This window comes from Dicentrarchus labrax, unplaced genomic scaffold, assembly GCF_905237075.1.
Source record: "Dicentrarchus labrax unplaced genomic scaffold, dlabrax2021, whole genome shotgun sequence".
NCBI classification, from domain to species: Eukaryota; Metazoa; Chordata; class Actinopteri; family Moronidae; genus Dicentrarchus; species Dicentrarchus labrax.
Window position 1 is genome coordinate 8,862,355 of NW_026136713.1, and position 105,939 is coordinate 8,968,293.

General features: G+C 40.3%; 4 protein-coding genes across 5 annotated transcripts; all 4 read right to left on the bottom strand.

Annotated features, from left to right (window-relative positions):
• Positions 1-9,285: 9,285 nt before the first annotated feature.
• On the bottom strand, positions 9,286-39,182 carry klhl4 (kelch-like family member 4). Of its 2 annotated transcripts, XM_051420694.1 has the most exons (12): positions 39,020-39,174; positions 33,799-34,265; positions 25,049-25,216; positions 23,633-23,769; positions 23,025-23,221; positions 20,369-20,581; positions 18,739-18,925; positions 18,435-18,659; positions 16,462-16,624; positions 15,005-15,217; positions 13,115-13,286; positions 9,286-12,773 (listed from the first exon to the last, which is right to left on the bottom strand). In XM_051420694.1, the coding sequence occupies exons 1-12, from the start codon at positions 39,044-39,046 to the stop codon at positions 12,714-12,716; spliced, it is 2,229 nt and encodes a 742-aa protein (XP_051276654.1). In that variant the 5' UTR covers positions 39,047-39,174; the 3' UTR covers positions 9,286-12,713. The 2 variants fall into 2 exon arrangements, with proteins under 2 accessions (XP_051276654.1, XP_051276655.1); XM_051420695.1 differs by lacking the exon at positions 33,799-34,265 and having other exon boundaries at positions 39,020-39,182.
• Positions 39,183-47,325: 8,143 nt separating this feature from the next.
• Positions 47,326-81,308, bottom strand: ahnak (AHNAK nucleoprotein). Its single transcript, XM_051420685.1, has 7 exons — positions 81,056-81,308; positions 73,525-73,588; positions 68,294-68,350; positions 67,996-68,152; positions 67,653-67,879; positions 58,571-67,532; positions 47,326-58,381 (listed from the first exon to the last, which is right to left on the bottom strand). Exons 4-7 carry the CDS (start codon positions 68,150-68,152, stop codon positions 48,261-48,263), a joined length of 19,467 nt encoding a protein of 6,488 aa, XP_051276645.1. The 5' UTR covers positions 68,294-68,350; positions 73,525-73,588; positions 81,056-81,308; the 3' UTR covers positions 47,326-48,260.
• A 12,204-nt stretch (positions 81,309-93,512) lies between these two features.
• eef1g (eukaryotic translation elongation factor 1 gamma) lies at positions 93,513-100,016 on the bottom strand. Its single transcript, XM_051419038.1, has 10 exons — positions 99,906-100,016; positions 98,837-98,995; positions 98,488-98,551; positions 97,517-97,659; positions 97,182-97,325; positions 96,905-97,034; positions 96,133-96,337; positions 95,423-95,595; positions 94,403-94,527; positions 93,513-93,893 (listed from the first exon to the last, which is right to left on the bottom strand). The coding sequence occupies exons 1-10, from the start codon at positions 99,915-99,917 to the stop codon at positions 93,735-93,737; spliced, it is 1,314 nt and encodes a 437-aa protein (XP_051274998.1). The 5' UTR covers positions 99,918-100,016; the 3' UTR covers positions 93,513-93,734.
• A 94-nt stretch (positions 100,017-100,110) lies between these two features.
• Positions 100,111-104,012, bottom strand: polr2g (RNA polymerase II subunit G). The gene is made up of 8 exons (XM_051419043.1): positions 103,844-104,012; positions 103,424-103,533; positions 102,263-102,422; positions 101,820-101,870; positions 101,652-101,717; positions 100,674-100,745; positions 100,490-100,523; positions 100,111-100,286 (listed from the first exon to the last, which is right to left on the bottom strand). The coding sequence occupies exons 1-8, from the start codon at positions 103,853-103,855 to the stop codon at positions 100,273-100,275; spliced, it is 519 nt and encodes a 172-aa protein (XP_051275003.1). The 5' UTR covers positions 103,856-104,012; the 3' UTR covers positions 100,111-100,272.
• Between the last annotated feature and the right edge of the window lie 1,927 nt (positions 104,013-105,939).

A 105,939-nucleotide genomic window follows, 5' to 3' on the forward strand; every position in this document is an offset into this window, starting at 1 on the left:
CTCTTGGTCAGGTTTCAAGTCAAAGAGCAAATCAAACAGGCAAGCGTGGGGCTCTTCCATACAGGGAGAAAGAACGGTGAATAGCCCAGACTTCTCATGTTCCCGTACAGTTGTACGCGGGGTGGACTATGTGGGGTAGGTGATCCTTCCATTCAGCCTTTTTTCCTCTTGCAGAGTACGGAGCATCTGTAGAAGAGTCCTGTTCAGGGCGCTCCACGGGATTCCCTGAGGGTGATAGGGGGTAGTTCGAGAGTGGGCGATCCCTGCCAGCTGCTGGAGTCTCTGGAAAAGGCTGTTCTCGAACTCCCTGCCCTGATCATGATGTAACTTTTCAGGGTACCCGAAGCGTGAATAAAGTCATAGAAGATCTTCTCAGCTGCTGTTCTGCCTGACTTGTTCTTTGGTCGGGGTAGGCTTGTGCAAAGCGAGTGAAGTGATCTACCAGGACTGTAAATGTACCATACCCACCTTTACTTTGTTCAAGATGGAGATAGTCAACAGAAATGAGTTCAAGCAAGTACTGGTTGTTATTGAACCCATAGGGGCTCTCTCTGAAATGTGTGGTCGCTTCTGTTTAACACACTGGCACTGGCGCATGACATAACCTTCAATTTCACGTTGCATGAAAGGGGTCAATAAAACCTTTCTCTTGCCAAGTGGATAACTTTGTCTGCGCCTAACGTCCCATGTCATCATGTAGGTATTTCCAGAACAGTCAACTTCAACTTCTTGGGGAGGACCAACTGTTTCCTGCTGTCCCGTCTGCCTGTACAGTATTCCTTTGTCAAGTGTGAGTCTGTTCCATTCATAGACTAGTCTTCGTGTCTCTCAGTCCCATTTGTCTCTTGTCTTTATCATTAGATTCCATCCTCTTTCTTCAGGTTCACAACTTCAAAGATGGAAGCATCTTCCTTCTGAGCAGCCTTGAACATTTTCTGGGGTGATAACCGGAATGCTGTCATGGGGTGTGTCGTCTGCATCAGTATGTAGCATTAACGCAGCGACCCATGGCACATCACTGTCTCTCTTGGCTCTGTCCCCCTGCCAGATAGCAGAGACTACCTCTTGGAGCATTGCTTCTATGTATTCATTAATGTTGTCATGAAGTTGCAGTGGATAGCGTGACAGTGGGGTGTCAGCTGTCTGTACTTGACTTGCCTGGCCGATATCTGATGGTGAAGTGAAAGTCGGCTAACTCGCCCACCCAGCGACATGTCCAACAGCATTCAACTTGGCCGTGCTCAAAACAAGGGTAAGTGGGTTATTGTCCGTGTATACTGTGAAGGTGGGTGCATAATAGAGGTAATCTCTAAATTTATCGCAGATTGCCCACTTCAATGCAAGGAACTTCCTGAGCTTGCCGGAATGGAGATGGTAGTTTTTTCCGCTGGTGTGAGTGTCCTTGGAGCCATAAGTAATGACACGGAGTTTGTTTGCCTGTTGTTGATAGAGCACTGCCCCCAGACCTTCATTTGATGCATCGGTGTGGAGGACGAAGGGTAAATCAAAGTCTGGGTAGGCCAGGATGGGTGGACTGGCTAGCATGTCCACAAGGCGTGACACCACTGCACTGTGTTCTGATGTCCACTGACAGGTGTTTTGGATGAAAGCTGACCACTCTTTGAGCCTCTTAGTTTAGTCTTTGTCAGATCTAGCTATGGTGGTATTTTTGCGAGACTTCTGGGACTTTCTATTAGCTGAAACAGTGGCCTGGCTATCCTAGAAAGTCTTGTATGAAGGTCCTATAGTAACCTAGAAACCCCAGAAGAGCTCTGACCTCTCCCACATTCTTTGGGCTCTCCACCAAATGCTGAACTGCCTCAAGATCTTTAGGGTCTATTTGGACACCTCATTAGTCACCAGGCCCTAAATACCTGATCTGACTTTTAAATAGCTCACATTTTTTTGGGCGTAGCTTTACACCATGTTCTCGAAGGCGACGGGAGTACCCTCAGGTCGTCAACTGGTCATGGAAGGTCTTGGAAAAGCAGCACATCATCCAAGTATGGAGAGCAGCACTCATCCCTGAGACCATCAAGAACTCCCTCCATGCACCTTTGGAATGTTGCCGGGGCGTTGGTAAGGCCAAATGGGAGGCGGATCCACTCGTATAGTCCCCAAGGCGTGCTAAAGGCAGTCAGGTGTCTGGAACTATCATCAACAAAACCCTGGTGGTAAGCACTGCCTTGGTCGAGTATTGAGAACCACGTAGTAACCTCCTAGATTATTCAGCAGATCCTGTATGCGTGGAAGAGGGTGGCGGCCAGGAACAGTCTTGCGGTTTAACCCACGAAAGTCAATGCACAGGCGTAAACTTGGTCTTTTTTCTGACACAGACCACAGGAGACGAGTAGGGTGAGGTAGACCTCTGATCCAGCCGTGCTCGAGCAGGTTTTGGACACATTCCTTCACCTCTTTGTACAAGGGCTTAGGAACTGAGTTGTGACGTTTGGACTGGTGTTTCATCCTTTAGGTGGATTTTCAGCTGTAAATTGGGAATGCAACCAATGTCAGAATCGTGCTTAGCAAACACATCCGACTCTTCATACAACATGTCTCTGACTATCTTCTGTTCATCCTCTCCAGATGTGACACGTCCACAGGTGGGTGCCATCTCTGTTTTGTCAGTCTGGTGTCTTTCTGTTTATCACTGCTTCTCTCTGCTTTCTGTATTTAGCTGAGCTGAGTGTGTATTTACAGTTGGATGGGACTTTGGCTCTGAACCACTGGAGAAACAGTTAACTGGTTTGACTTCAATACACTTTCCTCCAATGTGCCTAGCACTGTTCTCTTGGTGAGGTAGATGTCATGTTTAGTGGGGTTCTGAATAGGGATTTTAACTATCTTTGTGGACCCACTTTAACGCCTACTAAAGCTGGGAACAGCTCTAACCCCTCGGACAGTTACTGACTAAGTTGGGCTGAAAAGAGCATTGTCCCACTCTTTGGCCATTCCTTAACTCTACATTTAACCTCACGAATCTGCTCTAAGTTAAACAGTTACACCTCTCTTCCCTGTCCTCACACTACACTCAGGGGTGTTCTCATCTGAGGTTGAAATCTGAAGTGGTGGGGAGGCTGGGTGTTTCACGGTACTGTCACTGACACTTAAAGCTTTTAAGTAAAGCAGAAATATTAGTCTCACCTCTCTGTTTGCTTGGCTGGTTTTGGATTATCTCTGCGATTACATTACTGCCTAACAGGAAAGTTAAGACAGTTCTGGCTGACGAGAACTGGCACTTGTATGGTTATATGTCCATGATTCACTACAGACTCGAGTTCAACATCTGCCCAACCATCAAAGGGAACATCTGTGCCATTAGCTGCAGCAATCTCTAACGGTTGGTCACTAAGGAGGGATTGCAGTGGCTGGATTTGATGTTGGGTAGTGCTGTTCTATCCAGGCTCTTCCCACCATAGTAACCTGAGCCCTGAGTCGAGCAACATTTGGAGAGGGACTCGCTGATAGCATGAAACCATACAGCTCATGAGTTGTGCAAGCTGTTTTGTGGCAGTGGTGGACACTGTGGTTTTGTTTTTGCCGGGCTGGCTGTGTTAGGAGTGGTTGGCTTGTGCTGGGGGCTCTGGTGGGCTGTCATGATCACTGGCTGCCCCCTCTCCAGTGACCTCATCCCGTTTCCGACATATTCTTCAGACAGCCGATGGCACGATGCCCAGCTTACCCACAAACAAAGCAGTGAGGGCAGCTTACTTTACTTGTTGTACACAGTCACTGCATCTGCCCTGGTCTCAGATGGTGGCGGCTGAGGATGGGCCAGCCGTTGGTGAGCAGGGGTCCCCCTGTTTCGCACTGTCAGTAGGTTTCACCATCTGGGCCAGGTGTTTGGTCAGTGAGGAGACTTGTGCAGTCAGTTCCCTTAATAGCTGCACGGTTAGCCTGTAACTCTGTGTCAACTTTAGCTTGGTTAGTTGGGTCACTACTGTCAAGCTGAGCTGTGCTTACAGTCACTGGTCGAGTTTCAGCTACTGCGCCAAGTGTTTTAGTCTTCTGCTTCTTCACTAGTAGACTTGGTAATGGATTCAACAGAAAGTCATCACTAACTTGCCAGTCTGTGAGGAGGGGGTTTGAGGTCATGTCGAACGTAGTTATTTTCTCATTTTAACCCTTGGTAAAGCGTGTGAAGAAAGGTGGTACTTGCACCAGCCTTGTCATAGCTAAACTCTGCACTAGCTGTTGTGACTCAAACAAAACACGCTGCTTTAAACCCATGATCTTGTACAAGAACTGCTGTGGGGCTCTCTTGTCTTGTTGTTTCGCATTACGAACTCTCTTTGGAAAAGTTCAGTATCATACTTGTCTCTGATGTGTGCGCGGAGAACCTTTTAGCTCACCCACATTAAGTCACCTTGTTAGTTAACATCTCTTCGGAACGTACCAGGTTTTATTATCTTTATCACTGTGCTAATGACCTCTTGACTCAGTAAAACCTTCTTGCAATCCTTCATCTATTTGTTTACAAAGACTGCTGTATGACATGTCAGAACCAACATCAGAGATTTGTCCACCATGTGGATCCTTAAACTCTCTGCGTGGGAGCAGAGCTGCAACATCACTAAACCTCAGAACTTGGTCTCCCATGCTGGAAGATAGACTCACCCTAACACGTGGGAACAAACCCAGCACCTGTTTCATGTGACTTTGGCCGAGGCTGGAGTGGCATGGTCCCTGAACTGGCATACCAGAGTCTCTTCCCATTGGTGCTGGAAGTGTGTCACATCTCTACTCTGCAGATGGGTTAGCACGCACATCTACATCCAGTGGAGCAGGGCACAGGTCCTGCAGATTTCTGTCTCCAGTCTAGCCACTAATGGTGATTGTTAATGCTTCCAGCACATGCATATATCTCAACCTTGCATGTAAACTCAAATCCACAGTATTATTGGTGACTAACACACATTTATAATGTTAACAAGTGTTTAAACTGTACAGTATTTTGCCACAGGAGAAGTCCCTATTATATTACTATTACCTGTGCAAACCATATATGACAATAGTCAACGACACCCCTCATAACATTGCCTGGTGCTCACTCAATGTGGAGACACTCTGCTATCACTCTTGACCTTGAACTGGGACATGGGACTGGACAGTTAAAAGTTAAACAATGATCTCCAGTAATATCAGAATAACAAATCTAAAATGAACATTGTTAGCTATAGCAAACGTTTACATTTTTTCTCAACCATTGATAAGTAGTGGACGTATTTACCAGCTTTAGTGTGCCTGGGAAATTTCCACTGTGTTGTGTTTTTGTTTTCTGTATTTGCAGTTGACCAGATTTCTCTAATTTCCCACCATATTTCCTTAATATTCTCATCCTGCATCCTTCAGACCTCTGTCATGTCTTTATAACCCTGACCCAAAGCATGCAGAGCAGTGGACATTTGCTGGCTCTTCATCCATTCCAAGGCTCTCCATTATGGCTATGGATGACGGATGTAGATACGGCGGTGTTCTCCCTCAGACTGTAAAGCATGAGGCCTAACCTTCCTTCCAACGGAAGTAATGGTCCACACCGTTAATTGTCGTGGGCTGTTCATCTTCACTAACAATAGCAGTAAGCAATGGGTCTGGGTAAGAAAGGCAGTCATGTCTGACAAAGGAAGTGATTTAGTTCTGGAGGCAATTCGTAAGCGGGCGTTGCAGGGGCAGCAGTAATGTGTGGAGAGAAAAATCATGTGTGGTGAGAGGCGTAGCTGACACAATAGTGGCACAGAAGCAACACTAGATATTTTTTGTCCTCCCATTGTAAAGATTTATCTGAAAAAAAAAAAGGTAATAAAATGTATATTGTGTGTGTCCTTCATGGAGCTAGAGCTTGTGTTATTGAAGTGGACATGATGTTGTCTGAATTATGGATGCTGTAAAGGCTTTGAAAGTAAGCTGAGACCAACTTCATCACAGTTGTATCAGTCAGAAAACAAACAACAGATCTCATTTAAAGAATTGGGCTGTTTGCGTAGGTGATCTTTTTCAGGTTTTCATGCTTCCTCATTATTCCATTTGATGTCAAAACATCATTTGATGCTCAACTTTCAAAAGTCTTCTCTTAGTTCTGTATTTCTTTATTCCACCCAGTCTTCTAAAGAGGAAAAAAATGTGTCATTGATGGGTCACTAGTTTACTGTCTGAATTAGACACATAACATAAGGAATAGACAAGTGTAGTTACCAAATTAAAGCGTGTTTCCTGGGAAAGTTGAGGCCCATTAAAATGATAGATTGCGTGTTGTATGCAAAGGGCTGCTTTACACCCACAAAACAGTCTAATTGCGTTCATTCCTGTAAGATGTCCACAAATGTTGAATCTAGATTCTCAGGCGTATTGGCAGCAAGCTGCTAGACAGCAGATGACTAGCTTCAAACGAGTAGCGAGGGGGAGGGATGTAAAATCTTGACAAACAGTGAGAGCCAGTGTCCACATCATCTCTCGCCCCTGACAGGCTTCCCCATGCATGAATTCAAAGCTGGTAAAACCATGGCTGGATTCATTTTGATCTGACATCCATCATGTAGATCAGTGTTGTGGTTTCACTGTACTGTGTCCACGATAAGATGTTTTGGCAATTGGCCCATGACATCTGTTGAAGCCAGTCAAGAGAAACTGGGACCAATTTGGCATTTCTGTCACAATTTATTGTTGGTTGTTGGCTTTGAGCACTATTCATTCATATTAGGGAAGCCACACAAGTACCACAAGTATCCCTGGATGTGATTGTATTATGTCTAAATTAATAGCCACTGTATATGAAGCTAATCATAGTCATCCATTATCATTTTTTAAGGTTACAATTTGTGGTGCTGTTCTGATTCTGTAATGTGTTCGGATTTTTATTTTTTTCATGTGCTGTTTCTTTACCCCAGAGAGGGTTTGCAAATTGGAGAATTGGGAGGGACTGCAGATTTTGTTCTCTTTCCATTTGTCAGAAGGAACCAGAAAAAGCCTTGCAGCCAGTTGCCGGGGGGGTAAATGGGTTTTGTGTACTAGTTTAAAACCATTAAGAAATAAACTACACAATATGCTGCAATATTAATGATCATAAGAGATGCAGACTAGACGCATGTGTAACGAGACGGAGGCTCTTTGATGGTTACCACTGAAAAAAAAATCAGCCCTGCATGTACTCATCCAATTAAGAGTAACTCTATTCTCTTAATACCAACAGTGATAAACCATGCTGAAGTGATTTAGTTAATATCAGTGTCCAAAACTACTCAGAATACCAATCTGAGTTATAGAATTACAGATAAACTACTCGCAGTATTTCTGTACCAGCTTGTATGGCTGAGGCATGGTGGCATGTGTGTGGAAGGCGTTAGGCAGATGGGAAGTGTCTGATATCTCTCACTCAACATAATGAGACAAGAATGCGCTTCACCAATCTTAGGGCCTGTCTGATGGCAAGAGACACAGTGCCCACTCATATGGGAGGGATCTTTCCCCTCTTCAAAGATAATGAGATGACAATGTATTCAACTATCATTAGACAGAGACAGTGTTTGGGGGGGGAATCATTCTGCAGCACTTGTCTGCAGCCTTTGATCAGACGAGAAAAGCAACTGTCATTCTTTGTATCAGCGCTGGACTCATGAAAGCCCATCTAACTACTTTATCACCGGCAGTGTCACTTGAAGGCTATAGTTTGTGGTGTAGTTCCTGAAGCGGGGGATTTTTCCAGTTCACGTGGATTGTTAGCGTGAACGGGAACACACCTCTCTGGTTAGGTATGTCCTGCTACCTGTGTGATATGTTAAATGTCTGTCTCTCTCAGAAGTCAGTCGCTTGACAAAAAATTGTTGCAGTGTAAAATCAATTTGTCATCACCTGGGAGGGGAAGACACAACATTTTGTCTGACATGGCACTCGAATGCAAGATGTCAAAATAGCCATGTTAACAGGCTTATTTAAGCAGGCTTGACGTGACAATCTTATTCTAAGTTGACAGTTTGTTGTGGCACTTGTAGAGGGATCCATCTTGTCTTTTGTCCCCGTAGTGAAGATGATCCCTCACATGTTTTTTTTTTTCTTTTTCATTCTCAGTCTTTCTTAGAACACTGTGTTTTGACAAATAAACCATCAAAATCCCTTTTTTCAGGCATTCTTCAGCAAGCATTAGGCCAACTGATCTGTACTGAAGTTCTGAGACAGTATTTTGACAGCAAACAATTATGCAGCGTTATCATTTATCTGGCAGAAGAAATGTGTTTGGCAGAATCCAAAATTCTGTGCCTGTAACATGTTATCTTTGTAATGCAGTGATTTGTAATTTGTGAAAACTTTCATTCCTCCTAAATCCCAAAATATGTATGATATAAGAAAGCAACCTGGTAAACATACGGTATGTCTTCACAACCTACAATCAATATAGTAGAATGTTCGCAACCCATGCTGTGCTGTTGCATCTTTCTCACATCACTTTCCATCTCTCTGTTCACTGTCACACAAAAAAAAATGAATAAAATACGAGGGAGAGCTGCTCCATCACTCCTAAAAAAAACATTGAAAAAAGGCTGGGAGCAGAGCTCAAAAATAGAACAATCTGTCTACATTTGTCACACAATTATGAGAGATTGTTCAAACTTTTGTGATGCCAAAATCCCTTTAAACCTGACAAATCATCTCTCAAGTCAGAACTCATCTCCATAGGCTTCATGCTTCCCTTAAAACTCAGCAAGATGCTCATTTCAAAGTAAGAGAAGGAGACGCCTTAACATCCAATTTCCCAACATTTCATCATTGTGTCTCAATAATTATGCAGGGTTATTAGCTCAAGTATTTGTCCTTGGCATTCTTAATGCCAGTTGACATTTATTATGAACAGTAATGGTATTGGAGATCTTTGATTTGCCATTGGCGGTGGTAAGTATGGTTTGGTTTGTTCTCTGCAGTGCAACAGCACCCTCTCTTGATAATTTATGAAATGATTACATCACCATGAATCCAGCATACACTATGCAAGTGCGTAGTACTGGTGAAAACCCAAACTGCTAAGATGAATCAAAATGGATGGATGCATGTTTAAATACGTTGTTTGCATACCTTTATTACAAATGATTAGCAGTTGACATCGTAAATTCTTGTTGGGACCAATGCACTAAAAAGCCCTTATCCCATTCCCACCTCCTGTATTAGTTTGATCTACCCTGAATGCACAAAATCCAAATCTCATTTGTCTCAAAGCTTGAACCCCATTGTATTCATCATCTGTTTCTCTTTGTCTCCATCTTCCTTTGTAATGTTCCTGGCTTTAAAAAGGGAAATCAACAAGGAACACTGGATTTTATTCTAATTCATTCAGCACGGAAACATGAAACTTTGAGTGTTGCAACCACAAAAACATAATACTGTCATTTCATTACATTTTTTAACACTTGAATGTTAAAGGCACTTGCAGATGACAAGGTAGTACAGAATGTAAACCATATCCAAACTCTATCTTTTTTTCTTTTTACAACATAAATCAAAACACTGACAAAGAGGAGGATCTTGGGTGGATAATAATTAGAATAAATATAAAACAAAACTTAAATCATACTCCAAACATCTGTAAACTAAAAAGAAAGAAGAACACTATTACTAAGCTTATTTATTATATTTAGTCCATGCTGCTCTGTAGAAGAAACAACCATTGAATAGATGGGAAAAACAATACAGAATGAAAATGCTATAGACTCTTCCAGCCCATAGATGGCTGATCAGGCTAATTACTAATTGTCACTTACTAATTATTCTCTTATTCATTAGTTTCAGAGTAGCTCTGTACGGTGTGAAATTAGATTTCTTTTTGTTGTGATGGCATAATTTGATTAGTGGGGTGATAATCTCAGTATATCATATATCATTGAATCGGATAGGGAAATATTTTTTATACAACACATTCAATTCTTGGGATTAAATGTGAAGAGGAACTGATGATCCTCTTTTAAAGTAATACATTTTAATTTGAGTGATTTTATGTTAAATACCTAAGGGTTAAATAATAGGATTCCAAGGATAATCATAATAGGATTTCTATATCAGAGTTGTCCCACTTCAGCTAAAACAAAGCAGCTTTGAGTTAAGTCAGTGCTGTACCATCTTACAAAACATTTAGCAGACAAATTACTCTTGTGAAAGTGTATCCATGTATCTTAATGGTTTCTTTATTTGTCTCTGTTCTGTCTCTATTTGGCTCTGTTCAATATTATGATAATATTCACAAGATAAACCCCATTTTCCATGGGCCCTTTAAACCAGAATCAGACATGGAAACCTGACAACTTTGAGGTACTGTATTGCATCATGCTCTTATCACGTGAAGCTGACTTTCTCAGTGTTGAGATCACTGTGTGTTTTAAACTGTGATTGCAAACCTATGGGTGGCAACAAGACTGAGGGGAATATTGGTTTAGTCTAACAGATGTAGAATTTCAGATTAAGCAATACTGAGCCAACCCACAGGAGAAGAATATAACGGACAGGAACTGAAAAGATAAAAAAAAAGAAATTGCACATTTGCACTGGTCATATCCAATGCAGGGACAAATCGAATAAAGCTATTTTCATCATTATGGTCTTGTGTTTCTACCGCCATTACACTATGCTTTCGAATTAACTGGAAAGATATATATTGAGATAAGTATTCTGCACGGTGGGGCTTCAATAATATTATACTCTGAAGAGGTGAACTTAGGTGAAAGCTATTATCCTTTATTGATTTCCATTATAATATCTGACAGGAGGTGCAGATAAACAGAAATAGAAAGTTAGAGAACGAGATTTATCTTTACATCAACTGAGATGGGATTTGTGCCAAAAGGGTTATACCTCAAAATCAAAAAGATGAAAAGGAATGTCTAATATTTTTGTATTCTGAAACAACCTACACGTTTCTAAATTTAAAACTGTACATGTGGACACATAAGCCAGAATTTTGTCTGCCAAAACCCATCCAAATCTTACCAAACAAGCAAGAGGAGAGTTGAAACTATTTGGAAGGTAAACAATGAAAAAAACAAAGGCAAGCAGTCGCAGTTGGTCCTCAGTCTGTTGATGAGAGATTGAAAAGAAAACCAGAGTGTTATCAGAGTGATATAAATCAAGCAAACATGCTTGCTTGATTTAAAAAGCGGGGTCTGCAATGAGAAGAAAATGAGGTCAATGTTGACATCAAAGTAAGTTCCAAGTCTGGTTTAGTCAAAGAATGAGTTTAGTTTACCCAAAGCAGAACAAGAGAAATCAAAATCTGCCCGCTGAGGGGCCACATTCAGCTCTAAACATGGATTTGAACATGCAGAGGACTGAAGTTATTTTATTTAGTTTGCATGCTGTACAAAAGTATGATAAAAGCATAAAAATTAACATTTGGCCCCAAAACATGATATAATTACAGTTACAAATTGTTCTCGTTGTGATAAAGGTTTTACTTTTATGAGCAGAACCAACTACAAAGCTAAAAATTCTAATCAAAGTCACATTAGTGAGCTGCTGTGGAAATCAGGTTTCAGAGTGCTACACGTGAAACAGTGCTTGAAATTCTCTCGTAGACTCAGATAGCTGCTTTGTGTGCACCTGGTCCCACTTAGCCATAGTTTGCTGTTTCTTCTGGGTTTATCCAATGGTTGTGTTGTGAATGATAAGATCATCTACATGACCCAAAAGGCATCATATCCTTAAAAATACAAGAACAGACAGTGATTTTGATAATTGTATAAACCAAGTAAAACAATCGCTCAGCTAGCATGCCCAGAAGTAAAGACAAAAGGATAATAACTGTACCAGAGAGCACTGGTTTAGGCATGATTCATCAACACAAATGTAGATTCATAAAGTTCACAAAAAACTGTACAGCAATGTGAAATATCAATATGATATATTTTCTGTAATTCACAATTTTGTAAACTTTTATTTAATGCGTAACAAGACTTCTAAGACAAGCAAATGACTTTGGTGTTCTGTAGCTACAGGCTCAATAAAAATAAAGAAAGAAAGTAGGAGAAAAGAAAGTCCAAATATATATATATATATATATATATATATATATATATATATATATTCAGCAAAAAGTCTCATTTCATTCCTGTTCTTCTTAAAACCAGCCTGCAAAAACTTCACCACCCTCAGTGTTCACAGTGGTCTTCTTCACTAAAGAGCAAGAATCTGTTCAGACCACCCGCTAAGGGAAGACACTGGTATGGGGTTAAATTTTTGTTTCTTAACAATTTTCATTTGAGTGGCTATAAAGTGAAATATAAACCCAAAAATATACTGTATGCGATGGCACTGATAAGAAAAGTCTCTGTATAGATGTAAACTAACCTGCAGGCTTATTTACTCAAAATGTAACTTTTACATTTAATCTTACGGACATACACAGAACTTTTCATAAAACTAGTATAACAAACCAGTACAACAAAGCCTTGGCTCTTGCTACAGCTAAGCCAAGTCTATGAAAAATCTTGATCGCTTGAGAATGTGGAGAATGCGCAGCAGTCCTCCCCAGTGGGCAGACATGTCCACTAATGATAGAAACAATGGTTTATGGGCAAAGCTCTGTCTGCGTTTCCCTCTGAAAAATCTGGAGAGCCGAGTTAAAGGAGAAAAAAAATGAAAACATGATTCTCGAAGGATGTGTCCTTGATCTCTTGTTTTGTTTGTCCACTTTTCTTTGCTGCTCTCTCATTTGTTTCCCATGCTGTCGTGAGACAAAATGCTCAAGGCAATTTCACCACCACCACGCAGGCGCCTGCCCTGCCAATGTTGAGAGGGACCTCCTACAGGAAGACGGAGAGGTTAACATGCAGCTTTTCATCTCTGGCTGTCTTCAAAAAAATCCCATTTTACTTCATGCAGATAAGAGGGTTACACAGGAAAAATTGGAAAAACTTATTGCAAAAAAAGATATAAAAATATTGATAATATTCATTGACTCCAGTAGATTTATGCTCCTGAAGGGTGTTAACTGGAACCCTGATGTTACATGTAATAAATTCTGGCAAAAGTAAGCAAAGTAATCAAAAGTTCTCATCGTCATATTTATTTGTATATGTAAAACAAAAAGAATATAATATTTAAACTTTGTGTTGCCATGATGAATTTGTTTTGGTTTAATTACCTCAGTCCACTCATTGTTCTGTGCATCGTAGGACTCGACAGTGTTCAGATAAGACTGGCCATCATATCCACCCACAGCATAGAGCCTGTCACCCAGTAGGCAAACACCCACCGCGTCCCGGGGAACACTGAGGGAGGACACAGTGGTCCATGTGTCCGTCTTTGGGTCATACCTGCAATTGCAATATTTGTACAAATGATTGCATTTTTGCATTATGGTTGGTATTGTGAAACATTTGTTTTTCTTTTTGTAAAAAGTTATTTGTGTAATCAGCCTGAATCTCAAGAAGAAAACAATATACCATCCCCACTAACTCAGACATCTTAATGTTTGATTTCTTTAATTACTGATGTCTGAATGCTTACTAATAGCAACGCCTTTCAGCACAGTCATGGAAATTGAAACTTTAATGCAAAATTGTCTCTTGAACAGCAGCTGGTGTTCAGAGAGAGAGCTACACTCATCAGCGAAGGCAGAAGTTGTTGAATGAAAATGTTTTATATGATTTAATTTCAATTATTTATGGGTAAGTGAAATGTCCAAATATTCAGTCATGTCTTGCTGACACCTGGTACTAACGAGGTTTGAAGCTGCTTAATTTTTATTTCATGCTTCTGTTTCATATCAGTTTAAAGCAAAATGAGTCAAATATTGACATCCCAGAGTGTGATCAGCAATTACTAAATTGTTAAATATTTTGTATATAAACAGTAGAGGAAATTAAAAGTTAAAATTGAAAGAAACTGCTAGATTAATATAATAAATAATAATACAAATTGTATTTGTATAGCACTTTTTAAATGTCCTTATAAAAGACATTTACAAATAAATCATCAAGAAGGTATAAACAGTATCAAAGAACCATTCAAATAAAAACTTAAAATCAGGTGGTTGTGTGAATGTGGTGGTTGTCAGGTGGAGAGGCTGTAGTCTGTAAAAATGTGTCTTAAGACGGGATTTAAAAGCAGAAACAGTGTCAGCAGAATACCAACTGGAAGCGCCAAAGCTGAGGTGGCAGTACAGCAAACGCTCGATCACTATTTGACTTTAACCTGGACTCCTGGAGTTAAGAGCTCACCAGTGTACTCTGGCGTCTGGCCACGTAAAGCCTTGTAAGTCCAGAGTAAGTAAATGGATTCTAAAAGAAATTGGTAACTAATGCGAGAAGGCTAAAACTGGGCTTATGTGAGAAGAAGCAACTATAAAAAGCTTAATAAAAATTATTGAGAATGCTTTACAGGGTGTAAAATCATATTGACTAAACTGAGAAAATATGTAGAAACTAGACAGCGCAAAAGGAATACATATATGTTTACATTAATCATTTGGGAAAGTAAATTCAAATGAAACACATGGTGGAGAATATAGCAACTCTGTTTCCATCCTACAAAAATGTATCTGTAGGGTAACCTTATATTACATCTATTCACACAACTTACAATATAATGATACTGGTTGCATGGCAAATTGTAGGTTGCAGCAGCAGTCATAAATTTAAATACACAAGTGATAGGAAGTACATAAAAAACAGGCACCATTTGCAATTTTTCAAAAATGGGAAAATGCATTCTGGCAATGAATTACAACTGAAGGGGCTCTATTGTGAATCACATAAGGTTCAGATTCAGGAGGATATTGGGCCACCAGATGGTGCTAGATACTATAAAATAAAACCGTGTGGAAACTATGATCTTGTATCTGGTAGTATAACACAGACATGTCTCAAAATGCAGGAACAGGGTGGGGATCAAGTGGAGTTGAACTCCCTTTTGTTCTTATTTGAACGTCCCACACCCACCCAGGATTGATTCCCATCAACTGCAATCTAAATCCACTTACGCAACTTCTATGTGTTTTTGTATTTTCTCCCCAGACGAAACATTTACAAACCTCTCGACACAATCGGAGAGTCTAGAACAGTGGTTGGAGGCAGGGGCGTCGTGTCCACCTACAGCATACAGGAAGTTGTTGTATGTTGCCACACCCACTCCCCCTCGCCTCTTGGCCATGGGAGCACACATGCTCCACTTGTTGGTGTGCGGATCGAAGCACTCCATTGACCTCAGACACGAGCTGCCGTCTCGCCCACCTACTGCAAACAATCTGAAAAGAATTTAACAAAATGGGTTCAAAATCTCCGACATCTGATCTCAACACTGGATCTGACGGGAGAAGCTCACATCAGCTGTCAGATGTTTGTAAAAATGATGGCAGAACAGTGATAATGTGATGTTTTATAAGATACAGCAGTGAGCAGTGGATAGAATGTTTCAAAGGTACTTTCCTTGAGAGTGTTCTTTCCTACAAAGATCGCATCAGTGTTTTAACACTCACAGGCCCGACAGCAAGACAGTAGAGGCTAGGGAAACAGTTTCCTTGTTGTCTATTTTTGACCTAGATGCAGAAATAACTCGGTATCGACTTTAACACTGAATACTGGATGTAGCCGAGCAGCAGCCTCTCTCCTCCTTCGGCATACAAACATATTTAAATTAGGCTGAGAGCCGGTCTGTTCTTTGCTTAATTTACTTTCAAATAGTGTTGTAAGGCATTTAATACATACAAATACATAAAGTGTTCTGCTTTTATAGAGTCTAGATTGCACTGTATAAATTACCACACTAATGAGCACCACTGACTACTTCACAGCTGTAGTTTAACCCATACAGACCACAAAGGTCGATTCAACATTCAAGAAGTATAATGTTGTCAAACTATTACTGCGCTAATACTGCACTTCAGCTTTTCCTGGACCAGTGCTCTGAGTTATATAACCATGCCTGTGTTATTGCATGCTCTATTCCAAGTTATGTAGCCTATTACATTACTGCTGACCATTTTCCACTGCAAAACATGCTGCAGTGTTTGAATTTTCTTTGTTTATTCATTTTAGTACATCTGCAAAACCTTCAGTATATTTAATGGAGGACATAAATATTTTTACAGAAAAACAACAGATGACTTATCTTCAGCAAAACTAAAAGCAGACATAATGTCCATACTTCAAGTCTATAAATAAGATTATTTTGCAAGGGCACTTGGTATTGTGTGGTAATTTTTACACTGCAATATTCAGCTTTTCAACACTTTAAAAGCAAACTTATATTTAAGGCAGACAGGGCCCCTTTCAAAATCATGTGTTAACCCTGGCATTCCTTTTTTACTGTAAATTGCTTCTCTGCCTCCTCAGTGTCTGTTGTGGCTTTACGGATGCCAGTGACCTCGACCTCAAGCACCATGACATTTCAAAGTCGCAGAAAAAAAGTAATATACTTCGCCTCAGAGTGTAAGGCTGCAGATTTAAGTATTAAGTTGGGACGGTCTGTAGGGTCATTAAAGCAACTTACTTCCCATTGAGTGCTGTGACTCCCATGGTGCTTCGTGGTGTCGACATACTGGCCACGTAGTTCCACTGTCTGGCCTGCGGGTCCCAGCGTTCCACTGTGTTGAGATAGCTCCAGCCATCGTGGCCTCCCACAGCATACATAGGGCCCTCTAGCACAGCAATACCTACACAAATGGAAACAAGAGACATGTTACCGCAAAAAAGCCTGCTCTTTTGATATCTACTTCTTCTTTTTTGTGTATTATTATTATCTGTGCGTGGAAAAGAAAAGGCAAAGTGCCCCTGTGATCATCATCAGCATGTTATATGATTATAGTATTTCTATTGTGTGTGTATTACTGCATATTTTGTACAGACACACAATAGATGCTCTAACGTCTATAACCTTTAACCACTGGGCTGGTGCTAAACGCTTTCACACAGATATCAAAGCTAAAGCAACACAATATATTCAATGCCTCCTTGAGGATGATGAAACGAAGAGTACTTTCTTTTTCAAATGATGCAGCACAATGCCAGCACAAGGTCATTTTTGTTTGTGAATAATCAATGAAAAGAAATGAAATGGCATTTCCAAATCAAACTTTGCTACGACAGTTCTTCGAGAGAGCCGAGGCAGAGGTACGTTTCTCATTTTAGAGCAGGGCAGAGTGAGTCATACAGCTGACCAAATCTATTCAGAAAACAGGAAGACTATAAAACTGCATTGTTATTCCTCATTCCAAAGTCACAGGGGAAAGCGGTTTTCGCCAGTAACATTGCAGAGGATGTTTTAACACAATGGATTTTTATATTACCAGCCTTATTTCCTTTGGTGAGACTTGAGGGGACATGGGGGCAAGACCACATTCAGAGAACCTCAAATGACATAAACACTGTGGGACAGAGACGATTCTTGTAGTGAAACTCTCTTTTATTACTAACTGGTGGTTTTGAAATGAAAAAGAAATACTTTTTCTTGTCTTTACCCATAATGCACACAGCAGGCAATGGCTGGGCAGGGATGTTGGTAGACGCTAAAGTTCAAATATATTCAGACTCAAAATATGCACGCCACAAGCAAAGCAGCGAGAGATATTTGCTACAGGAAAGATCAAAGATGAAACAGGTAATCTGTACAGTGTGATCTCCTGGGCTCGCTGATACCTCCGACCACACGGGGTGAGTGAACTGAATGCTTTGACAAGATCTCCCTGTTCTGTTACCCAGGCCTGTTTCAACTGTGAATCAAAACGCTTCTGATATGAAATTTATTGGGCAGGGAAGGGTAAGGAAGAGCAGGGCCAGCACAGCCTGTCAAGCTTTGATAGGGGAATGGGTAAATATCAAAGGTCTATCTCAAAAAGAAATGTGTGATTTTTTTACAGCATGCCAGCTGTGCATCCTGTGATTTTTGGTGTTAAATAACACCAGGTAGCCAGACTGAGCTTAAACCTCAAACCTTGAAATTGTTGAAATAATTGCATTTTATTATCAACATCCTCTTAAAACATTTAACCAGGTAATTAAAGTTTAATAAAATACACATAAAGTCATATCAGATGTTTGAGAATAGTAACAAATATTACATACAGAGCTGAGAAACGTTGTTGATTAATCAAATATTTGGTAATCAGTTGATTTTTTGTCAAGCAAAAATACAAAACTTCTTATATGATAGTAAACTTTGGTTTTAGACTGTAGGACTACAAATATATACTATATAAAAAACTATTAATGATTTAATTGAAAACATAATTGGCAGACTAACCAATAATGATAATAATCTTGACATATTAGCTTTTCCTGTCCAAATATCATTGTAAGTTTTTTAAATTTTGATACTTTTAAAAAGTGACCGGCAGCATTGTCCTGATGTGACTCATTGGTCTAACCAAAGCACATTATGTCTGCATTATTAGATTATTTATCAGTGCATTACTTTCTTTTGAATGTAATAAGTGGAGCTACATTTGCCTCACAAGACACACTCACCAAGTCCATGTCTGTGTGTTGACATGGGGGGCATGGTGGACCACACTTTATTGATTGGATTGTAGCACTCCACCATGTTGGATGTCTTGAGTCCATCCCTCCCTCCAACCACATACAGCTTGTTGTCTATCACTGCCACGCCAAACTGCAGCCGGCGTCCATTCATGACTCCAACCTGGACCCAAGTGTTGGTCCGCAGGTCATACTTCTCTATGGTGGTGGAGCCTAAAACCACAAGCACAGCAAGTGTTATAATTTAAATAAGCCTTGCTGTGTATTGATAACTGCTGCGTATGGGCCACACCTTTGGTAGCGTCCATCCCTCCTACAGCATAAAGTGCACCCACAGTGGACTTTCTGGGTTTGGTTCTTGGGCTCTGAAACATTGGACGTCTCTCAGGCAGAAGATGGTACTTCATGGCCTCCATCAGCAGCTTTTGGCATTCCAGATCATCAGAGAACATCTTGTTGTTTTCCAGATCTGCAAGGAGCTACATTTCAAGGATTCACATTAATAGGTTACATGATAGAATGCATTAGAAATATAACTGTGTGTAGAAAAAGAGCCAAATGTTTACAGCATTTATACAAATCACTGAAGGGATGCAATGAAATGCGTGTTTATGTAAAACCAGGTTAATCTCATGTAGAATTACCTTAAGTACTTTATGTATGAAATGTTAGATTAATGTAACACACTGCAGATCGAAGTGCAGCTTAAATAACAGATAAACTCGTGTAACACAAAGACAAAGACAGATTTGCATCTGTTTGGAAAACATCTCACCAATTTTCCTGGTGTTTTGGAAAATACTCAGTCCTAAATATTTTACCTCTATGTAACATTTAGCCCACACTAAAGATGGAGAAAAATAATGATTCATTGCTGTTGTTTATCTCCCCCAGCCAAAATATATGTGGAAAATATGTAATACATAAGTTATCTCAAAATGTATGTATTACATATTTTCCACATATATTTCATTCATAAAAACATTTACTTAATTGTTGTTTGCAAACAAAAATGTTGAGCGTTTGTTTTTTCCAGCATCTTTTCATCCAATATAAAAAGTGAAATATAAAATTTGCATGTGCATACTTAGTTTTAGAGAGTAATATGTCAGGGAAAATAAAGCTGTGTTCATATAAAGAGATATTTTCATACTTCAGATGTGCCAAAAATTGCTAATCTGTGTTTGATGTTATGTAAATTAGGATGGCACAGTTGTAAAACAATTCTTCATCTCAGAAATACGGCATTCATAAAACATGAGTTGCAGTGTTTAAAACAATAATAATTCAAACATAAACAAGCTATTTACGGCCTGACATTGCATATGAAAACTTATGTGTAGCTGTCTTTCTGTCAGTCTAATTTATCACATAGCCACTTTCATAAACAAAGTGATTATTGACAATGCAGTAGTTCATTGCCTTTCAGTGGTCAGACGGAAGACTGAGGGTATACTGGGGGGTTCTCTCGCAGTAAATGTATGGGAAACAAGTCATCGATTAATTGATTTGGAGACTGACTGAATTAATTGGTAACTTCTTTTTTTACTTTACAAGCTAAAGTGCCTAATATTCCCTGGTTCCAGCATCTCCACTGTAAGGATTTACTGAGTTCCTTTGTCTTAAGTGATAGTAAGCTGAATACCTTTGGATTAAACCTTTTACTTTTGCTTTGACAAAATAAACATTTGAATATGTGATGTTAGGCTCTTAGAAATGATTATGGGTATTTTTACCATTTGCTGACTGAAATCCTGTATAAATATCAAGAAAAGATTTTTGGAAAATTTGTTATATATCCAACAAGTCTCAACCTGAATAGAATTAGGCACCTTCTGTTGACAGTGAGGACAACTACAAACTCAAGCAAACACACAGTATATGAACCTTATCATACATTTTCCCTTTAACCGCTATCTCACCTGTGGAGGAAGAAGAGGCAGGCGGATGAAGGCCAGAAGCACCCCAAGGTCCTGTTGTCGATGCTGGACATCGTACCGCACCCACATCATCAAAGCCTGGAAGATGGTTTCCTCATCAGGGACGTTGATGTCATCGCTGGAGAGCAGCTTAACAATCTCAGCCGTTGGGAGCAGCAGGAACTCCTGGTTCTGAATGACCTCCAGGAAGTGTTCCTGGAACACGGAGGAGACACGAAGGAGGCAGATAATCATCAGTCATTAGCCGTGGGGTATGCTTGATGCAGCCTTGTGTGTGTGTGTGTGTGTGTGTGTGTGTGTTTGTGCTTCTATAGCTATGAGGACCAAGTGGCTCAAGGACAGTGAGATGAAGAAAGATTGATGCAAGTAGACAGAGAACTCCAGTTTAGAGGTTTCTATCAACAATTTCTTAAATAACAGTGAAATACTCTTCGTGCCTCAAACATTTTGCACGAACAGATGAAACTGTCTTCTGTTTCACTTAGCTCACTTAATAAAATGATCCACACAACAGCAGGCTACAAATCAATCTGGCATAAAACATCTCCCAAAAAAAGCCTCCTCACAAGCTTTTTTGCTGCTGATCATACATGACATTATTAAGCCTTTACAAGCCTTTTAATGAGAAACAGAAAGGCACTGCAAACCAACATTACCATCACACCAATGCGTGACCAGCTCTAAGTTTTGTGGAAGATTTTCTCTATTGCCTTCCTTAAGATTGATCTTCCATTTACTGGCCTGGGCAATTTTACAGCACTGCATGGCTACCTCTTCAAGGACATTGGAGCTGATGCCATATAAAACCTCATCTACAGTATGTTATACCTAACACTAAAACACATGGAAGACATACAGAGCAGTCCTTGATCATGCCCTGTTTAATTTTTGAATGAGGCAGCTGAGCAGTAATTATTACCAGTAATAACTCTGACAAATCAAGCGCTCACTGTAGAGTAGATGCTAAACAATTACTAAAAAACAAACACGCTATTGATCATCAACTGGCAGCAAATTACAGCATCTTGGTCCGATCTATTATGAGAGCAGGTTTTAAGAGCTTAGCACAGACAGCCTTAATGAAATGAGGGACATCTATTGATCTGTGGTGGTAACACTGAGGGAGAAATTCCATCCAACTCTTTGACGTTGCTTTAGACCAATTATTTGTAATTACCAGTCCCGAACAACAGCTGACAACTAAATTGAAAGCTCAACCGAGTTTGTTTCATAACCATTTAAAAGGATGTGCTTTCAGATGCTGGCAATCTCGTTGGTGAGTAAACTGCTTGGAAAACAAGATCAGCAGGAGAGGATACTAATTGATTTAACTACTGCAAAAGAGTAATTGTGTAATAACAGTGTTTTTCTGAGGAGGAGGAGGAACGCTTATGTTTAATCAGAGTGAGGCTGGAAGAATTACCCTTCAACAGTTTACAGAGACTGGCAAAGCTATATTTTGTATTATTTTAAAATTGGGATTAATTCACAAAATCCAAAGTCAAAGTATTTAGTGAGGTATGTAACTGAAATTTACATTTATTGCTGAAAAGAAATGCAGTCATCCCAAACAACACCCGAGAAGGGCAACTGTTTCATAAAGGAAAAGGATGTCAAAGGCGAATCTCGGTTGCCATGCTCAACCAGGAAAAACAAGCTTATCAAAACATAACTCGCTCCACTCAGAACCCAGAGGATGGACTTCCAGGAAGCCCACAGCTCTCACTGCTCATTACTGAAGTGATTGAACAGGAAGTTGGCCCTCTTGTGCAGTTTGATGATTAGATTAACCTCCTGATCCTGGATGGGGCCTATGTAAACAGGCTGAGCAGATGTCCTGTAGGAGATAAGGCCTGCCTCACGCTGTCACTTCTGCTTGGTCCAGCAAGACGTTATCTGACAAACATGTGCATGAATCTTAATCCGAAGCAAAAACTCCTCGCTGATATAAATATATTATATATATATAAATAGCATTTTCACAAGTCTGCTAGTACACTAATCAGTGTGCAGCAACATGGTATACTGACAGCCACATAACCAAATTAGATAAAGTGAAAGCATGAAAATATTCAATTTCTATTCAAATGCGCACATCATCCAATTCTCTGCTGAAATTATATGATATAAATAACGAAGACAACAACAGCTCATTCCTTTACAGGTTATGACAGGTTATTTAAATTAACTTGTCTCAAAACAGAGGGCAGTCACAAATATTTCGATGTCCCATGTGTTATGTTAGTCCGTCAAGTCATGATGAAGTATTGTTTTTACTGACAGAATTCTCAAAACAATGCTTATTATTCAGGATATAATCAGAGTTTATGTGAGGAAAATAAAAATCAGAAACGCACTGAAAAATGGCTCAGGTTAAGTCCTGTCAGCACCTTAGATTATGTTGGTTCATTTGATTTACTGCAGTGGGGGCTGCCTTTCATGTCAAAGTACACATAGTGGTTATTAAACTACATTTTTAAACACTTTTGATACTGTTACAGCTCTCATTACAATGGCTAACCTTGTGTATTCACGCAAGGTTAGCCAAGAGTCACTTTTGAGAGTGCAGTCCCTTATTACAAAATAATTTATTCCACCTAGCCGTGTAAATGTGATCTAGTTCTATTCGCCCTCTTACCATGGTGTAGTTATGAGCCACATTGAGCAGGTCCATGCAGCCCTGGGCGTCTGCAAAGGAGCGTATGCCCAGGCAATTGGAGGGATGAAGCTGTTTCATCAGGAAGTTACAGCAAACCTGGATGACTTGTGAAAGCTGGAGGAGACAAGCTGCCGCCAATAAACTCTCAATGGTCTCCTCTTTCAGCTCAAGGACGCCTGCAATGTCAGGACAAGCAAAATATATTTTTATGTCACGACTGGAGATGCGCATAATAACAGTGGTGGGGGAAGCATTGGAATCAACATTTCAATCATACTGTTAAAGTAGAAGAAGAATAGTCATACTAAATGCACTTAACTAGTTCATACAGCAAAACAAATAGAATATCATCATTATGTTATTTTACCCTATTTTAGGATGTAAATATTGTGGAAGGGGATGATTTCAACAAACAGCTCTTATCAAAGGGGTTTGGTTCTGTAAAATTAAGCAATATTACATTGAAGTGCTGCCCAGTCAGTCAGCCTAGTGATGAATCACCTTATTGATCCATTTTAATCATGCTGGATTTCAGAAGTCTCATAACTACTTACAAGCGCTAGTGAATGTCTTTTACAAGCACTCACCAGTGTAGGCAAAATGAACCAGGGATCTGAGGGCTTCTGGATCGACTCCCTCCATCTTGATCTCCTCCTGCTTTGCCTCTCTCACGTCGCTGGTGAACATAGCAGCAAAGTAGTCTGACACGGCGCTCAGGACGAGTCTGCCATAAAGATAAATGCAGTGAATTAATGCTCTCGTCGTGTACACTGGTTTACATGCCTGCGGGAGATCTATGCACTGATTATTTTAAGTGGTTAGTGAAACCATCCTGAGGTTGTGTTTCGTGTCCTCAAATGTAACTTAGCTTCACAAGAAAGGGCATATCTTCACAGTATTGTGTTGTTGTTGTAAGAACTTCATTTTTTATGCAATGTTACTATGACAAATTAAGTAACTTACTGTTCCCCTCACATTCTGTGTCATGCCACTTCAGTTGTCAGTGCATGATAAATGGAATTATCCCACATAGTTCAACTTTGCTAATAGCTACACTGGTTAGACTTCTAATTATGTTAACTCATTTATCAAGCTCACATAACTATGGTTGATTCATGAAGGAAAGGAGAGATCATGTGGCAAAACAACAAGATCGAGTGACACAGTACAGTCCACACCCATATTTCCATAACGCTGTGGTTTATAATAATAATAATAATAATATATATGTATATAATATTGTGTGTCATCTACTATGTCAATAAACCATCCCAGCTTTACTTGGCTGTGTCATATGAGCAAATCTAAAGCCACATTGAAACAGGCAGTCAGACAGCTAATCATTTTACCCAACTAGGTCAGTCACTCTCTCTCTCTCTCTCTCTCTCTCTCTCTCTCTCTCTCTCTCTCTCTCTCTCTCCCTTTTTCTCTCTCTCTCTCTCTGTGGAGTATTCGGGTTTCTGTTTCATGAGTCTGTCTGGATGGACTAGCAAAATATGCCAGTGGAGAGACGTGCAAGCGCGTGCACTCAGTGAACGTGATGAATTGCAGCATTCAGGGGATGTCATGTGATCTGTTCAATTCAGTCATTCAACCAAGGGTTGGATGCCCAAATATCGACACCTCCATGTAGTGGATCAGAGTGTTTCTCCACATCTCAAATGTAATGTGGAAATGAGGAAGGGTAGAGGTGTAATTAGATCACATCAGTGTACATTATTTAGATGCAAACCAGTGAACACAGGGTTTGCATATCTTTACTGTCAACTGTCACCTGAAAATCAAAAGAATCTCCCTTTGCATTTTAAAGCTTATTTAATTATTCCTCAGATGGATCGGACTGACAGCATATGTTTCAGCATGCAAACTGAGGTCCAGAGCAAAGCCTGAATGCAAACATCAACAACTTAATGAAGAGAATGTATCTCTGTTTGTATATCTTAACTAAATTCAATGCAGGTGTAATTAATGAAATCAAAGTGGACAGAAGCACAAATGCCAACCTGTGAGCTGGTATCTTATGATCCCCTGCTATCAAGAGGACATCACACAGCTGCTTGTGCTGGAGGTAGGTCTCCATCTTGCGGAAAGTCTGTTCTGCATGATTTGTGGCCTGGAAAAATTCATCAGAGGAGTTGGTGTTCATTCTGGAGAAGGTGCTAAGAGTCAACCTGTGTGAAGACAAGCAAGGAGGGAGACAGTGGTTGTCTGATTAAAAAATGGACCAAAGCAATGGATGCTGTCTGTAGAACTATGGCATTCTTGAATTCTCTGCTTTTTATTTACCAGGAGCAATTTGCCATTTGTCATCTTTAGAAGATTGCATGCAGTCTCTTCCATTTTTCCACATTTATTTTGAACATATGTAAGTAATAATACACCAGTAAACAATAGGCTCACTTGATGGGGACTTCACAGACAAAACAAAAAACTATTTGACACTTCAGGTGAAATAAACAAGGAAATTTCAATTTAGGGAGACAAATAAATTAAACAAATTAATTAATTTTACTCACTGTTCTCCCTGGCCATTAAGTATGAAATAAAATAAACAAATAACTGAAATAGCTGAACACAGTGAGATAAGAAACAGATTATTGAGGACACAAAAAGGTTTATTAGGACACACGGCACTCCTGAATCCTCTATTCCTTGCGGTGCATCTCCATCTTTCTTGCCACTGTAGGCTGAAATTAAAACTGTTATGGTCTAAACTCTGTGCATAAGTGGATAACTAAGCTCTCCAGTCCAATGGGACAAGCAAACACCACAATCTATGCAACAGCTTTCCAGACAAAATTTCGTATGTGTATGTCTTTGTGTCTGTTCCTGTGTGCGTCTGCATATCTGTGTGTGCACGTGTGTTTTCCAAAGACAGGGACTTAACAAGTGAACAAGCCTGTTCCTCTCAGTATTGTGCTGAGGCTGATTTCCCCCCGTCCCCACAGGCTGCTAGATTACATGCTGTTTTACAGGAATCCAAGTAATCCCTCAGACTCGTGGCAAATAATTCAGCCCAGTCACTCAGTGTCCTTCACAGAGCAAGTTCACTCATTGACATTTAGGGTTGTTTGTCACGCCACATAAACAGACTCAAGCCGCCTCTCCGAGGGAGTTTACTGTCATCTCATGGTCCTTCTGCTGTGTAAAGCTCAAGAAAAAATGTCATTGCTATTTAAAGTAACATTTTATGTCCCCACTCATTACCACTCATACTCTGATATGAAAGCTGCATAAACTAGTAAAATTACAGATTTGTCAATACAATTGAACTGAAAATCCCGTAATGCTTGGCAGCTCACTGTATTGGCATACACTAAGATTGATAACACAGGAAGGACGGAGGGGGTGGTGGCTCTTATTGATGTCCTGATTAACACACTATTACAAAGTTTTTAGCCGAGCGTGTGACTTTCTCCTCTTTGATTACCAAAAGCAACAACAGTTCTCCTCGGGGAATTGTTTATATTGCCCTTCGGTGACTGCAGTATCCTATAGTTTAATCTTTATTGGGAGACTTTCTACTAAATGCAAGAGTAATTTATTGTCCTGTCACGATAATTCCCCACTGACTCTGGAGTCTTGGAGAGGAACACCAAACAAGACTGAATAAGCAATGGGGCCGTTAAACTGAGATGCATTGCCTTTGTATTGGCTCCAAGGCATGCTGTAAGGATTTTTCATGCCTACCAATCTCTCCGACACTAATTGCTTTGGTATCACATTCTAGGGAGCAGTAAATTTCTCTGAGGTGTATATTTCGCTTTCAGTAGTGGGTTGGATCATCAGAGGTATAGCCCAATTTTATTGAGGCACTAAAGCCCCAGAACACCTTACTCCAGAGAAACTGCTGTAGGGACACTGCTGTGCATTGCATATTAGCAAGCAATTCAAAGACAGTCACAGTACCTAACAGAGCCTATAGATTTCTATTGTGGTCTACAAACTATTTGAATGCACCAACTTGCATTCCTAGAATAAAGAGAAGGTAAATTAGCCTATATAAAAGAACAATACAGTACAACGGAGTACAATACCGGTATTTGGCTTGTATTTTTCCTCACACGTCATCCTACAGTACACACAAAGAAACAGGGGTATCATTTCTGTACCCTAAGGTACATTTGTCAGAAAAGTACCCTGTCAGGTACAAAAAAGGTCCTTAAGGTGATGTCTGGGGACCTTTGTTTAATTTTAAAGGTACAAATTGTCGCAGAGTAAAATGCTAGCCTGTACTATTACTCCCAATTTTATTTTATTTAAGTATTTTCACCGTTTTATTGTCGATCTGTTTTCTCATTCTTTGCATTCATCCATGGGGACTAATTTCTCTGAATTTATTTAACTTTATTTTATGCCATGTACCTCTCTTATGGAGCCCCTGGGGAGTTGGGAAACCCATTTTTTCACCTGCAGTCTGCTGTGGCATGTGCCTGTGGCGAGTGCACTTTTAGTAGGCACTGCTGAAGCTTACAGAGTTTAAAACTTGATTTAGGCCGTTACAGCATTCACTTGTTATGGACAAATCAGCTCTAGCTGAACAATACAATGAAAAGGTACTGAGAAGTGTTACAAGATATAAACTAATTTTGGTGAATAGTTGTAAATGTTTGTCTCTAAATTGAAGGATACGTTTTATAAACATGAAGGTACAAAGGGCATGTTGCTCCAGCTGTACCTCATTAGGGTACCAATTCTGTACCTTTCCAATGGGTAAATTTTTGTCACTAGGGGTACAGAAAAGAAGGCACACAAATGTACCATGTTCAAAGACACGGTGCTTGTACCCTGCTAGGGTACCACTGGAGCGAGAAAGCATTTGTACCCTTTTAGGCCCATTCCTGTACCTTGATCTCTTAGTGCGTACACATGATGTTTCCTTCAGTGAGCACAAATCCCCCCCTTGTCTTGTCATTTGCTCCTCACACCTTCCCAAAGATATCACACCACAATGTGACTAATTGGATCTGAGAAAAGATACTGCAGATTCAAAAAACTCAGGTAAAGCAGAGGGTATGTAGCCTTTGCCTGTATTGTCAGGACTAGGACTCTGTCTTAAGGCTGTTACAATGGAAACTCCATATGCTATTTTTTGAGTACAAAACATGAACAATAATAATAATAATAATGTGTGTGTAATACTGGGTCAAAACTGCCCTCCTAGAAGAGTGGTTGGACGATTAAAGATGTGCTTTAGTCAGTCCAGATTAGCCCTAAGCTGCAGAGGTTGTGAGTCAGACATGTTGCTGAGGATCTCAGTCTTATTCCAACTAGTGTCAACTCCATCCCTCTACAAGAGGGAAAGTCGTGCCTGTCTGGGCCAAATGGGAAATGTCTCTTTCAAAATGGATTATAACAGGCATTTGCCCCTGAAGGCTGCTGAGTAGCTTGGGTTGGGATGAGAATCCAACAACTCCTACAAAGCCTCATGCAGCATGTGCCAAGTCTATATATTCCATGAGGTCTTTATGCCTCTGTACTTTGACAGTCGGTGTACTGCCATTCGGCTTTGTGTGGGGAGAAATATATACACTAGACTGTAATAACTTGATCCCAGCAGTGAGACTGAAATGATAACTCTCTGCAGAAATAGATTTTCCTCCTTGCACCTTTCCTATCTCACAGAGGCTCGCTAAAGGCTTTCTTCCTCTGATGCCATTCTTATATTGGACATACATGCTTAATATTGATAATGATGGAGGAAATGTAGCCGCATATAAGAAGCATGTCTTTTGAAATCTGCTCCAATTGTGGCCACAGGCTCTTTATGTCAGAGAGTGCAGTGGAAAATTGCCACAGCTATTAACAGAAATGAAATATTGCCTTCTTACAGCTATTCCCCTCACCTTTTACCAAAATGTCATATGTTGTAAAGAAGAAGTGTGGTGGTGTGGAGAAGTCATGTCAGCACAATGTCTGCGAACAGATAATTAACATTGCAGGTGGAATACTGATTCCTGTTTGGAATAATATGAAACTACGTCAAGAGGACTAAATCTTGCACAGTGAAAATGAAAAATCATAAGTCAAAATATATGCCAGTATATATGCCAGTTTAAAAATGAAATTCTGCAGAACTGACTTGCACACATAAATGAGATATCTGTTTAAAGTCACTGAGGAATAATGTGCCGGGGGATGAATATATTTCAAAATAGAAATTCAATTTTTCATGTTGTTAAGAAAGCACATTAATACTGGTATGGTAAATTGTATTGGTATGGTAAATTTGAATTCCATATTGAGATTTTCAGTCCTTGTTCATAGATTAAAAGTGATTACAATGCTGAGCTCTGCATTCTAAAGCAGAGGAATGTGGTGTACATTTGTGTGTGTGTGTGTGTGTGTGTGTGTGTGTGTGTGTGTGTGTGTGTGTGTGTGTGTGTGTGTGTGTGTAGGGGGTTGGGGGAGTCCTGTAAGTGAAAAATGTGCAGATCTTAGCAGAAAGCTCCTCACTGCTTTGCAGATGGCAGGTTAACTTGTCATCTTGTTGGATTGTCCATAATTTATTTATATGTGAAGTTAGTGGGTGAACAAATTAATCCACATTATTAAAGCAGTGGGTAGCATGTTGTCTGTCTGTGTATATCAGATGTTTATAGATCTAAGTATTTAGATATAGATCTAAATTTGCAACCTATCTAGCATGGTGGCCTTAAAACCATAAGACTTTAAAGTCTTAGTATTTAATGTTAACTAAATTGGCCAAATTATTTCACCAATAATTCAATAATTTTGCATTTTCCCAAAATCCTACCACATATGTGTGTTTTTTTCATTCTGTTTATATTTCTAAAACACCTTTCTGCAGTTGGATGGCATTTTGTTACATTTTATGTCTATACTATAACATTTCATCAGCTTGATCACAGTGAGTGCCTCAGGACACTGCTGAACTAAGTCATGGCCCCTACTAATAGTACTCATGTAAAATTCATAGAAAGCTGTGTCAGGGGTTATTTTCTTTGAATTAGGTCCATTTGCAGGAAAAACTGACTGATCCGCATTTGAACAGAAACAGGAATGTGTCCAGCATATAATTCTTCTGTATCTCATCTCACCACTGTTCAAAGCTTTCTCCAAAAGCAAAAAGAGGGGCTACTGAAAACTCTGGCTTGATTTTAGTTTCCATGTGAGGTGGCCTTACTGTGTACAGAATGCTGATTTTGCAAAGTTAAAGGACCAGTCTGTAGGATTTAGTAGCATCTAGCAGTGGAGTTGCCGATTGCAACTAACTGAACACCGTTCGCATCTGTTTATGGCAACCTGGGAACGGGCTGTGAAGTGTGAAGGAGAAACTACGTTGGCCCCAAATATACAGTTAGTCTACAGTCAAACATGGCAGTTCAACATGGCAGACTCCATTGAAGGCGACCTCCTAAATGTTACACACTGGACCTTTAAAGAACAACCAATTATCTATTATATGCTATCACAAAATCTCCCAGCCCCTGGGATGTCATTTTGAGATTACACCAGGTATACTGTATTTTTGCACAACATTAAGGACGCCTCTGCTGGATGTGTCACACGCAGACCTGAGACCCTATAATCCTGGTGTTGTTATGAGGTATACAGCAAATATCTGAATTACTGCTGTTGACAGGGGGAGAGGTGGTGGTATTTCTTTTCCAAGGCGGTGGGAGAGGGAATTGAGATATCATTCAAACTAAAAGCCAGCTGACTCAAGCCTCTGTTAGTGTTTATGTGGGAGAGGTCAGGGTTTCCATTCCATTCAGGTTAACTTCTGTCATATATTCTCTGCCAACGATAGGGAGAGGTTATTTGGAGGAGAATCATGAGGACAGAACAAATATAAAGTATATATGTGGGGCATTAGGAGCAAAGGTGAGAAACAACAAGGTGTTATGTCATGCACACTCCACTTCATTTGATTTAACAACCCTGCAGATAGGCAACAGTCGGTCAGATAAGACTAAATTCTAGAGAAAGCCAAAAGAATTAGAATTATTATATCAGCATAGACTACGACATAAATGAGTCACTGACTTTTTGAGTTTATTCAGTACTCATGGCACCCACACAGTTTTTTACTGCTATTAAAACATATTTAGCAACATTAGACATACAAAGAAAAAAATCTATTTAATTACCTTCCTGCCATATGTGAACAACTTTGAACACATATATTTATGATTCATCCTTTTTAACCATACTTATACATACATACATGCTTTCAGTTTTACCACTTTATTTATTCCAATATGTTAGGATGAGCTGTTTTTATTGACTTTGTCAGTAAGTTCAGATTGAAAAAAAGATTAAGAAAAGTTTGAAACCAAATCAATGAAAGAAAGGAAGGAACTGATAGGATGCTTTCTTTGAAGACATTGTGTGAATAAAACTAATCACTGAGTGGCATGTTCCCCAAAATGACTGACACATATTTTCCAACTACAGAGGAACGGCTAAAACTTTTGAATGTCTTACAGCCAACAGATCTCATTTCTACATTCAGCCTGAGGGATTGTGACAAATTATGTGTCAAGGATTTATGATGTGAGACGTAATAGGGCCACCCAGCTGGTGGAGTAAATGAATGTGCATATCTCAGTGACATCCACACATCTGCTTAGCCGCCGATGAACATGCAAGCCATGTGCAGTCACTGGCCTAATTCACTGTGCAACCTTGTACATCTACAGATGCAGTGCTTGTCCAAACATCATTCCCAGAAACAGTCCTTTACAGTTATCGAGTGACTGCATTTCCATTAAACACAGCCTTGATTGAAAAGTGGCATCATGCAACACATGTATTTCCCTCATAACTATTCAAACTAAATTTTGCTGTCATTCTTGCTGTTCAAGCCGTTTCATGATCAGAAAACACAGATCGCTTGATTTAATAATTATGTAAAACAGTTGCTGACAGGGTGATTAATTTATTTATATGAAAGGAGAAAGTGATGGATATGCCTGTCAATATTGTTAATGATACACTGCTGTTTAGAAAGGAAGATTTATTTTCTGTGTATATTGTTAATAGTTTGGGTGGGGAAAAGAATCAAACCCATAACAAAATACTTTTTTAAGTCAGATTTCCTCACTGATGATCAAATTCAAGAATGGATATCACAGCAATCGAGTACTGAGCCAGTGTTACATTTTATGGTCCAACAGAGCAGAATCATTTTAATATTTTAGTATCATTGTCAAAATATGATGGCTGAGCTGTATTTTACATGGCCAGCATGAACTCAAGGTCCCCCTGAGAGCTGGAGAGTTACACATTTTTACTGTGAGGCACATCTTTTATGCATGCCCTTTTCACACACTAGGACCCCAAAACATGAACATCTGCCAATTATGCCAACACGAAGAGCGGATCGTCAAAACTCTATCTTAACTCAGAATAATTCATGCTCAGTTCAGGGAACTCGACCGTCCACTGCCCGTGGCATTCATTTAATCCATATTAGCAAATTTTGGGCTGTAGACAGAGAGTATGTATTTAGAATTATCTTTTCAATCACAGTGAGCTCTTTATTAAACAAAGGAACTGGTTCAATTTCACTGTTCATTTCATCACCAGGTGCATGGAACAAAAGCAAGGCAGGAAGCAGCAAAGCTTAAGGACCAATCACCTCAGAATGTCACAGACAAGATAAAAGGAAGCTTGGACTTTTCATCCTTGATGTGAGGTGCTTTTAGTGTTCTGCCAGACAGCACACACACACACACACACACACACACACACACACACACACACACACACACATCTCTAACCTGTTTACTTCCTGGAAGAAGATGTAGGATCACACGGAAGACAGGGAGGGAAAAAAAAACACAACCTGGAAAAGCAGGGGGAGGGATTTATAGCTGGAAAAAATATCTATGACCCTGAGAGTTTGGCATAAAAACGATTTTGGTAGAAAAGAAATTAAATAACCTACTCCAGCCACTTGCTATGATAGCTTTTGGCTTATAAAGAGGTTATAGTGGCAGTCTAGATAATTCATGTGATTGCACTGCTCCTTCTTTTTATAGGTCCAGTACGTGTTACGTGATGTAATGGCTCTTTCCCGCTATCCACTTTTAACTCCATGGAAGAATGCATTAGTGTAATATGTAAAAACTGAATAGTGTGAGGAATAAGGTAAAGTCATGCAGTGAATGTAATCTGGACCACAACACAGACAAGGGGGCAGAAAAAGACATGGCTTTTGGTCTACTGAATAATTAAAACGATGCTTTATTGGTTTATCCTGCCTAACATGCTGTGGACAATGAGAGTGAGCTGTCCCCAGGTGAGCCATGGTGGCAGCTGCAGAGCTTGAGTAAATTGGAAAATGATAGCTGTGCAGATAATTTAATCTTAGCTTAATTAAAGGATCTACATGCAGAATGGCAGTGCAAATATTGAATGAAGTTAAAAGGCTGCAGCTATACTCTTTATATATATATATATATATATATATATATATATATATATATATAGTCTCAGAAATGTTGCTAAGTAGATAAGATTTACTGTTTAAAGCAGGATTGTGCTCATCATGCCTGATCACAACAAAACATTCTTACTTTTTAATCCTGGGGTGCTGCCTCAGGCGTCAGACTTTCTCAATTAGATGCAGATTTTATTTAGCAGCTATAGCTTCACTATGAAACATCAGGATTCCCAAAATAGCATCCTATAATCTGGCTTCTGCCGAGCGAGTATTTGATATGCAAAGTGACTGTAATAAATCGGTGTCTCCTAAGTATCTAACACCTCATAACAGCCATACCTCTCTCTGGCCTCCACCTCTGCAGGTTCTTCTGTGCTGTTCTTCACATCTTCCTGGCCAGTGTTGGCGTCCTCTTTCCTTGTGGTGCTGGGCGAGGAGCTGCTCTTTGAGGATTCCTCGTTGACCTGGAGACCCTGGATGGTGTTCTGCTGATGGTGCCATGATTGATGACCCGCTCTGACATAGACAGGTGTGGGCCCAGGCGTAGGTGCCAAGATGCTGTGGACCGGGCTGTTGGTCTTCCGTAGTCCTCCAACGCCTCTTTCCCGTGAGTGACTCTTCAGCCGGCCCTGGACTGGCGTCCCTCGGTGATCCAGGCCATCCTGCTGGATGTAGCCTCCCACCCCACCAACGCCACCGCCTCCACTGCCGGCTGAACCTTGGGATGAATGGCTGAACCAGCGCCAGCGGAGCCTGAGGATCTGCTTCACGTCAAATTCCTTCTTCCCCGACACAGACATCCTCTTCTGGGTTTGGAGACGAAGGCGATGGTACGTTGAGTCCCCAAAAACATGGAGAGCAGAGAAGAGAAGAGCCTTGGTTTCAGTCCTCACTGACTACAATGTGCCTCTTCTCTTCCGTTATTGTCTCACTACTATCATGACCACCCCCTCCTCCTTCTGATACTCCTCCGTTGTTCTTTTAGTGGAGATGGAAAGCAGTCCTCTGCAGCTTTTGTTCTTGTGCCTCAGACTACTACCCTCCCTCCAACTCTCCCTCTCTGTGTTTCTCTCTCTCTTTCCCTCCTGTGCTGCTGTTTCTGTTTGCTGCTGCTGCTGCTGCTGCTGCTGCTGCTGCTGCTGTGCCGCTGGAGCTGAGTTAATGCACATGCATGATCCACACTCCCTCCCCTTCGCCTCCCTTGTTTCGCTTTCTCTCTCCCTCTCTCTCTCTCTGCTTGTCCGCACACACACACAGAGACACATACACACTGAGAGATAGATATATATACTCTGGATATAAAATGAGAAAATCTCCCAAGCCCTGCCCAGTCCACTCCGCTGCTATTCTGTGTGTCCCTGTGTGAGCATATGTATGTGTGGTTGAGCATGTGAGCATGTGTGTGTGTGTGTGTGTGTGTGTGTGTGTGTGTGTGTGTGTGTGTGTGTGTGTGTGTGTGTGTGTGATAACAGGGCTGCCTGATCTTGCTGCGAGGGGGAGGTGGGGTATCATGGAGCCAGGATGATGAGGTCACACCTTAACAAAGTAAATCACTGCTTGCGCAAAGAGGAAGACTACTAACTACTACCAGGACTATTAGTAGGAGCTTCAAATACATTACAATGTATGTGGATACATACACATGCTCATCCATAAATAGAAAAGCAGGGGCACATTAATAACTATCTCATAAATAAACAACACACATCAAGACACTCTTAAAGGCAAGTGAAATTCATCGCATACTAATACAGCTGTGCAGTCTGCTATTCCCACATGAAACAGATTCCCGTGGGGGAATGTCTCAGCGTATGTAGCCATGCAGAAAAAATATTCTCCTTCAGCCACTGTCTTGAAAGCCCCCTGCGATTACACGTGAAAAACTACATACTGATGTACCTTCAAGGTCAGTAAGCTGCCTCTTCCCCAGTCAAGGCTTCAGAAAACACTTTTACATTTCAAAAATAGATCCTGCTTCGGTATGAGCTTAATACTGCACAATTGAAGGTTACTGAGATACCACAACTTAACTCACACTTCAGGGGCAAAGGGACAGTGGAACACTGTTCAAGGTAATTTGAGGACATATGATCAATGTTGACAGCATCACTAGCATATGAAAAGAGTTATGTATGGTGGTGATTCTAAATGCCCAGGCATACTGTAGGCTACCAGGCTACAAACATCAGAGAAGAGCTGATCATCCCTCATTCAGCGTGGAGAATGATGCAGGCTATGTGCAGAGTTTGTTTTCACATTCATCTGCTGAAGACTTTAGTCTTTAAAAAACATAAAAAAATTAAATATTTGCAATTTACACGACTGGGATGTGGAAACTTGTTTCCTTAAGTGTGCATACACTGAGAATTTTCTTTGCTTGTGTCCAAAACATTTGCATTTTCAGAGATTCAGGATTTTTGAATCATTGTTTGCCTGCTGATCCTCATTTCCAAAAAAGATGAGAAGAACTCCTGCTGTATGGTATCGTGTCAACACTATTGGATCTGGGTGTTTTAGATACTCTCTGCTGTCAATCCAGTTGTAAGAACAAACTGTATACAGTATGGTGGTAACTGAATTTAAAAATGAATTGATAACACAACAAACCTTATCCTATCTACTTGATACTTCCATAGCAACTGGTCAGGAATTTGGGATTTCTACATTGGAATAACTCGATCAAGGTTAATGTTCTGCACCTAAGCTCCCAATTAATACAGTGTCTTAATGGTTTTCATCACTACAAGCTTACACACTGACATTATAAAATTGCAGTGACCTTAACTCTTATTTCTGTGAAAAATAGATGAAAACTACTGCTGCTACTACTACTACTCATTTCCACTTCCACGACAAGAGAGGAGAACCTTGCACTCAACCTCTCAACCTCTCATCCGCCTCCACCACCTCCCACTGCAGGTTTGAAAGAGTGGAGGAAAGTAGCTTTTGTGTCCACTAGTATCTCCTAAACTGCTCATATTATCAGGACAGGCATTGATCTGATCTATAAAAATATGCTTAAATATCTTCCACTCAGAGACTGCACATCACCTGCATTCTCTGATTATAAATAACATATCTAAAGCAGAGGAAGACACTTTTTATCGCAAATGTTCATGCCTCATTGACAGAACCAATTTACAGCTAAGTAGTCCTTCCTACTAACATTAGATAAGAATATCGTTTTGTGTTCTTCACACAAACAACAACACAGATTATGATAACTACGAGACAAGGATTTTCCCACAACTGTTTTAAGATCAGGTCAATGCATTATTCACAATGAACTGTATGGTAGAAACTACAGGAGTTTGAAAGACTGCATGAAGTGTGTGGATCATCTTGAATCAACATTCAAGAGTTACAATAAGGATGGATGAGCTTCAAACATTATTTTCACAGTCAAGAGGCAACATACAGATTTTTTTAGAGAGCGCTTTCTCTGCTTATGAATATATTTTATATTGTATTAGGTTGTTTTTTTTTAGCAAAAAGGACCAGTGTAGAGTAACTGGGGATTCTGATAATTGAAAGGGTGCTTAAATGTGTTATATCCAACCACAACACCCCAGTTGCTCTGGGGTTTCCTTTGTCTGCAAAGGAAGCCATCTTGGTTTGCTGGACCTTTGACTTCACCTTTTGACATTTACTATTTCACAACAGGGATCATCTTTAATTTCATAACTAGAATAATGATTACCATCAATTCAATCCAGCAAGACCTTTGGAGTATTTATTGATCACAGGTTTGATTATGTTCCACACACTTCTTTATGGTGATGTACTAAATGATGCCATAACCAGCCGTAAGAACATGCAATACATTATGTTTACATGTACATAAAAGTGTGGTGTTAAACTCACTCTGCTGTTCTACAACCTGAATAGGACACTCTTTACTACAGGCATTAAAAAGGTAAATAATAATTTTATTGAACTGAACATAATGATAAGGATTATAACTGCCCACTTAATTTCATAACTAATATGTTGTCTAATTATGTTGATTCTTGGTTTCATAGTAATCCTTCACTAACTTCCATCTTTTAACACATACATTAATCACAAAATGTCATTATCTGTCAACTGATAAAAACAGAGACTTTAATATCCCCTCTGTTTTTGTCATTGCACAAAAAATTCTCCTCTTATGTCCCACGTGAATTTATTTTAGTCCAGGGGACACTTGATATTCCTTTGCACTTGATACCTAATCTAACATGATAAAAAATGCTGTATTATACCCAAAACACATTCATTCTAAAAATGAAAGTGAGAAAAAAAGTAATTCCCTTAAACTTATCAGTCAGTGAAAACATGCTCGTATTAACAAATGTTTCCAAATCCTTCTAATCTTCAGTGTACTATCTACCAGTACATGCAAATGGATTCTAAATGAATTATATTATTATTAAATAGGGTATTTTGAGGACGCTATGTCTATACAGTCTAGGTGTATCATTATAATAAAGGTCCATTAGAGTGAGATAAGATCTAATGTATAGTAGAAACCATCACACTGGGTAACCTCTTTTATTCTTGCAGAAGTCAAGGACACCATCTGGCTGCACTCCGCATGACACATGAGATGTCAGATGTCAGACTGGTGTGGTAAACCACATTATCATCCAACATCTGCCTCCCCAGTGAACATACCTACGTGCGTAGATTGGTGGATATTCTCTGCTTGCACCAGTAATCAAGCTGTAAGTTAAATGCTTTAAATGATATTAAAAGGGGATTGTGTTATACATACATTATGTAATGTAAATCAATGGAAAGCCAAGAACCATGTAAAGAAAACATATACATAGGATATATATATAGGATATATATATATACATTGTAATCACAGGGTTATACCATTGTGAAGTATTCTGCTGTGTGGGATACACGTGTGAATGGGAACCACCTCCATCCCAAGCTACAACTGTAAACAAGATCCTAGCAAATATCTTGCTTATGCTTCCAAGAAAGATTAAGAAAAGGCCTTGCATGTCAATGTGTATGGTGGGCTGTGATATTTTAAAAATGTCTGAATATTGACCATATTCATAAGACTATAGCTCATAAAATAAAATGCAATGACAAACGCAACACGCACTAACACATGCTCACATATTTACGAGCACTTGCAGAGTGTGCACACATATAAATGATGATTCACAGCAATATCAAATACTATACTACATCCCTGACCTGATATGTCCATGACCAGGGTGCAGGGATGGGTTGCAGCCTTTCACCCACTGGAGGTCAGGAGAGACAAGTTAAAAATGTATGAGAAAATTATGTTTAATGTTCCATTTATGGCTGAACCAGTCGAGGTTACTGTACCTTCTGAATCAATAGCATACACTGCTTTAGGCACATCTGAACATAACCAAGGACATACCATAACCAGAATGCACAGTAAAAATACTATGGAACTGAGGAACTGACCTGAGAAATGCAACTGGATAAACGTAAAAATGTTGGTCATCATTTGTGGTAATAAATAAATGTATTTGAAGCTTTTGTGAAAAATACATGCTACATTTGAAGAAATGTTTGGTCTTACCTGAGAAATTGATTTACTCCTCACCATTCAAAGGGTGTAATGATCTTTTAAAATGGATGGCTAATAAGGACGACTTGCATTAATCCAATAACTTACACATCACATCTGTGCAAGACTGTTCCAACTTTTTCTTCTCCCGTGTCTCTCTTTGAGCACAAAGCCTCTCCAGAAAGGAAGGGGGCACTTTCCTCTTTTAAAGGAAATTCCTGATAAGTTCCTTCCTCTGCACTGCAACAACAAGCAACCAGGAACACCAGGATCACATCCTGTAATTGAGGCAGAACACTGCTTTCACAAAGCCTCCCTATAAACCATGTTTCTGGAACACTTGTGTTAATACATTTTAATGTGACCAAGCTATCTAACTGCCACCTGATAAAACCAATATTAATGAAACTAGTTGATATCTGTGTTTTGCAAATACAATTATGTATAATGTTAAATAAAGACTAATCAATAATAATAAAATGTTTTAAAACTGCATATGATTATGCAGCTTTTGTTTGAATCTCTATGTTTGTGATAAAATATAGCTCAGTCAATTCATCCCAAAAGGTTTTTTTAAGACTATATTAACAAGTGTTACAAGCGGTGCTGTAATATAATTCAACCACTGGGTGGCATATCTAACATTTTCACAGTTCACAGTTATTAAGTGCAAGGGCATAAAAGATTTTTGTTTTGCCAAAAATGTTATATATTTAACTATTATATACATTCCCACATTAGCCAAATTTAAATGATATGATGATGAAGTAAACACTTCAGTAAGTAAATTAAGTGAAGTCAGTAAATGATTCATGTCTGTAAATGAAGTGTTATTTTTTATTCTATGCAGAATCATATCGTATTAACACAACTACCCAACACAACTGTACAATAAAGTCGAATTGCAGTTGTGTGAATGATTCTCTAAGTCACAAAGATGGAAGTAAAATGTTTTTATATCAAAGTAAAATCTGTTAAGGAAGATGGCTAATTGTGTCTATTTCCATGTCCTTAAAGCAGCTATAACTGATATTTTGATAACAATGTATCAGATGTATGAAATGGGCCGCTCGTAGGTTCCGAACCAATTTATGTTTGGTCGAATGGTCGAAATGGTGCGAATGGTTCAAAACTAGGTGCTTGAACCGGAACAGAGCCAGTTCCCTGTTGGTGGGAAAGGCCGGCAGCAGCAGCAGGCAGTAGTTTTCATTTAGAAGGCTCTTAAACCATAAACCTGTACACTATCTGCTCAACACTAAACAGCAACACAGTGGGCATTTAGTAGCTAATGAGTAAGATATTTCCAAGTTGGGAGAGACTTAAATATCTCTTTCTTATTCATGAATAAAGAGCATATGCTCAGAGATGCTTTTTGGCATCTAGTCTTTGACCTTTGTCACCAAGCTTAGATAGATTGAGGATTTAGATTGGATTTCATTTTCAACACCTCGTTCACATAGGCCGCCTAAGCAGCGTGTGCCGTTTCCGGTGTGTGACTGCTGCGTCTGGCACGCTTGTGGTGTTCACACTGAGAGCGTATCAGCTGCATGGCTGCAGCACAGTTGCTGATGTCAGCCCTGTGTTTACTCATACACTTTTCTTTGTACAATGTCCATGAAAAGGCACATTTTTCATATAATTTAATTTACTTGCCATATATATGTAGTTTAAATGTAAATGTGAAGTTGTAACCAGAAAACAGTCACCTGTAGTTTCTTTACGAAAGAGAGAGAGAGAGAGAGAGAGAGAGAGAGAGAGAGAGAGAGAGAGAGAAAGAAAGAAAAAAAGGGGGGGTATAGGTCTCAAATAAAAATCCAGATGTCTGAACAAGCTGTTCTGTTAGCAATGCACCAGATATCAAATAGTTATAAGCTACACTGGCAATGAGCATACGCAAGACATTTACTAGTAGTAGTACTGTATTTAAATACAATTATGAGGTACTTGTATTTTAAAAATTCTAATTTGTCAAACATGAAGAGGCATTGATTTATATGTTTATTGAGACAGGCATGACTGTGAGTAATTTTTTTTGTATTGTAATACCTATTCTGAACTTCTTAAATCTTGCCCCTGACAAAAAAATATATATATATTATAATATAAAAACCTAAAACGAACTAAAAACTAAAACAAATGAGTGATACTAATGTGGAAGGGAAGACAACAGAAGGCAAGCACTAGGACCCAGTAAGAGGGGCAGAGTCTCTAAAAAGGGGAGGGAAGCTCACCTGCCCCTTTCACTCATGCTGTTAGACACACCTGAGAGAGCAGCTGAGGCCTGCCTTTGTTAGGTTTGGTAAAACATAATGTTAATATTGTATGTTTAGAAAAGTGAAATGTTTTTTAAGTTCATTTTATTAAATTAAAGATGTGAAAAGAACTGTTATTTATTAGATCCTTCATGTTGGTTAACGTCTAAAAGCTTTGAGCGATTGTTTGAACACATCAGCCAACAGGGGGTAGAGTAGCCATCTTGCATGTGTGCTTTGTGTGGTTTTAGTCAACTTAGCTTGCTATGTGTAGGTAGGTACATTGAATGCTGTTGAATAGTTCTGATTTGGTTTAAATTGTTTTGTGTGCATGGTTTATTCCTAATTTGCCTACCTATTTTGCTACAATTAATTTTATGCTTAACTCTACAACTACCTAGTTGTACAGCCTAGCCCCAAATTGTGTATTTCTTTTGTTGACTTAGTTTTGATTTATGTATGAATTATACAATTTACTCCCTTTCCTAACTTCTTATGTGTTGTAAATAAAATCTATATTTTGGTACAGCAGTCTCTGGTTCAAGGTTATTTTGGCACCTTTGCATTGAGTAGCACTGACTCACACTGACTCACACATTACTATGCGTGGCCACGAGATAGTAACGTGTGGATAATTATTGCAGTCATTTCCATGCAGAGACTGTTGATTGTTAACATGGACAAGTTTGAATTAATTTCGGCGATTTATGTGGCGAAAGTGCGGCATCTTTGACAATAAATAAATGTGCGGACTTTGGCTGATTATGCATTGAATTATGCGATCGCATAATTGCGTTTTTTTTGGAGGGACTGCATTTAGCATTACCAACAGTGACATGTCCGGCTTCACTTAGACGTAAGCTCCTCAAGCCCATCATAGCATTATTATTGACATTACACTCGACATGACAATAATAACAAAGCTACTCTTGAATAGAAAAGCAGACTATAAACTACCTTTATTCATGAATAATAAACAGCATCACTGACAGCTCCATATGGATAACCATCCCGCTACTGAAGGTGAACTATCTCGTGGCCGTGCATTAACTATCTCGTGGCCACGCGTTATTATCTCGTGGCCACGCATTAACTATCTCGTTGCCACGAGATAATAAGGCATGGCCACGAGATATTAATGTGTTGCCACGCTTTTTTTTTTTATCCAATGTTACCAGGGGGGCTCCGTAGGAAGGGACTGTAGCTAAAATTAATATAAAAATTTAAAAACTACAGATAAATAAAAGTTCATTAAAAAGGGCTGTCCCCTAGTCAACTAAACCATTGCTCATCGAGAAGAGTCTTACTCAACCCACTTTTCATTTGTTGGTTAGTCGCAGAAAAACAAAAACAATGTTACTTAAAAAGACCTTTGCTCTTGTAACACAGAAAGTGTCTTACCGGTGCTCTCTATGACTCTGCGCTGTTTCCACTAGCTAGCGGTCCTATTAGCTGACTCAAGCTCCAAGTCCCGGATATGAGCACTAGTGCCATTGTCAGGCAAGCGGGCAACAGAGCCGGCGTTAGCAGGGGTATGACGATATGTGGGACCAGACACAGCCTCCGACAATGGAGGGGATTTACTGCTGGCTTATTAACAGCCGGATTATTTACAGTGGCACCAACAAGGACTATGACTCCGGGATGATAAAGACACAGCAGGTTCAGGCAGGGGTAGGAGAGGTTTTAAGAAGCGAGAGGATCAATTTTGTTTGGAGCTGATTTGTAAGTAACGTTATACATCATCCATTGTGGTGAATTCCACAATTATTTGGTTTGGGAAGTTGGAAGTTATTTATTCAATTCAATTGAATTCAATTCAATTCAATTTTATTTGTATAGCGCCAATTCATAACAGAAGTTATCTCAGGACACTTTTCAAATGGAGCAGGTCTAGACCGAACTCCTTATAACATTTACAGAGACCCAACCGTACCACCATGAGCAAGCACTTGACGACGGGGGCAAGGAAAAACTGCCTGTTAAGAGGCAGAAACCTAGGACAGACCCTTCGGCTTTAGGTGGGTGGTCGTCTGCCCCGACCAGTAAGGGTAAGAGAAAGAGAGAGAGAGAGAGAGAGAGACAGACAGACAGACAGACAGACAGACAGTTGCACAGCAACAACAATTATTATTCCGTGTTTTGAAGAATGAGACTCAAACAACACAATTTCTGATACTGGGTAACAGACAAAATCATGGTGACAATTGTGTGTGCACAATTTAATCTGCTTTAGTTTGCTTCAAGAATTTATATTATGTCATTAACCCATATGGAGGTCCTGAAGTCGGCACTGTAATGCAGAAGTCTCTATAAACTCGACTGGGAATTCTGAGAGGCAATGGAAAACACCTGAGCCTTTCCATCTTCCATGATATCGGTGTCAATAAAGGCTACCAGGAGGTCAGCAAAGCAGTTACCCCTTCGCACTACATGATGACCTTGGCTTTGATTCCTCCCAAGGCAAAGTGCCATCCAGTTCCACTCACTGAGTGATGCTCCAACAGTTACTTAATGATATAATATGTGACATCTTTGCATTAAAATGTATATAAACACTGTACCCATGTCATATATTTTACTTAGTTGTGTACTGACATTATTCCAAACGTTTTCCAAACGTTTTCCAACAACATTTAACCCGAAAGAAATCCCTCATTTTATATAGGTGCGTTTCACCAGTTGCCTATCAATGATGTAATATCCTCTTCTGTGCATGTGTCACCGTTGTGGTTGTCTGCCAGAAGCTGTCATAAAAATTGATCTAGTTTAAGTCACATTCTTAAAGTTCCCTTTTTAGATCTTGATAATTTTTTATATTTAAAGTGGATGAACGATTTTAGTCATCGGACGTCTGGAGTTACTGGCTCCGGTGACATTTTTAAGGCAAAATTATTTTGGTGTTTTTACCGGTTTTAATCACAGACTTTAATCACGATTTCCAGAACTTCTCAATCTTAAGTTATTAGAGAAACAAGCTAAACTAACAGTAGAAGCAGGCCCACCAGGAAGTTGTTTGTCAGTCAAACAGCGACAGAGAAACACAGATTTTTAAGGTTAAACGGCTGTATTTGTTTTTTAACACTGAAGGAATCCTAGTTGGGAGAAGCTGACCGCAATTATGATGAAGACAACAACTCCCATGATCCCACGTAACTTCACAAAGTCATTATACTTTGTCTTTTGTTATTCTTTTGCTGTGACCCTCTAGCGGCAGAAATTACATATTTTACATATAATTGTTGAGCAGCATATATATTTTAGGGCTCAGGAATAACATATTCACCTTTACCTTGGTCTTCTTGTCCTTGCTCTATCTTGATTAATTCAGTTGTCATTTGGTCTTTACTTAGATCTTCAACATACAGTCCTCTTCCTTGTTAATTTCTTTCATCTATGATATGGTCACTTTAAGCATCTGTATATTTGATATCTCTACAGTTTGACATCTGATTCCTGTTGTTAAAAAAAGTCAATAGTTACGACCTCTGAGTCTGATGCCTCAGTTTGGTTGGACTCCTGTGCAACATTTCAGTAAGTTTTCAGATATTAAATCTATGCCTCATTTTACCCATTTCAAGTTCTACAAGAAATGAGTCTATGCTGTGTGGCTCATTTTTTTTCCTTTGTGTGAACAACAAAATGAGCAAGACACTTATAGCAACAACAGCTTAAGGCACTTACCATATCTAATTTATAAAACATGAATGAAATTTCCCATGGACTGGGCATGCTTTAATACTGCAGCAAAATGTATCAGGGTTCGTTGAGCCACAGAATCAATGCAAATATGAATTGGTTTGTGGTTTGCATGCTCTTTAGTAAATGTGTGACATGTTTATGACATTGTTCATCAATAATTACAATATACACATCTACCTGATTGTTTATGGCTATAGACTGCAACTTGTTACCATGTAATTTATTGTGAACGTGGTTGAACCCCATGATAAGGTACTGCAAGCCGAGAAAATATACATAAATCCAAGTAATATTCATATAAGACCAAAATTAGGCTACTTTTAGTTCAACGGGACCTTCTTGCTAGATTGCAGGTGTTTGTTGCCATTTTGCCATGTGTCATAATAGCTTATGATCTTACATCTATGTATGTTTATTGTATATGTCATATGTATGCCCAAAGGTATCACCAGTGAACCACTGCAGGACATTCTTAATTGTATAGATAGTTTCAACATTTTCCATATGATCTTTTTGTTTGTTTATGATTTTTTTTTTTCTGGTATTCCACGGTCCAACAGAAATTTCAGCAAGTTGTTCTCTCTCCTCATTTCATATGTAGCCTGAAGGCAAAATGTAATACAATTTATTGATTTAGCTTCAAGCTGTAACAGTAACAGCTTGAAGCTAACAGGTTTTCAGAAAAGAAGCTTCCACAGACAGAGGAGAAAAAATCACAACAAATTAGTGATAGAATCATTATTTAAAAAAAAAAAAAGAAAGAAATTAATTCATTCATATGGAATAACATAAAGGAATCACAAAGTTGTCTAAACAGAATCTAAGGCTATAAGGCTAGTTTCTACTGACTTCAGCATCAGGGTCTGGAAAGTCATGTACTGTATCCCTTCACTGTAAATAACTTGATTGTTTCATTCTTATTCAGTAGGTGAACTACCTGGTGAATTAATAGTTTGGAGAGTGGGTCGCCACAGAGAGCGAGTGCCTACCCTAGTGAGGAAGAGATAACAGCTGAAAACTGCTTTTTAATAGATTTTTAAACAGCTTCAACCCCAGCAGAATTATAGGTTTATAATCTTGAATATAAAAGTGTAAATGTACGGAGCCCCTAAAGGGACATGGGAGGAAAAAAAAAGAAACGTTTCATTTATTTTTTTTCCCCATGTCCCTTTAGGGGCTCCGTATAAATGATCTTTATTCAGTGCATAATAAAAAGCATCACTCCAAAACTGAAATCCCACCACATCTTGAACTTGGCTACAACATAATCATCTTGTTCCCACGCATTATTAATTTGTGGCCACGCAATATATTTTATATTATCAAAATCAAATCTTTTTTTAATTCAATACTTACTGATTGCGTTGTTACCATTTTATAACCATAGTGGATTTATAACAAAGTGATATGAAATGTACACATATAGGCACAGGCCATATAAAATGTTTCATTTGCTTAACAAATTTGAAACTTCTGGCTCAGACATAAAGATGACAAAGAAAGCAAAAATAGCTAAATCCAGGCTTCATAACTCTCCTCGGAAACCTACAGGTGATGTCACAGTCTTTGACTATTGTCAGAAGGGAGTACAGCAAGTAGCTTACAAATTTGACTGCAATGCTGATATTTTGCTGACATTAAGTGTCCTATCATCAATCAGTTAAATATAAGGAGTTTTTACTGCAACGAGTTTCATGTTTCTGGTTTGGTAATAGCATGCTGTCATCATACTCTGGGTTCTTTCAAGATATCTTTTATTGCATTTTTATTTAACTTTCTAACCTAATTATAATTTAACCAATATGCAGTAGATATGCAGACTAGACACCCTTGCTCCACTAATTTGCACTTCTTCACAGTAGTTATGGCTGCTGCATTATCTCTGCTATTTCATATGGTATTCAGTTCATTTTATTTATTGAGAATAAAAACTGGACCTATGGGAATATATCCTTAATCCATCAAACATCTAGAAATAGACCTGAGCCCGCTGATTATATTTGTTTTGCAACTCTTCTGTATGCCATGCTGTATGAAGGCACTGTATATGTTCATTGTGAAAGAATATATCTAGATTTTTATAAGTGGAGTGATACAGTCCGTTTTGTGTATGAACTGTTCTCTGGATTTAATGTATCCATGTATCCAGTGTATCTGCATCAGTCGGGTAAACAGTGTATGAGTCAAATGATAATTCAAGCTGGATTCTGTATGATTCCTAATGAGTGTATCCTAATCAAAAACAAGTAATAATAGCTTGAATAAAATGTAATGTGGAACAAAATACAGATGAACCCATTCAAGTATAGTCCATATCATATCACATGATTAAGGCACTCACAAATACTGACTTAAGAAGCCTAATAAATTCTATAATTTTTTTATTTAGTTTATTCAGCAGAATGCACACAAAAGAATAGACCATGAATCATGCTTTATCTCCATTAAATTTCTATTAACACAGATTTTGTTTGCAAACAAATGACATCAAAAAGTGACTGTGATTTTTTTGTTTATGTAATCATGTGTGTACAAACAGAGTGACAGCAAATGAAAACAATAATAATAAAGAGGATCATAAAACAGGTAAGCATGAAAATGATACAGGATTAGGAGGCAAAACATGTTTAAAACAACTGAAGGAGATGCATATTTTTTGTAAATTGCCCAGAATTTGAGTGTCAATAAAAAACAGAAAAGTACTGACAGCTCTTTAAAGAGCTGATAGTTTCAAAACAATGATTGCAATTATGGTATATACAACACCACCACAAAATCTTCTGCACTGATTATAAAATGTCAAAGCTTGAAAATAAAATAATGTCATATATAAACTGTTAACTGTTTATGTTTGTGTCTGGGTGTATAAACAACATTTTCCTTCAACATAACTATTGTAACTATCTGTTGTGCAATAGACCCCTGGATACAAATATACCACACCCATTCATTAACAACATTCATTTAATAGAATGAGATAGGACACATTGACAAACCCTCTAATAAACTATTGGTGAAAATTTGGTGAGGTTGCATATGTTCAATAAATCTGGACTATATACAAAAACAATATTTATTATTACAATACAAATTAATCTTATTTACAGTTTGAATGGATTTTAAACATTCTCATGCACTTCTGTCTAATTGCTGAAAAACTGAAGAACTACTCGTACTTGAACATTGAGATGAAATGTGTACGTCCTTTAGGTTTTAAAGAACTTAAGTTTGAAGATTTTGCCTTATTAGTAGAGGGTATTTGGGTGTACATGAGAGAGTTTAATTTGCTTCATAATTAATTATTTTTTCGGTGAAACAGATAGTTCAAGTCTTGGAAACCTGAAACCACTTCTTGAACCACTGTCACTGCTGGAAGATGAAGACAATCTTGATTTTTTAGAGTGTACAGAAACACCTGCCGCACTTCCCTCCACTCCTACTTCACTGTCTTCACCAAGTGTCACTTCATATGAGCCCTTTGACTTTGAACCAAAACCTCCGAAAGTGCCAAACTTTAACTTGCCTTTCTTTCCCTTGGCCTTGCTTCCTCCTAGGTCTAATGAAATGTCACCACCCTCAGCTTCCAAGTGAGTGGAAGGAGAACTAACTGCAAGCCCCCCCTCATCACTCAGGGAGGAGGATCGATGCCTTGATTTCTTAAATAGATCCAGTGAGGCTGACTTGCCTTTCGTTGACACACTGAGTCCAGAGTCACCTTCTAATTCTAATTTCCCACCCATCTGTTTCCCAGTATGTACACTTAGGTCTTTTCCACTTGCACTCAGTTCTACCTCTGACCCCTGAAGATCACCTACACTACTGCCCTTTGGTTTTGATTTGCCAAACAATTTTGGCATCTTTACCTTTACTTTGCCTTCACTGTGCCTCAGTTCTGGGCTGGGAACCTCAATGTTTTGTGAACTGACTTGGCAACTCACAGATGGAGACTGCATGTTTATGCCTCCACTAGCTGCAAGTTCTGATTCAACATTTCCTCCACCTTGCTGCCCCTCCAACAGAGGCAGAGCAATACCAAATTTTGGGACCTTCAGTTTGGGAAATGTTACAATACCCTCTGGGTAATGAAGGCCACCACTTACACTGCCTCCTGAAACACTTGCATCAGTCTCTGCACCACCTTTCACATTTACTTTCTGGCCTTTAAAACCTGCAGACATGGTTGCCTCTCCGTGTCTGTTTAGATTTGCATCAACATCAGGAGCAGACAGGTTCACATTTGGCATTTTAATATTAGGAGTCTTTAATTTCACATCTGGCCCTTCCAAGCTAACATTTGGACTGTCAATGGTGGTCTTTAAGCTACCAGATGACAAATTTAGATCAGGTGATTTTAATCCCTCTGATAAAGATCCATCGCCTTTCAATTTTGGTGATTTGATATCCAGCTCCACATCAGGAAAATGAAGCTTACCAAAACGATGCTTCTTTGCCTTTGTTCCTTTGACATGGATATTGGGTGTGTCTATATCCAAGTTCACTGCTGGTGTTTCGAAGTCAGCATCAGGTTTCTTCGCCTTTCCTTTCACTTTAGGAAGTTTAAATTTACCCTTTTTGCCCTTTACATGTATATCAATATCAGGGGCATCAAGGCTTGCTTCAGTATCTGGGAGACTAACTTCTGATTTGGAAGCCTTTGCTCCCACACTGAACTTGGGTGCCTTAAACGTGGAATCAGGGCCCTCCACTTCTGGGGATTTCATTCCAAACTTAGGACCTCTGAACTTGGGAAATGTAACACCTGTCTTTACAGGATCAATGGACACACCTTCCATAGTGATGGTGGGTGCTGCAATGTTAGCATTTGCACCTTTGATGTCTCCTTCCAATTTGGGCATTGATACACCCATCTTTCCTTTGACTTTAGGCCCTTTTACACCGATATCTAGATCAGGTGCTTTTACATCAATGTTTGCTTTGGGAAGGTTTATATCAACATCTGGTCCTTCTACTTTTGGACCTTTGAAGCCAAAGGATGGCATTTTCATTTTAGGCATGTCGAATCCACCTTTTGGACCTTCAATATCAACTTCTGGACATTTGATGTCAACATCAGGTGCTTTCACATCAATGTTTGCTTTGGGCAAGTTTAAATCAACGTCAGGTCCCCTTATGTTTGGACCTTTGATGTTCAATGATGGTATTTTGATATTGGGCATGTCAAATCCACCTTTTCGCCCTTCAATATCAACCTGAGGACTTTTGATGTCAACTTCAGGTGTTTTTATATCTCCCTCTATTTTAGGAGCAGACAAATCCATGTCACCTTTAAGTTTAGGACCTTTCAGATTGAAATCCACATTTGGCATTGAAAGGTTTGGTCCTGAGATAGTTGGCATCTTGAATTTTGGTCCCTTGATTTTACCACTCGGACTCTCAATGTCAATGCCTGGTCCTTTGATGTCTAACTCAGGGCCTTTAATATCAATGTCGCCTTTAGGAAGGCTGAAATCAACTTCTGGCCCTTCAACATTTGGACCTTTCATCCCAAATGATGGCATTTTCATCTTGGGCATTTTAAATCCTCCTTTGTGGCCCTCAATGTCAACTTCTGGTCCTTCAATATCCACCTTGGGTGCTTTTATGTCTCCCTCAATCTTTGGAACTGACACATCCACATCTCCTTTTACTTTGGGCCCTTTCAGACTCATATCCCAATCGGGCAGTGTGGGTCCTGATAACGATGGCAGCTTAAATTTGGGTCCTTTCAGTTTTCCATCAGGACCTTCAACATCAACTTCTGGCCCTTTGATGTCAATACCAGGAGCTTTAACATCTATGTCGGCTTTGGGAAGATTTATATCAACATCTGGACCCTCCACTTTTGGACCTTTGAAACCAAATGATGGCATTTTGATTTTCGGCATTTCAAATCCACCCTTAGGCCCTTCGATATCAACATGTGGACCTTTGATGTCAAAATCAGGTGTTTTTATGTCTCCTTCAATCTTTGGACCTGACACATCAAGATCACCTTTGATTTTGGGACTTTTCAGGTTGAAATCAACATCTGGCATGGAAATGTTTGGTCCTGAGATAGTTGGCATCTTGAATTTTGATCCCTTGATCTTACCACTCGGACTCTCAAAGTCAACGCCTGGTCCTTTGATGTCTAACTCAGGGCCTTTAATATCAATGTCACCTTTAGGAAGGCTGACATCAACTTCTGGCCCTTCAATATGTGGACCTTTCATCCCAAAGGTTGGCATTTTAAACTTAGGCATTTTAAATCCTCCTTTGTGGCCCTCAATGTCAACATCTGGTCCTTCAATATCCACTTTAGGAGCTTTTATGTCTCCTTCAATCTTTGGAACTGACACATCCACATCTCCTTTTACTTTGGGCCCTTTTAGACTCATATCCCAGTCTGGCAGTGTAGGTCCTGATAACGATGGCAGCTTAAATTTGGGTCCTCTGAGTTTTGCGTCAGGACCTTCAACATCAAATTCTGGCCCTTTGATGTCAATACCAGGAGCTTTAACATCTATGTCGGCTTTGGGAAGATTTATATCAACATCTGGACCCTCCACTTTTGGACCTTTGAAACCAAATGATGGCATTTTGATTTTTGGCATTTCAAATCCACCCTTAGGCCCTTCGATATCAACATGTGGACCTTTGATGTCAAAATCAGGTGTTTTTATGTCTCCTTCAATCTTTGGACCTGACACATCAAGATCACCTTTGAGTTTGGGACTTTTCAGGTTGAAATCAACATCTGGCATGGAAATGTTTGGTCCTGAGATAGTTGGCATCTTGAATTTTGATCCCTTGATCTTACCACTCGGACTCTCAATGTCAACGCCTGGTCCTTTGATGTCTAACTCAGGGCCTTTAATATCAATGTCACCTTTAGGAAGGCTGACATCAACTTCTGGCCCTTCAATATGTGGACCTTTCATCCCAAAGGTTGGCATTTTAAACTTAGGCATTTTAAATCCTCCTTTGTGGCCCTCAATGTCAACATCTGGTCCTTCAATATCCACTTTAGGAGCTTTTATGTCTCCTTCAATCTTTGGAACTGACACATCCACATCTCCTTTTACTTTGGGCCCTTTTAGACTCATATCCCAGTCTGGCAGTGTAGGTCCTGATAAAGATGGCAGCTTAAATTTGGGTCCTTTGAGTTTTGCGTCAGGACCTTCAACATCAAATTCTGGCCCTTTGATGTCAATATCAGGTGCTTTAACATCTATGTCGGCTTTGGGAAGATTTATATCAACATCTGGACCCTCCACTTTTGGACCTTTGAAACCAAATGATGGCATTTTGATTTTCGGCATTTCAAATCCACCCTTAGGCCCTTCGATATCAACATGTGGACCTTTGATGTCAAAATCAGGTGTTTTTATGTCTCCTTCAATCTTTGGACCTGACACATCAAGATCACCTTTGATTTTGGGACTTTTCAGGTTGAAATCAACGTCTGGCATGGAAATGTTTGGTCCTGAGATAGTTGGCATCTTGAATTTTGGTCCCTTGATTTTACCACTCGGACTCTCAATGTCAACGCCTGGTCCTTTGATGTCTAACTCAGGGCCTTTAATATCAATGTCGCCTTTAGGAAGGCTGACATCAACATCTGGCCCTTCAATATGTGGACCTTTCATCCCAAAGGTTGGCATTTTAAACTTAGGCATTTTAAATCCTCCTTTGTGGCCCTCAATGTCAACATCTGGTCCTTCAATATCCACTTTAGGAGCTTTTATGTCTCCTTCAATCTTTGGAACTGACACATCCACATCTCCTTTTACTTTGGGCCCTTTTAGACTCATATCCCAGTCTGGCAGTGTATGTCCTGATAACGATGGCATCTTAAATTTGGGTCCTTTGAGTTTTGCGTCAGGACCTTCAACATCAAATTCTGGCCCTTTGATGTCAATATCAGGTGCTTTAACATCTATGTCGACTTTGGGAAGATTTATATCAACATCTGGACCCTCCACTTTTGGGCCTTTGAAACCAAATGATGGCATTTTGATTTTTGGCATTTCAAATCCACCCTTAGGCCCTTCGATATCAACATGTGGACCTTTGATGTCAAAATCAGGTGTTTTTATGTCTCCTTCAATCTTTGGACCTGACACATCAACATCACCTTTGAGTTTGGGACCTTTCAGGTTGAAATCAACGTCTGGCATGGAAATGTTTGGTCCTGAGATAGTTGGCATCTTGAATTTTGGTCCCTTGATTTTACCACTCGGACTCTCAATGTCAACGCCTGGTCCTTTGATGTCTAACTCAGGGCCTTTGATATCAATGTCGCCTTTAGGAAGGCTGACATCAACTTCTGGACCCTCAATATTTGGACCTTTCATCCCAAAGGTTGGCATTTTAAACTTAGGCATTTTAAATCCTCCTTTGTGGCCCTCAATGTCAACATCTGGTCCTTCAATATCCACTTTAGGAGCTTTTATGTCTCCTTCAATCTTTGGAACTGACACATTCACATCTCCCTTTACTTTGGGCCCTTTCAGACTCATATCCCAATCTGGCAATGTAGGTCCTGATAAGGATGGCAGCTTAAATTTGGGTCCTTTGAGTTTTGCGTCAGGACCTTCAACATCAAATTCTGGCCCTTTGATGTCAATATCAGGTGCTTTAACATCTATGTCGGCTTTGGGAAGATTTATATCAACATCTGGACCTTCCACTTTTGGACCTTTGAAACCAAATGATGGCATTTTGATTTTTGGCATTTCAAATCCACCCTTAGGCCCTTCGATATCAACATGTGGACCTCTGATGTCAAACTCTGGTGTTTTTATGTCTCCTTCAATCTTTGGACCTGACACATCAAGATCACCTTTGATTTTGGGACTTTTCAGGTTGAAATCAACATCTGGCATGGAAATGTTTGGTCCTGAGATAGTTGGCATCTTGAATTTTGATCCCTTGATCTTACCACTCGGACTCTCAAAGTCAACGCCTGGTCCTTTGATGTCTAACTCAGGGCCTTTAATATCAATGTCACCTTTAGGAAGGCTGACATCAACTTCTGGCCCTTCAATATGTGGACCTTTCATCCCAAAGGTTGGCATTTTAAACTTAGGCATTTTAAATCCTCCTTTGTGGCCCTCAATGTCAACATCTGGTCCTTCAATATCCACTTTAGGAGCTTTTATGTCTCCTTCAATCTTTGGAACTGACACATCCACATCTCCTTTTACTTTGGGCCCTTTTAGACTCATATCCCAGTCTGGCAGTGTAGGTCCTGATAACGATGGCAGCTTAAATTTGGGTCCTCTGAGTTTTGCGTCAGGACCTTCAACATCAAATTCTGGCCCTTTGATGTCAATACCAGGAGCTTTAACATCTATGTTGGCTTTGGGAAGATTTATATCAACATCTGGACCCTCCACTTTTGGACCTTTGAAACCAAATGATGGCATTTTGATTTTCGGCATTTCAAATCCACCCTTAGGCCCTTCGATATCAACATGTGGACCTTTGATGTCAAAATCAGGTGTTTTTATGTCTCCTTCAATCTTTGGACCTGACACATCAACATCACCTTTGAGTTTGGGACTTTTCAGGTTGAAATCAATGTCTGGCATGGAAATGTTTGGTCCTGAGATAGATGGCATCTTGAATTTTGGTCCCTTGATTTTACCACTCGGACTCTCAATGTCAACGCCTGGTCCTTTGATGTCTAACTCAGGGCCTTTAATATCAATCTCGCCTTTGGGAAGGCTGACATCAACATCTGGCCCTTCAACATTTGGACCTTTCATCCCAAAGGTTGGCATTTTAAACTTAGGCATTTTAAATCCTCCTTTGTGGCCCTCAATGTCAACATCTGGTCCTTCAATATCCACTTTAGGAGCTTTTATGTCTCCTTCAATCTTTGGAACTGACACATCCACATCTCCCTTTACTTTGGGTCCTTTCAGACTAATATCCCAATCTGGCAGTGTAGGTCCTGATAACGATGGCAGCTTAAATTTGGGTCCTCTGAGTTTTGCGTCAGGACCTTCAACATCAAATTCTGGCCCTTTGATGTCAATATCAGGTGCTTTAACATCCATGTCGGCTTTGGGAAGATTTATATCAACATCTGGACCCTCCACTTTTGGACCTTTGAAACCAAATGATGGCATTTTGATTTTTGGCATTTCAAATCCACCCTTAGGCCCTTCGATGTCAACATGTGGACCTTTGATGTCAAAATCAGGTGTTTTTATTTCTCCTTCAATCTTTGGACCTGACACATCAACATCACCTTTGAGTTTGGGACCTTTCAGGTTGAAATCAACGTCTGGCATGGAAATGTTTGGTCCTGAGATAGTTGGCATCTTGAATTTTGGTCCCTTGATCTTACCACTCGGACTCTCAAAGTCAATGCCTGGTCCTTTGATGTCTAACTCAGGGGCTTTGATATCAATGTCGCCTTTAGGAAGGCTGACATCAACTTCTGGACCCTCAATATTTGGACCTTTCATCCCAAATGATGGCATTTTAAACTTAGGCATTTTAAATCCTCCTTTGTGGCCCTCAATGTCAACATCTGGTCCTTGAATATCCACCTTGGGAGCTTTGATGTCACCCTCAACTTTTGGAACTGACACGTCGACGTCTCCCTTTACTTTGGGCCCTTTTAGACTGATATCCCATTCTGGCAGCTTGGGTCCTGATATTGATGGCATTTTTATTTTAGGCATTTCAAATCCACCCTTTGGCCCTTCAATATCAACCTCTGGACCTTTGATGTCAACTTCAGGTGTTTTTATGTCTCCCTCTATCTTTGGAACTGACACGTCCACATCACCTTTGAGTTTGGGTCCTTTCAGATTGAAATCCACATTTGGCATGGAGAATTTCGGTCCAGAAATTGTTGGCATACTGAACTTGGGTCCTTTGAGTTTTGCATCTGGTCCTTCAATGTCAACTTCAGGGCCTTTAATTTCAACGTCAGGTGCTTTCACATCAATGTTTGTTTTTGGAAGGTTTATATCAACATCTGGTCCTTCCACTTTTGGACCTTTGAAGCCAAAGGATGGCATTTTGATTTTAGGCATGTCGAATCCACCTTTTGGACCTTCAATATCAACCTCTGGACCTTTGATGTCAACTTCAGGTGTTTTTATGTCTCCCTCTATCTTTGGAACTGACACATCCACATCACCTTTGAGTTTGGGACCTTTCAGATTGAAATCCACATTTGGCATGGAGAATTTTGGTCCAGAAATTGTTGGCATGCTGAATTTGGGTCCTTTGAGTTTTGCATCAGGGCCTTCAACGTCAACCTCTGGTCCTTTAATATCAATATCAGGTGATTTCACATTAATGTCTGCTTTGGGAAGGTTTATATCAACATCTGGCCCTTCCACTTTTGGACCTTTGAAGCCAAAGGAGGGCATTTTGATTTTAGGCATTTCAAATCCTCCTTTTGGGCCTTCAATATCAACGTCTGGACCTTTGATGTTGATCTCAGGTGTTTTTATGTCTCCTTCAATGTTTGGAACAGATACATCCACATCACCTTTGAGTTTGGGACCTTTCAGATTGAAATCCACATCTGGCATGGAAATCTTTGGTCCTGAGATTGTTGGCATTTTGAGTTTTGTTCCTTTCATTTTGCCATCAGGACTCTCAATTTTAACATCAGGTCCTTCAATGTCAACATCTGGAGCTTTTATTTCAATGCCAGCTTTGGGAAGATTAACATCAACGTCTGGCATTTCAACCTTTGGACCTTTGAAACCAAACTTTGGTATCTTGAATTTGGATCCTTTCACTTTTGGACCAGTCAATCCCAGGTCAAGATCAAGACCTTCAGAGCTACCAGTCTTCCCTTTCATGCTAATATCCACTTCTGGTGCCTTTGGCTTTGCACCCTTGAATCCAAACTTTGGCATTTTAAACTTTGATTTCTTTGTTCCGATTTCTGGGACATCTATTGTGGCATCTGGTCCTTCAAGTTCAGCTTTTGGCAATTGAACATCTCCTGTCAAGTCACCCTTCAACTTTGGCCCCTTCAGATTTATATCAACATCTGGCAATGATATTTTTGGTCCAGATATTTTTGGTAACTTAACTTTTGGCCCATGAAGGTTTCCCCCTGGGGATTCAAAGTCAACATTGGGACCTTTGATGTTAACTTCCGGTGTTTTTATGTTTCCCTCTATCTTTGGAACTGACATATCTCCCTTTATCTTGGGTCCTTTCAGGTTGATATCCCAGTCTGGCAACTTTGGTCCTGAGATTGATGGCAACTTAAATTGTGCCCCCTTGAGTTTTGCGTCTGGCCCCTCAATATCAACATTAGGCACATTAATGTCAACATCAGGTGCTTTGACATCAATGTCTGCTTTGGGAAGGTTTATATCAACATCTGGCCCTTCCACTTTTGGACCTTTGAAGCCAAATGATGGCATTTTGATTTTTGGCATTTCAAATCCTCCTTTCGGGCCTTCAATATCAACGTCTGGACCTTTTATGTTGATCTCAGGTGTTTTTATGTCTCCTTCAATGTTTGGAACAGATACATCCACATCACCTTTGAGTTTGGGACTTTTCAGATTGAAATCCACATCTGGCATGGAAATGTTAGGTCCTGAGATTGTTGGCATCTTGAATTTCGGTCCCTTGATTTTACCACTCGGACTCTCTATGTCAATGCCTGGTCCTTTGATATCCAATTCAGGGCCTTTAATATCCATGTCAGCTTTCGGAAGGCTGACATCAACATCTGCACCTTCAATATTTGGACCTTTCACCCCAAAGGATGGCATTTTAAACTTAGGCATTTTAAATCCTCCTTTATGGCCCTCGATGTCAACGTCTGGGCCTTCAATTTCCACCTTGGGAGCTTTGATGTCAGCCTCAACCTTTGGAACTGACACATCGACATCTCCCTTAATTTTGGGGCCTTTCAGACTCATATCCCAATCTGGCAGCTTGGGTCCTGATATTGATGGCATTTTGATTTTTGGCATATCAAACCCACCCTTTGGCCCTTCAATATCAACCTCTGGACCTTTGATGTGGATGTCAGGTGTTTTTATGTCTCCTTCAATCTTTGGAGCTGACAAATTCACATCACCTTTAAGTTTAGGACCTTTCAGGTTGAAGTCAACATCTGGCATGGAAATGTTTGGTCCTGAGATTGTTGGCATCTTGAATTTTGGTCCCTTGATCTTACCACTTGGACTCTCAATATCAATGCCTGGTCCTTTGATATCCAATTCAGGGCCTTTAATATCCATGTCAGCTTTCGGAAGGTTGACATCAACATCTGGCCCTTCAATATGTGGACCTTTCATCCCAAATGATGGCATTTTAAACTTAGGCATTTTAAATCCTCCTTTGTGGCCCTCAATGTCAATGTCTGGTCCTTCAATTTCCACATTGGGAGCTTTGATGTCACCCTCAACCTTTGGAACTGACACATCGACATCTCCTTTAATTTTGGGGCCTTTCAGACTCATATCCCAATCTGGCAGTTTGGGTCCTGATATTGATGGCATTTTGATTTTTGGCATATCAAACCCACCCTTTGGCCCTTCAATATCAACCTCTGGACCTTTGATGTGGATGTCAGGTGTTTTTATGTCTCCTTCAATCTTTGGTGCTGACAAATCCACATCACCTTTGAGTTTAGGACCTTTCAGGTTGAAATCCACATCTGGCATGGAAATGTTTGGTCCTGAGATTGTTGGCATCTTGAATTTCGGTCCCTTGATTTTACCACTTGGACTCTCGATGTCAATGCCTGGTCCTTTGATATCCAATTCAGGGCCTTTAATATCCATGTCAGCTTTCGGAAGATTGACATCAACATCTGCACCTTCAATATGTGGACCTTTCACCCCAAAGGATGGCATTTTAAACTTAGGCATTTTAAATCCTCCTTTGTGGCCCTCGATGTCAACGTCTGGTCCTTCAATTTCCACCTTGGGAGCTTTGATGTCAGCCTCAACCTTTGGAACTGACACATCGACATCTCCCTTAATTTTGGGGCCTTTCAGACTCATATCCCAATCTGGCAGCTTGGGTCCTGATATTGATGGCATTTTGATTTTTGGCATATCAAACCCACCCTTTGGCCCTTCAATATCAACCTCTGGACCTTTGATGTGGACGTCAGGTGTTTTTATGTCTCCTTCAATCTTTGGAGCTGACAAATTCACATCACCTTTAAGTTTAGGACCTTTCAGGTTGAAATCAACATCTGGCATGGAAATGTTTGGTCCTGAGATTGTTGGCATCTTGAATTTTGGTCCCTTGATCTTACCACTTGGACTCTCAATATCAATGCCTGGTCCTTTGATATCCAATTCAGGGCCTTTAATATCCATGTCAGCTTTCGGAAGGTTGACATCAACGTCTGGCCCTTCAATATGTGGACCTTTCATCCCAAATGATGGCATTTTAAACTTAGGCATTTTAAATCCTCCTTTATGGCCCTCAATGTCAATGTCTGGTCCTTCAATTTCCACATTGGGAGCTTTGATGTCACCCTCAACCTTTGGAACTGACACATCGACATCTCCCTTAATTTTGGGGCCTTTCAGACTCATATCCCAATCTGGCAGTTTGGGTCCTGATATTGATGGCATTTTGATTTTTGGCATATCAAACCCACCCTTTGGCCCTTCAATATCAACCTCTGGACCTTTGATGTGGACGTCAGGTGTTTTTATGTCTCCTTCAATCTTTGGAGCTGACAAATTCACATCACCTTTAAGTTTAGGACCTTTCAGGTTGAAATCAACATCTGGCATGGAAATGTTTGGTCCTGAGATTGTTGGCATCTTGAATTTTGGTCCCTTGATCTTACCACTTGGACTCTCAATATCAATGCCTGGTCCTTTGATATCCAATTCAGGGCCTTTAATATCCATGTCAGCTTTCGGAAGGTTGACATCAACATCTGCACCTTCAATATGTGGACCTTTCATCCCAAATGATGGCATTTTAAACTTAGGCATTTTAAATCCTCCTTTGTGGCCCTCAATGTCAATGTCTGGTCCTTCAATTTCCACATTGGGAGCTTTGATGTCACCCTCAACCTTTGGAACTGACACATCGACATCTCCTTTAATTTTGGGGCCTTTCAGACTCATATCCCAATCTGGCAGTTTGGGTCCTGATATTGATGGCATTTTGATTTTTGGCATATCAAACCCACCCTTTGGCCCTTCAATATCAACCTCTGGACCTTTGATGTGGATGTCAGGTGTTTTTATGTCTCCTTCAATCTTTGGTGCTGACAAATCCACATCACCTTTGAGTTTAGGACCTTTCAGGTTGAAATCCACATCTGGCATGGAAATGTTTGGTCCTGAGATAGATGGCATCTTGAATTTTGGTCCCTTGATCTTACCACTTGGGCTCTCAATATCAATGCCTGGTCCTTTGATATCCAATTCAGGGCCTTTAATATCCATGTCAGCTTTCGGAAGGTTGACATCAACTTCTGGACCTTCAATATGTGGACCTTTCATCCCAAAGGATGGCATTTTAAACTTAGGCATTTTAAATCCTCCTTTATGGCCCTCGATGTCAACGTCTGGTCCTTCAATTCCCACCTTGGGAGCTTTGATGTCAGCCTCAACCTTTGGAACTGACACATCGACATCTCCCTTAATTTTGGGCCCTTTCAGACTCATATCCCAATCTGGAAGCTTAGGCCCTGATATTGATGGCATTTTGATTTTTGGCATATCAAACCCACCCTTTGGCCCTTCCAAATCAACCTCTGGACCTTTGATGTCAACTGCAGGTGTTTTTATGTCTCCTTCAATCTTTGGAACTGACACATCCACATCACTTTTGAATTTGGGACCTTTCAGATTGAAATCCACATTTGGCATGGACAATTTTGGTCCAGAAATTGTTGGCATGCTGAACTTGGGTCCTTTGAGTTTTGCATCTGGCCCTTCAATATCAATCTCTGGAGCTTTGATGTCAACACCAGGTGCTTTCATGTTAATGTCTGCTTTTGGAAGGTTAATATCAACATCTGGACCTTCCACTTTTGGACCTTTCACCCCAAATGATGGCATTTTCACCTTGGGCATTTTAAATCCTCCTTTGTGGCCCTCAATGTCAACTTCTGGTCCTTCAATATCCACCTTGGGAGCTTTAATGTCTCCCTCAATCTTTGGAATTGACACATCCACATCACCTTTGAGTTGGGGACCTTTCAGATTGAAATCCACATTTGGCATGGATATTTTTGGTCCTGAAAAGGATGGCATGTTGAACTTTGGTCCTTTGAGTTTTGCATCTGGACCTTCAATGTCAATCTCTGGAGCTTTGATGTCAACGTCTGGTGCTTTCATGTCAATGTCTGCTTTTGGAAGGTTAACGTCAACATCTGGACCTTCCATTTTTGGACCTTTTACCCCAAACGATGGCATTTTAAATTTAGGCATTTTGAATCCTCCTTTGTGGCCCTCAATGTCAACCTCTGGACCTTCAATATCGACCTTGGGAGCTTTAATGTCTCCCTCAATCTTTGGAATTGACACGTCTACATCACCTTTGAGTTTTGGACCTCTGAGATTGAAATCCACATCTGGCATGGATATTTTCGGTCCCGAAATGGATGGCATGTTGAACTTGGGCCCTTTGAGTTTTGCGTCCGGCCCTTCAATGTCAATCTCTGGTGCTTTGATGTCAACACCAGGTGCTTTCATGTCAATGTCTGCTTTTGGAAGGTTAATATCAACATCTGGACCTTCCACTTTTGGACCTTTCATTCCAAACGATGGCATTTTCATCTTGGGCATTTTAAATCCTCCTTTGGGACCCTCAATATCAATATCTGGTCCTTCAATATCGACCTTGGGAGCTTTAATGTCACCCTCAATCTTTGGAATTGACGCATCCACATCACCTTTGAGTTGGGGACCTTTCAGATTGAAATCCACATTTGGCATGGATATTTTTGGTCCTGAAATGGATGGCATGTTGAACTTTGGTCCTTTGAGTTTTGCATCTGGACCTTGAATGTCAATCTCTGGAGCTTTAATGTCAATACCAGGTGCTTTCATGTCAATGTCTGCTTTTGGAAGGTTAATATCAACATCTGGACCTTCCACTTTTGGACCTTTCACCCCAAATGATGGCATTTTCATCTTTGGCATTTTAAATCCTCCTTTGGGACCCTCGATATCAATTTCTGATCCTTCAATATCCACCTTGGGAGCTTTAATGTCTCCCTGAATCTTTGGAATAGACACATCCACATCACCTTTGAGTTGGGGACCTTTCAGATTGAAATCCACATTTGGCATGGATATTTTTGGTCCCGAAATGGATGGCATGTTGAACTTGGGCCCTTTGAGTTTTGCATCTGGCCCTTCAATGTCAATCTCTGGAGCTTTGATGTCAATCTCCGGAGCTTTGATGTCAACACCAGGTGCTTTCATGTCAATGTCTGCTTTTGGAAGGTTAATATCAACATCTGGACCTTCCACTTTTGGACCTTTCACCCCAAATGATGGCATTTTCATCTTGGGCATTTTAAATCCTCCTTTGGGACCCTCAATATCAATATCTGGTCCTTCAATATCCACCTTGGGAGCTTTAATGTCTCCCTCAATCTTTGGAATTGACACATCCACATCACCTTTGAGTTGGGGACCTTTCAGATTGAAATCCACATTTGGCATGGATATTTTTGGTCCTGAAATGGATGGCATGTTGAACTTTGGTCCTTTGAGTTTTGCATCTGGACCTTCAATGTCAATCTCTGGAGCTTTGATGTCAACGTCTGGTGCTTTCACATCAATTTCACCTTTTGGAAGGTTAATATCAACATCTGGACCTTCCACTTTTGGACCTTTCACCCCAAATGATGGCATTTTAATCTTAGGCATTTTGAATCCTCCTTTGGGACTCTCAATGTCAACATCTGGTCCTTCAATATCGACCTTGGGAGCTTTTAGGTCACCCTCAAGCTTTGGAATTGACACATCCACATCACCTTTGAGCTTGGGACCTTTCAGATGGAAATCCACATCTGGCATGGATATTTTTGGTCCCGAAATGGATGGCATGTTGAACTTGGGCCCTTTGAGTTTTGCATCTGGCCCTTCAATGTCAATCTCTGGAGCTTTGATGTCAACACCAGGTGCTTTCATGTGAACGTCTGCTTTTGGAAGGTTAATATCAACATCTGGACCTTCCACTTTTGGACCTTTCACCCCAAATGATGGCATTTTCATCTTGGGCATTTTAAATCCTCCTTTGGATCCCTCAATATCAATATCTGGTCCTTGAATATCCACCTTGGGAGCTTTAATGTCTCCCTGAATCTTTGGAATAGACACATCCACATCACCTTTGAGTTGGGGACCTTTCAGATTGAAATCCACATTTGGCATGGATATTTTTGGTCCTGAAATGGATGGCATGTTGAACTTTGGTCCTTTGAGTTTTGCATCTGGACCTTCAATGTCAATCTCTGGAGCTTTGATGTCAACATCTGGTGCTTTCACGTCAATTTCACCTTTTGGAAGGTTAATGTCAACATCTGTACCTTCCACTTTTGGACCTTTCACCCCAAATGATGGCATTTTAATCTTAGGCATTTTGAATCCCCCTTTGGGACCCTCAATATCAACATCTGGTCCTTCAATATCGACCTTGGGAGCTTTTAGGTCACCCTCAAGCTTTGGAATTGACACATCCACATCACCTTTGAGTTGGGGACCTTTCAGATTGAAATCCACATCTGGCATGGATATTTTTGGTCCTGAAATGGATGGCATGTTGAACTTTGGTCCTTTGAGTTTTGCATCTGGACCTTGAATGTCAATCTCTGGGGCTTTGATGTCAACGTCTGGTGCTTTTACGTCAATTTCAGCTTTTGGAAGGTTAATATCAACATCTGGACCTTCAACTTTTGGACCTTTCACTCCAAATGATGGCATTTTAATCTTAGGCATTTTGAATCCTCCTTTGGGACCCTCAATATCAACATCTGGACCTTCAATATCGACCTTGGGAGCTTTTAGGTCACCCTCAAGCTTTGGAATTGACACATCCACATCACCTTTGAGTTGGGGACCTTTCAGATTGAAATCCACATCTGGCATGGATATTTTTGGTCCTGAAATGGATGGCATGTTGAACTTTGGTCCTTTGAGTTTTGCATCTGGACCTTGAATGTCAATCTCTGGGGCTTTGATGTCAACGTCTGGTGCTTTTACGTCAATTTCAGCTTTTGGAAGGTTAATATCAACATCTGGACCTTCAACTTTCGGACCTTTCACCCCAAATGATGGCATTTTAATCTTAGGCATTTTAAATCCTCCTTTGGGGCCCTCAATGTCAACATCTGGTCCTTCAATATCGACCTTGGGAGCTTTTAGGTCACCCTCAAGCTTTGGAATTGACACATCCACATCACCTTTGAGTTGGGGACCTTTCAGATTGAAATCCACATTTGGCATGGATATTTTCGGTCCCGAAAAGGATGGCATGTTGAACTTGGGTCCTTTGAGTTTTGCATCAGGTCCTTCAATGTCAATCTCTGGACCTTTGATGTCAACGTCTGGTGCTTTCAGGTCAATGTTGGCTTCTGGAAGGTTAATATCAACATCTGGACCTTCCACTTTTGGACCTTTCACTCCAAATGATGGCATTTTCACCTTAGGCATTTTAAATCCTCCTTTGTATCCCTCAATATCAATATCTGGTCCTTCAATGTCGACCTTAGGAGCTTTAATGTCACCCTCAATCTTTGGAATCGACACATCCACATCACCTTTGAGTTTGGGACCTCTCAGATTGAAATCCACATTTGGCATGGATATTTTCGGTCCCGACATGGATGGCATGTTGAACTTGGGTCCTTTGAGTTTTGCATCTGGCCCTTCAATGTCAATCTCTGGAGCTTTGATGTCAACGTCTGGTGCTTTCACGTCAATGTTGGCTTCTGGAAGGTTAATATCAACATCTGGACCTTCCACTTTTGGACCTTTTACTCCAAATGATGGCATTTTCACCTTAGGCATTTTAAATCCTCCTTTGGGACCCTCAATATCAATATCTGGTCCTCCAATGTTGACCTTAGGAGCTTTAATGTCACCCTCAATCTTTGAAATTGACACATCCACATCACCTTTGAGTTCGGGACCTCTCAGATTGAAATCCACATTTGGCATGGATATTTTCGGTCCCGACATGGATGGCATGTTGAACTTGGGTCCTTTGAGTTTTGCATCTGGCCCTTCAATGTCAATCTCTGGAGCTTTGATCTCAACACCAGGTGCTTTCATGTCAATGTCAGCTTTTGGAAGGTCAATATCAACATCTGGACCTTCCACTTTTGGACCTTTCACCCCAAATGATGGGAGTTTGATTTTAGGCATCCCAAATCCACCCTTTGGCCCCTCAATTTCGAGCCCTGGACCTTTAACATCAACATCAAGTTTTTCAATCTTTCCTTTTATCTTTGAAGCTGACATATCCACATCACCTTTGAGTTCAGGACCTTTGACGCTTAAATCCACGTCACGCATGGAAATCTTTGTTCCTTGAATTGATGGCACTTTGATATCCACTTCAGGAGCTTTCACATTAATATCAGCCTTTGGATGGCCAACATCAACTTCTGGCTGTTCCACTTTCGCACCTTTAATTCCGAATGATGGAATTTTCACTTTAGGCATTTTGAATCCACTTTCATGGCCACCAGTGCCAACATCTTTCATGTGTCCTTCAATCTTTGGCATTGATACATCCATATCTCCTTCAACTGTTGGACCTTCAAGTTCAGGTGTTTTTACATTAATTTTACCTTTGGGAAGGTTGAGATCCACATCAGGACCCTTGACCACTTTAGGACCTGTAAAACCAAACGATGGCATTTTGATTTCAGGCCTCTCAAATACACCTTTACGCCCTTCAATATCAACCTCTGGTCCTTTGATCTCCATTTCAGGTTTTGTTGTGTGTCCCTCAATCTTTGGAACTGAAAAATCCACATTTCCCTTTGCCTTGCTTCCTTTCAGACTGACATCCATTTCTGGCATTGTGTGTCCTATTTTGGATGGCATCTTGAATTTCAGTCCATCAATTTTTACATCAGATCTCCCACCATCAATTTCTGGTGCTTTAATATCAACCTCAGTTTTTACATCAACATTTTGTCCCTTGGCCCCAAATGATGGTGTCTTTATCTGAGACATTTTGAAACCCCCTTCTTTCCCCTCAATGTTTATAGCTGGACCTTTAATGTCTACTTTGGGTTCCTTTATTTTTCCCTCAGTCTTTGGCACTGTTACATCAAGATTTCCCACACTCATTGGTACTTTGGTTTGAATGCTAGAGGTGATTTCAGGTGCTTTTAAGTCACTGGCAGCTTCTGTAAATCTAACATTGACAACTGGCTGCATATCTGTCCCTTTGATGTCTAGTTCTGGTTTTTGAACCTCTTTTTGAGTCACAGGTACTGATATATCTGCATCACCACTGAGTTTAACTTCAACACTAGTTCCCTCTTTCCTAATTCCAGTTGCAGGCATCTTGATTGTTGACATTTTTATGCCACTCACAGTGCCCTCATTTTCTTTGCCTGAAACGTCTATTGCAGATGCTTGTATTCCTCCCTTTCTGCTTGGCAGGTTGGCATCAACCTCACCTTTCATCCTTGAACCTGTAAGGTTAACGTCCAGACCTGTCATTGAAATCTTGCCTGGCCCTGAGGAATATCCTGAGGTAACATTGCCTACTGTTATTACAGATCCTCCTATCCTGCCACCACTTGATTCAGTATCAATACCTCTGGAACCGCCACCAAATCTGACATTTGGCATATCAAATCTGCTTGATCCCTTTGCCTGCGGGTGACTGATGGTTGTTTCGGATACCTTCATCTTTGTCCTTTCACCTAAACTGGTGTCAACATTTCCCTCCTGTATCTGGATTGTTTTTTCTGGTAAAGACAGACTAATTGTCCCTCCATTTTCATCAGCTGAGGTTACCTCTGCACCTCCCAACCCACCCCTTGTAATATGCCTACTACCAGTGTTTGTGCTGTCACTTGGTGTCATGCTTGTTCCTGATACCTGAATGCTGCCATCTCCTTGCTCTCCACTCCCTCTTGAGATCTCAAAACCTCCCTGGCCTGTAACCCCAAAGTTGGGCCCTTTAAACTTAAGACCTGTACCTCTTTCCCCCTCTCTTGTAATTGTTGTGGTCTGAACTCCCCGACTACCCCAGCGTGTCTCTGTGGAGCTAACTTCTGGCCCAGTGTAAGAGACATTGCTTGACTCAAAAACTCCCTCTTCTGCTCCCACTTTACCTGAGGGGCTGCCATGTGAGATTCTGATACGAGGAGAGCCATCTCCAGATTCGTGCCTTAGCCCCTTGAACTCTGGGTTTGAAAATTCAAGTTGCTCACTTATGCCACTTGGCATCTCCACAGTGTAGGTAGTGATGCGGCGGGTGATGGTGGTTATTGTGCTGCCATCGCTGCTTGTACTGCTATGCCGCTCTGTGCGAACATCTACTCCCTCTGCAAGGTCTTCAGACTTCAGCCTTGGTTTAATCTTTTTTGTGTATATTCTCTTATAGTCCTCATCATCTCCACTCTGTTTATAGAAAAAGACAGGAAAGCTTACAACATGTAAAAGTTATTATACCATGTATTTTGTTCAATAGCTTCCTCACAAACAAATTAGTGATATATATTATTTTTAATAAGAACTTACAAGGATGATGTCTGGACTAGAACCTCCAAACCGGGTCTTCCCTTCCCATGTCAGGGTTCCCATTGGTGAACGACATGGTGTGCTCAAGGGTGAGCAGCATGGGGATTTGTCTCCTTTATTTTGTAGTTTCAGTCCAACCTTGTGGCGGTTCAATGTCTTCAATAGCTCAGCTGTTTCTTCTGAGCTCATATTATCAAAGTAGACAGTTGCACCTACAATCTGGTCGCCTATGAATTAAGTAGAGACAGCAGTAAAAAGTATTAATTCTTAAAAAATACTAGGGATTATTCATTATGTAGGTGAGACCAATCTTACTTCATACTTAAAAAAGTTAATATGGTACCTTCATATACTTTTCCAGAACGTGCTGCTGGTGACTCTCCTTTCACTTCTTTAACAAAGATTTCTCCTCCACTTGTCTGTTCAATGGTCAAGCCAGTTTTGTCTGGGCCCTCCCAATCTGGAAAGAGCACCTCCCTGGTTTCCTCTTCTTCAGCCATCTATAAACAGCAAATAAAGAATTTGAGAGAAAATACAAAGTATCCAGCAAGAGATTAAAGTATATGCATTTGCATCAAGGTATACAGGATTAAATATAGAAAGCACAAGAGCTTTATTGTGAGTTTAACTTTGTAAAATACCTTGTTTTTGCTTTCCTCTATTTAAGCCCTGGTGTGATGGAAACTGTCTTGGTTTTCCTGCATAAAGAAAATATAATAATCATCAGTAAGAAAAAAAATGAGGACCGAAAATGCGTAACTTGATTCCAGACCAAATTTTCTTTTTTCTTTTTCTTTTTCTTTTTTTTTACTATTAAGACAAATCCTGAATTAAACATTAACTAATGCCACTCTGTGAGAAGGGTTGGTTTGTAAGACCAAATAGTGAACACTAGATGGTGTTAAAACCCTTTCAGACAACATAGCCTCTACCCCCTTCAAAACACCAAACCATGAGGTCCCTCCCTTCTGAGTGCTCTGTGTTTTGGAAATTTGGTTGGAGTCAGACCACACCCTGCCCTGAGGAAAGCAGCCCAATCCTGTGCCTACACCCCATCTCCAATGTCAATAGAGAGAACAATGATGGTTAAAGCTTTGTAAGGCCTTGCCTTATGAAAACACACACAGAGGTGCAGAAATGTACAGTAATACATACACCAACATGTTAGCGCACATCCTTTCTCTTTAACAAAAATGCATGTGAACAGTACTATTGTAAGAGTATTGCTGCCTCACAAAGTTGATCACTTTTAAGGTGTACTCTGCAATACAAAAGAACATATCATGTTACTTACTGGTCGTGGTAATTATACTTACTAGATATTTCTGGACATAATACAGAATATCTTTTAATAAGTAAATGATGCAACAATTCATTATATTTCCATCAGCTCACATCAAGACAATTTAACAGGCATGCTTAGTTTTTGTATAACTGTCTATATTTATGTGCACACTAGTAAACACATTTTGCAACCATCACAGAGATAATAAAGTTTGTTTACATCATTGACAGACGTGCCTCTTCAAACATGCTGTCTAGTCCTGCCCACTCGCCTCTTTGGAACAGAAAACCCATTGTTTCATTAATACCAAACTCTCCACAACCCACACCTTTAATTACACAAAGCTGTCTAATTCATGTGCCTCTAACTAGCCAGAAATGGTTTTCATGTCTTACATTGCATGTACTTGGCAAACGCTTTACAAACGTACCTTACATACATACACAAGGAGCAATTTGGTGTTCAGTGTCTTGATACTTTGCATCATGGATCAACCCACCATTCTTAACATTAACAGACTACCCTTTCTACCACCTGAACAATAGCTACTCAGATGTTTATTGGTTTAATTCATATATCAGCAATTCAGTTTTCAGAGGGCCCACTGAGTACATATAATCTAGATCATTTTTAGTGGAACTGTATTAGAAAAAGCTGTCTGCTATCCAAAACAGCATAGATTGCTTTTGTAATGGTCATTCAATGTGCTGTGTTTTAATGCAGTGCTTGAGAATTTGAATCGATCATGCCAAGAGCAACCAGTCAGTGGTACTGAAACCTTTAGCTTAAAGATAGTTCACCATGAGACATTGACAAAGCTGTATGACCACAGTCATTTCAATGAGAGAATCATTCTGCTGCTGCCTGGTGTAGCTTACCACATCAAACTGCGCAGCCATTCAGTAAGTTTTAGCAAATTGTCTATTCAGCCAGTATGAATGGCAAAAGCTTATCCATTGGATGGCACAAAAGAAACAGGATATGAGTCATAGTGGTGATGAGCTGCCTGGGGTGGACAAGAGATCAACTTTGAAAAGGAGCATAGAGGATTTTTACTAGTTGTATTACACTGCTCCATACCCATTGCAATATACGACTTCTCTCTGGTCAGCTAAGTACTTCATAGGTTGGTATACAAGTGTCTTCTTTTGTTTGTGTGATCTGTTTCCATTCACTTGACTTGTCTTAGCTCTATCTCCACCCTGAGAAATGTAGGCCTCCAAGACTACTATTTAAGATAATGGCATATGGTCAGATTTCAGTGATAATGTATAACAAACTGTGGTGGTGCAATTAAAGGACCAGTGTGTAGGATTTAGTGTCAGCTATAGATCGCAACCAACTGAATACTACTCACTTTCTAAGCGTTAAGGAGAAACTACTGTAGCTGTTATTAAGGTAATGAAAACACAATGATTCTTATTTTCAGGTGATCATACACTAATAAAAACATATACACTGGATGACATAAACTTAACCACAAGCTAGGACAGCTTTTAAGAAACTGCCTCAACTAGCACGGCGATGGAAACAAATTAAGAAGTCAGCTAGGAGGAAATATCAATTCAGCGTCTGGATAAAGACATTATATTTTTTCCATACTATTTTGCACCACTGTAAATAACATAATTACACCAGTAAGTCATAGATCCCTTCCTCATTCACTGAAGCTACCACACAGCTTGTTATCTTGCTCTGCAAAACAGCAAGCTGTTGGGAACAAGAGGAACCTGAGGCAAAGATAAAGAAACAGCTGTTTCAGAAGGGTCAGTAACAAGTAAGACTCTGTCAACGGCCATCTGCCACTCTTGACACACTGCCAATATACAGTATTTTAAACAAATGTGAGGGTTAGAAGAGGATGATACAGATGTTTTGGTTCGATGAAACAGTGCATGTAGTCCTGTGTTGGTGTGTGTGTGACTTAGAGCGAGCTGCTTGTCTCCTCACATAATTGTATCTCAAACATTAGCAAAACAAAATTTTTGTGAAAGTTTCTCAAAGTGTGTGTGAGAAAGCATTAATTGACAGACAGTTTGGAATGCAGAGTGATTTGCAAACTGGTCTCCCTAGTTTGCTGGACCCTGTCCAAGGACACATAGCCACCAATACACCAATTAACGCAAGTCAATAAATAGGCTGGTCCTGCATGATTGGGAATACTGAAAAATACTTGCAATTCTTTGAGGTAATATTAAGCCCTCTATCTAAAATAGCCATTTGCAGACTCTCAGAACTCAAAAACAAGGGCCACTGAGAGTGATAATACCAGAGATATGGCTGGGGTTTATGACAAAGATGATGCCAACCACTTGCATCTACAACCTGATCTTTCCCCCCCTCTCTTTCTCTTTCTTCCTTTCCTTATCCTCTTTCCCTCTCATTGTCTGTGTCAGTGTGGCTTAAATGAAGCAAGTAACATGAATCTACCAAGGCTTACAGTATCTGTAAATTATATGCATCAAACACAGCTGAAATGTGTGAGTATGGAGGGGACAAACAAGGCAGTTTGCAGTGCCAAAGACGCTTTACCCAATTAACTCATGTAGATCAAATATTACTCAGGTCAACTGACACCGCCAGTTATAGTATCTTAACTCGGCCCTTCTCACCCCAGCCCCAGAGTATTTGAACTGAACCAAAAGAATTTGTATGTTCCCTATGGGTCACACTGTGGCTCATTTTACACATCCACCTCCTCTCTTCTTTCACTCAATGAAAACGGACAAAAATAGCTGACAAACTTTTCACATGATCTTGGTTCCCTCACTTGTTTTCCACATGCTTCTCATGGCTTATTGACATTGCATATAACTATTCAGTGTTTGAGAGGGAGGGACAGAGAATATGAAGCATTTTAACTCTCAAACAAGGCACATATTATTGTTGGCTGGTTTCAGTTTTTAGAAGGAAAAACAGGCTCACAGCCTGTTTTCACCAAAAAATTACCCAAGAGCAAGGGAGAGAAAACTATTTTCTTATTCATTTATCCATCTCTTACTCAAAGGCACAACCTCAGGACACAACTATTATTTTCTCTCTGTTTGTTTGTTTTCCCTCTCCAACCATCTATTTATTTTCATATATTTTACCTTTAATATTAAACATATTTTCCTCATCCCACAGTGTACCCTCGCTTCAAGGCTCTCCATGATCGAGAGCGAACTATTTGAGCTGCCCTTGTTCTCACAGCTTTGACATATTTCTGGCAGCAAGTTTCCGGGAGGAGCTGGGGCTCACAGCAATATAGGAGGGAAGGAAGGAACTTGCAGAGAGGGAGGGAGATGGAGAGAGGAGGAAATGGTAAAAAAATTTAAAGCAAGCAAGATAGCAAGTGAGAATGGGATGGTTGTGAAACTGCTGTGTGGAATGTGAGCCTATAAGGTAACAGTAACGGGGAATGAAAACAGCTGAGTTGAATCAAAATATAGGGCTATCATGGAAGACTTTTCTCAGAAGCTTACAAGCTCACAACACCACGCTGTAGATAGGGATCCCTCCCCCCACCCCACACCAACACAACACACCCCACCCCCTCCCCCACACCTCCAACCCGAACCCATACAAGCTTCACGTATGCCCTAACAGAGCATATCCTATTTTGGAAATGGAGCACAGAGGAACAATTAACTTGATGAAGATCATATGCTTAGATATGGATTGTGTTGTAAACAGATGCTAAATAAGTAAGCCTCTGTTCTTGCGATCATAAGACAGGGAGGCAGCCTGTGACTCAAAATGATCAGGCAACATGACAATCAACCTCTTCTCTATTATTTCCCTTTCATTTCTCTGACATGTTTGAGAGTGACATTCCTGATGTCACATGTCTTTAAATTGGATTAGTGATGTCATCAAAAGCATATTTGACGAACACACAAAATTAGATTTTTACAAGAAGTGTTGAAGGGAACCATGGAGGCAGTGAGGGCAAAGGGAAATAGACAAGCTTGTTTATCTATCATGTTTTATTATGGTCTGGTATGTGTGTTGGGAAAGGGGGGACGCGGAGACAGCCAGCCAGACAAAAGCTTCTGTTAACTAGAGTGCAACCACAGAACATTTCTGGATACGCCTCTCTTACGGCCTGTCATCGGCCTGCATACGGTCTGGGTTTGGTATTGGTTCTTTAGCTGGATTTCCCTCCACTCCTAAGGAATAAATCATCCCCAACTGCCGATTACAAACAGTTCAAACAGCATGAGCTTCGCAGTCTTTTGACAGGGTTGTTTCATAAGAAGGGGAAAAGGGGTTCGAGTGGAACAGGTGGTGTCTGGGGGAGGAAGGAGGGGTGCAAAGAGGAGGCACAGGGAGCAGAAGCAGCCAAGTGTCAGGTTTCCACAAGGCATGCCTTTCACAGCTGAATGGAGGTGGCATGACCTTCCAGGTTCAAAGGAGGCTTTGCAACAAACATTCCAACAGAGGTTTGGCGTCTGGCCATATAATAGAATGCTGTTCTAGGGTGACACTGACTAGCTGGCCTTGGAGTGGAGTGATGGGTAATAAGAAATATAGTTTCCTTTCCTTGACTCAACCAGTAACAGATGTGTTGTGTGAATATCTTGCATTATGTCTAAGGACACTTACCTCGGATTGCTCAAGCAAGGCCAAGGGCTTCAGTCTGTTGCTGTGGTTTTTGTATTCTTGACTTCTGTTGAAAGAAAAATACAATGATGATTAGATTAAAAATGACTTAAATAACAAGTATTTTAAGGTTAATGTCAGGAAGTTCTACCATTCTCATGTGGTACAAAAAAAAACTATTCTGATTTCATCATGCTGCTGTCTAATGCAATAACACATCAGGTTTCAGTTAACATAACATATTCCTTACATATAAGCCACTGTTGCATTAAGAGGTGTGCCCCAACATGACACACAAGGCAACATAAACTTCAGGATTTACTCATGGCATTTACATGCTCAGTGGACCTTCTATAACCAATAACGAGTATTTAATAATTAACCAACCAATGGTAGCAGTATTGACCCTGGCAAGTAATAATGCAAAAGACACCCTTTAAGTAGATCAATTCAGCTACTTGTTTGGTGTGGCCCTCACCTCTACAAATAAGAAGATAATATATCCAGGATTCAGATTAGTTTGATTAAAGTTTAAACTGTGAGAAGAAACAAATCCAGTTCAGTTCTATAAGGAAATATATTATAAAATATCCTTGTGAATGCTCCATTGTCACTGTTTGAGTGATGACTGTAAGACAAGATGGTATTGCCAAGGTGTAAAGCATAAAACCATATAGCAATAAAATATGGTTGTTGCAACTATACTGTATCATCATTGAAGTGTCATTCTGCATTCCAAGTCAATCTTACTTTTACCCGCTGTGACTAGCCCAAAATCTTACAGGACTTACTAGAATTATTGCTTCAACCCACCGACATATTGTGAAACAAAGCCTTCTCTTTGTCAGTCCCAGTACAAACAGAACCAGACTTGATGTGTGTACAGACAGGCATCTACCGGTGGGAACATGTCCCTCAGAAAAATTCTTCTGAGACAGGCTCTTCAAACCCATCATTAACCTCCCCCTCCCCAGTCCTCCCCAATTCAATAAACTAAATTGCTCACTACTTTGGTGAAAAGTCTGCCAAATTACTGTGTTTGTGAGACTCTGAGACCATTTATAAACTGACTTTAAATACCTATGCTTAACACTAAGTACAATAGAGAAAACATGAGTAAAAGTGCCTCTTGAAATCAGCGACATTGGTGCAAAGTTTGTAAAACACTTTAAAGTTTTGCATGAGAATATACTGTTGTTTATTGCCTTTTTGAACTGGTCCAGTACTATAATAGATGACACATAGCTGAGTTAAACGCCAGCCAGTACGTGATTGTCATTATGTTTGTGTAGGGAGACTTGCACCACGGCAGCTGTGTACACTCTCCAGGCCATACTCTTGTTACAGAGATATATTAATCAGACTGCCATGTCAGGAGTCATTCAGGTAAATGTCTGCCTGAATGACAATGGTACATTTTTCAAGGACACAAGTATCAATCTTAAGGGAATGTCAGATAGAATTTGTCTTTTAACAATGGCCATATCTGAGTATACAAACTCAAATGATAAGAAATAAGCTGCCCCACCCCACCTGTCTTAATACCTTGGTGAGACCGCATACATAAACACACACACCGGCATGCACAGTAAGGTGAAATGTGGTCACCAACAGTGCAGAAACAAAATACAAACACATGCCAGGGTAGAAATACCACGCCACAGTCCACGAGGCAGATCACGTCGCTTTGCCTCTGTGCTGTGCTTGCATAGGGAGCAGCTCAGTGCACAGCCCCACCCAGGCCTCCAGTCACACACATTCCTTGATAGAGCCGTCAAGCCAGCTGGAAGGGAGCCCGGCCTCTCCCCGCAGTGACTAACTCCAAAGAAATGTCCTCTTTCTCTCTGACTCCAGCTCCATTTTATGCCGCCCACCTTGCACCCTGCCTGAGTGCCCACCCCCCTGCACTCAATCCACCACACCCCCCAACATCCAGGTTCTGCTCAGATAAACAAGAACACCACATTCAGTCAGATATGCACATTTAATGGAACCCTGAAATACAAGCTCTTAAATTAACCCTGAGAAGCAGCACCAGGATTGGCTGAGCAGATTCTGTTTTCATAATTTTTATCACCTTCACTATCATCATCATTGTTGGCTCCACCTGTGCACCAGGTAGATGCAACAAACTGTAGTCTACACCGCACTGCTATCCATTTCTACCCCACCCTTCCATTGCCTTAAGGACCCATATTTGTTTGACTGTCATAGTTTGTGCTTAAGTAGGTCACAACCAAGTGGCTGTAATCAATCCATCAGGTTGATTACCAAATTCAATCAATTTGGTGAACAGAAAACATGAGCGGTGTGACAAAGATTAAAGCTCAGTCGTAAGTGAATCAGGCACAGCAGTGCTGGTGAGTGATAAGATTTGATTATGAGCAAATAAAAAAGACTGCATAGACGGAAAGAGGGAGAGAGGAGCCCTGACAAAATCAGTCATGTTGTCAAAACAGAATAGACTCCCTGTTCCTCTATCTCCATTGTAGTTTGACATAGCACACAACAAACACAAAGAGACACAGCAGGCCCCTGTGTAGGTTCACTCTTCTCTCAAAAACACAGATAGGACATGCATGTGTGACGCACATAAAAGGAATGCACGTCAAAATAAATGGTTCTTTTCTGCACACCATAGTCCACATAGCCCTAAACCAAACCACAGGTCCTGCATAAGACCAAAGCCTGCCCACTGACGCCAACTTGGCCTGCTGTTGATTAAACCATTGTGACTTTGGCAGGAGTCGAGCACAAAATGGAAAAACTGAAGAAAATTCTGTAAGAGATCACAAACAAGACCGGGGGGTGAGAGTACACTTCAGCTATGTCTTGATTTTCATGTTAATTATATTTAAGTCTCAAGTTCACATAAGGACACTAAAAGAAAGGGTCTATGCTGTATGTGGCGATGAGTATCAGATAACTCATGACTCCTGTCATTACTCAGTGTTCTCTATCACAGCCCTAGATATCCAGGGAGGGAGGATCTCACTATAAATTTCCTCTCCCTGGGTTTCTTCCATTTTTTCCTTATGCGCTAAGGTTTTCAAGTTTTTCCTTGTCTTCTTAAGAACTTAGCATCACAAACTGCTGCCACTGTGGGCCAGTAATCCCACTAGACACTGTATGTAATATTAGGCTATGCAAAAATAAACTAAAAAGAATACAGTAAAATTTTTCCAAAAACGAAAACAAAACATTTTCGCTGTAGCTGAAGTTCTGAAATGAGAAGTGATCCTAGGGTGTTGCCTATCAGCAGTTTCAGAACCAATAACATTGAGTTACTAACAACATAAAAAGCAGAGCTGCAGTATAACTGAGCTGAGGATGCAAATTTTGAACTGGCATAACTAGATACACCAGAGAGAAAGAAAAAGGACAGTTTACAAGGTTCTGCCGGATAAATAACCCATCAAAAGAGCTTTACAGACATCCATAGCAACATTATGTATGCCACGCCATGTAACTGCTCGACTTGTCTTGGTTCGGGTTTGTTTCAGTCTTCTACAGCTGCTGTTTGAACAAGAACAATTGCAAAAACAATCAAGGAGCAGGAGACAAGAAGGTTAGATGGAGGGCTATATGGTAACCATAGCAGCAGAATGTATACATAGACAAGACTTCCTTAGCGGTAGGGCTTGAAGCATAAGCTAGGATATGTATTCATGCTTAGCATTTAGACCACACCAGAGTACTGCAGAGTTGTTTATAGCAAGAGAGTGTTGGATTGTGATGGGTGCCATCCTTGAATATCCTGTGCCAGATAAAGAAAACCTAAGCAAAGCTGAATGTATTTCTGAATTTACATTCCAAGCACTGCTGCCCTGACATTTTGGCTGCCTTGTTCCAAATAGAGTTTTGTAACAGATGCCGCGTGTCATTCTTTGCACAGGACAACATAACAGTGTTTGTGGGGGTTAGGGTGTAGGCCAGACAGTTAGTGGGGCAGGTAGGCTGTGCAGAATGGCTTCAGCCATGTAACATTTACTGTTTTTGGATGGTTTTTGTATTGTAGATGTGTCGGAGAGCAGGGGTGAAAGTTATTGGATTATCAGAAAAATGCTTCACACCCTTTTTAAATCCCTTGCTTGACAAAGTCCCACCAAACTTGAAGCTACAATAAACAAGTCTGAATTGCATGCATATGTATGGGTGTGACTTATAGAGGTATTATGCGTCACTTGTGATGTCTCATCATACTTTAAAATCACTGTTTCCCAACAACAAGGCAAGCAATGCTAATGATAGGTGCTACCCAGAGCATACTGAGGACATACTGAAACATTCCAAACCAGCACTGGATGGATAAGGAGGGAGTGGCTGCTGGGTGGATTGCCTAGAAAGACTTTCTAAAATCGCACACTACCGTTAGATGTTTATTTGCAGCTAGGGGACTGTCTCAGAGTTGTGTATCTACAAATTCCCTATTGTTTTGTTTAAGTTTCTAAGGTGGGACTTCAGTCAGTCTGCTGCAACTTCAGGATGTCCGAGAGTCCTGCTTTGCTTCTAAAAGAATGCCAAGTGTGAAAAAAAATAAACTAAAGTTTGATTGCAATCACCCTCCCTTCTTTCAGCTTATTCCCTGCATCCACCTCCTTCATTTCGCCTCTCCACACTGTCCCTCATTCCAGCCACCCACTCACAAACCCATGAGGAAACGGCAGAGGAAGTGTGCTAGAGACCAGTTTCTTTCCGTTTTACAGTGGCACGGCTGAGTAACACCACTCCTCTCGCCTAGGCTGTCAGTCAACAGGGCAAGAGTATATAGTGGTTCTGGTAAAGCACTGTGATAAATATCTTCACACAGTCAAGCTAAGACTCCAAACAGTCATGAGGGATGTCCTGTTCTTCAGACTAGTAAAGGTGCTGTTTGTCACATGGGTGGCAAGTGCAACAAAATCAGCGTGAGTGGCACCGTGGATTGCTAATGTTGTCTATGATAACTTAGCAAGATTTGATCAATAAAGCCTCTTCAGGATTTCTTCAAAAAAGTGTGGCTTTTGGAATTTCAAATGCCCTACATTACTTAAGGTTCCAACATAATGTAGCCTCTGTACTGCTGCATTCGTGGATAGTGCAAGTATTTAGACAAACAGAATCCGCCCCAGGCCAAGATGAGGCCCTGTTCGCCAAGCGTTTTAGCTGCAGGCAGTCAGGAACCAGTTCAGTTTCAACGCTTGAAATATATGTTCCATTATATGTTCCATATTTATTATATTTGTATAAGTACCATACTCTTGCCTGCTCTACATAGACTCTACATCTATAGTAGTATTGTACATAATACAGTACTTAGTGTCATATCATCACCATGCATAACATGAATTTTTGAAATGCTACTACGCAGACACTTTCTAGCCCTCTTCAAGCAGTCTGTGTCACAACCAATCACCTCGACAAGAGCAATTTGAGAAATGCCGGACATTTACAGCTATGAGACACTCAACATGAGTTAGGTGTGCATTGTATGAGAAGTTGTGCAGAGCAGAGCGACGAGCAGCTCTCCCTAACACTAGACTGAAATGATTTTTGGGTGTGGCAGGAGGGAGCTGCGGAGGACAACTACACAGGCAAGTTTGACTTTCAACCGAGATCCAACACAAGATTACATGTGGTCTGGATTTCTTATCTGCCTCTTCCTCAACTTCAACAAACATATTATGTCAAAAGCAGACCAGACTTATGTGATGATTCTAGTTTGAACCACACCTGGAAAGATGCGTTTGTGCTCTGAATGTGTATGCAAGCAAAACATAATATGTTCATACATAAGTAGGCAGAAAAATCTCTCAACTTTTTTGGGCAGATAAAATAGGTTTCTCTCTTTCAACAAAATGTGCGAAGTCTAAGCTCCCCCCTCTATGCCTCAAACCTGGTTTCAATTAGCTTGTCTTTCCAAACCACTACATTCCATTACTCCCCTCCTCGCCCCCGCCCCGCCCATCCCCCTCACTAACTCATTCCCTGACTCTCTTTCCCTGTCTTCCTCCCTCCTTCTCCTCTCCCCCATCTCTCCTCCCCTGTACACCCTGGCTTGAAGCCCAGGTTAAGAGACCCAAGGTACAAGAAAAAGAAAACTCTTTCTCTGCCCAAGACTTAAAAAACTAAGTCATACGTAAACATACATTTCTCAGTACAAAGCAACAGCGATAGTCCCCACCTTTCTCTTATGTAACATTAGCGTGAAAGGAGTTATAACTTGTTCAAAAAACGGATTCATATCATATCAAAAACCATCAGATAAGTTCAGTGCATTCAACAAAAGAAGACTGCATTAAAAAGGCCCATATGTGAGATTTTCACAGTTCCAAATGATTGATAATTATACAGCACACTACAGTATAGTGTATAGGGAGAGAAAAAGTTCTGATCAGTACTTTTCATTTTGATGGAACCCCCTGGATGCCCCTGAAGGACTTTTGGATGTGTTTGCAGGGACCCACTTAAACAATCGCTTGCAGACTGTATGGGGTTGGTTTTTTTTTTTCATTCTTTCTTTTTTTTTTTTTTTTGCTGTAAAGGGTGTGCCTCTGTGAGAAGACAGCGAAGCAAGAAGGGAGGGAGAAAAAAAGGCACGGGGTGGAGGGAGGTGAAAGAGAGGAATCCACACCCAAGCCTGTTGCTGCAGGCTCTCATAGGGAAGTACCTTTACTAAGGCTCAGCCAAGGGCATTGGAGAGATAAGAGGCACACCTGAACGATAGCATCAATGAAACTACTTTATCTTTCAGCCACTTCCATCTTTCATCTAGTATGCGGAATATTCCAGTGCTGTAAAAAAAGAAGTTTGCTATTCCAAAGACTAGGGATAATGTCTATGCAAAGGACATCCACGTTGCACAATAGTCAAATTACTACTCAAATAGACTGAGCTGGGGTGTTGCCTCTTATTTCCGAAAATATTTAAACTTTTTAAAGTCGTATAAAGATATCCAATATTCTTTCTTCAACAGTAAGTTCAGTTACACACACCTTGGATAACAACCTTTGAGTGCAGTTAAAGAAAAAGTGAAGTGCGCAACTCCAGTCAAGTCCGCAGTCTGCATTCATGTGGTAGCTGTGTGTACACACCCACTTCTCATGTCCTGCACTATGTTAAATCAGTATTTAAAACTTATGATGATATTCACACTAAATCACTGCTACTTTATACCTTAACAGAAAACAGTGAGGTGACACACCTGTTTTCTCTTCATACAAAACCCTATCGCAAAACTTCCCTTTAGGAAAAACCATAGGATACCACAGGAGATAACACATACAATAAAGCAGGAATAAGTCATTTTTATCTTACCACTGATGCACACACTCACTACACGTGCCCATTGGAATATTACAGGAATGCTGGACTGATAACTTTGACAGTTTTGATGCTTAGCTGTTTAAACTTTGGCAATGTTTTTCTAAATGATTTGCTATTTTTAAGCACAGTTAAGTTTGAAGCAAAAGAACAGCTGGCAACAAAGTTCAGGAACACAGTTTTAAAATAAGGATTAACTTCAGTCTGAAGAGAGAAAAAAGGGCATCATTACCTGTGCGCAGTCTGAGCGCCCAAGAAGCCTCACACGGGCTTGAGCATCCTTGAAAACGTCTCCCCTTATCCCCAGCCCAAGAAAAAGCACTTCTTCCAGTCACAACTTTGTAGTCTGTTAAGATTCTGTCACTGTTCTCCTACTTCTCGATCAACCAAGTTTCCAGGGCGTTTTCTCCCCCCTCTCTCCCTCCCTCTGAGTTGATTTTAACTTTTTTTCTGTGTGGCTGCTCCTCTGGGCTGAGCAGAGTGGTTGGATAGAGAGCAGGGTAGGGCTCCTGGTTTACAGAGGGAGGGGAAAGCTGGGGAGGGGACCGGTGCGAGGGAGTGGTTCACAGCGGCTGTGGGACCACCCACTACTTCACATAGGAGCTCCAATGACATGCAACAGGAAAACTAACTACTGCATCAAAAAATGAAAAGAAATGTTAATTTATATAAAATAGCTACATGAAACGTCCTTAAATAGCTATAGTTATCATCGAGATTTTACCAGCAGTGTATGCTTTTGGAACTGTTTTCACCAGAAGTACTTCTACTGTCAAAGTTAGCAGTGGCTGAAAAGAAAAAAAAAATTGTCATGGGTTTGGAGTTGTTGTTTGGTTTTCCTGCTCCATATCAGTAGCTAATAATAATTTAAAAACTAAAGATAGATAGATAGATAACATTTTGACTGTTTCAAGCTAATTCAAGACAAGTGACACGCCTCACTGTTGCCAACTGACACCCATGCACAAGAGGCAGCCTTTAACTGCCTTGCATAAATGCTTTCACAATGAACAGCATAGCAGTATAATAAAAAAAAACTTTTTACAATTTATTTTCATACGTTTTTGTTAAACATTTTAGAATAATAATGAGGTCCACAGAGTAACACACCACAAAATGGGTATCATATGATGGACAATGACATAAACATGTTATTACAGCATTTAAACTACTGCACACAAACTGACACAAAGTTATCATTAACAAAGTGACTCAGGAGTGAGTCCTTTACTTACATACAAAAGGCAAAGTGTGTATTTACACAAGTTTTTTGTTTAAACAGTGCCCACCCTGAGCCAAGTCCTACCAAACTGTAATACCTGCTTGTTTTATGTTAAATAACTTTATGCCTGCTTTGGATTTTAAAATGTATTCAATATTTTAAAAGCATGCTTCATATAGTTTGTTATTTTCCTCCACCAATTCATGAACTGAAAATAGCAATTGTAATAGTAATGTCAGTAATTGTCAGTAGGAAGACCATACTCTCTTCACTGCATAATTTTGTAATAGCCAGTGTCACATGAAAGCTTTCTTTAGAGGGAAACTCTCCTTATGGTCACAAGTACTGATCCTCTGACAGCCAGATGATATTTCAACTGTTTCAAGAAATACATTAAAGCCATACTGAATGATAATCGGTTTTCCTGTCTCACGAAACTGTTGCTGCGCACATTTCAGTCTGCACAGAGACAAGGATCCATACAAGCTCTAACACGGGGTGAGCCAAATCAAACAGGGCTCTTCCTAACTTACTTCCGATATTAAAAAATATTGTTTTCCACACTTTTGTTTAAAAAAACTGAAAACATTGTAAATGATCACTGGAGTTATAGAATACAAAGTTGAATTTTTGCATCTGTTTCAGCGTGGTGGAAAAGGAAAGGAAGAAATGACATGGGCGGTTAAGACAGAGTCAAATTGGGTGGTGCCTCAGACAAATTCAGGCTGGGATTATGGATAATATGGGGTCAGCAAATGAGACCTGGTTTATGGATGAAAAATGTCTGATAAAATATGAATTCTATACTTGTAAAATGTATTTTAGAATAGTAATTTACAACCTCGAGAGATTTTTTTATTTTTATTTTTTATTAATTTTTTTGTTAATTAGATGAGTCAAATAGTCTTAACCCCTAAAATACAAGTCCCTGCGGTTGGGAATCACTGATTTATGATATGTTTGGGCTTTGCCAATTTCACATGGGAAGAGGATGTTCACCTCTCAGCAATGTTACAGCGTCCTTGAAACACCCCACCACCAACATGTCACAGCCATATTCAGTGAGGTGAAATAGCAAACAACATGGAAGGAGCAGAGCAAACACAGAGGAAGTTACTCTGCGGCTTGGTAGGGATTGAACAGGGCGTGTCACAAAGACATACATGTTCACACACACACACACACACACACACACACACACACACATCACTACTTTAATATAAACACATTGCACTACCATGGGTCAAGAGAGCTCTGATTTTGCCTTCTCTCAAAAACAGGGTGTAGCTCTTCAACATAAAGAAGACCCACTGTGTCGGTGTGTGTGTGTGTGTGTGTGTGCATGAATGCATTTATTTATCTATAATTGTGTGCATGATGAGATGAAAGTGAAGGAGTAATCCCAACCATGTGCAAGATAAGCAGACACCCTAAAGAACTCTGTGTGAAGCGTGGTATTGCTTTACTCTTTGGACTGTAACAGTGTTTTAAATAAACAGTGCCAACCGACAATAAAAATATTCCTAATATAAAACACATTTTGCAGGTTTCCGGAGACATATTTTGTGAATGAGTAGGTGAAAACATGTATTACATTATTCTATTGACTGCAGAGATCATTTATACTGTCTACATGTTGTCTTTTTTTAAAAAGTAACCCTCTGGTGCTTGAAAGTTACACCATGTGCCTTGTTATGAATTTCCATGTGAGTGGACAATAAAGATTTCTATTATATTAGCTACTGAACTGTGCTCCTGAATTGGTGGAAAGGATCATTACCCTCTTCACACAGTGTCCTGCTACTGCCCCTGTTTACTTAGTTCCATTCATGTTTGTCTTTTTTGCCTCGAGGTGTGGCTGCTGTTGCCTTTGAAGAACAGTTTCAGTTTAGAGAATTGCACATGTGAATTGCAATGATGCCTGTCTGAACTATTTGCTGCGCAACAACTTTTCTGCAGGTTTGAAAAGTTTACGGGCACATAATAAGCCCACAGTAAACACTTGCACTGCTGCATACTCTTTACTACTCATAATGACCGTATTTATGCACTTTCACTGTTACTCAAGAGCTCGCTCTCATGCTGATGAGGTGAATCTAGATAAGTTATTGATTCACCTTATAAAATCTTAATCAATCGGCAGTATGAGTTGGAGATCAAGATAAGATAAGAAACAAAGGTAAGAAGAAGAGTTGGAGCGTTAAGACAGTCATCATATGGATTGTGTAACAGGGATCAAACTAAACTTTGGGGAGATGTCCCGGGTATTTTGCACATTCAGTGCATGTTTTTACAAACTGAATCCCCTCTGACTGTCACAGCTTTGTGGCAGGTCACTCTTGTTGAATACAAGGATATGTGGGAATGGGTGTGTTTCCTGGTCCTAGGTGTGTCAGCCAGTGTGAACCAGCGCAAATAGCTTGGCTCAGACGCACGATGACTCACGGCCCATGGCTACAATGAGAACAGGGAAGCTCAGACTGTAAAGAAGAGGAAAATCAGAGGATTAGATGGGGACGGACGGTTGAATGTCTGTGTGTTTGTGTGTGTGTGTGTGTGTGTGTGTGTGTGTTTGTGTGTGGGTGTGGGTGTGTGTGTGTGTGCTTGCGTGTGTGTTTGTGATCGTGTGCCTATGATTAATGTCTATCGCAGGATGAGGGAAGTCACATGGCACTGGCCTTAGCAAAACTGTAACTTGTGATACAATTGAAGAACAGTGACACAACACCTGAATCTAATGATTATTTAAATTTCATCAGCTTTTCTTGAGCAACTGTTTGGCTCTACGCATTATAGGCATACGAGCCAGATGGGTGGGAGTTGCATTTGATTGTGTAACAGAGCTTTAACCAGACACAAAGGACTATCTGAACACATTTCAATAGGGTTTTTAACCCAAAGGAGTTTAGAATAGTTTAGAAAATAGCTGTTAAAGGTTAGGATCTGGTCAAAAGAGAGAAAATCCTTGTATTATTCTTGCAAAATGTCACAATTATCAACTGAAATTCTTCCCTAAATTCAGACAATGCGAGCAGTGTAGTTGGCAAATGGCCTGTTTCTATGAGTCATCAAGATAATTTGTGAGAGCATGCGATACAATAGAAGAGTTTTATTCCAAAACACATTTGAGAATGTAACTCAATGTTTGCTGCTATTTTTTTCTTTTTCTTATCTTGTTTTTTTTATGTTTACTAAAGGTGACACATTTTATTTTGCACGGACTTTAAGGTGTAACCCTATATAGCTATGGGTGTAACCTTCAATAATTCTGTAATTGCATGCGTCACATTTTCAAAATGCTGGTGTCTGTGGGATATATCTCTGTTCTGCAAAATAAAAGTGATTTAAAGCGATGAGCATAACTTTCATTGTCTGTAATCACAAAACAAAACAGCGATTTTCATAAACAGCAAACCTATTCAAAGCACCCCCTTTCACTGAAACTGATCTTGTTTGCTGCATTTGTGGTCGATTGAAAATGGCAATACACTTAAAAGTCTTTTAGTAGTCCTGGAGAGTTCATTGTTAAAAGCAAGCACTCACAACACAAACAATGTTCTGTGTAAATAGAAGAGTTCTTCGTAAACCAACTTCATTAGATTTTTTTATACAATGCAACATTGTCAATATTGTGACAAGTGTCTGGGCAGCCGAAGCTGAAGACACAGTCAGATAAACATTGTCAAAGAGGCATTGTCAGTGTCGAAGAATGTCAAAGGAAATGTACTACAGATTCAGCTTGTGTTCTTCATAAATGAATGAATGAACTATTGTTAAAGTCAAAAACACTGCAAAATTTAGGAGTACAAAAAACTGTTTCAAGTTTATTAATACAAAATGTAGTCTTGTCTATTTCCTTTTTTTTCTCTTTTGATATTTACTGCAGGTCTTGTTAATGTTTATTTAAATACCATTGGGTTTTGTTGGCCTATATTTAAACAGGTAGTGTCATTGAAATTAGGATCTCTTTTTTTTCACACTTATAGAAAACCGCAATACCAAAATAGTGTATTTGCAGTATAGCGGTTATATTGAAATAATCTAAATAGAAATCACACTTCCTTCCTGTATAAAGTGATAAATGCAAGTTTGATAACTTGCAGCATCTGATCTCTCTGCTCTGAGTCCGTAACTCAGGCCGATTAGTTCAGTAAAGAACATCTAAAAAAAAAATCCCTGAGTTAGTGTTATTTTTCATTTCAGTGACTTACGCAAATTCACACTGGTTGAATTTTTGAAACAACTGTTTAGTCTACATTGTGGAGATAACATAGAATGTATTCAAATCAAATAACTGAGCCCACACATTGTTAAAGGATCATTTACATAGCATTTATTGTATGTAGTGAATGCAGTAAAATGAGCAGAATTGTAATTTTATCAAATGCAATGCAGTAAATAAGAAAATAAAAGACACAACAGGCATACAGGCAATTAATGTTTGGAAATAAATTACCTGAATTTCAATTTTTTTGAACAGTATTACTGTAGGTCTTATGTAAATAAACACAGCCTCTTTCACCTGATTCATTAAAAGAACAGTGTGTAAGATTCATTGCATCTAGCAATGAGGTTTCAGATTGCAACCAACTGAATACTGCTTCAAATGTGTATGAGAAACTAAGGTGGTCGTAAAAAGGAAACATGGAAACATGGCTGTTCAAAATGGCGGACTCTGTAGAAGAGGACCCATTCCCTCTGCAGATAAAAACAGCTCATTCAACAACAACAAAAACATGATTTTTATTTTCAGGTGATTATACATACCTATAATAATAATAATAATATTCTATTACATATCTGCTAATATATCCTCCTAAATATTACAAACTGGACTTTTTTTTTAAAAAGGGCTTTTGTTGCCTTTTATCGATAGTGACAGCTGAAGAGTAACAGCAAATACCCTTGCTGTGCAGTGAAAACTACGCATCTCCAAATGTGGTGATTTTGAATCTATATTTTACTGATAAACACAAGTGTAAGTAAATGTAAATTGCAGTAAATCAGTATTATTAATCCAAAAACATCATATATAATAGTAAAATACTGACATGGAACGTTTTTTCTGCAGAATGAGTACTTTGATCATACTTTAAGTATTTTCTGCTGCTAATACTTACATACTTCTACTTAAAGGTCCATTGTTTAACATTTATGAGGATCTATTGAAAAAAACTTAATATAATATTCATAGATGTTACATGTGCTCATTTGGGTATAATCACCTGAAAATAAGAATAGTTGTGTTTTTGTTTGTTACCTTGGAATGAGACGTTTCTATCTACAGAGGGAGTGGGTCACCTTCCATGGAGGCTGCCATGTTTCTACAGTAGCCCAGAACAGACAACCTAAACACTGACTGTAGATGGGGCCTTTTGTGTTTTCCTCTTCACTGTAGTTTCTCCTACATGACTGGAACAGGAGGGGGAAGAGGAAGACTTTGAATGCAGGACTTTTACTTGTAGTTGAGTGATGTCCACAGTGTGGTAGTGCTACTTTTACTTATATAAAGGATCTGAATACTTCTTTCACCACTTTCATAATCCAATAGAATAATATATAATAATATAATGCCATTATGATGCTTACTGTAATTTCATTTTGCCAGTTTCCAAACACATTTAAACTAACTTCTAAATGGTAACCTGACAACTTCTGTGTTTAAGATTCTTGGTCAACTGAATGAAAATGTTTCTTTCCAGTCTTAATTTGGTCAAACTGAGACCACTGAAGCACTGAATATAATTGGAAAATCCCTGACTTGTAAAATTGCTGTGAATAAGGAATGGTTCATCCTGTATGTGAATCCAATTTAATTTGACTTAATTTAATCAGCACTGATAATTGGATTTCCTTCATCTTCTTGGCAAATGAGTTAGACCACAGAACTAAAACAAAACCAGAGATAATGTTCCTGTTCACCACATCATGAAAAAGTTTACCCTTAACGTAATTCCCACACGCATCGTTTGCTACCATGTATGCAACGTGTTACCAGACATGTGATTTTGTGCCCTCCTGCCCCTGGAACCCTGCGAGTAAGCAGACCACAAGCTGGGACTTCTCAAAACAAAGTGGACCTAAGGTAACCATTGAGAACAGAGTGTATCCATGGAGAGATTACAACTACAAAGAAATCCCAGTCAGCTAATGACAGTGTGCATTACTCAAGATACACTATCTTACAACACACAGGTCACCCCGCCTGATATTTGCTATCACCATAGTAACTCATCATTGGTAATCTGTTTGGAATTCCCCACAGCGCGTGCTCCCTCTCTCACACACAGTGATGATTCAGAGAGGCGAGCTGTCTCTTTGGTACAAAGAAGAATGTAAAAGCAAAAAAGGGGAATCAGAGACAGGCTGAATTGTGGTTTCCACTGCAAGCTGTGAGTCACGAACACGAGGGAGGGACGGAGAGAGAAAAAAAAAGACTATTCTGGGATGGCTGCCATAGCAACATAATAAGCAAGGGGGCAGGTACTTGCGGGTATGTTTCCATAGCAATACCCTGTGTGTGTGTGTATGGATAAATATCACATGCCACAAAGCAGTTTGTAACGTAGTAAGGAACTCTGCTCTACTTTGTAACACAAAGTTTGTAATTGTTTTTTTTGTTTTTTTTTAGAAAAGATGATCCCCCGCCCTTCCTGTTTTTTCAATGCAGCCTTGTGGTCATTCTATATCTGCACACTACACCCATAAACAGACTGACACCGGGAACACCTTTGACAGGTTCAGGCTTGCCACTGCCATCACAATGTGCAGAGTGATTAAGTTACTCAAATCTTACATTTGCCCAATTGTTTCAACATATAAGCTCCCAGAAAATGAAGCAACTCCGTAGCACTAACACATTGACGGAAAAACAGGTACCTCTGTGTTTGCATCTGATTAGCCTAGTGAGTAATCAATATCTTTACACTGATCTCACAATCACTCACTATAAACTGTTCCGAATTATTGATTCAGGGGAGCGATAAAGGGTTTTGCAAGAGTTTCTCCTCCCTGTGTCTCACCACCCATCTGTTGTTGCTTCACAAGCAGATACCTTCCTGAGCTGCACATTCCAGTCATAGCTGTAAATGTTCCAACACTCCAACTCTTTCTTTGGGTGGGATGTAAACCATAAACCCCCCAGCAAGTCAATACATGAAATGGCAATCCATCCTTTCACAAGCAGGGTCGGGGGATCTGTTGGTTGAAAAAGCTCATCCAGGTTCTAAACTGCCTCTTTCTCTACGGACAATGCAAGAAAGTATATTAAATGTCTTGAAAAGAACTGAATCAATGTAAGTTACTCTAAACTGTGCTGATTCTAGTTATTATACCTGCAAAGTATCTATTTATGACGGTTGCACTTGTGTTTCATGTGAAGATTATGGATAGCCTCTGGCCAATTTGAAGATATAACCTTCAGTACACACCCAAATCACAAAGTAATCTGCAATATTTCCAATACTCAATGCTGAATAACATTGGTTAGTATTGCACCAAAAAATTTAAGAAAGGGAATCACCTAGTATTATTATATTCTTATTTTATATTATATTTTACGGAAGATGGTTTTCCAGGAGAGTGATCAATATGTCTACAATTGGTACTCATGGTAGTGCGTATTTTAGTTTTTCCTTAGTTTGACAGCATCACTCCTTGTGCCCCACCTCTAGATTCTGGTAATACGAGCCAGAAGCAACTCTGGGGTTTCATGTCCAAAAGTGCAGGGGCTGTCTGTTTTCCCTCTGCCGTACCTCCTCCTCTCCTCCCTCGTGTCACACACTTTCCTCTCCACTCCCACACTGGCAACCTCTGTTGCAGGGCAACGCAAACTTACCAAGAAATTACTAATCAAGAATCACTTCTCTAAACAACGACTGTCCCACTTCAACTTTTGAATGTCACTCGCAGGCACTGTTATTCAGCCCTGCCTGCTTGGTTGCTATATCATAACATCTAGTCTCTCCCTGCATTCTTCAGCTATTTCCCCTCAGCAGACTCACCTTTGACCTCCGTCATTCCATTCCAGTACTAAATTACTATGCTGCCTTTTAGTGCCACAGAGAAATGTGCAGCTCACACCCCTTCAAGTGCACAAATGAGAAGAAACGCCCCTCACTCCAAAACCTAAGATACGACGGTTTCCTCGACTAACGGAAACAGATACCCACACGACGTATGCAGATATGAATTTGTACCACCACTGAAAGTTTGCATACTTTAAAGTTCCTCTTTTTTCTGTCTATTAATCCTTACTTGAGTTGACTTGTATACGATCCTATGCTTGAATTCTACCATTCACAATTCAGTCTACCATTCTTAGGCAATGGCTGTACCTCGAATGCAAAGGATGCTTAACGTGAAGTAGCCCTCAAGTGCTGACTAAGGATCCATTTTCCTGCCCCCATTCTTTTTGCTCAAGTTAAGTGTGTGTGTGTGCGTGCGTAAGTAGGATTTTCAAGCAAGCCCAACCCCAGACTAGAGTCTAAGGAAAACTCCATAAAACTCTGGGGGTGGGACTGTATATGTGTGGTGTCTTGAGTGTTGTTTCTGTCCGCCTCGAGACGCCCCTATGACCAAATGACAATGCTTACACACTCTCGTATTAGTCTCTAACCCCAGACACTGTAGCAGAGCTGTAAACATGTCTAAAGGGGAAGAAAATATCTATTTAAGGGCTTTGCGGCCACGGCTACGTCCTAAAAAAAACCTGCACATTCTACTGTCTAATTATAACTGTCTCATTCTAGTCACCAAACCCATAGAAGAGGAACCTCTGTAGCAATAGCATCTGCAATGTATTGAGGTTCTGTTGTGTTGGATTTCAGCCTCGGACTCCCCAGCGTTAGCTCCTTCACCTCGCTGTTCCAAGCCCCCCCACCAAAACGCCCCACTCTTTTCCAGATGTGTGTCTTGCACCACCAGATGCTCAGCACATGCATACCATGCCTTAAGCTCCTACAGGGGGGCTGACAGCCACACAGGGACCTTGTGTGGCGAAACAATACAGCCTCTCTCTCTGTGTTCCTCCCTCGACAACGATCCTTACTGCTGCAACTGCTTTTAAGAAGAACCCCCCCGCCCCCCCTTCTTGTGCACGGACATAGAAAAATGTCCGGAGACCAAGGACTGAGAGAGAGGAAGGAAAAAGAAGTAGTGAGTGTGTGGCCAAGACAAGAGAGAAATACAGACCAGGGGGAGTAAGGTTGGCAAGGCTCGGAGAGAAAAAGTTGCTGTTGGCATAGGACTGCTTATTGTTCTTATGGCTTGCTTTAGTTTAGCTTTTTAACTGTTAAGTTACTAAACACAAATAAGGACCAGGACATTGTATGGATCTGATATTGCAGCCACTGCATGGAAAGCTTCCCTCAAGAGCCTTAAAACTGTGTGCGTTCTCCCCACATTCATTTCATATTTGATTACATGATGAAAAGGGTTTTGTAACACCACTCCTTCAGCAATCGAAGGGTTAGCTATCAGCGGTGTTGTAACTGCTGCGATGCTGTGGGTGAAGTTGGAGTTATTTGCTCAAGTTACAACCCTCTTCCACCACGATCCACAGGATGGGTGAGTCATGCGTTCAAGGACTTGGGCGCTTCGCTGTTGTGGGAACATTTCCATTTTCTGATTTCCATGAGACCACAGAACAAACTAAAATGGCCTCCATGATTCAACACTATGGTGGAAGATGGTTGCGCCAAAATGATCTTGAATCACGCTTAGTAAGTTGGAAAAAATGACACATCTGACTCACTCCGGGATGTGATTTCTTCCTTGTGTATCTCTCGTGTGTGTGAGTGTAAGGGTGTGTCAGAGAGAAAAAGAGATCCACCCAAAATCTTCTGAGCTTCAGAATTTAACATATTTAGTGATTAAACCAGGGTTGATTGTGTTAAAAACATTACTATACCGCTGAAAACTGACATTCAAAGATGATGTGAATTTTTAATGTGGATTCATATAAACTGTAGTCACATGGGTTGGTCCAGGTATCCTATTTTACCTGCAGCTACTGTATATATAGAACACACAATGAGGCACCAAACAAAGAAATCAGTTACAGAAGAAGTGAAAGGATAAGCCAGCCTGCAGGTGTGGGAACAGTCAACAAATGATCAAAAGTGTACCAACTTTAATATGGTTGGGTGTGCCCGATTAAAACAAATGCTTCGTCATCAGTCCAACAGGAGTCTACCAGAAAAAATCATAAAGCCTCAGAAACATTTTCCTCAAGCTTAGAAAAGAAACAAAATTAAATTAAGTTTTAAGCTTCATTCAGTCGTATCTATGCAGTCGATCCCTTATAATGGAAAATCATTTCTTCTCTTATGCCAACTTTCAGAAGTACCATCTGAAACATGCCATTTCTGCATTTGAGTGGGGTGTGGTCAAACCATACAACACATTCTCTGATCACAGATCTGCCTGATACAAGTTAATAACTTGTTTAAAATCAACTTTTCATTCTCTAATATGCATTTACAATATACGGTCTCTGTGTGCTGTATTTACTACATTAAATTGTAAGTGGACTAACTTAAATATCCAGCAAGAATTGCAACATTGTCTACATAAATAATTGTGTAGTTTAATCGCATCATTGCTCATTTCCAGTGTACATACATTTAACACGCAAGTAGATTTAAATTGGAGATTGTGGTAAAATATATGACAAAACACTTAAGACATGAGGAAAAAGTACAACTTTTATGTTAATGACCCTTGTAGACGTTTCCAGGGGCATTTAAGTGCACGTTCTTTATAAAGATTTGTTTCACGTTTGCTTCTCTTTGGAGAAACATCAAAACAAGAACCCCTAGTTTAAAGCGGTTCAGTTTCTGGTCTTACTTTGAGCAAACCACAACTCAGCCCAGTCATTTTATTTCCATCTAACATCCTCCCAGTGAGAGGTCTTTGCCTGCCCTCTGCAGGAATAAGAGAGCACTGCAGCATAAGCTCAACCTTCAGCACAAGCTGAGAGGCAACAGTGCTAAACAGCTGCTCCTCTGGGGACTCATTTAAGTGGTCTAGATAGAAAGCGTTCTCCAGTGGGGACGCATGCTAAATTAACCAATTTACAACATTAACAGTAACTTGATACCTAGTTGAAGACTATTTTTCCACTGACCTCATTTAGTTGAGAATGTCACCACAAGGTTAGGTCAAGAGTGTGCAGTTGTACTATACAAAAGGATATCAAGAGTGGTGAATAACCTGCATAACTTTACTACGTCTTACCCTTTATTAATGACTGGAGGTCAAAAACTGAAGATTTTCAACTGTTGTTGCATTGCTCCTCAAGTATGTTTATTGATCGTGCACCAAATGAAATATTCTAACCATTAACATTTTTCCAAGGTGGCTGTCTAGGAGAACATTTAGGAAATGAAATGCATGTGTGGATGGGTTGCCACTCAAAAGGCATAAACTTTAAAACAAACAAAACTGAAGCCAGACCCCACACACATCAAGTCCCATAGATGGCATTGTGGAAAATGCTTTATTTTGCAGGTCAAAACATCAAAAAACCAGTTTGGGGCCACAGACAAAATTCATTCGTCTTCAAACACTGTCATTTCCAAGTCATTCTTGCAGTAAAGTAAGCACGTGGTGGCTGAGAGTCCATAGGTTTTAAGTGCTGGGAAACAGAAGCGCAGAGTGCTTTCGTTCAGGCTGTCCCAGTGTCCTCTCACTTGAAGACCTTGCCCTGGTTAAAGGATTTGCCCACGTGCTTGAACTCACCCTCCCAAGCAAAGTACTCCTTTACCATGGTCTTGCACTCCTCGCTGTCTGGATCCAGCTTGCGCCAGTCATATGATTCATAGTCGATCTGCCAGTCTGGAGACAGCTAGAAGAGGGAATAAAAACAATGCATTAATTAGATGCGAGTGAATTGCCTTCAGCTTTGATGAATTAATAACGTACCACAACCAATTGTGTGCATCTGTTAATTTAAGGAATGTCAAAATTTAAAAACATTTATAGATTAATGCTAATTTACAGTCTGACACAACAAAGTTTGATACTGAGCTTGGATGTTTTTTGTACCCATAGTATGAACCAGCCTCTTACTCACTGATAGAGTTGACTGGGATGAATATGGTCTCTAGTTTTTCTTCCCCTGTCAGATTAAGACTTGGTGCCATGATTGGACACTGCCTTGCCCAATGACAGGGGGCCGACCACTAACAGACTATCATCCAATGTAACATTTTGTTTCAGGAAGCTTCTGTTGAACATTGCAGTCCAAGCGTGAATGCCAAAGTCAGTTTGTTAAAAACTGACAGTAAATGCTTCAGGGTGGGGATGTGAAACTGAACATTCGTGCTAAGTGTTTTTAGCCTTTTAAATACTTACAGTGAAGGCCAGGTCCTGGCCTCTGAAGATCCAGATACCAGAGATGCTGCTGTCATTGTTGGTGCCGAACAAGAGGACACTGGCAAAGGCGTTCTTTCTGAGTTTGTCCAGGCGTTGGAACATACCTGCGGAGAACATCGAGGGGCTTTAGATTGACTGTATTTTATCAATCAATAACAAACATTAACATACCATGTAATATCAATTGTACCCAATATTTTGCCCAATGCTTGTTTTAAAGGATTTCATTGAACACTTGACTCGTTTTTCCTTCCCCACATCAACTTCAAAGCCGTCTTTTCAGATATGGCCACACATGTAGAGTAGATCTTATATATCGCAACATTTTAGTTACCTAAGGTAGTTTCTTTTCACTGTGCCCATTGCATGAACCAGCCTCTTACTCACTAAACAGAGTTGACTGGGATGAACATGGTCTGAACTTTCTCTTCCCCTGTCAGATTAAGACTTGGTGCCATGATGGACACTGCCTTGCCCAATGACAGGGGATCATTCTTCTCTCCCCGAAGAGGGGGGGGGTGGCGACACCTGGTTGCTGCCCAACAATGAACTTCCATGAAAGCTGTGCTACATTGAAAACTGAAATATAGGCCAAATCCACTCCAACTGATTGGAAGAGAAGCAGCTCTACGTCGCTTTAAAAAAAGTGAATCCATTACATAATTTTTATCCTCCTTTTATCTAATTTCAATGCCAACAGGAAGTAGTCCTCGAAGCCTACAAATTCTCTTAATCATATTCAATATTGTGGCGCCCTGGAACAATTTGAGCCAACCAGGACAAATGGAGGAAACTTGGGCCAACACATGAACTGGAGAACTGCCACATGTGAAGGACCAAGCCCAAAATTCCTTTAATCACTTTCTTTCCAACCACTAAGCCACTACATTGCCACAGAAAAACAAGTGGGGGAAAATAACTTCTGTAAACTACACAACCCCTGAAGTAATTCTTTCATAGATCAAGGTGTTGGGTAAAGCGGCTGTTGCCAAGTCTCACCTGTGATAAGGTTGCAGCTCTTGAAGGTAAGTGTAAGCTCCTCGGGGTATTTGTACTGGCAGTACCAGATTGAGTACCCCTCCCGGTCAAAGTTCTCCCAGAAGTGGGGAATGGCTACTGTCAGGGTGTCCTCGTTTGAATACTTTCTCTTGAACTCGTCCATGACAAATGGGCTAAGAAAGAAAGGAAGAAAGATCTGGTCATATTAACGGAGAAAGACAAGATGTGGAGTGTCAAAAAGGACACATGTTTAGTGTAACTAGTTTCTTTATTACCCCAGAACACTAACTTGACCCCCTTCCTTTTGTGTTTGAAACACTAAAAAGAATTCAGGGACAGTTGCTGCCAGACTGCGTACATAACCTAATGCATGTTACAGATTTAGGTTTCCATACCACAATAAACTGTAGATCAAGATTTGATTTGTGCCCATTGCATGAACCAGCCTCTTACTCACTAAACAGAGTTGGCTGGGATGAACATGGTCTGAACTTTCTCTTCCCCCGTCAGATTAAGACTTGGTGCCATGATGGACACTGCCTTGCCCAATGACAGGGGACCACTTGTTTTCCCCAAAGAGGGGATGTTTGTGGTTGGTGAACACCCCTGTGACTGCCCAAAACACATTCTGCAGACCACACAGCTTGCACTGTGAGCAACTCAATGTTTAACCAACACTTAATACACTGAAAGCACAAAGATCTTTCTACCTCTTTGCCAGGTGTGCAAAGGGGTCCTTGGTTTTGGGCTCAGAAGCCAAAACGGCATCACAGTCATCCATCTCCTCTTCTGGGGCGGGCTTCTTCTCTTCCTTTTTCTTTTCTTTCTTCTCCTGGGGCTTGGCTGCCTCTTTGCCTGCCTTCTCTTTCTTAGGGGGGGTCTCTTTCTTGGGCTGCATCTCAGCAAACTTCTTGGCTGAAGTAAGAGAACATAACAATGAACAACATGTTTTCTGTTAAAGGTTCCATGATCTGGCTTTGGTTGACACACTCTAGCACCACTCTGGCTAGGAGTTTGGGAGATGAATTGCCAAGTATTTCCAGCAATTTGACATCTGTTTAAAAGGGATTTCTGTCCCAGAAAGTCATTCAGTAACTCATTTAAATTATTGTAAACCACAAATAATAGAAAATGTGTTTGTCAAATGACAGCTAGTTCTTTTAGTGCAATACTTTAGCCAACCCTTTAATTTCCTCATATTTACAAATACAACTCTGCAAAGTTTACTTGAGTTTCGGGGGTAGATATTTAATTAGAACAAACCCTTTCCAAAAGTGAGAAAAAGCAGCAACATAAGCTATTGTTTAAACAATTTACAACATCCTGAAAGCAATTTAGTTACATGTGATTTGGGACACACCAGCTAAACTATTGAAAATTCTGACACAAAGTATGCATCTAATTTTATCCTTTAAATTGCATGCACCAGCAGTCCACCGCATGCACTGTGTGTGTCATCTGATCTCATTGCTGGTTACTCACCATCAAACTGGGCCATCTTTTCACACAGCTTAACCTCTCCAAGGACAGCCTTGAACTGGGGCTGGTTGACACAGGTGACAAACCAGCGAGTCACGTTGGTGTAAGGCTGACGGAAAGAAGGCTCAAGGACCTACAGGGGACAGAGAGGTGTAAGGGCCTTCTGGAGAGGATGTTGACTCAAATATCAAGAGATTAAGTGTTGCTCCAAGTAGTGTTAAAATGAATGAACATAGTGTGCATCTTTGTGCAACCTTTATTTCCTGTGTGTATGTCAAACCTGTTTGTAAAGCCAGAGCATGGAGCAGGCCACGGTGATGTCAGCCAGGCTGATTCTCTCTCCCACCAGGAAGGTACGAGTGTTCAGGTGTTGGTTCAGCAGTGAAAGGGCCCTCTTTATGTCTTCCTTGGCCTGCTCTGTGGCCTGGACAGTTCGAGAGAAGAATTACTATGCAGGATTAGACAATATTTAAAACTCTTCTACATGGTCACATGCCAAGTCTCAACTACAGGGTGCTGCACTGTGGCCAACTGAAACTGCCACTAATCTTCCCCCACAGCAACCAAATCACACTTAAAGTCTTTAGCTTGACCAGAAAATGCTGAGCTGCAAACCTGCTTGTTGAACTGCATAATTCCCAGAGTGGGGAAGACCCATGCGCTGGCTGGAGGGATGATCTCTGAGTCAGCGAAGCTCACCCACTGCAGCACCTGGGCTGCGGCCTGGGGAGTGGCACCACGCAGGGCATCATTGCTCACTGTAGTTGAAAGATGGAAAATGTTTAAGAAATCACTCAAATCTCTAGAGTCATGATCATTTCATATCATTCTACATTATGTGCGCTAAACAAACACAAAAAAACCCCCAACAACTTGGTTTTTCGGGGGATTTACTCTGCATTTCAGCATTAATGCATTCCCCTTAAAACGGTTGGTGGTTACAGTTACAAGTGCCGACTGGTTTAAGGCTGACAATGCTGCATTCAGTGTAACAGAAATGTAACTTGTACATCAGGTATGACAAATAATGGTTGTATTCATTGTGCATGTTCCCCTTTGGCCTACAGGCACACCTAAATGAAACAGAACCATGTTTTCTCCACAATGAAGAATCTGATACTATGACAATTAAAAAGTGACCAGTGAATTTATGAATTTAATAATTGTTGATCCAATCCCAAATTCTTCACTGTTCAAGAAAAAGAGCCAAAACATGATCTCCTGTAAACTAGTTCTGTCTTAAAGAGTAACCTACTCAGTAGCCTAGTGTCTGTCTTTTAATTGTGCCCATTGCATGAACCAGCCTTTTACTCACTGAAACAGAGTTGACTGGGATGAACATGGTCTCAATTTTCTCTTCCCCTGTCAGATTAAGACTTGGTGCCATGATGGACACAGCCTTGTCAAAATGACAGGGGTCATGCGTTTTCCCCCAAAGTGTTCATGGAGAAACTGATGAACCTAGTGGCCTTTACTCTACTTCCTTTCAGATTTTAAACTATAAGTAGACTTTTTGGATAAACACCAAGATTGATAGCACACAACACATTTAAGTTAACCATTTAATTGGTACATGTGAGACTTACAGAAGTGAGCAATGGCATTACTCTCAAACAGACAGAAGCCGTCATCTCCCTGGTAGGCAGGTACCTATAAACAATGACAAGATTGAACAATTGAGCATATGTAGCACATTTTTATTAAGACTCGAGCGGTTCCAAGCATGGTTTGTTGTTTTCTTTTTTTTAGCCCTTCTACTTAAATACATTTGATAATTGGCTAATGGATGCAGTACTTGCAGGAACTGAGTGATGAGTGAATGACTTCACTGCTGACAATGAAACAAGAGTTACTGTGAAAAAAAAGTGAAAGGCCCCTTCCAGGCGAGCATAGCTGCCCGACTGGAGCAATCCCATTAAACCAACTTGCACTAACCTTGCCCAGAGGGAAGTTGTTGAGGAAGGCAGGAGTACGGTTTGTCTGCCCGAAGGTGAAGGCAGGGGGGCTGCTGGCCACTTTCAGGCGAGCGCCACTGTACTGGGCAGCAATCTGGGCCTTGAAGGCCCGCCAGTTCTCTGGGTACGTGTACAGAGTCTGGAAAGAGGGGAGACAACACAGCAATTATTGAACAATCGAGAACACACTTAAATCCAACTTAAACATACAAGTATCACATTCTTGCTAGCAGGTTAGTTTAAAGTTAAGGATGTTCTAATGGCAACATCTCACTAACAAAACAAATCAGGTACCTGGCCCTGTATTGTAGTTCTTCTTTCTTTAAAATACAATATGATATCTGGATTTTTTTGGTAAATAAAGCCACCAGTCTAGTTAAAGTGAGGTGCACTTTGTCTTGTAATGTTCTTGGCACAAATGGATTCCATTCAAATCAGGATGCTAGACCATTTAAAAAGGCACCAAGCTGGAATATGAACAAGGAGAAGCTGGAAAGTTGTGAAATAAAACTACAACCTACACAAAACCGTGTTAACACACTTCAAGCAAAAAAAAAAAATTGTGTCACATTCACGTGGCTTTTTAGCTTGGTTTTAATGCTAACGACTGCTAACTATCATAACCGGCAATATAACCAGACGGTCTTTAGTTTACACTGCTTTTAGATAATTAAGTCAAATACGAGTTAGCCTCGGGACCACGCAAACAGGATACAAGCACCGACGTTAAGCGAAAACATCCTTTAAATACAAAAGTCATTTCCCATAGCTTGAAAACAGCCAAGGTAACGTGGCACAAGCCTGGCCCGAGAGAGGGGCGTCGTTCACTGTGAATGCTACGTCAGGATAGCAATAGCTCACCTCAGCTACAATGGACTCTGAATGAAATTCTTTGTAAATAACCCCGAGAACAGCTCCCTAACAGACCGAAGACATTGTTTACGGGGAAGGCTGCACAGCAAGAGTGCAGATGGGCTAGATTTTCGGCGGATTGTGCCAGGAAAGTTACAAGAAAGCGCCATCACCGGTCATCTCTCCATCTTACTCACCCCTGCCGCCATCTTCAGGACGAGAGAAAGGAAGAACGAGGGCGCGCTGACGTATTTACGGCCACGAGACGTGCGCGCACTTTAAATGTCCGCGTTCACGTGTCCCTTTATGTTTTGCACCGACAGGCCGATTCTTTGTCCCATCTCAAAACTGAATCGATATGAATTTAAAATGACTATCAATGACATACCGTGACAGTTAAAACACAGAAAAGGATTCAAATTTATTAGAAATAAAAAATACTTTATTACATGTAAAGAAAAAAAAATTATCAAGCCTTTCCTTAAATGAATCTTACATTCTTCAATTAGGAAATAATTAGACTACTAAATAAAATGTTACATGTGAAATTCCCTCTGGGGCGAATCAGCTCACAAGACCTGGAAATAAAAGTAGAGAAGGCAAGTTCAACGACTAATCATGAAACAGAAAAAAACAAAAACAATTATAACTTAGTTCATAGTGCAAAATAATTTGACATTAAAAAAAAAATCTATGCATGGAATTTTATCAATTCAAGCCTGTCATATAGCCTGTAAATATAGATCCACCACCTATATGACAATGCTCTCAATGTACTTACCCAGATAATCATCCATGAGAGATCCAATGGCAAACTGAAAAACAGGGGGAAAGCTTGTTTTTGGTTGACTGTAAATTAACATACATCACTTCTATAAACTACTGTGTAACATCTGAGATATGGTGACATCTTTTTCTACTTCTTTTTGCCAATCTCGAGGTGCAATATATGGCCGGACACTTACGATGTCATTCTTGTCCACTCTCGTTCCCACAATCTTTAGCCGGATCTCATCATCTTGTTGGATTACGATGTCCTTGACAAGAAAAGAAGAAACCATCATCCTTAAATTCAAGATTGAGCGACATTAAAATGAAAGGAGCATTAACCACTACTTTGCATAATACTTTGCATCCCACTCCACACCCTGTACGCCTATTCTTGCTATTCTTATCCTGTATCTAACTTTTGCCTCCGGGTCGGAAAACAAGTGCTCAACGTTTTCCAACAGTAGTCACACACCACCGACAACGTCACTGATTCTGAAGAACCTGGATCATATTTTATGGAGAAAATGTTTTCTGGTTTTCCTTCTAACTTCCTCCTGTTTCTCTGCTTCAACTCTGCGATTTACAAAGATTCCCGATGGTCAGTGAAGTAACTGCTGGGAAATGTAGCTGCTGTTAGCTAGTAAGCTTGCCTGTGATTGGTTGCTCAGAGCACCAACGCCTTTCCGCCCCTGTTTAAGAGCAGTGCTGGCGTCGTGCTAGAACCAGAACCAGGTGAGCGGGATATCTAACAGGGCTCAGCAGCATCTATGGACATAGCGAACGGCAGAGGCTAAGGAACCAAAGAGGAAGACAGAGGAAGCGAAGAAGAGAAGAAGAGAGAGAAGCTGCCGGAGAAGGGTACTGGCCTTGACGCTATTGGACTAGTAAGTGATATTAGCTGACTTGCTAAGCCTTGTGTTGTTGTTGAACTGTGTTCATTTATGATCAAGTGTTGCACTCTAAACTGGGGATGCCAAATCACAACAAATACCAAATCTGTGTACATATAAGGTGTACTATAACTACCTGGGTTTCTACATGTGTTTAAGTTTATAACGTGTCAAAGACAAAGTGAGTAACCAATTCTTTTTATTGAACGTGATATTTATTTTAGTAATAACTAAAAGTTTTTTAACTTGCGGCTGATATTTAGAAATAATGAATATTCTTACCTCATCAACTGTCTTATAACAAGGAGGATTCGAGTTGGGATCGAACTCCATTTCTGAGGGGATGGACTGCAAAAACAAAGTTTATCGTGAGAAAATGATTAAATAAATCGAATAGCGTATTAGGACCAACCAGTTCAGTCAACAACTATAGATGTTAAGTTGACTCACATGGCGAGAGATGAAGCAAGACATTGGACCAATTTCTGTGAACAATCCAACCTGCAACAAACGAGAGAAAAACCCATCAACCACTACAGAGACATAAACTCTTCACCGGAGGAACATTCACAGTAATAAAGATCAACAGTAGAGATTTTATTTTACCTGTTAACTACATGATTAATTAGAAAGCATATGTAAACTTGAGTTTTGGTCATTACAATAACCAGTTATAAACCTAGTTATAATAAAAATACAGATTTTTATAAAGTAAATGCACATGTTTAGGACATTAGAAAATGTTAGCAAGAAGCGCAGTGTTGCAAGATGATGGTGGCGGCAAGCTTTGGAGATCACAGAGGGAAACAGTATGTCGGATTACACATGTCCTCATCATGTAGGAACAGTTTTGTGCACAGTGGCCAGTAAACCTGCACTGTACTGTCTCTCACCTTGTTAACCTGAGTGACCACAGCATCCACCACTTCCCCTTTGAATGGACGGAACACAATGGCCTTGTACTTGACTGGATAGAGGACAAACCCTCTTCCCGGCTGGATTACACCCGCTCCGATGTTGTCAATGGTGGTGACTGCAATGACAAAGCCGTACCTGAGGGGGAAACATAAATACATTAAAAACATTGTATATGTGAAACTTTTCAATGCAGGAATATAAATGCAGAATGTAAAGCTTTTAAAAGTTATGCATGTTGTCATGATGGTTTAAAAAGTTTGAAACACCCTTCAGTTTTCAAAATCTAAATGGCACAGACAATCTTTTGGCAAATCATACCAGAATATTTTTTACTCATTTGTTAAGATTGTTGTAAGATAAAGATAGAAAGATCTAAAACTGTACAGGAAAGATATTTACAATGTGCAAAGTAGAAAAACCAACGGGAGTGCATTCATGTAATGCATATATACAGGGTGGGTTTCAGAGTCGGTGTCAGTGGGGGGTCCGAGCCTTGTTAATGAGGCCAGCTGCACACGGAAAGAAAGTGTTTTTGTGGCATGAGGTTTTGGTCCTGATGGACCGCAGCCTCCTGCTTTCAAAGAGTTTGTGTCCGGGGTGGGAGGGGTCAGCCACAATCTTGCCTGTCCAATGAGGGAGGTGTCATCCGCGAACTTCAGACGGTTTAGTTGACGGACTGGTGACCGGAGGTGCAGCTGTTTGTGTACAGGGGGAAGAGCAGAGGAGAATGAACGCAGCCTTGGGGAGATCTGATGGTCCGACAGAGACATTTTTCCCCAGCTTCACGTGCTGCTTCCTATCAGGAAGTCTGTGATTCACCTGCAGGTGGAGTCAGGCACAGTGAGCTGGGAGAGTTTGTCCTGTAACAGAGGATGATGGTATTGAAAGCAGAGCTGAAGTCCACAAACAGGATCCTGGCATAGGTTCCTGGGGAGTCCAGATGCTGGAGGTTTGTAGTCATTGAGTCCTGTGCTCCTTAGTTTACTGCCCATTTGTTAATTTCTGCCTCTTCCCCTGGCATTGGCTTGAAGATCACTGTACTTTAGTAACATATGCTCAAACCCAATACATGTAGATTCACTTCCAGTCAAAATACTAATAATAACTGCAGTTAATAAAGACTTGCAGCCACTCACTTGCCAGTGCAGGTACCCTCCACTTCTGTGAACAGCTTCTGCTTCACGGTGTTGAGGAGGTTAGGGCCAAAATACCTTGGGTGTAATAGGATTTCATGCTCCAAAGAAATCTGCGAACACAAACAGTACGAGCATTACAAGACAACGGTGAAAAGATACATCACTGTTTTAGGTGATGGTGATTATGAATGAATGAATGTGATCCTCCTGGTGCCGCCATGTTGCATCTAACCGCAGACCGGTAAAACAAAGGAAAGTCTGGTAGTGTTTCTGCATTCATATGAAACAACAACTTAAATCAGTGTGGTGAGGGTTTGGAAAAGTTTTGACCACGTTAGCTAACGTCATACTGATCACATCGTGATGTCCACAGACCTTCGTGTAGTCCGCGGATACACAGAGAATAATACACACACTTACATGGTAAAACATTTCTGTTGTAATATCCAATCCGTGATCGTTTAATTTTCTTGTTTCGATCAATTATCTTCCAAAATGGTTTTCACTTAACGAATAAAAAACATTCCCTCCTTCGCAACCATCGTGTTACGTACTTCCGCCTCACGTGGTTGATGCGAGGAGTATTGTTGTTACGGTCTCGCGAGAGAGACAACACTAACCCCAACTATATTCATCTCAATCTTAAATTAAACCATTTATCAATAGTTGTTGTTGTTGTTGTTGTTGTTGTTGTTGTTGTTGTTGTAAACCACATAAAATAGTGATACAAACACCCCATGGAAACCATGGAAACAATGTCAGTTCACTCCACAGATAGTCGGACCCCTGGCGGTTAGGAGGACTATATACATCAGGAAATTTGTGTTTGGTGGATTATTTCTTTGTTGTTGTAACAATGCTTCTTGGCAATACATCTTATACCTTTGGAAAGCCTGTTTATTTCCCTTTTAAATGGTGCCACATTTGTGGGATGGGCAGCAGAGATGAGTATGTCGGTTGCTCCCATGAAAAATTAGCCAAATCTTCTGTGCCAATGCCAAACAGCTTTTTTTGGCTGTTGCTATTGACTCTTGGTTTGAGCTTCTGGTACCCGTAAATGAGGCTTGTCATCATTGGAGGCAATCTCAATGCAGAAAGATATCAAGATGAAATTCTGCAACCAGTGGAAATCCCACATACATCCACAGTCTGGGACCGAACTCTATCCTCCAGGATGACAACGCAGAGCGGGGTTTATCAGAGACTTCTTCCAGAATTTGAGAGTGGAGAGGATGGAATTACCTGACCTCAACCCCATTGAACACGTGTGGGATCAGCTTGGGCGTGCTGTTCGTGCCAGAGTGACTTGCAACAAACGCTGGTTGAAGGTTGGGAGGCCGCCCCACACCAGTGTTTGACCAGGGCGGTGACCAGCATGAGGAGGAGGTGCCACACGCTACTGAGGCTCCTGTTTGTAAATGAGTAAATTGTTAAAGTTTCTTTGGTTTCTTCAGTCTTCAATCATCCAATCCACCAAACAAAACCAAACAGGAGTCAACAGCAAAGAAAAGCTGTTTGGCATTGGCAGAGAATAAGTTTGTTCTTTCGAGCCATCCTTTTTATGGCGCCCAGTTTCAATAGCAACTTTGTGTTCACTGACTCTATATCTGGTTTGTCTTTTTATGGGGTGTTTTATTTTGGTTATATATGATGCTGATTGAATTTAATCTTGGACTCTTTTGCCAGTTTCGTAAATATATGATTCAAATCTGATGCTATCTTTGTTTTCCAGGTATTGGTTACATAGAAAGTTGTCAAGCATGTTTTGGATGTTAGTGTTCTTAAATGCATTGGTGTAATCAGTGAGACTTTTCTCTGTCCATTTGTAGTGTTTTGGGTGTGATCTGGTTGTGGTCTGATATGGGACATTCAATGACACTATTTCCCAACACAGAGCAGTACGTAAACCTGCCTATTTCTTTTTGGACTTCATAAAGATATTTTTCTGAATTATACACATAAATAAACATCTTTGTTTCCAAGAAGGCCTTTGATCATTGTTAGCCAAACATGAGGTTTCCCTCTTTTGACTAGTGATATATAATTGTGATATTCTTGTTTAAACCAAATAATTTCTTCCATTTTTTATGTAGGAATATTTTAAAGAGGGTAGATTCAGTTCAGTATAGTTACTTGGGCAGTTTGAAGGGGTGTTATCATGTCTCCATGTTTCATGTATAGATCAATGTTGTTTATACTATCTATAAATTCAGGACTTGTCGTCTTCAATCCAAAAATTGAAGAGTTCAGTCCTCGAATATTCCAGCTACTAACTAAAAAAGATGCCATTTTTATATTTAAATATGTGGTGCTTCACAATAAAGTATTAAATATACAATCTAACACATTTTTGCAACATTACTAAGTGACCAATTAACTCATTAACTTGGTGACAAATGAACAAATAATGTTTTAACTGGTTTTGCTCTGGAGGCCGTGCAGTTTTGACTTGTCCATAGCAGGAAACAAAGGCGGCTCGTCTGGTCACACACAATCTCGTATTCCAGCTAAACAGT

Excerpts from the sequence above, each read along its gene's own strand:
- klhl4 (XM_051420694.1), bottom strand. The coding sequence starts at position 39,046 with ATGGTGAGGAGTAAATCAATTTCTCAG. Across the intron at positions 18,660-18,738 it reads AGGGATGGACGCTACCAAAG|GCTCCACCACCATAGAGAAG; the intron begins GTGTGGCCCATA and ends TTGTGGTTTTAG. Across the intron at positions 13,287-15,004 it reads CTCTCCGATTGTGTCGAGAG|GTATGACCCAAAGACGGACA; the intron begins GTTTGTAAATGT and ends TTGCAATTGCAG.
- ahnak (XM_051420685.1), bottom strand. The coding sequence starts at position 68,152 with ATGGCTGAAGAAGAGGAAACCAGGGAGGTGCTCTTTCCAGATTGGGAG. Across the intron at positions 67,533-67,652 it reads CTAGTCCAGACATCATCCTT|AGTGGAGATGATGAGGACTA; the intron begins GTAAGTTCTTAT and ends TTCTATAAACAG. Across the intron at positions 58,382-58,570 it reads GAAAGGTCCTAAACTCAAAG|GAGATGTCGATGTGTCAGTT; the intron begins GTGATGTGGATT and ends CCAAAATTAAAG.
- eef1g (XM_051419038.1), bottom strand. Across the intron at positions 98,552-98,836 it reads ACAACTTCCCTCTGGGCAAG|GTACCTGCCTACCAGGGAGA; the intron begins GTTAGTGCAAGT and ends CATTGTTTATAG. Across the intron at positions 97,660-98,487 it reads TAATGCCATTGCTCACTTCT|TGAGCAATGATGCCCTGCGT; the intron begins GTAAGTCTCACA and ends TTTCAACTACAG.
- polr2g (XM_051419043.1), bottom strand. Across the intron at positions 101,871-102,262 it reads TGGTCACTCAGGTTAACAAG|GTTGGATTGTTCACAGAAAT; the intron begins GTGAGAGACAGT and ends CGTTTGTTGCAG. Across the intron at positions 101,718-101,819 it reads CTTGCTTCATCTCTCGCCAT|TCCATCCCCTCAGAAATGGA; the intron begins GTGAGTCAACTT and ends TTGTTTTTGCAG.